This window comes from Phycodurus eques, chromosome 20 (assembly GCF_024500275.1).
Source record: "Phycodurus eques isolate BA_2022a chromosome 20, UOR_Pequ_1.1, whole genome shotgun sequence".
In the NCBI taxonomy this organism is placed as follows: Eukaryota; Metazoa; Chordata; class Actinopteri; order Syngnathiformes; family Syngnathidae; genus Phycodurus; species Phycodurus eques.
In genome coordinates, this window is record NC_084544.1 from 7961386 (window position 1) to 8105000 (window position 143615).

General features: G+C 41.7%; 1 protein-coding gene across 1 annotated transcript; it reads right to left on the reverse strand.

Moving 5' to 3' along the window:
* Positions 1 to 14561: 14561 nt before the first annotated feature.
* Positions 14562 to 50027, reverse strand: LOC133395982 (teashirt homolog 1-like). The gene is made up of 2 exons (XM_061665345.1): positions 49287 to 50027; positions 14562 to 19696 (listed from the first exon to the last, which is right to left on the reverse strand). The coding sequence occupies exons 1-2, from the start codon at positions 49324 to 49326 to the stop codon at positions 16461 to 16463; spliced, it is 3276 nt and encodes a 1091-aa protein (XP_061521329.1). The 5' UTR covers positions 49327 to 50027; the 3' UTR covers positions 14562 to 16460.
* Between the last annotated feature and the right edge of the window lie 93588 nt (positions 50028 to 143615).

The following is a 143615-nucleotide window of genomic DNA, read 5'->3' on the forward strand; positions in this document are numbered from 1 at the left end:
TAAAGGTTGCCCAACAAAAACCATGTATCTTCAATTTTTTTTATTTTTGAGATCTGAAGTGCGTCAAGGCGGCACGGTGGACGACTGGTTAGAGCGTCAGCCTCACAGTTCTGAGGACCCGGGTTCAATCCCCGGCCCCGCCTGTGTGGAGGTTGCATGTTCTCCCGTGCCCGCGTGGGTTTCCTCCCACATCCCAAAAACATGCATGAATTGGAGACTCTAAATTGCCCGTAGGCATGACAGTGAGTGCGAATGGTTGTTTGTTCCTATGTGCCCTGCGAATGGCTGGCAACCAGTTCAGGGTGTACCCCGCCTCCTGCCCGATGACAGCCGGGATTGGCTCCGCGACCCTCGTGAGGAGAAGCGGCTCAGAAAATGGATGGATGGATGGAAGTGCGTCAATATATTTTTGTTGTTTTTCAGATGAAAATTAAATTAACTCCAAATGTGGAGGTACAGGCTTTAGTCTCATAAAATCACAACTTTATATTCAGAAGTTTACAATTTGATTATTGTTAATTTTGAAAAAAATTATAAAATAAAATGTGTATTTCTCTGACATCAAAAATATTTTGTTTTATTGTTATTCACTTTTAAACTTCACAAAATTTGGAGGGCCATGTTTTTTGGTCTGAAATAATGTCGCGGAAGTTTAGAAAACTGCTGTCCAAATAATAAAATCTGATGTACAAAAACAATATTTTGGTTGTTCGGATAGAAAAAAAACAACTAAAAATGTGTTAATATTGTCATTATATTAAAATGTTATTTTTGTGAAATTTCAACTTTACCCTTGTAAAATGATAATATTATTCTCCTAAAATCAAATTACAATTAATAAATAATTGTAATAATAATAATATTTTTTTAAAATAAAAGCATTGCAACTTTATTATGATCCATTTTCTGTCAATTAAAAAAAAAAATTCACTAAATGTTTCAATACAATGCATGCTTTTGGAATGCCCGTTTACCAACGTAGGCTACTCATGCCTCCTGCTGTCCAGTGGGCTCAGCATATGAGCTGGATCGCCATTTTAACCAATCAGAAGCCAGAATAAAGTGCTTTCCCAGAAAAGGCATAAGAGCAAAAAAAAGTGTAAAACAGCAAAAAAAATATTTTTAAAAGTCTACTTAAAAATACTTAGCAAAAATGAAATACCCAAGTTTTCCAAAAGTGTCATTTTGTTCCTGAAATTTTATTTTATTTGTTTTAATGATCAAACTAAGGGTGGCCTGATGGCGAGAATGACAAGTCGCCAGGCCTCGATAGACAGCGGCGAAAGAAGTGACGAGAGTTAAATGGAGCGGATTAGCATAAGCCAACGATGGCTCTGTTCAAAACTCATTTCAAGTGGCTCGTGTGTGTGTGTGTGTGTATGTGTGTGTGTGTGTGTGTGTGTGTGTGTGTGCATGTGTGTGTGTGTGTGTGTGTGCGTGTGAGACATGGCCATGCCAATTTGGAGAGAATTCAATCTGCTGCCATCGAGCGATCAGACGTCTGAAAAGAGCTATTTACGCGAACAGCGACGTCGTATCAGCGTCTGCGCTCCATTTGTAGCCTTTCTTATCAAGCATCGTCGGGCAGATTAGGAAATAATACAGTCGATCATTTTGAGAGGCAGCTTTAATGTTTGAGAGGCTATCGGCTGTCGGCGCAAATTGCTGGAAAGTTGATGAACAAGTCTTGCGGTTGCTTTGGCTAATTCAATGTTGCGCGCGTTTAGCACGTTAAAGTTTGTTTCGGTAAAGGACTGTCACACTTTTTGCTACATTTGACGCTAGCCTCAGTTAAGCTTGATGTTTTCGAGCAGTGATTCTTAAAAGTGAGTGGTACTCAGGCTCCCTCTAGTGGTACACAAAAGAATCACTGCCTATGTACTGTTCAGTTGTATTTAACTTTTTAGGACAATACATTCGAAATGTGTCTTTGTTTGAAAGTCATATTTTTCCAGGAAAAAGAATCGTAAACATACCCAAATTAAGTTGTAATCTTGTGAATGAAGTTGCCATTTGGAGAGAATTGAAGCGTTTTACCACGTTTGTTACTCATCCTGGATGAATAATAAAATCATGTAAAAGTTGTTTTTACAAGAAAAACGTTTTAAAGTGCATAAAATAAATGCTAACAGATCTCAGCAAGACGACGACTTTTATCTATGATCTTTGAATATTCTTGCAGGATTGCGACGTTACAATGACTTTTTTGCAATTTTTTTGTTTTTTTCGGAAGATGACCCCCTGCCCTCCAAAGCACGACTTAATTTGTGCGAAAGAAAAATCCTGCGCAACTGTGACTTTGATATCGTAAAATGAAGATGTTACTGTCATAAGATTTTACTCCCGTAAAATTACGACATTATTCTGGGGAGATTTTGACTTTATTCTCGGAAAATTACAAACAATCTTTCAAAAGTATCGTATTAATATTCCAAGATAATTAAAATTTCATCTTTTTCTTCATACAATTATTAGCATTTTTCTCTATTTTCTTATAAACGTATTCTCATAAAATTTCGAGTATAAAAACAGAATTTCTTCTCATGGAATTAGAACTGTACATTCTTGTAAGAGTACAACTTTTCAAAAATTATTCTGAATTTTACTCTCCAAGATTGTGACTCTTTGATCTTGTCAAATTATTATATTAATCCAGCAATATTGCATTGGAATCTTTTAAAATTCTGTGTTTTTTTGACCTGAATAAAATACGTTTTATCAAAAAAAAAGTTGTCATTTTGAAAATAAAAGATTTAATCTTTTCTTTTTTTTTCAAAATGACAACTTTATTGTTGTAAAATGATAACTCGTAAGTCACAAGATGAGGACATTACGGCTTCATTTCCACAAAAGATGACAACAATTCATGCCAAGCAATTGGTTTGTCTTTTCACTGTGGCCCAACTACTCTTTCGTTCAAATGATATTCAACAGTCTACAAGAGAAAGACCTTTAATACCGATTCATATTTTGGGTTAGAAGCTCAACTCTTGACTCGGGTGGACTGTGTGGCGTTGGGACGCTGCGAAAACGCAGGCGAAAATCTTGTGAAGGTGTCACGCTTTGATTATTGTGATAAATGACGATCATGTGGGTGGAATGAGCACTTTTGTCCCACTATCATCTCTCGTCTGTTTGCACAAACAACACTTTAACGCTCCGCGGGAGACGCCTGTGAATAACATTACAAAGACTGGATGTGAAGGGGGCCCCCAGTGTGTGCTGCGTGTGTGTGTGCGCGTCTTTGTATAGATATATATATATATATATAAAACTGTGTGTGTCACATGATAAATGTTCTCTCTCTCATAATCTATGTGCTTGAAAATATGATGTATGTGAGGATGAACTCTGAATTATAAGACAAAGAGTGACTCATTAATCTTCCGATTTAGGTGGGGAGTGGACCAGAGGAATCCATTTGCAGTGTTTATGTTTTATGAATAATGCAATGTATGTGTATAATAGATTTTTATAGGTGTAAACTGGCATGAAGAAATAGTAGACCTGGGGAGGGTCACGTTGGGCCTCACAGAGGGGGTCGATTTCAAATTTAAAGAAATATATCAGTTTAGGCTTCGATAGAGAGATGCGTTTACTTTAGGTGGACCACACCTTCAAAATAAATCACATTCAAATTCGATTCAACTTGGAACTGACCCTAACTTCATAAATTTCACCAATTATGGAAGACATTGACTGCTATTAAAATTGCAAAAAAAATTAAAACAACTACATGACTTAGCTTGTAGAATTTGAAAAAAAACATCTCGAAAGATTCAGACATTTATTTAAAAAGAATCGCTTTAATCATAACACTTTTTTCCCCCTCCCAAAATACAGATTTATGTATTATTATTTATACAGCAGCGCAATGTCCATTGAATTAAAGGGGGGGAAAAAAAGGTTTAAAAAAAAAAAAAAACGGTTTCAACTTCCGACATTGTACTTAATGCTATTACTAGATGTTTACAATGCAGTGCAATACTACAGTGCTAGTTTTCACGTTGCAAAAATGTGTTGGTGTTTTTCGTGGAGCTGGAGCGAATGAACTGCATTTCAATTCTGTTCAATGGGAAAAGTCGATGCTTTTGAGTTACAAGCGTGGTCACGGAAAAAATTAAAGTCGCTCGTCGAGGTATGACTGCATTGTTAAATATTAGGTTGGCTACACTGCACAGTAACACACGTAAACATGCTAACGCGGCTTAAAAGTCCTCCGTAGTGTGTTGGCCCTGAAGCGGAATATTTGATCATATAACTCCAACGACTGTCAGCCCCCCGACAAATACATCACAGCCCCCACACCGCTTTGAGATTGATGAGCGAGTAGCGTGTCGCTAGATTTAGAGGGAGACGATGCGCATTGATTGAAAGCCCCTGATAGTCCCGTCGCGTCCCATCCCCAACAACATCGCTTATTTTGCATCCCGACGCGCCGATTGATAACCGCTAAATGTGCGCGCCGGTGACAAATGCGGACGGAAAGCGACTCGGACTCAAATGATAACGGCGTCTGTCTTTGACAGACATGCTTAAAACATTTAATAATTGATACAGAGGCTGCTGAGATGTCGTTTGACCCTGAAGGAATGCGAATGTCATCGAGGGAAATTGCAGACTTTCAAGTGAAACGCCTTCGAGATGTGTGTTAGCAGCCATTAAACGCGGTGTTTGCCAATCTTTATCGAGCCAAGGAACGTATTTTACACTACATGACGAAAAAAAGAAAAAGAAAATCATCGTTAGCAGCATTAGCTTTGATGAGAATGTTATAATCATGTTTGGCAAAGTTGTTTGATGGCGGATGGTATTTGTGTTTGGCTTGGCGACTAAATGCTGCCTTCACAATGGAATGGAATCTATGAAAAACTCATGACCGTATGAGACTCAGGTTTTCCGTCATTTTATCAGAATGGAGCCATCATTTTATGCGAGAGAAGTTGGGAAAAAATGACAATCTTGCAAAAAATAATTACCAATCTTTCAAAATAAAAATTGGGATTGTGAAAGTGGTAATATTGGGGGGAAGAGGAGAAATAAGAGTAAGAAATAAGTCATTATTTTGGAAGATAAAAGTCGGGATTTTACGCCTGTGAGATAAAAGTTGTAACCGAAAGAGAAAAAAAGAGTTTAATTTGACAAAATAAAAGGGATTACAGTCTGAATCGTCCGACTCTGACGTATTTCAATCAATTAGCTAATTAGCGCATTTTAGCTGTCTGCTAACTGTTCAGACATCTCTAAGAGGATTGAAAGGCTTCACATGTAAAGTGCGTTTAATGCTAAATTAGACAGTGGGAAGATTCTAAGGTCTGACTGAGGGGTTACGGGCGTGGGGGGCGCAGATGACGGGTCGGGACCCCCCCCGTTGTGGTCACCACAGGAGGGTCCCTGACAGCACCATACGGAGGACATGATGAGACACTAAGCGGCGGCCGCTTCCGTCCGAAGACGTCATGTAAAGTAGCCGCGATGAGCGCTGGCATCGTTTCCCTGGAAATGGTGCAGCAGAATCACAGAAACATTTAACAAAGTTTCATTGCAAACGCAAAACTAATTTCCGCTACAAAACACATTTTTGATTTGGAATTCCTACGGGGGAGAGGCTCACTGTCGGACTCCTTCTCAAACCCTGAACATGTGCTATAAAGAAACAAGATGTAATTATTGAACGTTGCCTGGCCTAAATACTTTGTATCAAGTAGACTACGTAATGAATTGGCCTCAAAGTAACAGCTTCCGGAATCATTTCAATTGGACACAACCATGTAATATGGAGACGAATGTGCCTTTTCGTTAACATGACAAGCCTGCGTCGCCTACGTGAGTGGTTTCGAAATTGATGGACCAGCCGGGACACCTCTAACGTTGCTTTCGAACGTATGGCGCGAGTTGTTGATGGACTGCTTTGGCCTTGATCATGTTACTTGGTTTTTCTGAACTAAATAGTTGTATAAAGCTGGAATATGTGATAATTGGACCTTAAAGTGACAGCATGCAGCCTTGTTAAACAGAGAACGGCATCTCTGTCTGTCTCATATGATTATGACTTTTTAAAAATGACTTATATTGCACAGTCATTTTGTTCTATTAGGACTTACAAAAAAAAACAATTGGGGGAATTTGATTATGAAGATGATTTGCGTCAACGCAGCACATAAATATGTCGATACGTTGATATTATTCTCGTGGGGTTGCTACTGTCCACTTTTCTGCTATAAAACTTGAATTTCCACCTTTGCAGGACATACACACGCACACACACAAAACGAGGTGTACTTAATGGATGTGTTTGCAAGAAAGCGCTTTAAGAAATACATTTGTGATTAAAGTTGGACTGCTGTTCCTCAGAAGTTGCTCGAACTCGCTGTAATACGTGCGACGTCGGCGACGTGGGAAGCGGAGGGCGCGCGGAGCGTGACGAGACATTAAAACATTCCCAATGAAAGGTGCGTCGCGAGAGCTTGTCAGCGCATTACCCCCCGAGATGAAAGGGGTCTCGCCGTCTTCTGTCGTCGGGGGTTCGAGGATTTGTCGGCTAAGATTCCAACAAACACTTCCACAATAATTACAAGTAGACTTTTCTTCAACGCCGCAGGCGAAGGTGAGGATCCTTTAATTGTCACTTTTTATTACCGACCCCCCACCACACGCCTCCCCCTCAAGGCCGTTATTCCGCGATTAAAGGGCGCGCGCAGGGAGCGAGCGGGGGTATTTAGTTCAGGTATTAGTCGGGAAATGAAGGTGTCGCAGTCATGCCAAAGTTCCTCTGACACTTGCGGCTCAAGTGCGACTTTTTTAGCGCTTTGAGGGCTTAACGTTCCCAAAACTTTCCTTTATAAGTGCACGTCGCTCTTCCTCCAGAAGTTGGTTTTGCGTCCGCCTCCAAGAACCAAGACCGCTGACCTCCATGAAAACTAGCAGACGATACCAAACACTTTGCTAGGGTTAGATGCTAACATTTCCAAAACTTTTCATTGGAAGTTTAGCTGAGATCTTTTTTGTAGGATTATGATTCATTTAAAATGTTGACTTTATTCTTGTAAAATAATGACATTACTTTCTTTTATCCATCCATCCATTCTCTGAGCCGCTTCTCCTCACCAGGGTCGCGGGCGTGCTGGAGCCTATCCCGGCTGTCATCGGGCAGGAGGCGGGGTACACCCTGAACTGGTTGCCAGCCAATCGCAGGGCACATAGAAACAAACAACTATTCGCATTCACATTCATACCTACGGGCAATTCAGAGTCTCCAATTAATGCATGTTTTTGGGATGTGGGAGGAAAACCGGAGTGCCCGGAGAAAACCCACGCGGGCACGGGGAGAACAAGCAAACTCCACACAGGCGGGGCCGGGGATTGAACCCGGGTCCTCAGAACTGTGAGGCTGACGCTCTAACCAGTCGGCCACCGTGCCTATTTTCTTTTATTCTCTCAAAATAATTTAACAAATAAACGCACTCATTTTCAGCTCCCTAAATTATAATTTACTTTACAGTATTTTGTGGGATTACAACTTTATGCCAGTAAAATGAAAACTTTTTTTTTTTGGAAATATGTACAATTTAAGTCTCACACAATTTCGAATTTCTTCTTGTGCGATTTTGTTTTAATTTGCAAAATTACAACTCCACTTCGCAAGATGTTACTTATTTTGTAGGGTTGCGACATTTATCTCGTTGGATTACGACCATATTCTCATAAAATTATGACTTTTTTTCTCATAGGATTACAACTGTTATTTTGTAAAATGACCACTTTGTTTATTGACAAAATAAAACTTTATTCTCATACGATTACCAATTTATTATCAAAAGATTAGAATTTTTACTTCATAGGGTTACGCCTTTAATTCTTTTACAATTACGACCTGTCTTGAAAAGTGACTCTCATATTTATGACATTATTCTCATAAACTAATATTTTTCTCTCAATTTTGTTTCATTTTCAAGTTTGATTGACTCCTTGCAACTTTACAACCTTTTTAATGTGAGATTACAACTATTATTTTCATAAAATGGTTTTTCTCCCAAAATTACAACTTGATTAAAAAAAATAATAATACAACTTCATCGATCACGTAAGATTGCAAATTCTATCTCGTAAAAGTCTCATAACATTGTGAATTATTTAAAACAAAAATCTAGATTAATACTCATAAAATGATTATTTCTAATAGCGATCTGTTTTGCCATTAATGTGTAGTTGGAAATTATATTGGCATGTTTGGAAAAAAACTCAAGCTGCTGCGCCTTTTGATATTTTTATATCAATAATGTCAGAATCGACATCTCCCGGTGACGACGATGCTAAGCTACCTAGCGAAAAAGTCACAACAATGCCGAAAGAAAGAGCTTAGAGACTGAAGCATCTGAAAATTGATTTTGAAAATCACAAAAAAAAAAGCAAGCGGAGAGGGGAAACAAAAAGCATAGTATTTTAAAAAAATAACATAAAAATACATATAACAGGATTAACGCTTGTGTTTGTTTGTCACGGCGGATCAGGGAAAATTGCAGGTAAGACTAAGAGAGCTTAGAGGCACGCCGTTATCGGCCAAACGACGAGAACATTTACATATTCGTTTAAAGCCTTTGAATTCTTTATTTTTAATTGGTCGCTTATTAATCGCGCAGAAAAACAACAAAAAGTGACGTCTGAGTGGGAGGGAACGCTAGGGGGGAAAAAAACAAAACGGGCTAGCAAGCAGTCATCTAGAAGCAGTTGAGTTGTGGGTTGAGCACGCGTGAATGTGTCAACAATAAAAAGAACAACAATCTTGTGTTGGTACCTTCTGGAACGTCTTGTCCTCACACTGAAGCGTGCCACCGGGCTGCACTTCGCGCGAGGCGGGAGCGCATGTCCTACCGGGAAAATAGGTTTTAGTTTGAATGATCTCAAGTAAGGAGGAACTTTCTTCATTTTCAAAGCCGTACAAAAATCTGTGGCTAATAGATGGCCATTCAAATTGTATTGAATAAATGTATTTATTGAATTATTTTTAGCCCTAAAATTCTTAAAGCGGGGATTTGCCACTGTTATGCATTTTCCACAATACACAGGGGGTTGGTTCCAACTCCCAAAATTAGTTTTAAAATGAATTGAAAATTTCATTTTTTTGTTTTGTTTTTATTTGCCAAAAAAAAAAAAAAAATGTGAGTAGGTGAATCGGGACGTGCCAAACCGTGAATATGCGGGGGGTCCACTGTATTTATTTATTGAAGTGCAGATGAGATGAGCTGCCTATTAAACACATTTTTGAAAGAATGATGTCATCATGTAATGTGAAGTGAAGCCGGAGTTTACAACAAAACGACAACAAAAAAGGACTGTGACGGGGAAATGCTACTCTCTGGAAAGAAAAAAAACTAAACAAAATAAATAAATAAATCAACAATTTGTATATTTTGTCCTATTTCTTTGTGGTTAGATGCCACAAGATGGCACCAAAGCCCTAGCTGAAAAGTAGTAATTGGTGTCAAGGAAGTACAGTTGCATATTCCTGATGTGCTACTTGCAGATTTACATATTCGCTTTTTTATTTTTGGAATCGATGGTTCTTTAATGGCTGAGAAACTCACTTTTTTGCCGATTTTGTACTCAAGCCAAAGCCCTGTCTAATATAAAAGTATTGCTTCAGCGCCATCTGGTGACATGTTGATGCCGAGGAGTTAGGTTGAAGTGAGAGGAGGAGTTTCCTGTCGACAGGCCATCGTCCAATCGAATAAAAAAGTAATGCTTTGCCACCTTCCTGTGGCAGTTACAGGAAGTTTTAAACTGTCGCTCGGTGTCAATTGCTTGCAGATTTTCACTATTTGCGGCAGGGCTCAGCCCCTAACCCCCAAATAGCGAGCGAAGACTATATGGTGAAGATCTTTGTATGTCAGGGAGGTGCTAAATTTAGCCTGGATTGAGTCTTAACTGCTGCCTTTTTTTTTTTTTTTTCCCAAAATCAAATAATTTATAAGCCTTTTATTTTCAAAGGCTAAATTGTAAGATGAGTGGGAAATGAAAAAGTATTTTGGGATCTTACTTGTATTCGGTCACCTGTACATTTAATGAAGGCTGGCGCTCAATAGAGTCCGGATTCTGACAACCGAGCGGTTTTAAATCCAATTGTTCCCTCTTGGTGGGGTCTCCGTGGAGACTGTACACGGCGTCAGCGAGTGTTTTATTTTTAGGGTTCCCGACACGTCTGACGCGTTTGCATGTGTCGCTCTGATGCGTACGTAAATACCAACTCGGAATATGTCGGTGGGCCGTGTGTACTGTATGTGTGTTGACGGGCCCGATCGGGACGTGATGACAGCCTACGATTGTCAAAAGGCTCGTCGATGAGTGGCGGGAAGGCTACCTTGTTTCCCGCTTCTCTGTTCCTGCTTCTGTCATGTCTCCCTCGAGGTCTGCTTCAGGTAAAGATGGGGAAACAGCCTCAATCACGGAGCCTGAAAGCGAGTTTGACACACACGCGTTGGAACCGGACAGCTTTGGACGGGAACAATACGAGGAAGCCCGCGTAGCTCACCGAGAGTGACGAATAGAAAGGATCCATCCACATGCGACGCCGCCGTTTCCCTTCCCGCCGCCCTCCTGTCGTTCTCCCGTCACTTTTGCAAGCGCCGTGACCGTTGGAGGGCCGTAAATTAAAAGCGATGTCAAACGCCAGATAATGATAGGGACTTCATTTGGGGTTTACGAAATGATACAAAAAAGCTGTCGATGCTGCACCCTTGAAACAACATGAATGATGGAAGTGCTTTTTTGGAAAAAAGACATTTCACGGCATTGTGTGCTCTAACAAACCAAGATTCTTCTGTACTGGTACTTTTAGGTTGTCCACGCGGGTTTGGGGACAGGTTATGGTTGTCTCGCCAAAGGAACTGATGACTCCACAAGATCCTTCGCTTGTCACGGTCATGCAAAGCAGGGTGTTGTTGTTCATCTTTGATCGTGGACAACCACTTTTTGACTGCTGCAGCTTCCTCATACACATTCTGCAACCTTGAAAATGTTTAGCGGTTGCTCCCCTTCCAAACCAAGAAATGCAATCACAGCTCTCCGCTTCTGACGAGCCTCCAACAATGAGGTCATTTCCAAAATGGCTGACAGGAAGAGGAAAGGCTTAAACAAAAAAACCTTGGACTTTCCCCTCGTAGTTTGTGGTATCCCGTCCCTAAACTTACACCAGTGCGCAAATGAGATCAAACGTGTGCCGTTTGCAACGTCAAAACCTCGTACATCGGGACAGTCGTAAACCGAGGACCCCGCCGTACATGTGCAGTTAGGCCCGTAATAAATTCCTGCTGTCTCTCTTCTTCACGATGTGACAGTCGTGCTACGCCGTCGCCTTTATGCATAATGCGGCTGCTCCTTGCGGAGGTCGAATGAAAACTCCCGTCGACATGTGTCAGGAGCTCGCCGCGTCGGCTCGGACTAATGATGGCACGTCGGCCGGCCCGCTGCCCTCCGCATATGCCCGCTCCCACGTGAAGTGTGCGTATGTGCGCGCACAGGGAAGGGTTCGTCATGCTGATTAAAAGCAACCCCCCCTGCTCGCTCCTCTCCCGCCCTCGCTAACAAAGCCCCTCAGAAAAAGACAGCGGGGAACATGAAGCGGTGTCAGGTCGGCCCGGGTGAGGCCGCCGGATGGGTGTCACCTGAATTTAGCCGCCTAATATGACAGCCGCCTGGTGATGGCTTGTCGGCGGAGTGTCACTTTGCCAGAGTTTGGGGGCCCCATTGTCATGCAAACCACTTGGACCACACGTGAATGAGGCTCGTCACACTGTCCGCCGAGGCTGCCGGATGAAACGCGTTTGACATCCCCCCGACCAGGAATAGTCGGGAATAATGAGGAAATGGCAGCAGCGACAGTTGTAACCTATTTATTTTGTATCACACGCACAAGTGTCTGCGGGAGGGTGATGTCACCGTCTGCATCGTGGTCAACCGGAGACGTCCGCACAACCTACTTTTTCATGTCCTGACAATTCATATTTTTCCAAGCCAGCAATAACACACACAACTGACACAACCCCCCCCCAAAAGTCAGACCTTCAAAAGTCAACTCGTTCCAGGTGGATGTTGGACTTTTTGATTTGTTTGGAGATCTGCCTCCCTTAGTTACTGTTGCTCAGTCCGTCAAGCTTCTAGAACAGATATGCATTTGGAATATTTTGTAGGGAACATCAAGACATTCCCATCCAGAATACAGGTAAGTAAGGGCCAGGATGTGGAACCAACTACCGGTCCCATCCGCAAACAACAACACCTCAGCTCAGCTTCTGGCTAGCGGACGTCGTTGCGGGCCATCTGCTTTTAGCGGGACATCAAACTGGTGAACACATTCGAAACCGCACAACAGAAATGGGAATAAAGTCGTCCCTCATTTATTGTTGGGCTTGCGTTCCAGAAGGACAATTCACAAAGTAGCAACTATTTTCATTTTATTATTTATATATATTAAAGCTTTATGCATAACACCAATACAAAATATGGATAATGCAAACTCCGCACAGGAAGACTGGACCTGCGTTTCAAACCCAGAACTTAAGAACCGCGAGGTAGCCTGCGAGCTTTTTTCCCGCCGGAAAAAAAAAAGACGCGCCATCCATCGGCCGCGCAGGCAGGTGTCATTACTCTCAGGAAGTCCACGTTGTCACTTGCTCAAGAGCCTCCTCATCCCTCTTGGTCTGAAGCAGGATGTCGCGGTATCTTACAAAAATAACAACGGTACCGCTGACAGTTAGGCGATGCCGGCGCTCGTCGGCGGGGACAGACCTTGTCAGCGAGCGAACCGTTGTGGGTGATTTGGAAACCTTAGCTTCACACTCAGTGTGTAAAGGTGCTTTATTGTCGAGCGGGCCAATGAGAAATGAGTCCTGCCGCTTCCTCAGACGACTTGACAATTTAGTAGGGAATAATATGGAAAAAGTGACCAAATCATGACACTGAAACTTGAAAGGAAGACTCGCTCAAAATACTATATTATGGTCCAAAGATGATATATTTTGCCATTCTTTTAGGAGGTATCATTAACCTGGATTTCAAATGCTGTAGGTAACCGTGCAGCTAATCGTCCCACTTCTGACACCACTTGTCACAGAATTCTCAGAAGTCACGTCGAATGGGCTGAAAAATCTGTAAACTGATGACATTTTAAGAAGCAGACTCCATGGGATGCTTGCCTGATCATGTACACAATCACACAGGCTGTATGGTCTTATGATGACTGTCCCACTTCTGACACCCTTTGTTACAAAATCCTCAGAAGTTGGGTTGACGAACCTGTAAACGGATGACATTTGGAAAACTGCGCTCTTTAGCATAGTTGCATGACCATGTACACAACCGCAGTGACTGGATCACTGTATGGCCTCATGGGTACTAATCACGCCACTTCTTCATTTGTCACACAACCCTCAATTTATATCAAGACCACACTGAATCTAAACTTTTTTTTGCCTCCCACACGCTTTGTTTTTGGAAAATTATGGCTTCGTTCTTTTATTTTAACTCTTTGGGGTTTGGCAATGTTTTCAGGTCCTGAAAATGGAAAGTATTATTACTACAAAGTATTATTCTGAAGGGCCCTAAACACTTCCAAGGCAAAGTGGGAGGGACTTCTGATAACCCCAAAAATGTCATCAGATCCCAGTTTTGAGTAAGGGGGCAATGGGGATCCATTTTCTGGAGAGGCGCCACAAGCTTCATTGTTCATTGTGAAGACGCCTGAGGCGAGCGTTCACGAGCAGCGTGGGGCGGGGCCGTGTCGACTTAAATGCCCTCAGTGGAAATGTGCCAGGGCTTCTTTATCATCAAGTGCCTGATTCTGCTGCTGAACAGCAAAGCCAAGCACCACCTCAAACACACAAGCTCATTTTTCCTCTATTTTATCTACACCCCCCCCCCCCCCCCCCCCACCCCGCCGCTTATAAAGGGATTATTTTGCTATATAAACAGACACATGCACAGATTCAAGGCTCTGAAATGCAAAACAAAAGTCAATCAGTCAATCCTCTACAATAACGTGCAAAATTAGAGAGAACAACAGACATCTGACAGCAAGCAGCCTTACGACAAGTGTTACAAATGTTAACTTTTAAGTTATTCTGAAAAGGAAGGAATCTGTAACATTTACATTTGATTTGATTTATTTTTCCATCACGTTTGTATTACTTTCCTCCCTCGACACTTACTTTTATATGAACTTCATTTATTTTTTTTTAGCTTTTTTAAAAATGTTTCACCACATTATTTTTCTCCCCCTGGTACTTATCTTTTTAAAACAAACCAAGATTCAGGAAAACGATTACAATATGTCAAAGTTTTCCAACGATTTTTCTCTCTTCGGTATATGATATTTTGTCATTTAAATTAAATAAAATTTAGGAAAATCTAAAAAAAAAAAAAAAAATCTTATGTTAAAATTCTTGCATAACATTTTGTCCTTTGGCATTTTCAAAACTTTAAAATATACAGTACACAGTTACAACAATGGAGTTTAAATCATGGCGTTTATTTTACAACCAAAGACAAAAATAACATCATTGCAAATAAACGTAATAAACTTCAAACAAAACGTTGAGAATTTGTTTTTTAATCTTTGTTATTGTTACGAGTGCTTTTGTGTAAACCACATTTTTAATGAAAAATAAACAAACAAAACCTAACTTTATACACTTTCAGCCATCTTTGTCTAGAAAATAACATTATAAAAATTCACACAGTACAAATGTGGAATCATAACATGCAAGCTATGCTGACGCACATACGCTTGCTGAGTATTCACACAGTAACTTCATTTTACAACGGTTACCTGACTAATGCAAATACTGTACATGTTGAAACAAACGCGATAGTTTTTTTTTTTTTTTTTTTGCTGCTTTTTCAAGCAGTGTTATTCCTTCATTCCATTGTTTGAATAGTTTGAATACGAATTTTAGGACATCTTTCAACTGCTTCACCTTCATTTTTCAATAAAAAAAAAAAAAAATGGTGTTTTCATTTGACTGCCGCTTTACATTAAAACATGCACAAACCATCTCATAAATAATACGCGAGTTGACCGTGACAGAAACAGGGGAGCGCCGGTCCAGTCTTAAAACAACAGATGGACGATTCCCAAAGGCTCATAAAAGATGCAGTGCGCGAACGAGAGCGGCAATCAGTCGGCCACGACGCGGTTGCGGCGCCATTTTGAAACAATTTACATCACCCCGGAACGTTTTAGCTTTGGAACAGTGCAAGAGTCCCCCGACCCCCACCCCACTCTTCTTGTACGACCATAATGCACGAATGAGTAATTACACAATGTGGCGGAAAAATCTGTGTATCATCTGTTGTTTCCATTATCAATTGGCAATCAAAAATGTATAACATTAAAATGCAAACTTTTAATCTAACACAAAATGACCTATTTTTCACAATTCAATTTTAGGTTTAGATAAAAAAGACAAAAAAATAAATACTGGAAAAGTGCAGTGTAACTAACAGCCAGAGGAAAAGGCAGAGAGAGAAGGTCCCCAACTAATACAGTTTTCCCCAACAGTGTATGGTCTGTTTCTTTGTGTTGCTGCTCCATGTGTGTTAAAGTAGCAGTTGTTTAAAAGTTTATCATTAGTGTAACATCTGTGTTAATTTGTTAGCTCATCTATGGCATTTCACATTATTATGGATTGGTTGAACATTTTGGTGTTAAAACGATGTTTAATTCTGATGTCAGTTTTAACAGTAAACTTCAACTGGAAGTTACAAAAAAACACAAAAGAGCGTGAAGCAAGTACACGCTACAATTATTTGAGCGAGAACTAAGGAATATTTTAAAAAGTGTGTTTTAATAAGTTTAAATGTGTTTAAATGATTTGGAAGGGCTAAAATGATTTTTTAAAAATGATGGAAAATGTTTACAATCATAGATTAATTTCTGCACATTCTTACATAAATATAAGTCTCACATGTAACTTGTTTAATACTGACTGGTGAGTGAATAGTTGAGTATGTTGTGGATGGGTGGCTTAAATCAGAGGAAAACCAAGTCAGACAAGACCACCTTGTTGACATAAGAGAAACCAATGGCAGTCAGAGCAGTCCATGTTGAGTGAAGATAATGGGGCGTTGCTTGCACAGGTATAAAGTAGATGCTCAGAGAATTATTCTGTGTCCACTGATTTTGCTTTATGGTTCTTCTTGCAAGAATAAATCATCTTTAAGCTTATCCAGGTCTCCTAGATATTTTAATAAATTTTAACTCTCACAACATAAAGCTAAATTCCTATTTTCATTTTTTGATTTACGGTTGCCAATGTAAACTGGAAAGAACGAATGATACGCGGACTGGTAAAGCTACCAGGTGTGCTGTGATGACGCTTTGTACACTTGTGTCACTCTAATTGGACAGATTGAAGCTAGACATTCTAGTGCAACGGTAAATCCCGTGATGCGCTCGCACGGCCGAGTCACTGCTTATCAAACTCTTTGACAAAGATCAGGTGGTTCTCAGGGGACTTGCCGTGCGTCTTGCAAAGGTGCAGTTTGATGGCGTGCTTGGTCACGAAGGTCCGACTGCACAGTTTGCACTGATTGAGCGAGCCGCCGCCGCCGCCGTCGTCCTCGTGATCCGTAAACTCAGACGGGCCGAGAGTCTTTTCGTCCGTCCTGCCGACGACCTGCTGCTCGAGGAAGTCTATGGAGAGCTTGGAAAGGTCCTGCAGGGTGAAGCCCAAGTGGGACTCCAAGTGGCGAATGTAGGAGGAAGGAGTTCTGAACTGGGAGGCGCAGTCGTTGCACAGAAACAGCGGGTGACCCGAGTCCATGTTCTTGAGGAACTTGGTGCCACCTGTCCGCTTTAGCTGGTACTTCACATTGGCCAGCCAATGCGAGATGGTGGTCATGGAGAGACCGGTGAATTTGCAGATGTGCACCCGCTCCTGGGGGCCCAGGTCGCTAATGACAAACTTCCCCTCAGTGGTCTCCTGCAGGCTGGAGGCAAATTGCGCCTGGAGGATCAGGAGATGCTGTGGATTCCAGTTGGACTGCCGGCCTTTCCGCCTCTGGATGGGGGATAACTCCTCCAAACTGTCCTCAAAGGTCCCCCCTTCGACGTCGGACTTGTCCGAGATGGAGGACGGCGTCGTGGACTTCGGCGTCAAGCGGCCCGTCAGATTCTTTACCATGTCTGATATGTCCATTAAAGCGTTCTCCCGGAGGGGCGGCGATGACGAATGGGACACACCTTTGGAGCCCGGTTGTCGGTTAGATGTGGTACAGTTCACCGGGGGTCCATTGGTGCTCCTAGATTTGGTCAAATCCATGGGCTGGTCGTCGTTTTGGTACTCTACCACCGGTTCGGCAGGCTTGATTTGAACCGACTTGCCATTGAGCTTGTAGAGCGTGGCGAAGGGGTCGCTGAAGGGCGTTGTCACTTTGGCGGCTTTGCCCAAGTGGGTGTTCATGATGGACTGCAGGGCGCTAAGAGGGTTGACGAGGGGCTGCTCCGGGGAGTGGTCGGTGATGATGCTCAGATTGTTGCAGCCTTCATTAACAACCTTTTTTGGCGATGTTGCCTCCTCCTTGATCTGTGTAACCTTTCTACTTTCTTTGCTTCTAGACTCCGTTTTGTCTATGACAGTCTTTTCTGGATTAGGTGAAACCCGTTTGTCTTTACAATTTGGCGACGGTGACTTGGCAGACCTGACCTTCTCCTCTTTTTCACTTTTCACCGAGCTCTTCATAGTTACCTTCTCCACCAGTTTCTCCATGGCCTGCACATTGTTTTTGTGGCTCTGAGGTGACGCCGGACTGCCGGGAACCAAGTCGGCGGGCGCAGCCTTAAGAGAGTTGTTGCTGAATAAAGGTTGAACCTGCATACAAGAAGGCAGAGTGGACTTGAGCGAGCTCTGGAGCTGGTATGCTGCGTGGATGCTGGGGTATCCGCCCCACGTCGGCGTGCCTGTCTGGGCCTTGTTGATTGCGCTTGAAACCGTGTTTGCCAACGATTTCAAGATGTCCAGTCCCCCTTTAGGTGTCTCCTCCAAGTCTTCTTCTCTGAGATACTGGTAAGACTTTCCCTTATCGGTCTTATCTGACTTCTCAGGTGGCTCTTCCTTCTCTTCTTTAATTTTTCTGTCGAGTTCAACCGGCATCAGAGTCTCTTCCTCTAACTCTTCATCCTCTCCGTCCCTACTCTCTTCCACGGGGCTTGCCGGCTGCAAAGGGGAGTCACGCTGCGACTTCCCGTTTGGAGCTGGGAGCTTGGTGGTCGTCGGCGGCAAAGGAATGGACTGAAATTTTTCCTCGCTAGCGGGGTCAAAAACAAGCTGCTTGCCCTTTTTAGAGGCTGAGTTGGTAACTTTGAGAAAGTGTCCCGTGACCATCATATGCGCTGTCAGTTGCTGCAAGGTGTCATGCGAGCTGCCGCACTCCATGCACTTGAGGATTTGCGCCTTGCGTGCCTCGAACTGCCACGTATAACTGGCGCCGTTTTGGTAACCGTAGCGGTTGTTGGGCGTGACATAGGGATTGGTCACCTTCTGGTCTTTAGGCGTTTCTCCGAACGGGACGCTGGGCGACACTGAATCGGGGGAGCTTGGCGACATCAAGTCTTGAAAAGCTCTTTTTTTGGTCGGTGGGACGAGCTTGGAGGTGAGAGCTGGCATCGGTTCTTTCAGAGGCACTTTCTGATAGTGTTTCGTTTTAATCATGTGGACGCTGAGGTCCTGTAAGGACTCAAATGAGTGGCCGCAGTACATGCATTTAAGAACCTTCTGGGCATCCTCCTTGCCCTCCATTTCCAGCAGGGAACGCTTGCGGGGCTTGGACCACTTCTTGCCCCGATCGTCCTCTGTGTCTTTATTGTCGTCGCGGTAGTGGCCCGTCTCGTTCATGTGGATGGTCAGGCCCACTAGGGTGTCGTAGGCCGCGCTGCAGTCCTTGCACCTGAACTTACTGGCGCCCGTGAAAACGGGGCCATACAACTTGTTGTTTTGCCTGTAGAGCTGCACGGTGCTGAAGAGGCTCGGTTCGGGGAGAAGCTGGTACGGCGTGTGCTGAAAGGTTTTGGCCAAGGCCGCCTGGTGCCAGTCGTAGGCTAACCCCGAGTTGACACTGACGTTGTTGGACGCGCTTCTTGATGCAGTGGTACTGCTCGTAGTCATATTAGTGGTAGCGCAGGTGCTGCTTGATCTGATCTTTGACAGGACGCTCGCCTGGCTGCTGTTGTTTAGAATCCCATTGCGCTCGTCATGTGCACTTTTGTTGTTCTTGCCGGACGCAACGTCTTCATCTTGTTTAGTTTTCAGCATGTCCAAGGCGATGCTAGACCATGAGGCGTCTGAGATCAAGTTTGCATAGACTGCTTTCATTTTGGCCAAACTGTCCTGCAGCGAGAGGCCATTGAGCTGCTCGGCGCTCTCCTCTGGCTTCTCCTCCAGCTTTTGCCGAGCGTCGTTGAAGAAGGGTGGCGTCTTGAGATCCGCCAGGTGATCGCTGGCCGCGCTGAGCGGAGAGGCGTAGCCAGCGTCCGGGTTAGTTCCATTACTGAGTGGAGAGTTCTGGCAGCTGAAGCGATCCCCAGCATCCTCATCGTCGTTGAACAAGTAGTCGTTGTCCTGGCCGTCCAGAGAGAGGCCGTCATCCTGAAGGGGTTCCTCTTCGTCGGCTTTGTCTGATCCAAACTCATCCTCAGGACCGTAAGCTGGAAAACAGTAAATAGAAAGTTAATTCCAAGCACAAGTAGTATTAATCAGGAAATAGTACATGTCTCTGTTATCATTAATGAAGGTTGTGAATGCAGCTATGGACAAAGGTCTTTGGACACCAGGCCTTTCCACCTGCACAGTAAAATGGGAAGAAAATAAGGGGGGTTCCCGCTTTGCGATGTAGTTCCGTTCCTAAGGTGGCAGCGTAACTCAAATTTGTAGTTTGTACGCGCACTACCGTGCGCATACAAAAGTCAGAATTACAGTAAACGTGTGTGTTTGTGTGTAATGTGCACACATTATATATACACACACACACACACACACACACATATATATATATATATATATATATATATATATATATATAATGTGTAAAAAAAATAAAATAAATAATTATAATTATTCATAATATACAGTATTCTTACGGCACTGTGCAAAATAGTTCACGCTTGATGTTTGTAACCTTTAACCGCCATATCTCAGTCTCATCATTAGGAGAGGACGCCCAATATGAAAACTTCCACTCATTCTGTGGAATTTTTGAAGTGTGCCTGGGATTTTTATTTTTTTAGATTGGTGAAGTTGTTTAACAGGTATTCACACCAAACTCAAATTGGAGCTCGCTTTGTGCACTGGGAAGAGAGGAGAGTCTTCCCTAAGCTGTTCACACTGTTGGAATCATATATGATCTAGTCCAGGGGTGGGCAAACCTTTGTTTTAAGAGGCTACATTTGATTTTTTAAATGGACAGATGGGCTCCTTCTTTCATAGATAAGGTACAAAAAAAAAAAAAAAAATTTAAATAAAAAGGCAACTGAAAATGCACCTCCTAACTATTAGACAAGGAAAAAGGTGGATTGAAAGATGTATTTACAATTTAACACACATTCCAACATTTTACCAACAGATTAAAAGTACCACCTCACTTGGGAAAACTGACACAATCCCTCAGTTTGACTGGACGTGCGCACACAATTTGGCCTCCAAAGTAATGGAGATAGCGCAAGGACGGGAGTGCATGCCAGTTTTGTGCGCCTTGCCAAGCCACGGCTGGCAGGGAGGAGTGGACTTGGCAGCGGCGGTGGAAGTCTTCCCAGCGTGAGGCGAGGGAAAAGCGCCAGCGGACATGACAGCCTGGTCGCGCTTTGAAAGACGCCTGACTGAAAATGAGGCGACATTGTAAAGAAACTAAATATTTCCAGGAGGGGAGGGGAAAAAAAAAAAAGAGGGTCGAGTATTAAAAAAGGCAAGCCCCTATCCTTTCGCCTTCCCTCCCCCAAATCCATCTCGGGTAAGATGCTTGTCTGAGGTGCCAGAATGAGTCTCCAGCGAGGAGGCAGATGTGCTGTCAGCTTCAAACAGCGTGTTGCACTCCATCCCATAATAGGAGTGGACATAATACCTGATGTGTGTGAGGTGCCAGTCACAGCTGCAGGTTCAACAGTTGCAACCACCCCCCACTTTTTTCTCTTTCTGCATGTCGGAGGAATAAAGACTCAACACACGTCCGTTTTTGTTTTAAAAATAAAACAATTATACTTGGGCCATTCACAAAATTCAGCCCATTGAAAATACTCTCATTTGAGTGAAGAAATCGAAACGTGGCGGAAGCCATTCACAGCAGAGGTGGCGAGTTCAAGACAAAACTGAGCTGACAGCGCAACAAACAAGCTTCAGAAAAAAAGGCACTTCAGGATTGTGTGGGTGTGTGTGTGTGGACGAGGGTGGGACGGGCACGGAACGACAAAAACCCCAAACAATCTCCTCTCTACAGTCTGTGTACAACAAGAAAGTGCCACCTCCGGCTAATAAGGCAATCAGAGATGGGGAAAGATGCTGACACGGCAGCTTTCAGGGGGAACAAAAGAGGGTGAGGGAGGAGGGCCGAGGGGGGGATTTAAAATGGAGGTGTCTGTTGTGGTTGTCAGTCAAAAATGTACAAAGGCCACTCAGGGAGGATGTGGGAATGAAGTTCAACAACAGCCAAAAGACTCGCCAGTACAGGAGCGTGTTCAGGTCTGAGGTTTAAGGGAAAATATTATGGATGGTGACTTTTCAAGGTTTGATAACAACATTTTGATCTTATGTGGCATATACTTGATTTCTCAGTAAAGTTGTGGCCGGCACGAGGGTGGGGGCGATGTGTGTATGGCGATGTGTCTATACGCTTTCATTGTCTTGGGCGCTTGCTTGTTTTCCATACTGTGGGTTCTGCAAGTCGAATCAATCCACTGGCCGTCGAATGATGCGGAAGAATCCAGCCCACTGGTTGTCAGTCTAACGAAAGCCGGGCTCTCCATCGTTGCAAGGCAGACTTTGTAGGGCACCATCGTAACGGCCCCATTGGCCAGTGAAATAAAAGTGGCACATGCTAGCCACACCCAGTTTTTGTGCGACAGACTTTACACTGTATGACTTGCCCAGGTCGAGCATGTCCTGATATCCGCTTTTTTAAAAGGCTTGGGGCATCCTTATATTTTAGCTTGCGGCCTCGTATGTGACGAATGACGCCATTTAGATGAGAACGAACGCAGCTACAACTCTCTGGATAAGCCTATCACTGGCACCCTGCTCAGACTGTAAGACCACAAGAATATTTATGCCGCAGGTCAAAAATCCCAATGTCATCGTGTTATAATCGATTCTCTGACACGACATAGATACACAATCGTTCATGGCTACATTGCGATGCAACGATTATACCATTAATTCCAACGCCCACTAGTGCACAGGAACACAAAAGGCAGAAATAAACACTGGGCTAACCACTCCAAAACAACAATGCAATAAATATACATGTCGTAATCCCATAATTGACTATCTGCTCTGTATTGAAGAAGTGTGTGTGCGGGCAGGCCTGTAATGAAGAAGCTAGGCCATCTGTGTGTGTTTGGAGTGCAGCCTGTCACTATTGTTGTGTACAGTCCAGGATTTCCTGCTGCAGACAGGTGACACCACAGTAGGGCACTACAACACCCCCGCACCACAAAGAACAACATACTGTACCTCCCCCAGGGCAGGGAGATGTGTGAGGTCATCTAAAACACAATGTCCTCCACACACATACATTGACATGTTAGATTAAAAAAGGGTATACACACACACACACAGGTTTCGGTCCAGAGGTATTTGGACAGTGACAGAATTTGAGTTGAAGACTCCATAATATCTCGGGTAATCGGCATAAAATGGCCGTCATTCCTAAATGGTAAATGGCGTATTTCTGCGAAACCTCTTAAATAATACTGAATGTCTGCATTTTCTTTTTTGTTATTAGGTCTTGATTTGAAACTTTATGTTTAGGGGGTCGCCAACACGACCCCACCAAAAGTCCCTCGGTAGCGACTGGGACCAGTTTCACCATTTGACACGAAATTGGGTAGACACATCGATTATAACAGGATGCGCGAAAACATCTCAAGTACCCATGCAAGAAATTTAACAGGAAGCTAGCCATTTTGGGTAAATTCAAGGTCTGTTATTTTGGCCAACTGCAATTTGGAAATTCAACCCAAATGAGCTCCAATCAGAAGCCAGAATGCTAGACACATGGGCGGCGCTAAATTACCAAGATTTTTATGCCTATGCCATCTAATCTTGGCGGAGTATGGTGTCAAAGTTTGGTGTGAAGCGGCCCTTTGGGGTGAATTCCAGGGCTCGTACTTTAACACCCCTCGCACCACTTTCACCGATTGCCAAGATTTGGCAGACATTTCTAGCATTAAAGGATTCACAAAAAAATTTAAGAAATTGAACAGGAAGTTTCTTTTGGGTTTGAGGAAGCTACTGTGGGCAAATTTCAGGGGCCCGTAATTTGACAAACTCCTATTAGGGAATTTGCGACCCAATTGGAGACTGGTATCTAAACCTTTAAGCCAAAGTTTGCTGACTATCTAAGATTCAATGCGACACTCAGAAAAAGCCATTGTCCAAATACTTTTGGACACAACTGCATCGGCACTTGTGTGAAATATATTCAGAATATTACTGAGTTACTTCTGTTTGTCCAGTATGCTTTAGAACTCAAAGTAGCACTCATATGTCAGACGTCTTGTGTCACGCAGATGAAAACAATCAACTTTCCCTGCACACATACATACAAACACACCTTGCCCTGTAAAGCATCTTCATTTATTCATGTCGTCTCGACCAAGAGGGCAATCCCGCCTCTCATTTGCAGCGCTAATGTCCAATTCCGCCAGCTTTCACCCCCGCTGATTTACCCGCCGCGTTCCAGCCGAACACTCCCACCCCCTTGCGCTGTTTAGCGAGCCCCCTCCACAACGGGCAGCCGTTATTTTCCCTCCATCCCGTTTCGCTTTGTCACCAGGCCCTCCATTCGCTGCCACTCACCTCTGATGGCATTAGACAGGCATGATCACAGTGTGTCACTGACCTGCGGAGAGGTAGAGGGGGTAAATAAAATGACATTATTACTTCCCGCGTCCTATACACGCAGGAGCGACAATTATGCCGACGCTGAGCATGTCAACGATGTCTCGGTTCTCCGTGGGACGCTCTTTTAGGTACACCTGATCAATGTCATGATATCCAAGACAAGGGCGTAGACCTCTGCTAGCTAGGCTCAAAACATCCTGATTTGGATCAGTACACATTCATAGATACACTTCCTGAATTTTGTCATTTAGATAAATCAAGCACAATTTCAAAAAACATTCATACACCAAAAGGTCAGGTGCCGCCAGACCCAATGGGAGCAATTTAGGGTTCAGTGCCTTCCCCAAGGACACTTTGACAGCAGAGGCAGGACTCAAACCGCTGATCCTTCAGTCACTGGATGACTCGCTCTGCCAACTGAGCCAATGCCGCCTCAAATATCAAAGGCAAAATATCAGAAGAGCGGGATATGCCTTTGACTAAATTTCACTGATATTGTTTAATATAATATTTTCAGTTTTCTCTTTTTGAATGTTTTGAATTCCTGTTTCCTTTGCAGTGTTAAGCAGAATAATGCTGCGTGGGGCAATTAACATTCTGTGGCTGGAGCTCAGATTTGCATTTTTTTTTTTTTCTTAAACAAAACAAAAGTTTAGAGCGAATGAGCAACGCCCTCTGCTTTTTGCAGTCAAGTAGTGCACTCCATTTTGTCTCAGTTGAGTCAAGACATGATTACTCAAAATTTCACAATTGTACAAACTCTGTAAAATAAATACTGGCAATCAGTTCAGGGTGTACCCCGCCTCCTGCCCGATGATAGCTGGGTAGGCTCCAGCACGCCCACAACCCTAGTGAGGAGAAGCGACTCAGAAAATGGATGGATGGATATTGGTATTAGAAACAGCTCTAATTTTGATACAACCGCACCAAAAAACAAACAAACAAGAAAGAAAAAAGAAAAAAAAAAAAAAAAAACATTGTACATAATTGGATGCTAGAGCTTTAATTATTTTTATTGGTCTTTTTTGGGTCATTTTAGTCACAAGATTCTTTCTTATCAGAAGCCCTTTACAAAGCGGACATTTGACTGCCTTTTTGCCATCTGTGTGTAAGGTACCGATGCAGGATGGAGGGGTTTTTGACATTGCGTCAGATTGTGAAGATGAACACCCGAGACTCAATGCCCACACTACTTTGTGTTGAAAGCAATTGTCACTTCCATTGCCAGGCAACCAATTCTCTAAATGTGATGAGTTCTACAGTCACGCCTCTTGTGTGTCAATTTACCGGCAATTCCAGAATGAAAGTGGCCAGAGATTCTACAACAACAGTGTAAAGTTGAGTCACGAGCTTGGTCACGGAGCAAATTAAGCACATACAGTAAGTCAAAGTACCACTGTAAATTTATTTTCGATCGTCCAACTGCTTTACCGGCGAAATCGGCACTTTCCTGCACTGTCAGGTGAGTGTTTGTTCTGAGACACACATCCACGTGTATACACACACACACACACACACACACACACACACACACACACACACACACACACACACAAAGATCGACACACTCGAGGGTTGGAATAACAACCGTGCTCTTGTGCTGCACAGGCATTCCAAACCATCTGGGTTGTTTTTTTTTTTTTTTTGAGGCAAAGTGCACCTAAAGCGTTACTAATGCTAATTAAAAACGATGCCACTATGATATACATTTGGTCAGCTGACTCCATGTAGGTCAGACAACACTTGCGTATTCAACGTATTCAATTGAAACACATCTCACTTATTTATTCCTCATTTATTCCCTAATTTGTGTTCAAATGCTGCAACGTAGCCAAGTTAAAAAGGACACCACTTCGTGTAGGGCAGTAAAACCATGTGATTTGCTCCCAGCCAATCAGCAAAGAAATGCAATGATAGTCATGAAAAATTATTATTCAATACAGCAAAAATACTAATAGACCGGTGTAAGATTCTTATACAAACATGAACATACCCGAGAAAACTACCGTACTTTTAACATTTCTTTAACTTTAAAATGGGACAATTTAACCTGCCACATAACAGGAGGGTTAAAAATAATTGAATTTTTTTCCCCCTCTCTCTCTAGTTTTTTCACTGGCTGGGAAAAATTATGCGGCCACATAATTTAAAAGTTACCAAATACGGTTCCTGTTTCACCAAGTAGCCAGGTGGCTTATTCATGTTTTATGATAATGCTCACTTACAGAAATGTTAATACATTTGTGACGTCAATATTTGACTGCCTTTCACTGCAAATGGCTGCCGTTTAGCACAGATAGTGAGTGATTCTTACAATGCAGGATTAGGGTTGAAGGTGAAGAATGCACCATTTTGATGTTGACGTTTCATGAACCCCCCCCACCCCCCCCACACACAGTTTGAGTTCACCTGCGCTGCCCCGGACCATCTTCCCGTTTTGCTGGTAACTAAACAACATCTGCTCCCATCGCCTAGCAACAAGCAGTTTGACGGATGACCCCCAAAAGATGGATAATTACCATAAATCACCGGCGCCGGCATGGACAATAGAGAGCGGAAAAGCATTGACAGACGAGTTTTCAACTTTTTCCGCGGTGGGGAAAACTGCTCTGCGACTTGCGAAGACAATAGAACCTGCAAAGAAATGTGAGCATGTTCATGGACTATGAATGGAGGCATTAAAATGGAACTTTGACTCAAGGGATCCAAGCGGCGACGAAGGAAACAAAGTTAAGGTCTGAGGAAGGAAGAATGAAGAATTGGAACAGTGATGATACACAGAACATACATAGCTCAAAACAACAAAAATAAAGCAAAAAAAAAATACAACCACAATGGTAATAAGCAGTATGTATAGTTTGAGTATTAGGATGTATTTAAAGTATCTACAACATGAAAATAAAGATGAGATGGCGTGGGGCCAAAACGTAACCGGTTAGGTCTAGTCGGGTCCGCTTGCACAATAAGCCATCAATCAGCCTTCATACCAAGGACGCTCGCCTCGTAGAACACTGATGAGGAAAGCAGCAAAAAACGCACGCACGCACGCGCACGCACACACTCACACACACACACACACACACACACACATATACCTCAAATAAATTCGAGCTAAATAACTGTCTGCGCTAAATAGATCCGTTGAGGTTTTTGGGCAGTGACACATTATTCTGAGATAAAATCAAAGTGTCAGACAAATTTGACTCTCTGCTTCATCCAAGGAGGGTTTAATAATCAAATATTCATTTAGGGGAATTTAGCCACAGTTTTTAGCTACATAACCGTTTAGCTAAACAACTGTGAAGAAAAAGCCGCTTATGAGTATGCTAACGCCGGTAACTCCCAAAACAGTTCCTTTTGGATGTTACTGTTTTTATCTCCACAATATTATTACAATACAATTCACCATAAATACTTAGGACCTTAACATAAAATCTCCAAAAAAAAAAAAAAGATGTTTGCTTTCAATCCCCCTCCCTCTTTGCTTATAGAAAAAGCAAATACCAATGACATTATTCAAAAGTTGTTTTTTTTCTGGGATTTGCTTTTTCATCTGATACTAAAAAGCTTGAATATTTTCAGAAAGTTTTTTTTTATTTTTTATTTTTAGCATTAACAGCATTAACTTCATCAAATGTCATAGAAATAATGAATATTTTTTTTCTGACAGATACTGGAAGAAAATAAGTGCTTCCTCTTGGAAAAATGTTTGCTTTCGCCAAAAGCATGGACGTAAACATTCCTTAATAAATTTACAATTTAAATGTTCAACAATTTAACATCATGAAAAGATGGCCAAATGACAGCATGAAAGCACATACACAGGTCAAACGTTTCCAACGTCTTGATAAATGACTGCTGTTGCAATGTATATAAATGGGCTCCGTTTTTGGCAAATGTCCGGTGCGATTAACTTGGATGGCCTCTCCACAGGGCCTTTGATTGTCATACGAAAAACAGTACGTAACTAATTCTGCTCATGTCACGCTAGTCGCTTTTTTTCCCAAACAATAGTCGCTAGAAAGGTTGGAAAAGTCGCCAAGTATAGCGACCGAATTGCTAAGTTGGCAACACTGACAGCTTTTGTAAAATAGCTCCTCTCTGTTTGCAGCCATGTTGTAAGTGTAAGCAGTGCATGTCAGCGGGTAGTGCTCTGATGGAAAACTGAAGAAAATGGTCCCGACCAATAAACTTGAATTACTCGACAAAATCAATTAACTGCTCAGCCGTAGTATTTAGTAAAATAATTATGAATGAAGGAACATGTCGAGCTAGGTGGTATCACCTAGCAAGGTTGCTAGCTAAGAAATTGGAACTAATAAATAAAACCGATTAATCGCCCAGCCCTAGTGTTCAGTTTAATTAAAATTATATTGTTGAAGGAAAGAAAGAGTTAGCTAGTGAGCATCAGCTAGCAAGGTTTTTAGTGCACAGAAATGTTTTACGAAGTGGCTCATAAATTTACAGCACATAACTTTGCTTAATGACCATGGTTTTGAAACAGTTTTAATGTCTTTCCAGAGAATCTGATACACTCTTAAAGATTAGCGTTTTCATAGTAACATTGCGTTGAGCGGCCACATTCTTCTCCCTTTGAATTGGTGTGAAATATGATTAATTTAAAGTGGTAGGAAACTAAATAAACGTAAAATAGGACAGTTGAATATTTATTTTTATCTACCTTGAAATACGGGCATTGAATAACCTTTTGAAATAAAAGTATGACATCAACTTTTCTTTTCAGGGATGTTAAAAAATGATAATAAAGGGGAAAAAAAGGAACATGAAAAACCGTAAAAGCGACTTCAGGGAAATTAATTAGAACCACAAAATGCCTTCGGGTGGAAGTCAGATCAGGACGACCGAGACGTCCCCAAATATTTGAGCAGTTTGTACCGCATGTGTCACCGGGGAAATTCCGCCAATTGTGCACCGTGAAACCCATTATCCTTTATGCTTGGCATGCTTTTTCTTTTACCCAGTGACAAAGTGCTGCTGAAGGCCGATGTTCCATTAGGCAAAGTTTTCAACTGTCATTTCCGAATTTGTGTATGAGATCAAGGCGGGAGGGATCGTACACAAGCACATAACAAAACAAAAATACAACAGCATATTTAATAGGGGTGGGAGTCACAGAGGTATTCCGGATGTGATAACACAAACGATACTGATAATATCATGAGAGCAATTGCACAATCATCCATACAGTATACTGGAAGAAAACATCACAATACATTACAAGACCTATGTAACAAGTCATGATATTTAGCCCAAAATCCCTATAATATCACGGTACAGCGATTGTGCAATATTATAAATATCAGAAGAAAACTAGTAACGATCTACGATACATCATGACTTGGGGTGGAACGGTTCACAAAATCCACGGTTCGATTTGTATCTCGGTTTTGTGGTAACGGTTTTTGTTTCGGTTTTGGATACGTTGACTCTTTAAGAAAATCAATTATGTCTTACATATTTTGTATTATTATTACTTAAATTATTTTTATTAATCAGAAATATATATATGACAAGCAGAACAAATCAATGCTCTTCCATTAGAGGGCAAAAGGTATAATCGACCTGTGTATCCACTTGTGATTAAATTGTGACAAGCTCATTCATTTCAGTATTTATACTTTATATATTGGTTTAGTGGTTAACTAGGCGGCACGGTGGGCGACTGGTTAGACCGTCAGCCTGACAGTTCTGAGGACCCGGTTTCAATGCCTGGCCCCGCCTGTGTGGAGATTGCATGTTCTCCCCGTGCCTGCGTGGGTTTTCTCCGGGCATTCCGGTTTCCTCCCACATCCCAAAAACATGCATTAATTGGAGACTCTAAATTGCCCGTAGGTGTGAATGTGAGTACGGATGGTTGTTTGTTTCTATGTGCCCTGCGATTGGCTGGCAACCAGTTCAGGGTGTACCCCGCCTCCTGCCCGATGACAGCTGGGATAGGCTCCAGCACGCCCGCGATCCTAGTGAGGAGAAGCGGCTCAGAAAATGGATGGATGGATGGTTAACTAAGCTTTTTCTAACATGAAATTGGTGCCTTGGCTCAACAAAGGTTTGAAAAAGCTGACGTTATTAAATAATTCTGATATGTTGTACATAGACTGAAATGTTTATACAAACATGGCAATTTGTAGCAAGTTGAAAGCTCTCCAACGCAAGAGATCATGTGCATGAAATGAACAACCTGGAAGTTGGTTTTGTGCTCCAGTGACCTTGTGTTGGAGAGATACAGACTTGCTATGCTGGCCTCGTGTTCGTCTGGGACTTTATGCGAGTAATGAAAGGGACTCGAAATGGGTATCTGGTGCCGGTCACTCAATAGAATAATTGATTCTAAAAATATCCGATAACTGATACCAGTGAGTATTCCTTTATTGTCTGTCTACTTGTGTTGCGTCACTGTTTGTGTTCAAATTCCCATTGTTTTAAGCTTATAACAACACGACTATCGATACAATTTGTTAACCCGTTTATGGCGTTTTGCATTGCGTGTTATCATTAAGCAAGCAGACAAAGGCAATGTTGTGTAGTTTTGAATACACAACGTGTAATTCTCTTTGTTTTATGTTTAATTGGACAGTAAACTCTAACACGGAGTGGAAATAACTTTTTGGTCACCATTTGCGAAACTTCTGCTTGTTGTAAAGTGAATTGAGTTGAGTTTGCGGCCAATGTCTAGCTTGTCTCTCAAAGTTGCTCACAAATCAAGGGGAAAAAAAATATAATTCGAGTGACAGCTCGTATCTTGAAAAAAAAAAAAAGTCAGGTCATTTATAAGCCAATGTACCCCTGTATTGGAAGACAACCATCTCCAATATATTACAATACCTATGGTCCCAATAAAAACTCAACACAATATCACAAAATCTGACCAATGCTATATATTATCTGCTATAATATCACAATAAAGAGGTTGTGCCATACTCTATATACTGAACAAAAGCCATCAACGTTACACAATAAGGAACACTCACGGGGGGGACTTTGATGATAAAATCACAATATGAATCCAAGTAATGAAGAGTCACGATGCAATTGTGTGATAATACAAAGAAGAAAACCATCTACGATACTTCATCAGAATCAGAATCATCTTCATTTGCCATGTAAAAAAAAAAAAAAAAAAGGAATTTGTCTGCGGTAGTTGGAGCCACTCTAGTACGACAACAGACAGCCATTTGACAAAAAATACTTTGGAGACATAACATTTATTCATAACATTTAGCTAACATATGGGAGTGCTATGATATTGTTTTTTGACAAGACAAAAAAAAAAGGGGGGGGGGGGTGAGGAGTAAATGATTTACTGGGGAGCTTGTATCAGTAGCCATGTCCAAGCTATTTGTGTGTGGAAGCAACTAAGCGTGTGCGTGTGTGCATTGGCTCAAAGCAGCCTTACAGCCGGAGCGAGGCAGGAAGAGAGGAAGCCATCCTTCAACGGAGCACAATATCCGACTGCGGAGAGACAACCAACGGCTGTGTGGGTGTGGAAAATGGCAGAAAAAAAGAAAATACCCGTTCCCCCCTGCCCTCTATCTACCACATATACCCACACACGGGTACATAACTTCATCTACAAGAATGCTTAGCCGTGCGCCGAGGGTTTGAGTGGGTGAAACGGGTGCGTCCTATGAGGTAATACAGTACATGACATATGTGTGTGTTAATGTTAGTGTGTGTGTGTTGGGGGGTCAGGTGTGCACCCAGGGAGCGTGCGTCATTCAGCGTGGGAGGGAGACTGATGTGTGTCAGCGCGCATCTGCAGGCCGAGCGAATAAATTAAGCTTATGAAGACAAATGAACGGGCGCTTGAAAGAGGAGATGATGGGAAGAGTGGGGGAAGGTTGGGGCACGGCGGGAGGGACCGGCGGGGTGGGGCGGAGATCACAGAAGAGGACGTGATGAAGGAGGAAGAGAGGCGTATGGTGGGACTGTTGCGGCCCGCATGCAAAGAGAACAGAGCGCGGTATTGGGGTTTAATAGTTAGCAGGCTACTTGGTACTAAAGATTAACGGAAGGGAGTGTGCCATTGGCATTCTGGGCAGTGGTTATGTGACTTAAAAAAGCAAAAAAAGAAACCAAAATGTGAGCAGTGAATTTTGCATTTTTTTTGTTTGTTAGTTAGCAGCCTACTTTCTGGTTGACGCAAAATGACACAAGTTGATGGGACTGTACAATTTTTTATCGTGATGGCATAAAGCAATAAAATTCCGCAAATAAGTGAAGTTTAAAAAAAAAAGGATTAACAGATTAATTGAATAACTTGATTACATAAAAAGTTGAAGCAAAATCTCTGCCTCAAAGCTTCACAGTGATCATGTTTCCACACAGACTAATGTTACTGCAGACTCACGCACCAGTTCGTGTGGAAATAAGTCAGCGCGATGGCAGTGAGCCAGGAAAAAAAGAGTGTGTTAAAGACCAAGAATGTCCAAAGTTTGGGATAATTTCACACTTTCACAAGTGCAATGTGTCTACGGCATAGCATAACTAACTAACTAATGGACAACAACAGCTTGACCAAACTAAGAAAATAAACGCTTGACAACACATTCACACACTAGCTGCTACACAACTAAAGTTCAGGCAGTCAACACACAGAAAGGTTAATGGTCAGCCACTTAACAGCCAGCCACAAACCTGAGCGAACAACAGCCAACTCTACACTCTCATTGGCTGACTCCCAAGCCACTCACCAGGCCAAGCCCTACTTTTTAAAGCCAGACACACTCAAAGTTAAAGACATTATAGTGTGGCATGTGAGGATGGCAACCCCCTGTGGGCAAAATTAATACCTGCACCTCTCAGGCACATGTTTAATAATGCAAAATCAGTTTTTGTCCCATTACTCAATCAATGGTATAATTGGTCAAATAATCAATTCTAAAAATGTAATTACTGAAACTCTAGACTGTACCATTTGCATTCTGGGACAGGCGTAATGGTTCCACGATGACTCAAATGGTGAAGATTGATTCTTTAAATTTTTTAAAATATTTTTTTAAGTTAAAGGGCTGCACCATTTGCATTCTAAGGTGGTGGATAACAATGGAGGACAGACTTTATCGCAATGGAAAAAAGTAATCCAATTTTGCAAACAAAAGCCGAAAAAAAATCTGAACACGGTACTTGTGTTTGTTACTTAATATGCTCCAGCAATCGTCTCTCTATCCTGGTTAGGCAATTCCAAATTTCGAGTTACGCACCTTTAGTGTAGTACCACGTTATGCCACAACATGCTGGCCAGCACTGAGGTCTACTGGAAGAAATGCAGCGTAATTAAGAGCATGAAGAAGAGGCAGACAAGATCCCCAACTATTGAAATCTCCTGCAATGATCGTTACCACAGAGTGAAGAGAATGCAGGTATATGCCAGTATTGTTGTATGTCTGTATGTGTTGCTGCTCCGTGTGCGTCAAAGTAGTAGATGTATGAAGGTTATCTATGCTAATTTCCGTTAGCCCGTCTATGGCGTTTCACATTACATGTTTGCATCAAGACTGCGGACTTTTTTTAGACGAAATAATACCATTGAACATTTTGATGTTCAAATATATCATGTTAATTTTCGGTTTTATGTGCCAGTTTTACCGCTTGGAACAGACAAATTGCAAGCATGTCTTGCCTCCTTCAGAGAACTGAGAGAGAGTCGTCTTTTCATTTCCTCAAAGTGATACAGTTGTACACGATAGTCTCCCCTTTCTTGACAGCGAGCGAGTGAGAATAGGCACTAAGGAATACCTGAAAATGTGTTTTAATAAGTCTAAATGTGTTCAAAGTGTCTGGGAAGTTTTTATTTTATTTTTTTTAAAATTTATTTATTTATTTATTTATTTATTTTTTAAATGGTCTCTCAATATCATAGCTTTCCAACTATTGCGGGTGGGTCTGGAATATAACCAGCGATAAATGGGGGTTTTCACTGTATAAATAAAAAAAACATTCTTGAGCCATAAAGGGAGTTTTTTTAGTTTGTGGACAGTGGGTGTGGGCATGTATCCCATGACACACTGCTCTGGATGCAGGGCTTTGTCACACAGCCTGTCTGAGACCCCCCAAGCCCCCCGCCCGCCGCCCCCTCGTTTGATAAATGACACGTGTCATTCTGTCAGCCCCTGCCATCCGGGTTGGGAGGCCCCACACTGATGTATGGCGGCCCCGGCTTAAAGGAAATGGCTGTGTTTTGGCAGCGGCCAGAAAAAACATGGCCTCTGTATAAGGCTACGTGTCTTACAGTGTGTATCGCCGTGTGTGTGCTTATTAGCGATGGCGTACGAGCATGTGCGTGCTATGAAAGCTGTCAAGCGGACGGGCAGAGGGAGACAAATCATCGTCATGGCCGCCCCAGCTGTTCCCCAAATTTGGTGCGAGGAGAGCGAGGAGGAGGAGGAGGTGGTGGTGGTGGAGGGAGGGAGGGAGAGAGAGAGAGAGAGAGAGAAAGAGGAGAAGAAAAAAAAAAAAGACCAGGTCGTTTGAGTTCTGAACGGCGGCTGACGCTTCCCAGAAACGACGAGGACAAGTGGAGCTGACACACACACAAGATGGGAATGGGAAGCTCGCCAATCCCAGAAGGAAGTGTTTCTTCTCACGCAAACACGCATCAAACAAACAAACAACATGCTAGTACCACGTCCAGGTTTAAGTTTTGGGTCGTTTGAAACAGTGGTTCTGAAACCGGGGTCCGTGACCCACAGCTTGTAAGAATTTGCGATAAATTATGTCGTATCTTTGAAAAAAGTACATACCTACTACATACAGTATACTTACTAACAAAAAGCAATGACTCCTCCCTCCTTAGCTTTGGAGTAATTAAAAGCTCTGATGTCTTTGTGACCTATAATCACAAATCTGATATCTCTGCATGAAGTCTTTTTTCTTTTTTCACAAAAGGCATATAATTAAAGGAATAAAGTCCTATTTTTTTCTCCTAGAACAAATGGCATATTTTTTTCCGAGAATAGTCCTATTTTTCAGAGATTAAAGGCATCTTTTCCAGAATAAAAATTGTACTTCTGAAATTCACTCAGTAAAATATGACTTTCTTCCTATGTTAAACTTTAACGTCATAATATGACAACTTTATCTTGGAAAAATAAGACTTTCATCTCATAAGGTTAGTAAATTTTTATCCTGACAAAATAGGTCTGTTTCTGTGAAGATTACGACTTTTTATTGGAAAAATATGACTATTCTCATAACATTACAACTTATTTCTCGAAAAAAAAAAAAGTTATCTTAGCATTCCGATTTTCTTGAAAATATTCCACTTTTTCATTCCTATGGCATTTGGGGTACACAAGGTTATTATGTTTAATTGGCATTAGGATTATGAGGGGGTTCTTGGAAAAATTGTGCTTTAGAGCTTCACAAAATGTCGCCAACTATTGTACTCACATGCATACTTCAGCATTTTCAATTGTTTCCATGATCAGGGATGGTTTTGACTATTTTGTTGTCTGCGTAAAACTTAGACATGCAGTGCGATGTTGTTGTCGTAAAACTTAAATGGCGGTGCACTGTGATAGTCAAATTTTAGATGTTTCACTTTGTTTTCTTTTTGTAGCTAAATGTGGTCATGTGAAACTTTTCAAACTTAAAGAAAAAACTAGATAACATTGTTGTCAAAGGAAAATGGCGGCTCATCAGACGAGTCAAATTCCAAATATGCCGGATGAGGCCAGTTTTGGATAACAGCCAAAAGCGGCCCACTCGTGACCTGGCATGCGTATTACACCTTTCCAGTCATTTCTACAACAGGGATTGCTTTGACAGCATCTGTATGTGAAACTTTTCAAAAAACTTCAAACAATAACACATTTTTCTCTTAGGACGTATCATGTAAACCATCACCGTCCCCGCCCGGACAGTTTTAACAACAACAGCAGTGGTGGAGGAGAGCCCCACCTGGAGGTTGTGAACTCTGAGTGACCCTGTTGGGTCGGGCTGAGCTCCCTCCTACTAAACTCCTCTCATGGCGTCCCCTCTCCCACGGCGGGAAGAGGGAGGAGGGGAGACTGGCGGGGGAAGGAGAAGAAAAAAACAGCGTCATTTGGCTGTGAGTGATGAGTGGCAGCCATGGGTGACATCCTCCCCTCTCTTTCTCTGCTCCAACATCCAAATGCTTTCTCTCCCCCCCTTCCGACGCTGGCCGCCAACCACCCTCGCCATTTGCCTTGATACTTTTCTCCCGCTCGCTTTATTTCGCTGATCGCTCAAGTCATTTTTCTTTCACTTCTTTCTGTCGCTTAGCCTCCTCTTTTTCCACTGCCGCCCCCCTCCTCCTCTCATTCTTTCTTGTCTGCTGTCACTCTTCTCCCCATTTTCTTTCTTGCCTTGTCCTGCCATTGCTTCCCGTCTAGACACTCCATACATAAAAGATCCCAAAAATCCAGAGATCCAGTGGAGGGTAACACATTTTCACCCACTCAGATTTGGGAATAAACTGCCATGTCTGATACAGTGAGTTTAGAAAAAAAGTTTAAATTATCAGGTTCTATCAGGCTGGACAGGAGCGCAATTACAGTTACTGATTCCATTTTAAGCAAGAAGTGTTTATGGGAAAAATCTGGTAACATTTCCCCGGTATGTTCGGACAGGTTTTAGGTTTCAGGTTCTATGCTGTATTTCCACTGTAGGAAAATATTTTTAAAGCATTACATTTGTACATGACAATGTAATGTCATAAAAAAATAAAAATAATGAAGCCGACCGGAGCGCTAATCAATTGCTTATTGTTAGCCAATTCAATTTTAAGAAATAATGTTTGCTTTATTTGATCTCATTTCCCCTCCCTTACCCTTCTAACATGTTTTAGTAAGATTCTGAAAAAAAATATGCACCGTCATTAGTAAGAAAACAGTCATGTGATTTTGGTATTGCTTAAAGTAACTGTCTGTCCTGTCTGCTAAGGTGAGGGTACAGTGAAAAGCCGTGAAACTGTTGGGTTACATCAAACTTAAATTTTAAGCAAGACTAAACATTTACGTCATTTGAATATTAAATTTTTTGGGGTATAGTGTAGGAGAATCTTGTTCAAAATCTGCACTGTAAATGAGAAAATGCAAATCATGTGATTACTCAAGTCGTTCTAAATGAATGAATGTTATAAAAACAACTTTACTTTTAAATGTTTTGATTGTGCCTTGTTGCATTCCCTTTGAACTCAGTCAGGTAGTCCAACTGCAATATCGTTGCTAGTGTTTTTTTTGCAATATTTCCGACTTATTTTTATGTCGCGGCAAAAGCTCTGGATAATTACATGCATTGAAGTCGAGCAAAGAAGTGGCTCAAATGATGCCGTTAATCAGCCCGATCCAATTCCTGTTAATTAGCGAGTCATTTCAAAGTGACTCCTTTGATACAATGTTCTAAGATGTCGTTACATCAAATAAGCAGACGCATTGCTATGCTAATTATGTCGCTTCAATTTTACCATCAGATGACTTGTTCTTAAGCTGTTATTTTTTTTCTTGTCGATCCCAGAAATAACTTATGACAGCGTCGTAGGTTGATGGGATACCGAGGTAAAGAAGTGTCCTGCTGTTTGTTCATTCAGACGACTTAGCGGTACAGAGCCAAGCTTAGGACCCCCCCGCCTATCCCCTGTAGGAGGTCTGAAACAAAGATTTTAACTTTTTAGGGCATGTAGTGGTGGCACCTCTTCGTCAAACAGACAAGGGATGATCTCAACATTCAAGCAGCCCCCCCCCCACCAATGCGGTGAAGCAGGAGACTACAAAGTGATGACTTTGGTGTAACCTCGAGCAAATGGCGATCAATGGCTGCCCTTTTACGTGAACGCCGCCAACAGAAATATGCTTTGATTCCCCCTGCGAGTGACATGTTTTATTGCCTGGCATGAAGGGAAATGGCCTCTCGGAAAATATGTGACAGTCATGAGTTTTTGACTTCAAAAGAGCGTCGTCTGCGTGTAATGTTCCCACTTGTTAAGATTGATGAATCCAACTCCAAAACAGATTTGCGTTAAAAACCTCAAATCCAATGACAAACCGGCTGTTCTTTTCATACATGCACATCTCCCCAATATAATAAACATGAACTTTAACCTATGCGTGTGCTGAATCTACCATTTAAGACCTCAGTCGGGCTAGGACACCATGATGCAGGTTTGTGAGGAGATCCCACAGAGGATGTTGTCGGGAGTGTATACAAGCACGTCGAGGCAAAAAACACTTCTAAGCCACCTTAAGAGTTGTCTTGAGGATAGTCACCCATTTGTCTATACTATACACAGTGTTCCTTCGCTATATCGTGATTCCCATATTGTGGAATTTGAGTGTACGCTATAATTTTTTTGTGGGAAAATATTTTTTTGCCTAAAATTACAAGAAATCAAATGTACATAGTGTACAGTTTTTTATTGTATATTTATAGACTGTTTATAAGAGTATGGTAAAGATTAAAAGGAGTGTGAGGAAGATTAATACTGTAGGTCTGGGGAGGTTCATAAAGCTTTAAAATATGAATAAATTAAAAAAATCTGGTCGCTAGTTCGCGGTTCCAGACCACCACCTACTGCGGTGGTCTGGAACCTAACCCCTGCGATACACGCAGTATTGACTTACGAGTGCCCCAACTTACTTTTTTCAAATGCAATTATAACAGGCGTCAATTATCCATGGGTTTTTACTATTTGCGAATAGCGGGGGTACTCTGTACACGAAAAATAATCTATGTTGGTAGGGAGTGCATACACAAATTTAGGGGCCATACACATGATTGATAAAGCCACCTTTGGAGTTGTTTCGTCACTGTTTTGTCTCTACTGTACATAACTATACATAAATAAAATAATTTAGACTATTCACATATAATCTATGAAAATGAAATTTAACTAACTAATGAGGGGCTGATTCTGATTTCAAAGAAGACCGAGTACAAAAAGGCTCTGCGGAGGCCACACACAAATGAGACAAATTGGCCACTATCTTGAAAACATACTCTCATTTGTCTAGATGTTACATACATAATAACTAAAGGTTATTTTATGCATGACATACATAACACAATTCAATTAAAAAAAAAAACATCTAAAATAGGACATCTTAAAAATTATAAAAATTCTGTTCAACAAATTACACCTAATCAATTACGTTTTTCCAATTAGAGCTGTCCTGATTGGTTATCTTGTTAAGTGATTTTTCGATTGATAAATTAATATAATAAGCCATTATTCCAAAGGATTAAAGCTCAATAACAGCCACTGAATATGAAAAACAGTGATATCAATTCAGGAGCGCGCCAACAACTGGTGTATTGTATTCTTCCAGTCTATTGGCATGATGTACGGCCGCACAAGTTATTTATTTATTTTTTACAAAACACGCAGCAGGACAAGTGAGCATCCTGTCAAAGTGATGACTTGTGCAAGCAGCTGAGAGAAACCGCAGCAGTGCCTGATGGGAAACGAATGGGCGTTCGGGCCGGTCGCTTTACAGGACAAGGAGGCGTCTCACTTCATCCAGACAATCTCATTCTTTCAGTCACTGACGCTAAAGCTTGTGACCGGAGTGTCGGGGCGCAAATCAGCTGGGAAATTGAGGGTTTCACTCCACACGCAAATTAGCGTTTTCTGCTTTTCCTTACAGGCGGGGCGGATGCGTCCCGCTGACATGTCTGATCTGATTAGTTGATCGCAGGCTCACAAAACTGTTGAAAATGTCAGAGAACGACTTACTGTATGGGGTTTTCATCACAAGCAACTATGTCCTTCTGACTGTACACATGTAGTACTGTTTTAAATATGAGATTCAAAAGAAATCGATTCTAAATCTAACATCTGTGGAAAATAAATTCTAAAAATGTTTTAAAATATCCATTTACTAAATATCAATACATCTAAATGTAATAATTATATCCATTTATTAAATAAACAACATTAAAAAGCATTGAAAATTGTTTTAGAAAGTACGAAAAAACTCGTTAAAAAGTGAAAAAAATGTAAAAATACTTCATTTAAAAATATTTCTAAAAACAAAATATTGAAATTGAAATTACTCAGAATAATTAAAAATTACAATAATTAAAATTTCTGATATAAAAGAATAAACATTGAAATTAATCATCTAAATCAATACAATTAAAACTAAATAAATGCAAATAAAACAATTTGTAAAATTTATAATATTAAAATATTTAGTAATTTTTTTGTTTATTAATTAAAAATGTAAGGAAACATCTATGAAAATATATATAAAAACTCATCTGAAAATAAAACTATTCATAAATATACCTGACATTAAAAAAAAAAAAAAAAAAAACCTAACATTTTTAAATACCGTAAAAAAACAAAATCTAAATAAATAAATTAACAAATTGCTGGAAGCTGCCTCCCAAATCTAAACGGAACCCTTATAATATTAATGCCATCGTGCTAACTAGCCTTTTGACTATTACCAATGTCAAAATGACTACTTCCACACGAAAGTTTGTTTTCATGCATTTTATGGACTTTGGTATCTGGGAATGTTGTGAGGACTGCAAAGGCACTCCAGACAGAAACGATAAAGAAGACCACTGGCAAATAAATAAATAAAAAGCGTTAAGTGTAGAAGAGCTACCTATTAGCCTAGGCGTTCGGCGGACGTGGTGGGCAAAATGTTATTTTTCCAAAAAGGCAACTCACATGGAATGGAGGGAGGGGGAGAGAGCGAGAGAATAAAAGACATCGGGTGCCTCTGCAGTAGTCTTAATTGACACCTGTCACAGCCACGGCAGCATTCACAGCTGCGAGTGCTGTTCGTGTGTCACTTTCGATAGCTTTCATTCACACGGGACAACCGCCGCAGCCTTCGACCGACACGCTTATCTCGCCGTCTGGTGTCTCCTGCCTCGCCCGCCCAGATGTTCAGGGCTGCTGGAGGCTACTTCAGGTAAACCAGGGATTTTCCCACTAAGAAATTTTGCCTCTGGCCCTCATATCTTTGACATCATAAAATCTGTTACCAATTCACCAATGTACTACTACGTTGGATGTCTTTTGGGTGTCTTTTTTAACTGCAATTGCAGGACAGTGTTTCCCCGCTATTTCGTGATTCCTCCTCCGTGCCCCGGCTACCACGCAGATTTCAAATACCGGTACAACTTCTGAACATTGACCTCATGAACATTTTGGACATACGAACACTTCTGTATTATTATTATTATTATTTTTTATATTTCCAAAAGTCCAAATTTAGAGTTGTACACCTTTAGTGTATTATCACGCTGTCTACTGGAGGAGATGCAACAATTACCAGCAAGAAGAGGAGGCAGAGAAAGTCCCCAATTTATCTACAGTTCCCTCAGAGCAGAGAGAATATATGCCAGTGATACTGTTCGATACTCTGTTTGCGTGTGTTGCTGCTCCATGTGTTAAAGCAGCAGTTGTTTGAAATGTTATAATTACCCTTACATCTCAGCTAATGTTCATTAGCCCAGCTATTCTGTTTTGCATTATATGTTAGCATTAAACTAGTTCACTTTATTAGAGAAAACTATATGGTCTGGTTGAATATTTTATTTTATTTTTTTCTAATTTGTTTCATGTGTCAGTTTTACAGTAAACATCAACTGGGAGTGATAAACAGCTCGAACCAAGCTAATTAGCCTATTATTTAGAGAAATATTGGTCTACACTCTACAGCCATTCTGCCTCAGTGTTGTTGTAGAATTACTGCAATATGTAATGTATTACTGCAATATGTAATGTATTTTAATAAGTTTAAATATGTTTGAAGCATGTGGAAGGTATAAAAATATTTCAGAAAATGTTTTCCACAACATAGCTGCAAAATACTACTATTGTATTTTTTTGTATGATAAAATATGTTTTATGATAAAAGATGCTAAAAACAAATCCAGCAATGAAAGCAAATCAGGTGGCAATAAAACTAGTGTGAGCACAATTTGCACAAGGACACACATTGTGATGTAACAAAGGGCCGAAAGTGTACAACAATCACAAAAACACCAAGGTGTAAAACTTGTACGCAAAGCAACCGTCATGACAAGCCCATAAAGTCCTCCCTAAAACATGACTCATCACTTTTCTCCCTCTCTTCCTTGCTTTGTGTCCCACACAACGAAACCTGTACGACAAAAAAATGTGCAACGAGTTCATGCGGTTGTGTCTCTGAACTCAGTTTATTTATTTTTTTTCATGTCTTTAAACAGCAAATTAGCATCAGACACTGGGCTGATTAGTGACGACGTACTAGCTGCAGGGCGTATTTATGCCTCAAAGTTTTGATTCGTTAAAAAAAAAAGAGAAAAACTGACCTTGTTTCCTTGTCAAGGATTCTTTTGTTGTACTGGAGTGGAAAGCCAGGCTTTCCTGTTTCCCCCCAACCTCATTAAAGTGGCATATAAGTTTAACTCACGGCGTCGGGGCTGAATGCCTTTACGTCGTCGCCCGGCTGGTCGGCCAAATTTCAGGAATATTTCACTTGTTTTGATTTTCACTCATCCACCTTCATGCGTCACTGTAACCTCCGCCAAGGAGACGCTACGCCGCTAAGAAAAAGCTTAGTTAACCATCCATCCATCCATTTTCTGAGCCGCTTCTCCTCACTAGGGTCGCGGGCATGCTGAACTGGTTGCCAGCCAATCGCAGGGCACATATAAACAAACAACCATTCGCACACACATTCACACCTACGGGTAATTTAGAGTCTACAATTAACCTACCATGCATGTTTTTGGAATGTGGGAGGAAACCGGAGTGCCCGGAGAAAACCCACGCAGGCACGGGCAGAACATGCAAACTCCACACAGGCGGGGTCGGGGATTGAACCACAGACCTCAGAACTGTGAGGCAGACGCTCTAACCAGTCGGTCACCGTGCCGCCCTGATTGTAATAATTAAACAAAAATATTCGATTTCATGGACGCAGCATTTTGACTTTCATTCCTCCACCTTCACGCGCCACTTTAGCCCCCGCCAAGGAGAAACCGTGCCGGATGTAAGACTAATAGTGACGTATCTTCAAGAAAAATGAACGCCTCCTTCACATATGAGTAATAACCATAAGATTCCGATTTCATAGACGGGGTTTTGACTTTCAGTCGTCCCACTTCATGTACCCCTCAAACCTCTGCCAAGGAGCCGACGTGCTGTATGCAAGACAAATAAGTGCCGGCCTAACAAACAGGTAGCAACTGTAAGTACAGTATTTCACTTCATAGACACGGGGTTTGGACTTTCATCCATCTGCATGCATCACTTCAACCTCTGACAAAGATGTCGCGCGCATACGAGACTTCAAAAACAAACAAACCTTAGTAAATAAGTAACTCAGTTCATAGATGTGGTTGTTCACATGCTGATATTAAAGCATAAACCAATCTGGTTGCGGACCAAAACATCAGTACCTATGGAGGCCTGTAAACGGTTGCCTATATTCTGCTCAGTCTGCCACTGTTCGGTTTTTCATTTTAAACCTCACTTTCACTGGACATGAATTGTAATATACCATGCTTGTACAACTAAAGGCCTCCCCCATCTGCAGTTGAGTGACTAAACGCTCTTAGCCACTATTTGCAGAAACCCTGTACATCCACTGACTCCTTCACTCAATGTCACCCCTTAATGACACTTTGCATACGCTTGCTTATCAATGGATCACACTTGCACAAACTGGGGGATGCGTGCGTACGTACACACACACACACACACACGCGCACACACACACACACACACACACACACACACTTTTTCTGTGTGCTTCAAATATTTCCTCATGCAGCACGCCACCGAGCCCTGACAAATGTCATTAAATGCTTTATCGGATGGTTTCCAGATAAGAGTGTCGGTGAGGTGCTAATAGCTTGATGCTTGCCGCGTTCCTTGGCTGACAGCTGCCGTGTGCTAAATCGCCATGCGAGCTAATAACAACAACAACAACAAAGTGTATTAATAGCAGTGCTCGGAACAGGACTTTATTGCCTTTGCATCAACGAAAAACAAACAGATGTTAGTATTCTGTTCTCAGCATTTACTTTTGTTTTTTTTTTGGGCCGTTTAGGAGGCAAAATAATTGGACCGTGTGCTGCCCAATGCTTCAATCACTTCAAAATCTGGCAATTTATTCAACAGCAAAACCCATATCAATACATACAAAAAGCTGACTCAAAATAGCCCACTGAATCAAAAACCGGTGCAATGCAACATGCCTCTCTCTACTACTTCGAAAGCCTGTTTAGGCAGCAAACTGGTAGCAGTAAAATCCATGATGCCTCCATAACTTAAAGACAAAGCAAGTAAACACTTGTTGATATAAAAATTGGATGAAACAAATTACGTATGCTGAGCAAAACTATTGATCAGGGCTATTCCTACTACAGCTCCACCCCGTTTAGGGAGCAAACTAATAAAGCCTGAATAAATTGCAACCTTTGCTGCCAAGTAATAACCAACAACACCTCGTTGATACCAACAATCGATAAATTACACGATTGACCAAATATATCAATTTTTATCACGCCCTCTCCGCTTTTGCAGCCCATTTAAGGAGCAAACTAGTTGTGCCCTCTGTGAGCTACAAAATGGTAATTTTTTACCCCCCGAAAAATAATAAAACAAAATAAATAAATAAATAAAAAAAACCTGGATGCGTACATTTATCATGCCCATTTGTACATCGTTTGCAGTCCATTTAGGCCATGAACTAGTTGGGATTACTCATAAGAACATGCATGCACACTGGGATGTATTTCACATCACTGGTGCCTCGCTCAGGAACGTCGAGCCACTCCCTGCGATCTGTCGCCATCCCAGAGTGCACTAGGACCGTCGCTCGTCATCCTTTTTTTTTTTTCCCTGTGACTGTAACGCAATCTGTGTCATTGTGTAATTACTCTGCCATGTTGAGTGATTAGTTGACACGTTCATTAGAAAGAGTGGCGCACTTTGATTTAAGATATTGTGGCTGGCAAAAGCAAGACGTTGGGGTGCCTTTTTTGACTTTGAACACAAAAGGGGCAGTGGGTCATCTGGACAAATACAGTAACCTCAACTTTTCCTTAGTAACATTCTCTCTAATTTTGTACATTTGTTTACTCGAGATGCTTTGCCATAGGTATACGATGGGACTGCAAAAGGTCTGCTGTATCTGTCCCGTTCTTGCCTAAAGCGAATCTTAAAAAACACTTGACATTGCTGCGTTCATTTTAATCACCGACCTTCTGCACATAAACACGCCTTCCTGAAAATGACGATAAATGACTGCAGCAAAAAAAAAAAAAAAAAAAAAAAAAAAAAAAAGCCCAAAAATAAAAAAGGTACCGCACTCAAATGGCGGCGCAACCAACAGATGCACTAATGTGGTTCCAGATGAGGGAACACTGATGTATTGTCAGTGGCCATAAAGGAGATAGGCCCGAATGCCATTACGGAGTGTAAAAGCATCCCTGTGACTGATGAAACGGAGACTATTGGAAGCGGTGCACACGCAAACACACAAGGAGCCATTGAAATGCTCCCTCTTTCCCTCCGAGAGGCCGTGGCTGCTTTTTGTTTTACTCCTCAGGGGACAAATCTGGAGATATTTGGCCGGGGATGTAAACACGCTCCCGGGAGGGACGGGGGCGTTGTAAACTTAAGACTCTTCGCGCTGGATGCGTGTCGGTCACACAGTAGACCAGAAAACCTCCTGTAAAATCAACCAGTGCTCCATGTTAGATCTCAACAGCAACTTGCATCTGGATCTAGAATGTCAAAATTATTGTTAAGCTCCTACAACAAGACATCCTAATCTGATAAAATTTTGATGGGATCCACACACACCAAGGAACCATATTTAGCTTGTTGAAAGACCACATTTGGTTCCTTGCATAAATCACAATGAGGCAGTGACTGTTTTTTTAATGAATGAAATCTAACTAAATAGGGTGAATAGCACTTAAATTATGTTGGTATGTGATTACATTTCAATAGAATTGAAATAAAATGGTCTTGGGTTGGTAATGGATTCAATGAGTGGATAGAACTCACCGAAATACCTTAAAAATAATTGTAATGCCAACAAAATTATGCAGTATATTACAGGATAATATAGTACATTACAAGATCACTCATTTACTTTAGTAACTTTCTATTAAACATAGTTTTTCCCCCCATAAAATCATTGCCTGTCTCTGCTGATTGGCTGGGAGTAATCACATGGCACTCTTGCCGTATGTGGAGACCGTTTTGACTTCAAGATGGTTCTTTGCAGGATGAACATAATCTGGATCACAGCCGCATCAAACCAGATTTTATGACAGAGCTTCTGATCACGTGTACACAAACTTGATGTCAGCAATGTGTTATATAATAAAAGAAATCTGGTGTGATACATCAAAAGCGAGACGTGAAGTTGCGCACAAACAAATCTGGTGAAAACATACGCTACTTGTTGGAAGTAACCACAACGGTCAAAGGCTTCAACCCAGCACCGAGACACCCTTCTTTTGCGGCGCGCTCTTCAAACGGCAGCACATCCATCAGCGAAGCCCGCTGTCAATTAGACATTACAGCCACGACCAGTTCAAAGTGTCCGCGTCCGCAACCTTGATTAAGTCTGCTTAACCTCACGTTTCCTTGCCGACGCCTGCTTAGCATTCCGTTCGCTTGGCTATGGTCATCGCGGCGTGGACTTCAAACGGCTTCTGCTGCCATTTGGTTGTCAATCACACAGGAGCAAGACTCTCGCAGGAAACTTACAAAGGCCTGAAAAGTCCCGGCATGGAACAACTAAGTGACTCTGAAAGGATGGAATGACTTTTGGAACTCATGATGCAATATTGCGATATTTTTCCAACATTACCGCTAAATCACGGTACGGCGATTCTGCGAGATATCTACTGAATTGATGTAGGCACATGCAATAATTCTTCTATTTTACATTATTTGGACAAATGCAGAGATTCACAATTAGAGATCAAATGGTTTTGTGAAAACAATTCCAGACAATTAGTACTACCGTTGAATTAGCATGATTAGTATTTTTAGTATTTGAGAATCCGATGCGCAGACAAAAGTTGTTAGCCAAGCCATGTCAGAGGTTTTTCTACAACTAAACATGGTGGAAGACAAATCAAAGGCTTTTTTTGCAGTGAAAAAGGGGACTTGGGCTGGAATTTTAATGTTTCAAGTTTCCGAATTCTCGTTTTCATATGAATGCTAAGAAAACCAGCTGCTACTTTAACAATATCATAACAATACTGTGTGAATAACCGTGATTTATTTTGGTCAGACTAATCAGAAAATTTATGACCGTTTGATCTGCATTCACATGACAAAAGTAAGAAAATATTCAAGTGTGACAATAGCGATACCTGTTGCACTGTAAATGATGATACAATATGTCACGATATTGATAAATATGTACTTAATAGCTACACATAGAGTTACAGTTTGTCTTTACGATTAATGCAGTATTCAGTGAGGAATGTGAACAAAATGGCCTTTATAAAAAATAATAATAATTCTGCCTTTTCCCTACCATGTCACTGTTCTGTACTAAGGCACAGACACAAAAAGGGGGGCAAAGTTGACCATGCAAATTTTCTGCCTTCAGAAGTAGTATCAGAGTCATAACAGACACCACTTGTGTCTAAGGGAATTGCGTAATGATACATTGTGACGGGGTATGACATTGAACACCTGAATATTACACTTCTCCTGCCCTGTTGTTGCTGTCCAACATGGATTTTATACGTCACACTAGACGCTGCCGCCACCTAATTATCTGATGATGGGATGCCGTGTGGCTGTGTGAAAGCACACAAAGTCGCGGCTATATCCCGCCTTTGGTTGGTTCAGTGTAAACGGCAAATGTGAATTCACGTCACATCTTCTATTAGGGTTTTGGTGAAGCAGTATTGTGGGATCATGGTGTGATAGATGGTATTCAAACACACAAAGAGACCCCCCCCCCCCCCCCAAAAAAAATAAAAATAAAATACAAAAAAATCTTCCTGCATACAGTATGTACATTTTTCCCATTTAGAGTCACGCATTATTTTCTGGTATACTAACAGGAAAGCATGGGGAAATCACCACTCATCATCCTGAATACATTAAAAAGTTTTTTGTTTTTTTTCTTCCTTAGTCCGTGTACCCAAGGAAATTGGCCAGGTAATATTTGTGTAATTTTGGTGAACAACAGTGATAAAAACCACCTTGGAGGAGGTATTCGGTGGTCAATTCTTCATAAATTTACAAATCGGGTCACGACTCCTGCTCGTCCGACACCTCCCGAACACAAAGTTCAGGTCACGGCGTTAAGAGGCTGCTTTTCCGGCTTTTTCTTCCCCTGTGATCTCGCTACGCCCCAGCACCCTCCGCCTCCTCCTCTTCTTCCTCCTCCAACAACCCCCCCCCCCTTGGACGCCCAACAACAGCCCCCTCCCTCCCTCTCTACCCCTCCTTTTTTGGGAATTAATCGCCTTGTATTCATCCCCTGTTTGTGAACTGTTCTTTCAATTTGTCAGGTGGGGTTAAAAAAAAAAAGAAAAAGAAAAAAAGTGACCCAATGAATCCAGCTGTTGGGTGCATGCGTGGCCACCGATTTGGTTGATGTTTATGGCCAATGAATAGATGAAAGGCGGCAGTGTGACAGGCGATCAATAAAGCATCAAATTGAGGATGGCAATGCTGGAGCAAGCTGAAAATAAGACACTTTTGCTCTTTTTTGGGGCGGACTCTTATCTTTACACTTCTAACGTGTTGACACATAATATATATATATATATATATATATATTCAAGTTAGGGGAACTTGCTTGATGACAGCAACATTCCCAAAAAAAATATATATTTTTTAAAAAAGGATCAAACAATACAACCAATAAGTAGCAAGGGTAAAATTGAGGTGTTTTGGTTACCATATACACAGATTTAGGGGTAATTTTTATTAGTTTCATGACCAAGAAAATACAGGTATGTTCCCAAAATAATTCAAATTTGGTAAAATATTGAGTTTACCATTATGTCCTTGCCACTAAAAGTATATTGGTTCCCTAAAATAAATACAGACGCGCACAAAAACACAATTTGCATGACAAATACAATGATATGTTGCGTGCAACACTTTGAGTAAATCGAACACATCTCTAGTGTGTTTGTTTCGAGTCAATTAAAGTGCGTGTGGTGAGCGAGGGTGTGTTTGTTTACAACACCGGGACGTACCTGATGAGCGCCGCGGTGCTTGCTGCTTCCTCCTCGGCATGCTGCAGCTGCTGGACTTTTCATGCAGAGACCCCGAACTGCTCAAACAAACAAACAAAACAAAACAAAAAAGCGAAGGCGAGTCCCAGGAGTCTTCACGTAGATCCTTCCTTCGCGTTGCTTGGGTGTTTAAAAAGAAAAATTGAGCTTTTAACTCATTACTCGTGGCGAGTATTTCCGCAAAAACGAGGGGAGAAGGTCCGGCCGAAGTTGGCGGAAGGTTCCGTGTGGCTGTACCGGAGGAGGCTCGTGGAAGGGAAGCGAGGGGGCTCCCCCCTCCGTACCAAGACGCTCTTTTTACGGGACTATTTCCTACCTTAGCGGCTCCAAAAGTACTGCGGAGCAGCTCGGAACTCTGGCGGTGGAGGAGGGGGGCGGGGGGGCTGCCGTGCTGCGGGCCGTGGGAGCTTCCGTGACACTCTGTGGGAACGAGGAGGGGAAAAAAAAAAAAGAGAGTGACACGTTTAGAGTCCGCACTCGCTCGGCGTGTCAGTCATTGGGCATGCGCGAGCCCGACACAGTCTCTCCGTCAAATGTGATTGTTCTCGAATTAAAAAAACAAACAAACAAACAAAAGCGTCACAAAACGAGACGAGGAAGCGAGGGCTCCTCCGCGGCGGCGGCGGCGGCGGATGAGGAGGAGGAGGAGGCGGATGATGGCGCGGCTCGCACTGATGGACGGACACACGCAACGCAGCCGGGGCCGGCCTCTCCGCTGCTTTCTGCTTACTCCACCCCTTCAAGGCGCGTCACCCTGACAAGCCGGAGCCCACCTGTCCGTCAATCCCACTCGACGGCACTTTGACACGAACACCCACCCGACCACATTCGCACGCCCCGAGTGGTCGACGTGGTGGCCTCATTGTGGAGATCTTTTGATGCTCTCAGGGGCCAAAGTGGTCCAAGGGCCATACTACAATTAGAAAAATCATTATTTTTTATTTTTTATTTTTTTTTCTGTTAAATATTATGCATCAAATGGGTCATTGTTACCGTACAAAAATACCTAAATATTTATTTTCTTCTCATTCTTCCAAACAGCTCAAGCTCCACCTAATTTCTTTCTCTCCTCTAGTCCCTCCCTCTTGTTCACCAAACTACATATCAAATAGAATAGAAAAAAACCCCAAACGTTTTTAATCTTTTTTTGGTATGTCTTCTTTGCAATTACTAAAACATTTAGTTTTTCCACAGACATATTTGAAATAGTAGTAATTATGCTCAGAGCATACACGCAACCCTGTTCCTGAAAACTTTTTAGCCATCTCGAGGAAGAGGGGGAAAAAAGTGAGCTACATGACTCCGTAGAAATGACGACATCAAGCTAATTGTGCTCACCATTTTTTTTTTTTTTTTTTTTTTTTCAATTGTCAGGCGTAATGGAGTGTGTCACTCACACCATTGCACCCCTCTTATTCACATTATCAGAAAAATACAAATATTAGCTAACTCGACTTTATTGAAACTATTACATGGCTGAGTTTGTTCTTGACCAATTAGCATAGCAGCTAACGTGGGTAGCATGTACTCTTGAGCAAAAACGTGAACATTTCAATCATGTCACTGTAATAAAAATTAGTATTCAAACAAAATGTAATTTAATAGTAAATGATTTATTCATCAATGTTTTTTTTCAGGTGCCCGAGTGTCTGAAACAGAGTTGCACCAAACAGCAAAATATATCATATGGCAAACAAAATATCTCTTAAAAAGTTGAACCGTTGATGGTTGAGCTGGACGAATCAAAAATTATATGCTGGTTTATTACCATTTTTCTTCTTGAAAACAAACACAAAACCGATCAAACATATGGTTGAAATTATTCATCATTTATGGAAAAACACACTAAGCTATTCATGCATATTGAAGCCGTACCCCACCTATATTCTCGGTAATTGACCAGTTACTTTCCACTGCAACATGGTTTCCAGTTGACTACCGTTAGAAGCATATCAGTCAAGAAGTTGCTCCTTGCTGGATCGCTACGCTACGCATTTACGGTATTGTAGCCAGCTACCGAGGTGCTAGCGGCTCTCCAGGCTAGCAGCACAACAACTGGGCAAAACAACACTCGCCAGAACATTCAATCGCACCCAGGAACTGTTAGAAAAACCCAAATCTTTAACCCACAAATAGTCATCGTATATAATAAGAAATATTTGGTTGACTCGTCCGCTGTTGTTCAACAAACAAACCCTGAGATGGTATCTCGGCCTGGTTGCTAACTTCTACCAAGTATTTCCAAATAATGGAATCATAATTTGTGAGTCTGCTGCGGCTGGCATAGTCATGGTCATGTCAAACTGCGGCATGTGGGCCAAATAGGAACCACCGGAACATTTCATCGGGCCAAGGAACTGTTCTAAAAACCTCAAACGTTCAACTCACAACTGCTCATTGTGTTCAATAAGAAATATTTGTTTGACTCCATTTCCTGGAGGACTTTATTAAGCTTCCCTACCAAGGACACATACTCAACTACTACTACTCAAGTCCAGAAATAAGAGATATGTTTAACGGTGTGGAATTTGGAGTTTTCTTTTTTTGGAGAGCCACAAAAGAGGTGGCAGACAGATTGGTTCCACCTTTCTTCGCCGGCTTCACGCGGAGGGGAGGGGCTCCTCTGATCCACCACCCCGGGAAAGGGGGGGGGGGGGGGGGGGTGGCTCCGATAGCAAGCCGTTCCCAAGCGTTAGCAAAGTGTTTATAAAAGCAGGCAAACGGCGGTGGGGTTACAACGCTAATGACTAGACGGGGGACGAATGTTTTGGAGGATGGCTTCCCAGAGAGGGACTATTATAACATGCCGGGCGGATGGAGAAACTTGCTGGTGAGTGCTCGCCACGGCTACAAACGACGGAAGGCTTACTAATGAGCGCGGGCAAAAGGACCGCCCTCAGAACACAACACGTGTCCGTCCGCGTCTGTCATCGCAGCCGGCAACGCTGATTGACGGAGAGCGGTGACGTCACTTCAAGAGAGAGGGGGGGGGGGTTAGCTCACAGAGGATGACTCCTTGTTGTTTAAGAAATATAGACTAATTGTAATGGGGTGCCTTATACAATTTAAATCGTGAGTTTGATGCAAGTAGGAACTTTGAGACATTCCATTACAAAAATGTCACTGTAATGCAATTTAAACTATGAGTCTGACTTTTAAGTAAGAGCTTTAATGGATAAATTGTTGGTTTTGAACAAATCCGAAAAAAATATATAATAGGCAGCACGTTTAGAACAACGTAAATCATGATTGCCAGTCTAAGTAGGCGCTTCAATGGGCAAATTGTTTTGAACACATTTAAAAACTTTTTTTTTAATGAGTTACTAATATAATTTAAATCATGATTTTGACTTTCAAGTAAGAGCTTTGGATGAATTGTTTTTAATTTATTTTAAAACATGCAATTTTCACAGTTTATAATGTGGCAGCAAATACAATTTATATCCTGAATTTGGGCTTTACTATTGTAGATAAATTGTATGTTTTTAACGTAATCTATTCCTTTGAAAATATTTTTTAAATTTAATTTATTTATTTACAAAATGTTTTAAAGGCGCCTATTACAATTTAAATCCTGAGTTTGAGCTTCAAAAAAATCTATATTTTATGTGTTTGTAACGTATACGGTTTAAAAACATACACTGGTCTGTTATAGCTTTGAAGAGATGTTTGGTGCAATTTAAATTCTGAGTTTGAGCTTTCATTTTCTCATTTTGTTAGTTTACAACATATTACATTGCTTACTACACACACACACACACACACACACACACACACACACACACACACACACACACACACACACACACACTACACTGTTTCTTTAAAATTCTAATTAGATACTTAGTACAATTAAAATCCTGATTTTGGCTTTTTGAGTTTACAACCTATTACAATGTCATTTATGCAAAATGTATAGTTTCTTTGTAGATTCAATAAGGAGACAAGTACATTTAACATGTTACTGCATATAAAAACACCAGATTGTTTATTGCACTGTAACTTTAACCAGGTCATCCAAATATTAGAAATACGATGCAAATATTTGCACTTAATAAAGCTTTTGCATTGAATGTCATTACATGTTGTATTTCAGCACATGTTGACGTAAAGTGAAACAATTATGAAGTAGAAAATACATACTAATGTACAATATGAAGAATTTCAAGGTTGTGGTGGAGGAGTCTGAGTAGGGCCAGCAGGGGGGGTCGTGGGGTCCCGAGAGAAGGCTGAGAATGTGCATGCATTCAAATGTGTGTGTACAATTGTTATAAAAATCAAAAAATGCCTTTCACGTTCTGGAATTAATAACTTTGTATTATTGGTGCATACAAGTGAATTCTATGTTTATTCCACCAGTCCCTTAAAAACAGTTTCAACAGTCTCTGCAGTAAAAACAGAGCAGATCACAAAAGCGTGATCATCTTTGAAAAGGCAGAATTGAAAGCTCAGGTATGTATTTAAATAAATATTAATCATAAGACGTGTCGAATACTCCTTTTTTCCCTCCCACCCTTTTTCTGTCTAGCTATGGTATGGATATATTTAGAGAAGACCAGGTGAAAGAAAGTGAATAATGTTTTTTTTTTGTTTTGTTAAAGAATATGTATTACACTTTAGTGTCTTTTAATTGTTTCAATCATTATTTATTATTATTTGACAATGTATTTATAAGAGTATTTTTATTGTATTCTGTATTTAAAGATTCTATTTTTATTTGTATGTTTATCGTTGTGATTTCTATGGTACAATTTTTTATTTGTATTATTTTACCAGTTATTTTAATCAAAACATATTTATATATTCTAGTTTTTTAATTTTAATATTTATGATATTGTATTTTTATTTTATGTTGTCTTATTATTATTATTTGACTATTCTATTGCAATTTATTTTGTATCTTTATTTCACAATTTAGTATTTTTTATTGTTTTTTTTGTTCAAATGTATTTTATATTTTATTATGGTTTTACTGTAATTCATGTATTATTTTAGAAATTATTTTATTTTGTATGTTATATTTCACTTTATTTTATTAACTTATGATTAGATTTGTGTTTGTAATATATTTTATGATTAGATTTTCACATACAATATTTAAACTATGAAGTCTTTGGCTTTTTTGGCGGGGAGTGGTAGAAGTAGGTGGCTTCTCAGAGGATATGATATTATATTATTAAGTATTTATCACTAATAGTCACGGCAAAGTTAATGGACCAAATGATGATTACAAAAATGTAATGCCTACCTCTTAACGGTCATGAATAAATTAGTTTGCATGCCACACATTTAAGACCCGTGTATTTTTTTTCTCCACTCGGAAATTTTCTGAAGTGCCTTAAAAAAATAACGCCGCTAATCTCCAATCAATGATGGCTGCCATCAGATTGACAGGCTGACTATGAGGATATATATGTCTTCAAAAAATATTAATAAAGCCTAACTTTGACACAAGCTCTGTTCTATCTGCACACATCTATCAGATAAGTGGACGTAATTAAAATAGTGTGACTGCTTTCACGTGTGCCGGGGGGGGAAAAAAAAAAAAAAAAAAGAGACGTTTCGGTACTTTTGACAATGCAATTAAACCTTCGTAATCCCCACCTTTTTATGTCAGTTTTGGCCTTTTTTTTTTTTTTTTTTTTTTTTTTAAACAATGATGAAAAGCTGACAGTGATGATACGATCACGTTTATACATGAGATCAAAGACTGAATGTGCAGTTATTTTAAACCAATGGTAAGCGGAAAAGAAAATGGATGGATGGATGGATGGATGGATGGAGGGTAATCAATAGTTTAGGTCGGGGTTTCCATATTTGGTCGATTGTAGGAGACTGAAGGATGTTTTTACTTTTCTTAGGCCTGGAACACACTTCAGGACTTTTTAAAACTTAAAAGATTATCAGAGACCCTATATCGTGTGATCAAACGTGATCTAGCAAAAACGAACAACAACAAAAACATTTCGGGTATGTTGCGCGGATGTTTCCCCGAGTGTTTTCGAAGGGACCAGAGTTGGGAATGTTGGAGAACGGTGGTGATGTTCCCAAAGACCTTTTTTGCCAAATACTTCTTGCTGTCTGTCAAATCCACTTTTATATAAAAATGCGACATCAGGTAAGACGTTTTTACTAAAGGCCGCTTCGTTGTTCCCCAGTCGGGGCACTTCTTCGATTGGCTACATTTCCGCTCTACGTCACGTTTCACAGTTATGACTCAGGAGTAGTCAGCTTTCCCCACACACGAAGATTTTTAGTTGTAAATATTGAACGTTCAATATTTAAGATTGTCAACCCTGACCCATTTCAGACCCTATTATCGGGACAAATTCACTCTTAACACACCACAGATCACAGGATAATCTTATCAGGTAACCTTATAAAACACAAGATAGTCTGTCCTTTGTTGTCTTGGGTTTGAAAGGGGCAAAATTGGGCCAAAAACAGCCCGATTATCTTTATGCGCATTTTAACCTCTTTGGTGCCGTTTTCTCAGACCCTATGTTTACTTGTGCGGCCAAATACAAGAGAGAAGACAAATTTAAGTGCCAGCTCTTAATTTTTTTTCAACCCGATATTCAACCGATATTTTTACTAGCCAAAGAGACAAACAGCACTCTTGCCCCAACCTGAACACTGTGGAAGTGTAGGGTGAGGTGAGGTGGGCGGTATAGTTTTGCTTCTTACAATATCACAGGGAACTTGAATACTTGTTTAGAGTTGTTGCGTTATGAAGGAATTTCATGCATTGTGTCCCAACTAAATGAATTGAGTACATTCTTTTCTTGTCTTGGTAATTTAGTAGCAGTGCCTTTTTGTTAATTTTCTTTAAAGTGTTTTTATAAAAATCGTATTTGGTAACATAACGAGCCAAAATAGATGACGTACACTTCACTTTTATTTATTTTTTTTAATTACAAAAAATGGGATTCCCCCCAAAGTCACTCAACAGCAACTTTAACAACTCCTGTTCTGTACTTGGAGTAATATTAATCATTATCAATGAATAAAAATTGCAAGAAAATAATTACTTGGGAGTAATTAAAAACAAGTGAAAAAAAGGAAATAAATTAAATAGAATTAAAAAAATATGTAAAATAATATCCATCCATCTTCCAAACCGCTTATCCTCACGAGGGTCACGGGTGTGCTGGCGCCTCTCATACAATAAAATTACATGAAATTAAATAAAATTGAAACAAATAAATAAATAAAAAACCTAATGGAAAATAATAAAACTGAACTAAAAAAATAAAATAAAATGAAAAATAATATGAAATGTAAAAAAAAATGTAAAAAAAATATTGGACTGCTTTTTCAAATTGAAATGTATCTAATTTACTCTAGAATGGCCTAATAAATGGTAAATAAAAAGTACTGTGGCTAGAAAAAATAAATCTGATAAACTACAGTACTTACAGTAAATTAATAAGCCAATGTCTTGTAGCTTCTCAAGTAATATGTAACCAAACGGGAACCACAATATTATACGGCAGACAAAGACATATAGGAATAATTTTATATACCTCAATTGGATTTCATTGTGAGCGAGTGCCCCTAATATTTGTGTCGATTAGTGTAGTTTTTGTATTGTTGTGGTACACGGTGCAGCAAAAAATTTATAAATAAATAAAATAAAAATATAAAAAAAAGAAAGAAAGATTCTGAGTTCCCTCGACTGCATCAAGCGACATTTCCCGTATGAAAATCGTCGCCTCGCTTGACACGCACGCCACTCGCATCGCCTTTTTGTTTGCTTTGACACGTGCGCCCCAATTAGCATTTCTCTACCGTTAAGTGGGAGCAGAAAGGGACACATTCTTGAAAAATAAAATACATAAAAGCTCCACCAACTATGCATGTTGGATGATCTCGTTTGGTGTGTGACAATGTGTCCAAAATTGATGCATAATTATATATTATTGTTATGACAAACACATTTTCAGGTCCACTTCCGATAGATAAACATTGAACGCACCGAAGTAGACCCCATAGTTGTAAACTTCTTGTATAATATGCAATTTTAGCCACAAATTAGTTTTAATTTAAGTGGCCAGTTCGTGTATAAAGACCCCATAAGGCACAACAATAGCTGGGGTCGCTTACGTCTACATGGTCAGTTTACGACAATACGGTGGTATTTAGATTTCAAGCACACACTAACTGGTAAACGTTGACTACTTCTCCAAATCGCAGCGCCATGCACAGGGGGAGCGATACATTAAAAGTGTCATTTCAGGCAATTGTAATAATTGCGCAACAATTTATTCAAAGCATTTAGGATAACCAAAATGCTTTTCTTTGTCTTCGACGTCGCAAATAGAAAATCTAGCTAAGGAAAGGTTGCTGTTCTGTTGTCAAGTGTCCTCGTGGCGTTATTAGGAATCCCACTCATGTTCTATATACATACTATATATATATACATATATATATATATATATATATATATATATACATACTATATATATATATATATATATATATATATATATATATATATATAGTGTGTATATATACTATGTACAATATTACTGGCTCCAGGACACGTCCCGCTGCAATATGATTGGCTGCTGTATCGTGGTAAAACACGCCCTACCGCTTCCAGACGGGAAAAATAAGTATGTGACTTCATTGTGGCGGTGTTAATATGAATCCCACTAACCCTAACCCACCCTTATCCTAACCTTAACCCATCCTGAACTGCCTTAACCCCAAACGTAATCCTAAACCTAACCATAACAAACATGTTTTTATTTTGTCCAAACGTGATACATATTTGGAATGGTCATCTCATTACATCTTCGTAGCCTGCCCTTCCTGCGATGTAGGAGCCAATCATGTTACAGCGGGGCATGTCCTGAGTGGGATTCCTAATAACACGCGCCCCAGAGGGTGTGCAGGATTAAACGTGTCGCGATGTGGGATAATATTCACACAATTACATGTTCACGAAATAAAATAGGTTAAACTAGAAGTATTTCCAATATAATATTAAACTACACGCTATAAAGCGCAGGCTAGTTTGCTCGAGTTATTAGCTTAGCCAGTGACGTCGACATGTACGATGGCCTTTAAGGGACTAAAGACATTCAATACCATGCTCCTTGCTACATGTCGAACTTGCTGCGAGATTCGGAGTTGTCGGTAATCGAAAAAAATATATAGGCTAATTCACTCAAGTTATTAGCCTAGCTCATGACGCCCACGTGTACGGTGGCCTTTAACGGACAAAAGACATTTGGTAAAATAGTTGAGGCTATAATTAAAAATTCTGCTCTTATGATTACTTTGGGGAATTTTAGACATTAGAATAGAACTTCCTGCGTGCTTGACATTCTGACTTACTGTCTATATTAAGTGTCAAATTAGCGCATCCTAATCCTTCGCAGTTCCAAAATCTGCAAATCTCCAATTGCACAGATCCCTTGCTGCCGGCTGTCACCATAATATAAAAAAAGGGGCTCTTAAAGCAGCTCATTTCCTGACATTAAAAGGAGCATGCGCGTGGTTGCAGGCGTATATTTATGAATAGGAACCTTTAATTAAGGCCCGTGTTTCCTCGGCAAGTCACATTGAGGGATGGTCCTGGGCGACATTCATTAATGATAATCACCAAGAGCGATGATGGTGCAGCTACAGGCCACATCTCGGGGGAGCCTGCACTTGAAAAGAAGAATGAAATTACACACGGTGACTCTTTAATTGCGAGGAGAGCGAGAAAGCGGGGAAATGTATAGCCATCATTGTTAAATATGCTCATTACGGGAATCAAGGATTTGTGTGACGGTCTCTCGTCTTTAAACTCGGGAAGTCGACCACTCGCCAGCAGACGACGAAGCAGACTAGTTTTTATGTGCACACACGAGAAGTGCACTTTTTTTTTTTTTTTGGGTCTCTGGAAAGCATTCGTTATGAAGGTAAAGTATGAAGGTCCATACGAAGAAAACGAGCAACACAAATTTAAATTCTGAACAATACATTTAGAATGTGACCGAGATTTTTGTCACGCGCAAGCCTCGAAAGTCACACACAAACACATGACATATATTGCTGTCAATGTCACCTGCCACAATGTGGTTGTGTTGCACTAATAACAGTGGTTAATAACATAAGCATTTAAAAAAATGAAATCACTTGCCTTTGCTCGTCTTTCTAAATTATTTTCTGCATATTTAATACAAAGTACTAACTAATAATGAGTTATTTTTTGTTAATAGTCTTAGTATTGATCATCTATTAATGTAATTTATTTATTATTATTATTTTTTGTTACATTTGCATGACAACCATGAATGTCAAGACAATTGCCTCTATGGTAAATAAAGCTTACGATGGCCAAAGTTGAAATGGAATGGATTATTTCTCTTTGCATTTACTATAGTACGAAATGGAATGGATTATTTATTTCTGTTTGCATTTACTATAGTACATTTCTTTTGAAATGTGTTGGACCAAAGAGGATTTATGGTACTTTTGAAAAAGTGCCTGCTTTATATAATTAAAAAAAACAAAAACATTTGATTGCAAAAAAGTCATCCAAAGATGGCTGATTACATCCAACATCTGTCAGGACTTTTGTGACATTTCTTAGATTCCTGCCGTTGCAATGATTAAATGGCAAATTAACTGATCACCCGGAATGATTGTCAGTCGCAAGCGTAATTAACATTTTGCCCAAAATTTTGACACACACACAAACATCCCTGACCCAATTGCAACGTCTCACTGTGCTAATTAATCACAGCTGACTCAACATAGTGACAAGGTTAGCGAGGTGACGCGCCGCGACAGAGAAAATTCAGTTTCTCAGTCTTTCTCCACATTTCTTATCCATTTCTATGGCAAAAACACACCTCTGGATCCAATGGGTCTATTTTTACCCGATTGGAGGTGAGAATGAGGAAAGTAGTAGTAGAAGAAGGAAAAGGAAAAGAAGAAGAAGAAAAAGAAGAAGGCGGATTCGGGGCTGGGTCATGATGCGCCATTAATCAAAAAGAATGACATGGCTGTCTCCCGTGACAACCGGTCGCGTGTTGGATCCTCCTCCCGGCTTTCGACACGCCGCCGAGGCAACTTTATTAATCAAGCCTCTGCCCGTTAATTGTCACCCGTAAACTCCCGCATTTGGATTTTTTAATAATCTCGGCGGCACAGTGCTAACAATCTGCCTGCTGATTGGAGTTTTATTGAGAAGCGAGACGGAGACGGCGGAGTGACACAAATAGCTTTCTCGTCACCTCCCGTCCGGTGACAGTTATGAAATACAATTATGATCGGCCGCGGCTGCTTAAGGATTCACCGGGCGCACCCCCGCTTGTCGAAGGGGGGCAGCGTTTGGGGATCTACTGCAAGTCCCCGCTGATAAGACATCTCCTTTAACTAGCACTTCAATTCTCCTTCTAAAACTGCATTTACACACCATGCTTCAAGTGACACAATTCCCATGTGAATGTGTCTGCAAGTGGGCGGGGGGTGGGGTGCACCAAATTTGTCAGGACCTTGAAGGGGCTGCATGACTTTTAAAGTTTGGGAAAGGATGGCATAGTGTGTTAAATACGATCTATATATGGAACGTTAGAGGTGCACAGACCTATCTCGAGGGTGCGCGTGGGTTAGAGGGGGTACGACAACCCTGTGAAGATGTTGAAGGGAGTGTGTTTGAAAGATTTTGAAATTGATGCATAGCGCGTTAAATATATCAAATTATACTAGATTTTTGTTTTTTTCTTTGATTTTAAATGATTTTAATCATGTAACGCACATCGAGTTACCTTGTATATGAAATGCGCTATATACATTAATTTGCTTTGCTTTAGATTAGAGGTGACAGACCAGGGATTTGCAAAGTGTCACCGCCCTCCCATGATGCGCAAGATTTAAAGACACTGTAAAGTGATTTCAGAGATTTGTTGATAAATACATTATACGTTATATGAGAATTGCTGAAAACATGGGCAAAGAAAGAGAACTACAGTATGTTGTACTGAAGTGTGTAGATCAAGTCTCAAACTGCTCTTCATAATTACAGTTTTCCGAATATATTGAGCGTGGACTAAACGCACTTGCAGTCTGGTATGAGTCTCCCCCCCCCGTTATATACTGTAAGAACTTGAGTTTCCTCGTTCACATCAGTGGTTATCCGGTGCGCTTAGGAGTCAACTAGTTATTATTAATAGGCCCATTTCTATAGCGTTCAGCTAGCGAGCTAGCTATGCCTACACCCCGAAAATGCATCTTCCCTAGATGCCGCAATTTACAGAACAGCTCTGTGTGGTTGTTTGAATCAAAAAGTATGTACAGTATACCAAAATGATATTGTGCAGTGTTAGTGGAAGTTCTTATAATTGTTAATAGATCGATGAACAAAGATTTATTATTATTAGTCCAAAAAAAAAATAATCTTGGGACCAACTATGTGAAATTGGATGGAAATCGCTGGATAAAGGATATTTAAACTCAAAGGCTGCCCTCATTCACGGCCCAAGTGGTCAAGGACGCGAGTCTGAGTGGGGGATTGAGTGTGTGTGTGTGGGGAGGCGGGGGGGTTGTATCATCCATCAGAGGAGTTATTGGGAATGGAAGCAGCCAGTGACAGTGATCATCAACACCACAAACAATGGACCATAAACATCCCGTGACAAGTGGTCACACATAAGGGGAATAGGGTGGGGGGATATTTGGCCAGGGGGGTTCGTGTTTGAGTGTGTATGTGAAACAGCAGAAATGCCAAGAAAGGCTAACATACAATAGACTGGATTTTTAATGAGAAGTCCTATTTGCTATGTATATACAAAAGCTCATGTCCCGTTTACTGCACACACAAAAATAATTGTGTCCAATCATGCTTTCACTTTCATGGACACCAATTAGAGAAAGGTTCTCTCTAAAAAAGAAAAAAATATGTATACAGTAGAGTATGTACAGAATGGAAGATATTTTTTCCCAATCTGAGTGTTTTGTCATTATTTGTGACAGTTAAACACGCTAGCACTGCTTTAATTGGCTGATGTTTAACAGTCTTTTTATGTTTAGAAAAGACATGGTCCAATTAGCGCAATCCTACATAGCACTTAAATACTGGACACGCACACATTTCCTTATGATGTTCTACTCTGTGTGTGTGTGTGTGTGTGTGTGTGTGAGAAAGTGTGCGCCTAAGTGCACATAAACAGGAGCTGCTTTGCTCCTTCAGGACCTGGACGGCTTGCTATTATTGATGAAACCATCAGTTCTGCTCTTTACCAGAACATCTTCAAGAAGAATATTCGGCCATCAGTCCGTGTCCTCAAGCTGAAGCGCACTTTGGTTCTGCAGCATGACAAAGATCCAAAACACACTAGCAAGTCAACTTCTGAATGGCTTAAAAAAAAAAAAAAAAAAAAAAAAAAAGTGAAGGTTTAAGAGTGGCTCGTCAAAGTCTGGACTTGAATCCGATTGAAATGCCGAACAATGCTGTTCATGCTCGAAAAGCCTCCCGTGTTCCTGAATTCAAACAGTTTTGGAAGGAAGAGCAGGCCAAAATATCTCCACAGAGATCTGAAGACTCATTGCCAGTAAAAGAAATCGCTTGCTTTCAAGTCATTTCTGCTGAGGGTGGCCCAACCAGTTATTAGCTTTGGGGGCATTTGTTAAAATTTATTATTCATTTATTTTACACAGGACAAGAGAGCTTTGAATAGTTACAAAAAAAATACAAATAATTTTAAAACTATATTTTAAAACTGCATTTTATGTTTACTTGGGTGATCTTTATCTATTATTAACATTTGCTTGGATGAACAAAGTGGGGAAACTAAGTAAAAAAATGTTTTATATGAGGCAAATAGTTATTCAGAGCACTGTAAATGCAGCGCACACATGCACACACTTGCACATTTAAACCAACTACCTCACCATATTAAAATTAATAAAAATGGAATGTTTTTGCAAATGCACGCTAAAGTGTGTGTATGTGTCTGGTGTGTGTTAACGTCTCAAAACGACAAACCAGCCTGTCAGTTGGAACAGCTGTCGTGTTGCGTTCAATGACTGTGGCTTCAATGCGGCCTTCACTCTGGAGGATACATCTAATTGCTCTAATCAACAATGCTGTGCTAAAAAGGGGGAATTCTTTTTGCTTCTTAAATAGCAAATTATTTTTTTTTATTTAAAACGCGCCCCGAGATCAATTTAACAGTATTTTTAGTTTTGACAGCTTTTCAGAGCGCGTCAGCGTCAGTTGTGACAGCTGAAAAGTGGGAAAAAAAAGCACCCGACGTGGACACACAAGATGTGGCGGGCGGGCTGTGATGTGCGCGTGTCAAACGACTTATCTCGCTAAAGCGCTCGCTGGCATGCCCGTCACTAAACTTCACAAACGGGCAAGCCTTCAAAGGCGTCAAAAAAAAAAAAAAAAAAAAAAAAAAAAAAAAAAGGGAGGGAGAGAAACGGAGTCATCATATCACACATCAGTCAATGTAGCCACCAGCGAAATGAGCGTGATGTCATGTGCACTCAAGGAGACGCTCACTGATGACGCTTTCAATCTGAACAAGACTAAGTGATAACATCATTTTTTTTTTTTTTTTTACTGCTTACTCTCATTGAGTCTTAATCAATTTCTCCTTTGATTACTGATGACTATTTGCAGAACATTTCACATAGAGTGGTTGTGGATATTTGAAGAGCCAAACAAGCTTTTTGCATAATGTTGTCTAAACACAAATATTGTCATCAAATAGTTTATTCTGTGGCAAACATCTTTTAGATGATGAGCCGGTAGTGCACTATGCCATTTAACAAGCAACATTTATTTTTTGCACACACACAAACACACACACATAGACTTACACGAAAAATTGTGTGCGTCCACACACACAGTATAAGTGAACACAGCAGTTTTTTCCACCCCAAGAAAAAAGTGTGTTTGTATGTGTGTGTGTGTGTGTGTGTGTGTGTTTGAGAATTAAGCTTGTCGTCATAAGAAATGTCCTCATCTCACTTACCAGGTGCTGCCGCTTGTCAGGGGTGGGGCATGATGACCGCTGCCCTTGGCCGATGATGTCATTATTTTGTCCCTCTTTACCATAGCACATCAGTCTAAACAGGAGACAAAATGATTATTATTATTATATTTTTTTTTTGTATTGGACCTTATTAGATTGTGCAAGTGTACCTCGAGTGCAAGTAGAAACGCACTTATTTTGAAATTCCAGCTCAATGAAGACATTTTATTGTGGAAAGAAACAGTAGAACATCATATGTGAATGTGCATTAATTCAGGTCTGCCTTGAATATAACTATATTTCACAAGAGATTAACAAGAGGCAGCCTGGTTTTATTGGCTGCAAATAACCATGTAAAATCCGCGTTAAAAAATGCAAATCATTAAAGCCGCATTAAACAATATTATTGACCTTTCCGTGGCCACACTTTTTTTTTTTTTTTTTTTTTTTTAAACCTCGCCCACATAGGCTCTGATTAACATACACTGCTCTTAATAAATTACATATTATAAAAGAATTAGGCACAACAGGGCGTGTTTTTACGAGCCTGTAAAGGTGAAGGCCACGCATATTAAAGCGTTCACGCGCCGTGAACTTTTGGAGTAAGTTGCCGAATTAATTCCGCCATTGTGCTCCATTTTCAATCTGCCCAAGTGTTTCAAACTAAAAGAGGATTTCTATTATCATCACTCAGCAACAAAGAAAAAGTTTAATATGCTTACTGTAGTTGAGGTTGCAACCTCAGCGATGGAGGTGCGCCGGGTGTTGACGGTCACACAATGTCTGTTTACACGAAAGGAAGGAAGGAAGGAAAGAGGTAGACAATTGTGAGGAAAATTAGATTGTCATTGCAGCAATATTCACCATTACACCAACAAAGAAATAGGAGCAACCAACATAGACAAAAAAAACCAAAAAAACAATACTAAAGCAGCTTTTGAAGGAGACCCGCTGAATACTAAACGTGTTGTGCCAAAACATTCCCACCCAAAACTATGTGTAGCATAACAATCACGTTCGTTGGTTGACTTGATAGTGAGCTGGCCATTGGGATTACGAAGTCAACATTTTTGTAGCGGTGTGGCTCATGGGCCAAGGAAGAACTCACATTTTGAGAGAAGGTTGTCCCTTTAAGGTTAGTTTGTTAGTTAGTGAACTAGCTATGAGGACTACAGCAAAACTATAAAACGAAATTGGACATTTGCGTCCAAAGAAGAACCCATGACCTTTGGGTGAAGGTGGTCCCTTTTTGACAGTTAATAAGCATGAGTATTGAAAACTTAACACAGATTTCCAAATGTTTGTATTTGGTTGGCCAAGGAAGGACCCATGTTTTTTTTTGTTTTTTTTGTTTTTTTTAAATGGATCCCTTTTCAATGGAAGTTCGAGTTTGTTTTGTTAACGAGCTATGGAACAGAATTTTGCCAACACTGAAACAATGCAGTTAGCAGGAGTACTGGAAAAACAGAGATTTAATCATTTTGGGTGGTCTTTAATATCAGTCAGTCAATGGGCATACAGCTAAACTATAACACATATTTCAAAAAAATCTTTTTACTGGGGTGGCATGTGTGCCAATGAAGAACCCATGAAATTTGGGTGATGTTGGTCCCTTTTCAACAGTACGTACTGTAGGTATTGGGTTAGTTAGCAGGATTATGACAAAAACGAACCAATTCAGGCTTTATTTGTACCAGGATGCCAACATGGGCACAAGGCAAAACATGACATTTTGCTGATAATTCCATTTCTCTTTCCCCCCACCCCCTGATCCTGTCCTGTCTGTCTGCTCGATGATGCTGAATGGAGGCTCTGTAAATATCTGTTTGATATTGTCACTCTGTGGTTATTCATATTGTGACAGATATTGATTGGAAAATGCAGTCGGACAGAACAAGGTTTGAGAGAAGACGGAGAGAGAAAAACGACAGAACAGAAAAATATAAAAATGTCCTTTTTCAGTATTACTGTCCGCTTGTACTGGGGCCAATAATGAACCATTACCATAAAACACGACTTCCTTGATGACTAAAGTTCAATTCAATCCCTGCAATGGTTCATTCTGTTATTGCAGTTTCTTATAGGGACAATTAATTGGAACAAAATTCAAGTTCAAACAAGCTCCTGGAGCATGGTGTTTTTTTTTTATATGGTTAGAGTTTGTCATTCAGTTGAAGCAGAGTTTTTCCAAGAGTAGAAATCCTCAGCAGCTCAGGTAACAAAATCATCACTGACACCCGAGAGATGTCAATACGAGCCAAACAACACAATACGATATTTTCTTTCTACCTGACCCAGTCCCGACTGGCACCACCTGACACTGAAAAATGGCTCGCTGTCACCTTGACAGCTGAACGGACATAGAGGGAAAGTTTGCCTCTGTTTTATACATCTTTTAGTAAAAAAACAAGAAAAAAAAACAAGCGAATCCAAAGCACTTGGGGAGTGTGGAGAAAAAAAAAAAATGACACTCAACAATAGCATCCACCAATAGCACTGTCAAACAACGCCACCTCTCTCGGATGTTAAAAGCTTTAAGAGCTGATGCCGCAGTGACGCTCGCTGCCTCGGGATGTCACACATGCTTGACGACTTGAGAGCGGTCCTCAGTTTTTTATTTTATTTTATTTATTATTTTTTTTTAAGTTCCTTTTTTTTTCCGTGGGCGTGCGCGTCTCCCGGCGGCAAAATTGACATTTGAGGGGCACTTTACACAAGCCGGCGTTTGCTGCGGCGGGATCCTCGGTATCACCTAAAGAGCCTTTGTCAGTCATCGGAAAGCTGTCACCTTTCCGGGGGCCGATACGGTAGGGGGGAGAGCGCTGACAGCTCGGAATTAATGAGAGGTGCATGACAGCGCACCTCACAGCTCTCGTCTACGTGTGTGTGTGTGTGTGTGTGTGCGTGTGGTCCTTTGTCTCAAGAGGATGGACCAACTTCCGCACTATGCAGCAGGAATGACAGATAAAACAAGATCCTCAGGTGGTTGTTTGGCTGGACTCTGCTGCTTTACCAAAATATTTGAAAGCCCACAACCCATCTCAACATCCCGACAGAGTTGGCGCACCCCCCTCCTTCACTCACATACACCCTATGGGGGCTGGGGTTGGGGTGAAAATTGCATATCACACACCCCCTTGACACCCATACAATGGCTACAAGTGTTATCTAGATGGTCTTTCCCAAAACTTCTAAAGCTATAGACTCCATTTTCAGCATTCCGACAGAGATGGCGAACCCCCACTTCACTCACACATACACATACACACACACCGTGAAAATGTTTATATATTTGATATTTGACCCGATAGCCGATAGATAGATATATTTGATATTTGACCCGATAGCCATTAAAAAAAAAAATAAAACTTTATTTCGCACCCCCCCCTGGAGGGAATTTCCCAAAACATTTAAAGCCTCGCACCCCCTTTCAACAGCTAGACAGACATAGCGCAGCCCCTTCTCCCAAGCCGTATATAGACCGCATTATGCTTGATCTCACGCATCCCCGGGGCAGCACTTACGCACCCCTTCGCTTGGCTACGAGTGTCATCTAGGTCAGAGGCCCCCCGACCTCTTCTGCAGTGCGGAGGGATTACACGTACAGTAAAGCGATATTTTGACAGACCAGCATAGAAAAAAAAAAAAATTTAATTGAACATAGAAATGACCATGATGCTAAATATAGTTGTAATTCATGAGAGTGTGCCTATTTCTCTTCAACGAGCATGTCCCAACTTGGGGTAATGAGCGGCAATGACACCTGAAGTGTGTTACTTTTGTCCAGTCTACCCAGTAATTTTGTTTCCGTCACCGTCATTGCAGAAATCTTTGCTTCATAAAGATAGGATGTTGGAAATGGAAACAAGGTAATAAGCATTTTATTTTTTTTGTAGTTTTGAAGGCTTCATTGTCTTATTTGCTAAGCTAAGTTTATCTGACATATATTCATGAATTGCCCCCTATACAATGAAGCACTCCAAAGACTGTCACGGCCGAGATGAGCGCCTTGACACGTGCAGAGGCGCAGGCAGCTGATTTTCGAAATAGAGCTTTTTCCAGAATTTGATGATCAATAGAATATTTTTTACCCTTTCCCAACACGCACGTTTAAACATCCTGACAGAGATAGATATATGTAAAAAAATAAATAAAAAACATCTCATAATCTTTCAATAATTATTATACCAGACTGCTATTACACTTTGCAAGTTGCGCATCCCTCGGAACGCAGTCACACACCCAATGGGGTGCTCGCACCACAATTTGGGATTCCCTGATTTAGTGTGATTTGGCAGCCTAATAAGAGAAGCCATCCCATTTTAGGAAGCAGATGCTCACTCTCACAAGGACCCAGCATCAGGGAAGGCTGCATACAAACAAAAGAACAATTGGAAAGGCTCCTCAAATTGCATTCTTTGAGCGTGCCTCCAGTGCGAGCATGTGTGGGGATGTAATAATCTTGCAGTAAATGAGTTCTGTCAATGTTTCAGCATCTCTATTACGCAAGAGGAATAACAGGCAGCTAGTGGAGGAAGAGGACAAACGAGGAGGAGCGCAGGGACAGCTGAGCCAACATGCAGAAACATCAAAAGCTTCACAGATGACACTTATGCAACTTTATTTTCACACAGCCTGGAAAAGCGGAGATTTTGACATGTTTTTAAGTTCAGCTGGTCTGTATAAAGGGAACTGACACGGAAGGAGGGGTCGAAGTTGACCCGGCAATTTTCCGTCTTGACCCAAAGACGCACCTGTTTTAGCCACAGTTTGCTCACTCCGGTCTGAATAAGTTATCTTAAATTTAGGCTCCCGTAAAAATAATAACAACAACAACAATAAATAAATAGTGATCATAGAATGACGATGACATATTACGTTTGGTAGTACTGGCACAAACTCGCAGTTATGTGGTTTGCCATTTCAACACTGTACCGTTACAGCCATAATCTTGACCGATTATCTGATCACGGGATGATGCCACGTGTCTGTGTAAAAGCGCTAACGGCCATATCCTGCCTCTCAGGGTTTTGCACGAAAGGCAAAGGTGGACCCGAACCAAGCCGGATCTTCTGTTACTTATGTGACGTGATCTCTGTGTTAAAAAGCATTAAAGACAAAGGAGGACATGTTGGATCTTGTGTTAGAGCTCTGACGCAGTGATTTGGTGGCATCTCTGTGTGAAAGCGGCTATTGCGTCTTTGCCAATTATCAGATTGCCGGAGGCCATGTGAAAGAGCGCACGGAGGGTTTTTACGTGAAAAGAAAGGGCGAAATCACGACATCTCAAGAGTGAAATGGACACAGCAATATCCCACCTTGGCGTTAAAGGCAAGGGTGGATTCAGAATCTTTTCTATGGCTCTGATGCAGCAATTTTTTCGGTCTCTCGGAGTGAAATGCAAACCGTATTGTGCTTTTTACCCATTTTTCCGCATGGTGACCCAAGTGGTTGATTCCGAGAAAAGATCTGATCTTACTAAACATTAACAGGACCATGTGAAAAGTTTCTCCTCATAAAAAAAAAAAAAAAAAAGAATGTAGAATTCTTCCGGGTTCGGTTGACCGCAGCAGTCAGCAGGTATGAAATATAAAGCCAAGGACATGTAAAACTGTAGAAAATTAAGCATATTCAAGACATCAGACAAGATTTTAATCACCGACTCTTGATGATCTGACATAAAAATGAAAGTTAAAATAAAATGAAATCAAACAGCCATCAGGGAGTAAGTTTATCAGCTTGGCACCTGCTACCGGAACATTCTTGATGAAGCAAAGGTTGTCTTCATTAAGCGCATTAATATTCATGACACATGGTAATTCTGACACAGAAAAGGTCTTGGTAACCTTTTCGTGTGTTTTTTTTTTTCTTCAACTTCTCAAGGAAATTACAGTCCGGCAATGACTTCATTAGCGCTTGCTTTCTTGCCAAGGGTTTGAGGGCCTGTCAGTTTGCCTGTCAGGCACGCCGAGGGAAAGATTGAAGGAGCGGGAATGACAAGAAGAAGAGGAAGAGAAGGAAGAGGCGGGGGAATAAAAAAACCGACAGATGAAGTCAACACCAGCTTTGCAGACGGCCCTTGGTAATAGCGTTGGCTATTTGCATTTCATTTTGTGTTTTTTTTGCTCTTGCTTAGTTTGTACCGTGTACAACTTGATCACTAGCGCTCCGAGAGCTAAAATGATCAGTTACCTCTGCTAGGGAACGATTCAGTGCTATTGGTAGATTTATAATTCTTGGTATTTGTCGCAGTCAAACGTCTTTCATTTTCTCCCCCCTATATTATTACTCCTATTATGATTCAGGCCCAAGTACCACGTTGTGCAAAGGCCGTCTTGGCATTGTAATTTCTATTACTCTTTCAACATGAAGTGCCTTTTTCACCAACAGTAAAGCTCAGCTTCTAGCGAGCAGACATCACGGATAGTGATATGCTTAAATTATTTGAAACAGCATCAGGAAATGTATTTATCTCAGTTCATAAACAGTGGATATAAATAAATACATTTCCCGAAACGTCTACTTGATATGCATCGTTTAACACAAAATACATATATTTGTCCACTTGGCGCCCTCCCCCAGCGAGCGTCACAGAGTGCCAAATGCCTTCGAGCATAGTGAATCACGGCACCAACATCAGGGGAAGTTGTGTGGGGGGGGGGGGGGGGGGGGGGGGGGGGGGGGGTGGATACAAATAAAAAAAAAAAAGCAAACATAAGGAAGCATTTCCTTTATCATGTCCCATAAAAATAGCAATTTGGCCCAGCCCTTGTAGCGCCGTATGGAAGGCGCTGTGTTTGGCCGATAATGTTGAGATGACAGATCGCCTGGCGCTGGGGGTGCTTTTTCTTCTTCCCCGTGCGATAAATCGAGGAGGAGGAAGAGGTAAAGTGCGGTATTGCGGACCGCCGGCAGTCCCGGAACATTCCCCTGATGTTTCCGCGCTTGTCCGACGTCACGTTTTGCGCGTCTTCCTCCAATACGAACAATGATGCGGAGCGACGTCTCGCTGACAAACGACGGCGTTTTGCCACCTTTAAACGCTGTTAACTTCACTGAGCGAACATCCTCTCACAGCAGCCGACATGCTGTTCTATCACATGCATTGTTTAGGTGACATGAATATGTTGTCACCGTGTCACAATGCGTGCGCCTTTCAAACAAACAAACGCAAAGGAGCGTGCTTGTGTACGTGACAGTTTGTTGAATATGGAAATAGGACGTGTGTGTGTACGTGTGCATACGTGTGTGCGAAGCTGCGCTTTGATCACGCTCACCGTCAACTGCACAACCTGCCTCGAGGTGTGTGCGTGCGTAAACAACGATGTACACATCCATGCCAACTTGATTTCAGATGCAACGGCATCACACACCACGCACAAGAGTACACCGCTCTTACAAGACTTGAAAGTAATTGCATCAGGTTTTGTTCAAATCGAAATCGGGTTTGAAGGCCGGTGGTTCTGGCCACATAGGCAGGTATTATTCCAAATGAGTAGGATTCTTGCTTTTTAAATGTGGTTTCATTAGCTTGTGGCCATTTGTATAGCAAATTTATAAATATATATATATATATATATATATATATATATATATATATATATATATATTTTTTTTTTATAGGTGTTTGAATAAGAGTGGTCGAAGGCTGTTGGTCCAGTAGAGCACTGAAACGGAACAGAAGACTGTCTTCTTGCCACATTTGATAAATGTGGTTTTTTTTTTTTACTCAAAACCATTCTTGATTTTTTTTATGTGGTTTCAAGAGCTTGGGCCGATCTTCATTTAAAATGTATAAGATTCTTGTTTTTGACTGGGCACTGAAGAACAGTGGTTGAAGGCTTTTGGTCCAGTATACTGCTGACAAGGAACAAAAGACTTTCTGGTCAGGTATCATTCAACAGGATCAAAATCAGCAGGAGTCGTGCTGCTTCACGTGGTTTGAAGTGCCATCCTCATTTAATTAAAACGTAAACTATTTTTTTGTTGCCTGGTTTTAAAAACACCAGTTGAAAGTCCTGTAGAACCACAGACAAGGAATATGCATCTTGCCAACTACCTGCAACTTGTGTCAAATTGTGACACGAGTCATTCAAAAACAAACAGGGATCTTGTTTTTTCATGTGATTCCAATTGTCCATCATTTAAAATGTACAGGATTCTTTTTTTTTTTTTTTTTTTTTTTTTTTCCCCCTCCATACGGGTCGACGATAGCGTTCGTTTTTCCGTGGAATGATTACATACTTGTCTGGTCTTTCTCAAAACCAAAAGGAATCTGGCTCTATCAAAAACTCATTTAGATCTATTGAAGATTAACTGACAAAACCTCTTAGGTTTCATCAATCCCTAGTAGTCCCAACACAGGATTTGGAATACAAACACTGCTTGAGTACATGTTTTTATATGTTCATTTCCACAACTATAACGAGGCACACCTAAAAACATAACCAGGAGATAGTCTCCACAGCTTAAGGTCCTTGCAGACAAATAAGCGCGACATCTGCTCTCCTCTTCTAAAACCTCCCATCCCCGCCACCGCCGCCGCCTTCCTTACCCGCCATCAGACCCGCCGCGGCGGCCCTCGTCTGTATCGCGTCTGCCGGCTTCCCCCGCAGGAGCGCTCGCTTTAGCATGCATGGCTCGCGGCGACGGCGGCAGCGTCCCCCCCTCGCTCCGCCGACGCCATGGATCAAAGTGACACTCGGTCAGCATCAGCACATTATGAACTATGGCCACCTGCCACACGAGACGCATTGTTCCCTCTGTGCTAAAGTGAAGAATGTAGAGGACGCACAAACACGGGCTGCTGACATCTTATTCTCTCTTATCGTGTGTGTGCGTGTATCATATTAGCACTTGCGACTGGTCCTGTACCTTCTCCATGCTTCAACCGGATATTGAACTACAACAGAAGTAGGGGAGGGCTAAAACGATGTTTGATTGTTCCGAATTTTAAGGTTTGTATCAAAGAAAGAATAATTGAAAACCAGTTTTGACTAGAATAACCCCCCACCTTATTTTATATGTCTATTGCTATATGCAGTACAAGCATTATATGTTCAGTTGGAAATGGTCATTTATTTCCACTTTTGGTTTCTACAGCAACCCATTTAGGTGGCAAGCTATTTCGTATCAGCGCGGGCTCCTTGTCCCGTACCTTCTCCCTCTGCTTCGACTAGGACTGCAATGAACCATAACAGATCGTAAAATGGCCGCACCCTTCAACCTCTCATGAAAATTCCTTCTTGGGATTTTCATCAATGACGCAACTTGAACAAGACAAAATAATGATCTCATCTCCAAAGATAAATCGGACCAACGGGGATGCAATTAATTTCCTCTTACGAAAAAAAAAAAAAAAAGAAAAGAAAGAAAAAAAGAAAAATGAGGCCTGAGCTCAAACTGGACTTGAAGACGTCTCATCGCCATTGACAGCCTTCATGTATGAGCAGGTGGCGGCCGTCCACTGAATAATGAAACGGGTGATTAAAATGACGGATGTGCGGCCATCATTCCGCTGCTCTCCTCTTTTAATGCGGCCATTAGGGCTCTGTGGCCAAACTTAGCTCATCAAATGGCCACATTTGCCATTACCTGGGAGTAGGAAGTACATCGAGTTGAGGGTAAGAAGCACTTCATGGCGTCTGCTATAATCCGACGACTGGTATGTGGAAAGTGACTTCCCTCAAGTAGTCCAGTTCAGTTCAGTATGGCACAGTACGGCAGGGGGTCTCAAATCTTTTTGGGTCCAAGAAACCATTTAGAGGTAAAGGTAAAATGCCAAGGGAATTAAAAAGTTTCCCATTTTCAAGAAAAGAGTAGTAAAGGGACGATAACAGAGAGGAAAAAAAACAACAACAAAAAAGTAACTTTACAAAAGCAATATTTTGTCGGGCTAAGAAGTCAAAATCTCACGAAAATAAAGTTGCATTATCCTCTGATAAAGTCGTAATATTAGGATATTCGAGTTTAAGGTTAAAGGAAGACATTGAATTTCTGAATTGCCACTTTTTTCTTAATTCATTGGGGGGGGGGGGACAAGGGGCGTTGCACAGGTTGCCATTCCGTCCAGGACCGCCACTGTGTACGCTTCTGTGCCAATTATCAGAATGATACCAACGCTATCTCTATTTGACCTGGAAAAACCCTGACAAGTGATTGGTTGTGATGACAAAATGGCATTTTGGAAGGAGTGGTCATTCCACAGACTGGGCGGAGCAAACAAAGTTGCGTATGAACATGGACGCACATAATATTGTGGAGCAACCACCACTCAAAGAATACATTTACTTACAAAACAATATAAATAATGCTAACCTATTTTTTTAGAAATCCTGTAGTTATTCTTTATTTGGTTAAGAGAAAACACAAAACATTCCAAAGAAAAGTTGGCCGTGGAAACCTTCCCGGATCCGCGCTAGAATGCATGGCCGTGCGCGCCATACTTTGACAACAATCTGCCTGATCACATTCCAGGCGACGGCAGCCCGACAAAACCGCTCTTATCGTGGAGGTCTCCACTCACGGCCGCAGTGGCATTGCCGTCACCTGGAGTGTCAGGCCCGTCAGTTTGACGCGGCGTTTAAGTGGAGCGGGGACCCAGAGGTGTCACTAGCACTCGGGCATTACAGGCGGCTTCAACGTGCTAATGGCCCAGCTAATGCTGTGGTATTCATCAGTGGGTTGGCCACGGGCACGGAGTGATACATTAACTCGCCGTGTCATCCGTGTCACGGCAAAGCAGGCAAATATTCTCTCCGATGTGGAGGCTTGTGGTCATGTGAATTTAGTAGAATCCGGAACTGGAAAAGTGTTATTTGTATAAAGCGAACACATTGATGACTGATTTCTTTTTTGTATAATTACCTATAAAATTCCAGTGTTTGACATTTATACAAAAAAAAGGTAACATTTACTGACTGTCACCATTATGTTAAATGCCTCAGGCAGTCTGCTGTATTTAGAAAGACTTTGGACATTATATTTTAAACTCACAGCTTTGATTTATTTGAGATATTGTTTTTGTGTTGTTTTGAGAGTCAGTGTTATGTGCACTGGGGGCTGCAGATATTACACGTTGGTAATACTCATACTTACATACTCATTTGTTTGAAAGACAGTTTGCCTGCCTCGGTATGTGCTGCTGTTTTGGCTAGCAGCATAATTAATATAGGTAAAAAGCCAAACTTTACCTACCTTTATGTTAAACTTTTGTACAGTACATTGAAGCGGCCACATCAGAGGCTAATGAAACTCTAATCACCGCCGTTAAAGACACAGACGCCGTTAAAGATGCCGCCTTAACGTCGTTTACAACACAATAAATGCTTTCATTTGAGCACCTCTGTAGGTGCTGCTGTTTTGGTAGGCAACCCATTTCAAATGTGTTAGAGGCTACAATTGATCCACTTTTCCCATTAGTTCAAAGTGTCAGCCAGTCTTATCTACATAGAAAGCAGTCCGACATTAAAAGTTGGTAATACTTACACAGATTCATTTGGAAGACTGCTTATGTGCCTGGGTAAGTGCTGCTGCTTTGGTTAAAGAGTTTTAGAGTTAAAACACGTTCACAGAAGTTAACTCTTTCGTCTCCATGTGTGAACAATAGTAAATACAAACTGAAATAAAACACTTGCCACCCTTTTATCTGAAGGCAAAAGGAAGTCTTCATCTTGAGGATGTTTATTTATCTAACACGGAAACCACAACATTGTGGAGTCAGTCACTCTACTGGAACAGGAACACTACCGGTAATTATCGCTGCAGAAGCCGTCACAGACGGGAACTTGCTTGCAACATGAGGTAAGCACTTAAATTCATCTGAATTACTATTTATGGACCTCAATAGGCGCTGCTGGTTTGGTTAGCATCCAAGTTCAAAAGGGTTTAGCAGTTCAAGTCCGTGCGTGAACAACAGCATCCAGAAACTATTACAGTTATCACCCTAGTGCTTGAAGGAGGCGTCTATTTAAGGGAGGCAATTTTGTGCAGTGGGTGACAATCAAAAAAATGAAAATCCATTGTTATTTTTTTCCCCATTAATCCACCCCTAATGTTAGTGATTGAAAAAATGCTTTAACACTTAAAATTTCCGAATTTGCTAGTGCTCGACACAACAGCTGGACAGATTAATGAGTATAATCAAATCTTCCACTGCGATACAGATCGTCTTTGTTTCCGTGAACTCTGTTGTCTCTCTCGCCTCGCTTGTTGACTCATACTTGTCGTGTTTTTTTGAAGTCGACATTCATACCCGACAGGCGACTAAGCGTGGAGAAATGCCACACATCATACAGTCGTCTCGCTAAAAAAGACTGCGCCGTTCCTTCCGCGGTCAGCCCTTATGGTTAAGCGAAGATGAAGAGGGCGTCTAGATCAACACTTGACATCTGCACATTTTGTAATGGGGGAGTTCTACCTGCAGCCCGTCACTGTGGGACACTCGTACACCAGCGCAGAAAGATGGCAACACTGACGCTAGGCTTTGAAAGCATCAATTAGCACTCCTGGTGGTCTGTAATGTTGTTTTTTCTCTTCTTTTTACGTTCCCCATTCTCTTCTTTAACATCCTCCTGGGAATAGCTGTTAAGGGATACAATTAATTTTCTGACACAAAAATGAAAGTGTTAATTTACCTGTGATAATGAGAGCTATTTTTACCACCTGCTAATGAAAAGCAGAAATGCTGTGTTTATTTATTAATTAATTTCGGCTGCCATCATAGCCGGCGCGACGAGAGCTCCACTAAATTGTGTGATCACGATTTCACAGGGGCGTCTCAAAGGAAATGGATTACAGAGCCGCCCGACAGTAATGAAACATTGTCAAAAAATGTTGGGTGGAAGTTACAGGAACACTTTGATGCATCTCTTTAACAAAATGTCTGATGTTTATGCCGGTGCTCAAGCTTCACAGATTTTCTCCATTTTGTTTGGTAAGTTAAACTGCCTGTTTCGTTCCCTTATTGCCGACATATTACACTATTATTGCTTCTGGACATTTGAATTTATTTGACCATGTTTGACCGTTACAATTTTGTAAATACAAAAAAATCGTGATGTCATGCAGTTGCTACGTCTGGAAGCATAACGCATTGTAGAAATACAATACTATGTGGATTTCACTGTCTAAAAGTGTTGCAAAAGAAGTCAAATGGTCTAAAGGAAGTACATCTTTAGTAGCAGTTCTAACCACAAGAGGCAATGCCAATGTTTAAAGCTATGACAGGGATGGCAAATGCATATTTAGTCAGGTTAAATTAGACCACTATCCAAAAGTCAAAGAGGATGCCCTTTTTTAAGTAGTTCTCTCCAGAACAGACAATGCTTATGCTAAAAGCTATTGATGGTCAACACCTACAGTATTGTTTCAGGCCTGACTAGTTTGCTGCCAAATCAGGCTGCAAGTGAATTCCAACAGGAAGTACATATTGGGTAGCGGTACTAACCCTGACAGGACATGTTCATGTTTAAAAAGACTACACGCGATTGGCTGGCGACCAGTTCAGTGTGTACCCCGCCTCTCGCCTGAAGATAGCTGGAATAGGCTCCAGCATGGCCGCGACCCTAGTGAGGAGAAGCGGTACAGAAAATGAATGAATGAATAAAACTACCTCCGTACACGTATTAAAAAAAAGGTGTCTAAAAATAAATAAAAGCCACTAGAAACGACTTACTGCTTTCAAACTATCTTAAAATCTGCTGATAGCTGGAAGAAAGATGCTCCCTGTTGAAGTCATCATTTTAATCATAATGCAACACTGCAGTCACAGTCGAGCTTTAATGGGTTGAGGCCATGCGACTGCAGGCCAAAGGGCGTGGCAGGAGTGCGTGATGATGAACGCCCATCACAAACCGGGCTGCATAGAGGGGGAGGATATAGGACAAATCTCAACTTATCAGCCCACGTTTCCACTTGATGCATGAGCATGGCCAAAAACAATCAGAAAGAAAACAACATAGAAATACTTAGTAAGCAATCACCCTTGGCTGTAGCACCACCTAGAATCAATACAGTCAAGACGATCGTTTCAGGCCAGGCCCAACCCGCTCCATCTTGCCGCTTGTAAGAAGAACAATGAGCCAGTAGACAAAAGAACCAAGCCATTATCGTAGCCTTGAGCACTGCCTAGACTCAAGTCACTCAACACAATTGCTGTACGGCCGGGCCCAACACATTTCACCTTGCCACTTACAATCGGTTAACATCCTAAACTAATGTTAGAGCGCAACCAAAAACAAGTAGAAGGACGACAAACAGGTTGGAAGTCAACCTAAGCCATCACATTTAGCTCTCACGCTACCTAGACTCAGGTTAATCATTATGATTGAGCATACCCAAAAAGATGACAATGAGCCAGCAAAAATACCAACCAAGCCATCAAGCTTGGCTTGACGGCTGCCAAAACTCAGGTCAAGAGACGATTGCAGTTCAGCAAGACCCGAACTGATCCATATTGCCACGTACAAAAAGGAAGTCTGGAATGTGCCTGTAAAAATTTTAAATATGACAATGGGTCAGCACACATAAGAACTGAGAATGTTACCCTCAGATCAAGGTCTGCCTAGCCTCTTCTCAGTCAAGATGAGCGCTGTCCAGCTGGGCCAAACACACTCCATCTTGCCGCTTGCAATAGACCACCAACTTGAATGAAGTTTACAGCGTACCCAAAAACTCACAGAAAAATGACTGAGAGAAATATGAATCATGCAATCATATTCGGGTCGCGCACCACCACTTCTGAAAGGCCACCACGTTAAATACTCTCTTGAATGCACCCCCAAAATCTGAAAGGTAACAACAGGCCAGCAGACAAGTCATCACACGTGGCTCGTGACCCGCCTAGACTCCAAAAGAATCAAAAAGACAGAAATGGGCCGGGCAGACGTGCGAATCACACTTGGCTCAGGTCAGTCAAGACTATCGCTGTCCTGCTCGGCCTGACGAGCTACACCTTACTGCTTAAATTGCGTCTGGAGTGTACCGGAAAACAAGCAGCAAGACCACAACGGGCCGGCAATGACCCTCCCTCGGCTCGCGCATCGCCTAGACTCGGGTCGGTCAAGACGATGGTGTCGGGTCGAGCCCAACCTGCTCCATCCAGCTGCTTATAAAAGGCCGCCATCTTAAATCACACCTGGCTGTGCGCATCTAATAACTACTGAGGCCCTGCATATTTCAACATTAATTCATTAGAGGCGGGGATCATCGTGGGGGAGAGGGTGTGCGTGTTGGGGGGTAAATCAGCGGCGGCGGGGAGAATCCTTGGCACACTCTGATTAAGGCCGTTATGTTTTATAGAAGCCATTTTTCAACGCCTCCTCTGACAGCACTTGAGGTTATTAAATTGCAGGCTTCAAAGAAAAGAGTGAGCGAGGAAAGGGAGGAGGAAAAAAAGACTGATGACGATGAGAGAGAGCGATTAACAATGGCGAAGAGATGGCTTGCCAGCTCTCCTTTGCTGCTGATAAAGTGAACTACTTATGATGTGTGTGTATGTGTGTGTGTGTGCGTGCTTTGTGGGGTTATCTCTATCTCGTCGCCAGGAGATGAGTGTGTATCTGTGTGTGTCTCACTGTACATACATAGGATACAGCCATTTTCTCTCTGTCGCCTCCGATGCAAGGATTTGGCTGAGATAAGCGACCGAGGACGCTCTCGTGTCCATGCTGCGACCTTGGATCTAACGTACAGTGAACACACTGTATTATTGTTTTTCCTTCTCCTTTGTTATTTCTGTTCTTATTTGTTGAATGTTTATTTTAAAAATGATATTGAACATTAAAATAAGATGATGGCAATGCATTCAATGTGTCCAAACAAGTAGATAACCATAGAACTGCAAATTAGAATTGGAATGGGCCAGCAATAATGTGAGGCCAGCCATTGCTCTTGGCTCGAGCGCCCCCCAGAGTGAGGTCAGTCAAGACTATAGCTGGTTTTCTGAGATGTGATGGTAATAACAATAGGATCTGAAGAAAGAACAAACCGGCCCGAAGATGTACGAACGCATCCCTTGGCGTCGGTTTGAGTGTCGCCTAGGCTCGTTGAGACGATCACTGGTTTTTAATGATGGTGGTGGCGAAGATTACCATAGAAGCGGAAGTTAGAACTAGAATGGGTTGGCAGCAACACGAATCGAGGCATCGCTCGTCTCGAGCACCACCTGGACTAAGGTCATTCCAGATGATCTCCATTTTATTTTGGGATGGTGGTGATTATGACAATAGAATCCGGAATTGGAACCGGCAAAAATAGGAATCAAGCCATAGATCTTGGCACAAGCTCTGACTAGATCCCGGTCGGTGAATTATGACAACCACTTTTTTTTTCACGACGTTGTGGCGATTAGGACCATAGACCACAAATAAGAACAGTCGGCAGAAGTATGAAAACCCTTCACGTTCGGGTCAAGCACCACCTAAACTCAGGCCAGTGAAGACAATTGCCTTCTTTGTGGGGTTGTTGACCAAAGACCCAAAATATATAACTTGAACAGGCCAACAGAAATAAAAACTCAGCCATCGTCCTCGGGCGAGCGCCTCCCAGACTCAGGTCGGTCAGGACAGTGTCTACCTTGTCTTGATGACGGCAATAATGATAACTATAGAACGCAAAATTAGAACTGGAACAATTCAGTAGAAATACATATACAGCAATCAACCTTGACCTGAGTGCTGACAAGACTCAGGCCGGTCAAGATGTTTGCCTTCATTTTTTGTGATGTGCTGGCAATGATGACCAGAGAATTGGAAATTGAAATTCATATACAGTACTTGAATATGAAAACACATTGCATTGTGGATAAATCATAGACTGGTAGTGATTAGAAGGCTTTTGTTATGGGAACATGCTGCTTGTGTTGCAATGGTTACTATAGAAACCGCCACACCATCACCCACCTGAAATAACCCTTTTGGTACAGTGTCCCGCAGAATGAATGCTGACATTTATGGACCAATGCATCACCAGCAAAGAAATAATTTTTTTTTTTTACCACGATTGCTAAATGAAAGTTTAGCATCAAGACGAAAGATTGGCTTCATCAATGTGTCATCTGTTTTTTCCAGAGAACGTCAACCAATGCGACGCCAATCCAGCCCTTAACCTTTGAGTTGCGCGTCGTTCGTCACGGCGGAAACGCAGCCCGGCCCACCGATGAATTAATGAGCAGTGGCAGCTTCTCATCAGCCGGTGTCCTCTTTCAGCACGCTGCCAGCCTTGTCAAAGGATTGAGTCATCGCATTCCGATGGCAGCGGCGGCGCTCGCTCATTCTTGTAATGCGACGCGTTCGGGGGGAAAAGTATTACACCAGCACTTTCTTCCAAACTAACGTGAGGCAAGGTTGGATACACCGCGTAAGTTTTGGATGACAGCGAAGGGCGTCACATCAAAGCCAACGATCGAATGGCTGTACCGTTGCGAGAGGAAGGAGTGCATACAGGAAGATTAAAGGCAGAAACTCTAATAAACGACTGGACTGGCGAGGTTAAACTGGTATGAGAAAGACTGAACCAGATTCAATCTGAGATTGAGGAAATTAATGATTTTCTCTGAAATCATAGAGAATCCAACAGGATAATACAGTTGAGGATGGAGTGCATACAGTAACATAAAAGGCAAAACCTCTCAGGCGCTGGACTGATGAGGGTCGAGTGATCGGAGAAAGAACAAATCGGATTCAATCTGACATTAAAGGAGCGAAAAGATTGTACAGTTGAGAGAGGATAGGAGTCCATACACAGAAATTAAAGCCAAAAACCCTTAAAAACAGACCCTGAACTGGCGTTGTTAGAGGAAATCAGATAAAGACTGAATAAGAATCTGAATTCAAAGAGAAGCAAACAAGATTGTATAGTTGAGAAGATGGAGTGCATAGAGGAACATAGATAAAATGAAACCCTCTGCAATTTGATACTAAACTGGTGTCATTAGAGTGGTCGGAATGAGAACGAATGAGATTCAACCTGAAATCAAAGAGGACCGAACAAGATGGTGAGGTTGATGGAGCAGTGAGCACAATACAGGAAGATACAAGACAGAACCTCCCTAAAAAGGTGCTGGACTAGAGTGGGTTGGAGAAAAAAACTTAAAGATGAACCAAGTTGAAGCGCAGAAGGAGTGCAAGAAGGACTATATACAGGAGCATTTAAAAGCAAAAAGTGTTTCAGAACCGAGGTGGACTGAGAAACACTGAACAAGATAAGGATGGAGTGCAGATGGGAACATAAAAGACAAAAACACCTAAAAAGAGGCGGGTCAGAAAAGCTCAAATGTGATCAGATGTCAACTCAAAGAGACGTGAACAAGTTTGAACGACTGTACTGTTGAGGGTGGAAGGAGCGCATACGAGGAACATAAAAGGTAAGAACTGATTGCCAGGCAGAGAGAAAGGCTCTGGCGGGCTAAATGATGCCTGATTCCCAGGGTATTTAGGCTCCTCCCTTGGGAACGAAGTTGTTGCTTGGCGCTGACAATTTGAGTCTCGTGAGGGGAACAAAAGACTTTTTTTTTTTTTTTTTTTGCGAGATGAGCACACATGCATCTCCAAGAACGACAGCCCATCCATATCTAGACGCAATCATCCTGGAACCGTCCAATGGAATTAATCACCGCAGTTAGCTTCCTATGCAAATAACATAACTGCTTAAATGGGAAATCAAAAGTATCCAAATGATACGAAAGGGCAAAAAAATAAAAAATACTGGCGGATGCCTTTGGAATCAAAATATGGCGGAGGCGTAACAGTAGAGAGCCAAAATGTTCTAAAGAAAGCTTGGAAATATTCCTGTTCAATTCATCCTGGAAATGAACACGAGCGAAGCAGGTTTGAAAAATGCAAAAACACATTAGCACAGAGTCAGGCTTCATCACAGAAGGCAGAAAATATACCAAAGAAGGCAGACGTTGACACTAGCTTGCTAACTTGGCCTTCATGAAACTTTTATTTTTTTTTCCAAACCAGGATCACAAAGGATATTAAGCAATAAAATAATCTTAAAATCTAAAGATTTAGGTGAATTTAAATTAACCAGTATACAGTGGGTACGGAAAGTATTCAGACCTCCTTAAATTTTCCACTCTTTTCTATATTGCAGCCATTTGGTAAAATAATTTAAGTTAATGCACACACAGCACCCCATATTGACAGAAAAAAAACAATTGTTGAAATTTTTGCAGATTTACTAAAAAAGAAAAACTGAAATATCACACAGCCATAAGTATTCAGACCCTTTGCTCAGTATTTAGAGGAAGCACCCTTTTGAGCTAATACAGCCATGAGTCTTTTTGGGAATGATGCTACAAGTTTTTCACACCTGGATTTGGGGATCATCTGCCATTCCTCCTAGCAGATCCTCTCCAGTTCTGTCAGGTTGGATGGTGAACGTTGGTGGGCAACCATTTTCAGGTCTTTCCAGAGATGCTCAATTGGGTTTAAGTCAGGGCTATTGCTGGGCCATTCATAAACAGTCACGGAGTTGTTCTGAAGCCACTCCTTCGGTATTTTAGCTGTGTGCTTAGGGTCATTGTCTTTTTTTGAAGGTGAACCTTCAGCCCAGTCTGAGGTCCTGAGCACTCTGGAGAAGGTTTTTGTCCAGGATATCCCTGTACTTGGCCGCATTCATCTTTCCTTCGATTGCAACATGTCGTCCTGTCCCTGCAGCTGAAAAAAACACCCACAGCATGATGCTCCCACCACCATGCTTCACTGTTGCCTGGTTTTCTCCACACATGCCACTTAAAATTAAGGCCAAAAAGTTTGATCTTGGTCTCATCAGACCAGAGAATCTTATTTCTCACGATCTTGGAGTCCTTCAGGTGTTTTTTTTAGCAAACTCCATGCGGGCTTTCATGTGTCTTGCACTGAGGAGAGGGTTCCATCGGGCCACTCTGCCATAAAGCCCGACTGGTGGAGGGCTGCAGTGATGGTTAACTTTGTAGAACTTTCTCCCATCTCCCGACTGCTTCTCTGGAGCTCAGCTGCAGTGATGTTTGGGTTCTTCTTTACCTCTCTCACCAAGGCTCCGGACGGCCAGCTCTAGGAAGGGTTCTGATCGTCCCAAACGTCTTCCATTTCAGGATTACGGAGGCCACTGTACTCTTAGGAACCTTAAGTGCAGCAGAAATCTTTTTGTAAGCTTGGCCAGATCTGCGCCTTGCCACAATTCTGTCTCTGAGCTCTAGTTCAGCTCAGTTCCTTTGACCTCATGATTCTCATTTGCTCTGACAAGTACTGTGAGCTGTAAGGTCTTATATAGACAGGGGTGTGGCTTTCCTAATCAAGTCCAATCAGTGTAATCAAACACAGCTGGACTCCAATGAAGGTGTATAATCATCTCAAGGATGATCAGAAGAAATGGACAGCACCCAAGTTAAATATATGAGTGTCACAGCAAAGGGTCTGAATACTTATGGCTGTGTGATATTTCAGTGATATTTTCTTTTTTAAGAAATCAGCAAAAATTTTAATAATTACGCTTTTTTAAATTGTAAATATGGGGGATGCTGTGTGTACATTGAGGAAAAAAATGAATTTAATGATTTTAACAAATGGCTGCAATATAAAAAAATTGGAGTGAAAAGTGAAAATTTAAAGGGGTCTGAAAACTTTCCGTACCCACTGTATATCAGTTCTTGCGTTCTATTCGAATGAAACTTCTACCTACGTTTGCCTTTCGTTCATTTTTGTTAGCAGGATAACAAAAAAATACTAACGATTACCACAGAACTCTATTTTATGCAATCCCACTATTTGAGTAACTTGATAAGAAACTTTTTTTGCTGGTATCATTCACTTGAATGGGATTTTTTTCTTGTGGAAAATGTGACATTGTGGGAAATTATTTTGAATGTGAAAAATACAAGCACGATTTTATCTGTTGAGAAATGTGGAAGGGCTGTGAGGACAAAACATGGGCTGAATAATAAAACTAACAAAAGTGATCCACCCCACCCCACCCCACCCCCGGATTAGCTTTGTTATTCTACTCAAACCTATTGTTGAAATTACCCGTGTGAAATACTATCAGATCCACCTCACTGTTTATGCCGATGTGGTGCCCGCGTGCCATATGTTATTTGATGCCAGCGAATCCTACAACATGCCGCCGGGCAATTATTCCAGCCACAAATGGCGGCAGACTTGATGACGAGCCCAAAAGGCGATTCATATATAGCGCCGACCCCCGGGGGCCGCAGTTTGTCATAACGCGCGGGGAATTATGTATGATGCCTGCGTCCGGTGATGACATCACAATAGCGGGATGAAATATAAGCCGTGATATGGCGAACTGATTGCCGAGTGCTGCGAGGGGCTTTCATTAAAAACAGCATATCGCTCATAAAAAGATTAGAGCCGGACAGCTGTTCCCCGATAGTGCAAGGCTTCTCTCGTGGCTTCAGCACTGGAAGGCACACCTGACAAATAGAACACACCACAAATGCTTGTTTTGCACTTATGGTTTTGTGTCGTTTTCAAAAATGTGAATTGTTGTCCGATGAAAAACGCACGTCTCTAAATTTTGCGAGTTTTTATCTTACGTAACAGAAAGCTGTTTTAGTCAACAAAAAACTTTGAGATGTACATTTTACACAGTGTGATTGTCTTTATACTCATTCACTGCCAGCCCTCCCCGTTAAAATGGATATGACTATCAATGGCAATGTTTAACAAAACAAGCTCACGCAAATGTATATACAATGTAATTAACTATTTTCACTCATTAGTCCCCAAAAACAAAACAAAAAGCACATTCAATCTTTAGACGACATAATGCCACACGCCTCTCACAGTGTGAGGGAAGAGGCGGAGTTTTACGAAGCTTCTCAGACAGTTGAGCATTCGAGCGACTTTTCAACACTTTAAATTGGTTAATAATGCAAAAAAATAACAGATGATGTGTGTGTAGACCAATAGTATCGATTTCTGAAAAGATATGAAATTATTTTTGGACAAACTAGGTTTCCACCCAACAGTGAGTATTTGTTGTTTTGATTGCTCTTCCGTGATGTGATAATAATGGAACCAGTATATGTTTTTAAAGTAGTTTTTACCCAAAATGTTAAGCCACACAAACCCGTTTTGGCATCTTGAAAGTGCCACCACCACACCTGAAAATTACACCAAAACATAAATTTGTAATTATTAAATTACACTGCCAGTTTGACCATCCCTGTGGTCAAACTGGCAGTGGCAATCGTTTAAGAATATGCATTTTTACGCATGTGCCATTGCTAATTTGGCGGGAGAGGCCATGACGCGAGTCAGCCTGTCTCAGCGCATCAAAGGCTCCTGAGAACGGGGGAGTGCGCTCGTTGTGCGCCGTCTGCGAGCACGTCACTCTCGCTTGCCGGGGAAATCTTGGCATGAAAGGGGAAATTTGCGCTCAAATCCAAGGAAAGTGATATTCCTCTGGAAGCATACTGTTTGCACAGTGAAATTGGAAATGAAAGAAGGCAGTCACACAAACACACACACACACACACACACACACACACAGACAGGCTTCCATTTAGTGTATTTCCAAGCGCAAATAAAGTGTAAGATCTCCGGTGGAATGTGACATTTAAAAATCGGCGTGGGTTCGAGCCGTGACGAGCGCGTCAGACACGGATTCACGTTTTCGTTTCCTTTGCCATTTTCAATATAAGCAGTAAAACACCGGCACCTTAGATCACACACGTGATGTGGTATGATTGTTTTATTCCAATGTTAAAATGTTAAAGTCATGTTCGCATACATTTTCTGGATCCAAGAAAACGTGTCCTTTTGAGTGGAAGGAACGATCATGCTTGTTAACAGCATTGTTTTAGTCAATGAATGACTGGTAGCTGAGCAGCAGCTTTTTACGAGCGGTAAGGTTTCAATTTTCCCTACTGTATTACGTGAAGTAGAAACCGCAAAAAACAGTGGAGTCGTTTCCTCTCAAGCTGCCAAGATAGCAAAGGAAATTTATTTATATAGCGCATTTCATACACAAGGTCACTCAATGTGCTTTACATGATAAAAAGCATTTAAAACAAAGAGAGAGAAAAAGACAGCTCACAAACATTTAAAACAAAGGGGAAAAGCCTGTCAGTATTGTTGTATTCTCCTTGTGTGTGCGTTAAAAGTAGCAATTTTTTGTTGGATCGGGACATCCCTAGTTTAGCTGAACATTTTGGTTTTAGATCTACTAAAATGTTTAACTCCTTTTTGTTTTATGTCAGTTTTAAAATAAACTTCAACTTGAAGTGACAAATAGCTTGAAGGAAGCACGCTTAGGCTCTTATTTGGAGAACCGTTTGAATGAGTAAGAACAGGTGCTCAGGACCCCTTTAAAAAAAGTGTGTTTCAATAAGTTTGTGTTTAAATGATTTAAAATATGTTTTAAGAGTTTGGGAGGGGTGAAACTATATACAAAAGTGTTTTGTTTTTTTTCCATATGGTCGCTGTCAGATTTTCACTTACCACAAAGATCGGGTCGAGTCGCAAACTCAGCCATTCATCATGTAACTGATTGGGGGCCGTCAATTCCCACCCGGCATGACTATTAATGCCTGGCAAGACTTGAAAATGGCCCCAATTCAAAAGTTTGCGGAGATTTGGCCAATGTATGCAGAGCTTTGGAGAAAATCAAGGACTTTTGTCCCAACGACAGCTATTTTGAAGTTTGCCCGACAAGAAATTGCCCTATTAAGTGCTCCCTCCAAATGCACTGGTTTGATTTAGCTCATCTCCCGTCAGCTCTCTAAACTGTAACAATCTCCGCTATGAAGATAAAGCCAAACAGCACGTCGGAGGAAGGAAGAAAACAACAAAAATAAATTGCCTATGTAGATAGCGGAAAACTGTCCGGAATTGAGAAGAACGATAAGGCGGCGGCTGAGCGGGCGGATAAAACGGGGAGGACAGACGAGGAGCGACGTGGCCATTACAGGTGCGCTCATCACCAAGGGGAGCATGTGTCGCCCGGGAAAGAAAGGGGAAGTCGCGGCAGGAAGACAATGGCTTCGGACAGCCGCACAATAGCTTCATTAGGCGCGCTTCGCATTATCGGCCGGCGGGAGATAGAAGGGAAATATCAGAGCGGACACGCGTCGCCGATGCCCCGTCGCCCGGGCCTGCCAAGTTGGCGAGCGGCTAATCTGATCCCCGCCCAAGGTGGCAGTGACGGGGGAAATCGCTCAAATAGGTGGCGGGAATGGGATGGAGGGAATTAATGACCATGTGACATCCCACTGTAAAAGAATCCAATCCCCGTCTCAGTCAACTGTTGTACAGTAAAGAAGTTGAAATAAAAAAAGCATACCAAACATAACCCACAAAACTTTCTGTTTGTCCCAATGCACACTAATTACACTTGATTAAAACCAGTTTATTTCTTCACATTCTGTTTTATTATGTTTTGCCACGCACACTAACCGGCCACGTTGGGCCCACCAGACTTCAACTCCTTATGTCACCCACTAAGCCACACCCCTTAAAGGCCCACATTAAACACTACAGTTGTTGTGACTTTCGGCTTTGCCCGAACGTATATTATAGCAATTGCATTTTATGACATCAGTGTTCATGTTTTATCTTCTATACTATTGCTATACTATTGTGTTCTTTTATTATGTTTTTATACAATACAGTGTTAATTTTATTTGGTAAAAACAAAAACAAGTAAATGGCATTTAAATTCCTAATGGAGAAAATGTATTTGATAAAGGAGTAAATTCAGTTACAATCTTGGTCAAATTGGTCAAATTTCGTAAGTCAAGGTACCACTGTAATTTAAACCATAAATATACCACAAACCTTGACCCCAAAACGCTTTCATATCATTACAAACAAAAAGAAAATCCAACGGAAGTGCATGGGTACCTGCAGCACAGACTCTCCAAAACCTTCACTAACAACCCGGACTAAACTTGGCTCCTCCCTGACATACAAAGCTGGTCTCTCAGTCGAGATGCATCACGTTCAACATGCTTCCTTGACACCTCTTGACTTGTCTGTCAAAATATGTGTGCGCTAAAAGTGCAAATGTGCAGTGACTTGCTTGCGCCCGGGAGGTGAGTTTCTTCACATCCCAAGGACTAATCGTCTTTATTCTTAAAAGTCATACGAAACTTTTGGACACATTCCGAATTGTCACAGTTCCCTTACCCGTGCGCCAATTCCACCTTCTAAAGTTAGAGTCCAAAGGTAAAAATAATGACGCGGCGTTAGCCGAGTAAGCATTAAGGACGGCGGCTAATGGCGTCGGCGGGAGAGCGCCATACGTCCTTTTTGTCATTAGCACCCGGCGTGAACCCGCTCCCTCGGCGACGCCCTCTGGATGCACCCGACTGGGCCATCGATCATGCCGATCAATCACTGGTGGCTGCTGCTTATACGCCGGCGACTAAGGAGCTGTCATACGACACTTAGAATCAATTATAGAAATTAACTCCTTAACCCTCGTGTAACGCTCCAGGACTGCTCAAAGGCAGAAATGATGGACGGCGGGAAGGTAAAGGACTCAAAGACTTCAAGTGAAGATGGTGATGGGAAGGACAACGGGGTTACAGCGTTCCCGCGTTATATCACTGCTTATTCTTCGACAATTCTATACCGCAGATTTTTAAGAATTTTAACCAACATTCACCGAAGGAACATTTCAGACATACAAAAACCTGTTTAAGTTAAAATATATATTTTTTAATACTTTTCAAGTCGGAATTTAGACCAGCACACTTTCAGTGTAGTACCACGCTGTGCCACAACAAGCCCAGCACTGAGGTCTACTGGGAGAGATGCAAGTGTAGTTAAGACGAAGAAGAAGAGGCAGAGAAGGTCCCAAATTAAACTCCAGTAATGATCGTTCCCACAGAGCAGAGAGAAAATATGCCTGTAAGTTTTGTTGTATGCTCCGTTTTTATGAGTTGCTGCGCCGTATGTTAAAGAACCAGTTGTCGGGTTATAATTACTGTAAAACCACTGCCAAGTTATGTTAGCCCGTCGAGACAATTCACATATATGTTAGCATTTAGCTTGCGGATTTTGGTTGGAAAAAGTTCTATGTATTAGTTTAATTCTTCTTTCGTTAATGTCATTTTTACAGTAAAGTTCAACCTGGGGTAACAAACAGCTTAAAGTCAGCACACTTTGTGATACGATAGTCTTGTCTAATCGAGATACGGCCGTGAGAATAGGCACTGAGAATCCTTTCAAAGGTGTTTTAAAATGTACTTTTTAAATAGTCATCCCTTTTCTAAACAGTTTGTATTGAACAAATTCCATTTGCAGCAAAGTCTAGCAATGATTGGGCCTCAACTACAACATATTCATGACTTAATTTGTGCAACAACTCCAAATAGCATTGCAACGCACATTTCCTGGCCGAAAGTCAGAAATTTCAGTTTTTTTTATGCACCGTTCATATCTCCGTCGTATACACATTTTCTATCAACCGATTTCCATACAACGATCTTGACTAAAGTAAAGCTCGCATCAAGAAGATATGGGTGGAGTTTAACAGCAACGTCACAGGCTGAGCCACTTCAAAGCTAACATTTCAAACCAGTGTGCGTGTAGACCGTAGTCACCGATTTCCCGTTTGGCCTTAAGTAAGGGAAAACGCCTCGGCTGATGAAATCACCGGCGTTTACCATCAAGACGCGCTAATTCGGCGCGGCTGTTGCCATTTACGCTCCGTGTCACGGGCCATACTCGTCCGCTCCCGAAATGGAGCCGTCACGACGACGCTGTGAAAGGATCACGCTAACCTCCATTTAACAATCTCTTCGTCAAATCCCACAGGGCGGCGCTTTGATTACGCCCGCAATTAGCGATGTCACAAATTAAGCATTCAGGTTGCTGTTTTCAAACCAATTAGCCAGCTCTCTTCCTAGGACTTGTTGATTAATTATAGATATTTAGTCGGAGAAAGGAAGCATTAATTATTAATCTAAATTGAATTATGCGGTATAATTAAACACATCTATTTTAGGTGTGCTGTTGTCTTTCCTTTCATACAGTCCTCCATTGTTTGTGACATGAACGGAAGCCACTATTAGACCTTTGGCGAAAAGGCGTCAGAGGTAATAACAGGAGCGCTTTACGGCCTTTGTGCCCAAATTCCACATGCAGTCAACCCCCGCTATATCGTGGTTCATCATCTGCACCCCTGCTATATCGCAGATTTGTAAGCAATTATTCTTATTTTTTTTTTAAGGGGTTTTACAGTTTACAGGTAAGTCTGAATTTGAGGTAGCGCCGGGCAGCGCTGAGGTCTACTGAAAGAACTGCAGCGTAATTAAGATCAAGAAGAAGAACCAGAGAAGTTCCCCAACTGAGCTCCAGTAATACAGTAGTTGTGTTTGAAATGATGCCGGCTTTTGCGAAAGCTCAAACAACAGTGCAAGCAGACACGTTAGCCCAAGCATCCACAATCCATTCACAAATGGTGGCGTAACTGGCCTGCCGCTGCCTCCTAGTCTTAGTAAAGCTGTGTTCGCCATATGTCATCCACGGCTCCCACGCCGCTCGCAACTTCACTTTGAACGGCCTGTTTACACGGATGTCCAGCGGTTGGTTATTGCACTCAGTCGAATGGTGACTTGAGACGCTTCTCCCGGCTGTTCTTTGCTCATTAATCCATTGCTCGAGTTGGTCTTCCAACTCGGGCCACATCGCCTTGTTTCCGCGGAATTCAGCTTCGTCGTCTTGACTCGGCGAAGCTCGTTTTCCTGCTTCCTCCACTTGCGAACCACGGTTTCGTTGATCTTGAATTCTCTCGCGGCTGATCGGTTCCCATGTTCCTCCGCGTAACTGATACCTTGCGGTTTAAAATGTGCTTCGTAAGCGTGTCTCTGCGTAGGTGCCATTTTCGGGAGTCCTTAGCCAAACCGATGTTTTTTTACACAATGCACACCCCGGCGCTATATACCTACTGGCGGCCTGCCTTTAGCATCCTCTGTCACGCGCACCCTTTACGTCCGCATGCTGTCCTCGGCCACGTCCGCCTTTCCTCTATATAAGCAGCGTGTCGGCAGGAAATGCTCCCAGTCAGTCAAGCGGAGCGCTCATCAGTCACACATTTACAGATTTTGGAACTCGGTGCACACATAAGGCGCCCCATCCATTTTGAAGAAAATTTAAGACTTTTAAGTGCGCCTTATGGTCGTGAAAATATGGTATTTAAGTATGCAATGTTAAATTCTGAAGACAGACAATCAAATACATCAGATATTCAAATTATGTAATTTTTTTGTGGGACACCCAAAATTAGATGTTACATAGCATTTAGTTGGGCTGGGCTTGGGCCCAGCCCAACTCAATGGCGATTGATTTAAATGAGGGTAACCTCAGCGGCCCTCTGCAATTATTTTTGCTTATTTAATGATGGCCACACCTCTATTGTAGCATAGATACCATATTTATTTAGGATTATAGTGGGTGTTTTGCAGAACTCACTTTTTATTGAATTTATTTTTATTTATTATTTTTATTTATTATGATTTATTTATTTATTTATAAATCCAAATTTGGAAGAGGCCTGATTCCGATCTGAAGATATCTGATTCCATGCTTTTTCCCCCTATTTACACTGCCATGACGCACAGCCATATTGGGCCACAAATCAGAATTGTGTCACTTGGACCATGCAGTCTGAATCCAGCCTTAGAAGATATTCGAAAGATGTTTACAACACTGCTATGAAGTAATGTAATGGGTGTTTACAGGTGACAGCGTTGAGTCTTTAAACAATATTTACTGCAGCGCTGGCGTCCTTGCACGCTTGACACGGCAGATTGACGGCGGGGGAGTGAATTACTGCATAGGTCATGAAAAATAACTAAATGCATCACCGGTTACTTCACCACCTCATTAGCATTGATGGACAGCTTATTAAAAATCAAGTTAGTGAGTGAAAGATGCCATAAAACTTTGATGGCAATCGTGGTGTGTGACTGTTGCCGGGCAGACTTGATGCTATTGTCTCATCATTGACCCAGCGCATGTGTGGAAAATAGCAAAATGTGTGCTAGCAGCTTATAACTATCACTAGTACTACATACAAATACTTTGTGTCTGATCTATAGCTTTTTTTTTTTTTTTTTTTTTTTTTAAAGGTATCTGTACTTATTTATCTGCTTATTTACTTTTGGCCCCTATATTTGAAACATATCTGTATTTTCTACTCATTTTGTCAAAATAGGCTTGTTGCTAGTTTTCTTTCAACCTCGTCTTTTTTTTGTTTTGTTGTTTTTTTACACAAGTGTCTGTATTACTTGTACCGGACTTTAAAGTGCCTAGGTGGGTAATAAAACGCTACACTCGGTTACATTTATTTAAGTAACTTTGGGATGAATTGTACTTGTCAGAATAGTTGAAATAGAACTTTTCACTTGAGTATTTTAAGAAGAAACGCTATCTCGACTCCAACACTGAGCCACATTAAGATTGCTGCTATTATTTGTATCTATATTTTGCCTGCGCAATCTATTTGTTTTGGTTTGTCACAGACACTTGTACCTCGGGACTCCATTTCACCAATCACAAGGAGCAAGGCAGTCACGTGACCGCACACAAAGTCTCCGCAGCCCCACACGGATGCCAAGTATTTGAAGTGACTTCTTTACATGAAGCACGGCAAACACGGTCAGAAACAACAGCATGTGGCGAGGCAGCACACACCTGTCCTGACTTCCAATCTGTGTCTACCCTGCAGACTACGAAAAAGAAAAACTTTGTCATGCACTGTCATCTGTGTCTGCTTCGTAAAAATGGCCCCATTTCAGCCTACAAGAACTCCACTTCAAACTTGAGAAAACACAGTTTGCAGTGTCATCTCTGCCTATTTTGCTTTTTCATGAGTTTAAACACAAAGTTAATTTAAGACCATTTCATTTAATTAGGTTCATGCTCTGATTAAAAAAATAAATAAATCAGAAGTTGCTCACCGATTACAGAGTAGTAAAATACGCAAGTAAAATAATATTCCAAAGCAGCTTTATTCTTTTCTAAAATGATTGTCTACTCTACCCACCTCTACTTAAGTGTGAGGACTTTTGATACCTCGGAAAAACACCAATATTCTGACTTGGCGGCGTCTTTCCACGCTATCAGCATGCGGGAGGGAACACATTTCCGCAGCTAAAGCGAGCGTCGATGAGCCGAGGAGATTAGCGTACTTATCATAATCACCATTTGCACGCGCGTATAGTTTATTGCTTTAGGTGAAGGCTTACAACGGCATCTTTTCTAATAAGCGCAGGTTCGACCCAAATGGCAGCGGCTAACCGGACGCTAAATTCACTCGGGGTGCCTCGAGGAAACGCGGGACTCTTTTATTTTCCTAATAGATTTAACGGCAGTCGACTGAAAGCGAAACATAAGCGCCAGGACAAAAACGTCGCATTAGAAACGCCATAACGAAGAGTAGTTGCAAAAGTGTTTGATCTGTTGTTTCTTCGCATGCGTATCTAATTATTTAGAATGCCATCAAAAAAAACAAAATTAAAGTTGTAAGCACCGATTAAAAGGCCTTCAAGGCAAATATTGAAATGATCAAACGGTTAATAAAAGTTCCGCTCTCCATCTGTTAGACAAGATGATTCTGATTCTGAAAAGGTGAATACGGCGACTTTGACTTTACTTGAGTTATAGTTCACAGTTATGAGTATGTAATTTTTTTTTTTTTTTTTTTTTTTTTTTGAAAGAAGGTTAAAACGTTACTAATAACATTGCCTTGGGGAGTTCGTAAAAGTTTGTTATCATCGTGACCGTTTGACCCTACAGAATGGATTTTTACAGACGGATTTTCAAATGGTGGTTTTTAATAGGGGGGGGAAAAATGATACATGACCAAGTAAAAGGTCATACAAGACCGTCGCATGAGTATTGAAATAAAATAACAATGGAAGACAATTATAGTTTCCTTCAGCCTAAAATGGCCACATATCTTAAAAAAAAAAAAAAAAAAAAGAAAGAAAAGATATTTCCTATGAAGTGTGGTCCTTTGGTGCCTTTTCCCTTCCTATGCAATCTACCACTGCGATAAAAGTCTTCAGTCTTGTTGTCCACAGCAGGCTACTCAGGCTGAATTACTACCACGTCGTGGGGCTATTACGTGCGAATTAGCAGTGAACATTCAAGAAACGCTATTATAGCACCAGTGTGAGTACCACATGAAAATGGAGCAGGATGGAAATACTATTCAAAGCTTGTCATACCTGCCATTACTTTACCATTTAAGTCACAAATGAATTTTTTTCTGGCTAGACAAAAGCTGAGATTAATTTAGTGTTCCATTCACTTGTCTCCAGAAAAAGAGTGCAAACTGAACCTGTGCCCGATTGCGTGATCGCCACCTGCCATTGCCCCACTCCCCCATAATTCATGACGCCTACAGTGCGAGATCATTAATTCATAGGCGCAATTGAAAGGAACCATCGTGGACCTCTCGCACATGAGCGCATCTCATTTGAAATCTTACAACCTATATGAATGAATTAGCCTAAATCATCGTGACCGGCGCGCAACACCCACTATGAATTATTACTAAGCGGGGAAACGTTACGGGTTGAGACACAGCTGTATCCCAAAGAAAAAACAAGACCGACATTATGAAAAATAATCTTAGTTGTTAGAGTCCGCTGGAATCTTTTTGAAAATTCAGCCCTCGAAGCCAATTTCACTTAACAATATGAAATTGAAAAGTCTTGTGAATCATCAGTAAACCTACAAAAAAAACCTCAGGAAGCCACATCCAAAAAGACAAAGTCTGGCATTTTGGTTTGAAGCGGCCATTTTAGGCCTTTGAAACAGAGTTATTAATGTGAAGGGCTACTAGAGTTTCATATACACTTCCGAGGAGACTTCTCAATGACTGGTTATTCATACTATGGCTGCAAATAATTATTTTCCTAATAGAGTATACTACCTGATAATAATGAGAATCGATCTGCTTTCATGAGGACTGCAGAAACCTGAGGAGAATTTACAGCACGCGAGGCTGAAATCAGAGGATTTGGACAATTTTAAGTTAAACAACGGTTTTAAACGATACCTCGATGATGAAAATAGTTGTTGATTAATTGGACCATCGATTAGTTGTCGATGATTCATTATTGCACCTCTACAGAAAACCTTCCTGAGTAATAGTATCCCAGTACAAATTAGTAATAGTACAACTATGCATCCAGGGTTGCATAGTGTGCTAATAAAACAGAGGCGCCCGGTATGGACAGCCACGCAGACCTCATAGTGTCACCATGGGGCTCCTTATTATTATGAACATCATTCGTCTGGATGTCTGGCTCACCGCGCAGATAGGCGAGGGTGACATGTTAATAAACGACCCAGGGTGCCTCGGTGGCACGGGCCTCTTCCTCATCGCTGCCCTCAGCCACATCAGCGACACGAGCGCACATGTGCGCAGACACGTATACAACTATTCCCCCGGCAGCGACGGGAGGCGGCGATTTGTTTTCCGTGAAGGTCCCAGGCGCTCGTCTTTTGTTGTTTGCACTGAAGGGGACAAATCCAATTCATTGCGATGACAAGGAGGCTGCGATACGCCGGAATAAGGAGAGCGAGCAGGGATGAGATACAAGGGAGGAGAGGCACAACACGGGCAGGAGCATGAAAAGTCGCTGCTGTGGTATGTTTGAACACCATCGCTAGGGATGTCGTTAGGGATGAGCAGAACAATCGCTTAATTGATTGTTCGCAATTAGTTGTTATTAATTGGGCACCGCAAAGTGGCGGCAACAAGTAGAGGCGCTGTGAGCTCACTCGTTTGCCGTCTAAAGAGGCCACAACATCTGCTTTGACCACGTCGACTCCCGCAAAGCATTATTCTGCTCAGTGGGACACTGGAACGGAAACAGGAGTGCAGAGCGATCAGATAAATGATCTCAACCCCTCAAATATAGTCAAAAAATACAAATGGATTACATATCACGGGTCATCCCAGTCGGCCGTTAGCAGGCGGGCTACTTCCTGGTTCATAAACTGTGCCCGAGATGCCACAGTGACTAACTTTCAATAAAACAATCACTAAGGATCATTTCATGTGCAACAAAGTTACCCCCAAAAAACAAGTACAAGTGTGTTTATCTGGATATGCACCAAATTTGTCAGGCAATGCCAAATGACGGCGACTTCGCATTCAGACTCCCCCCCCCCAAAAAAAATATCAAAGAATCCATGCGACACCTTCCCTTCCCCGAGCAGTCGCCCGTGAACTTGCTGAAGCACGAAAGCGTGTGATGGAGAACACTTAGACCCTCTCATCTATTTCACATTTGTTCCAATCAATTATTGAAGTAGACAGCCAATTACAAAGCAAGAGGATTTGAGCGGGGTCTCCAAAAGCTGGCATTAAACGTCCGCGGGGCGGCCAATAAGCAGTGCGATTAATTTACTGTTGGGCACGAGAGGTGTTTTCATCCGTCTGTCGGCAAACAACCCGCCCGCCATATGATTTCAAGTATTAAGATCAGAGACGCGGCGGTTGGGGGGTGTCGGGCTCATCAGCCGGCGATAACAGGTTGAGCTGAAGTTTTAATTGTGTTTTGATCCATGCGATTACATACAGCATTCTACTTCTTTAAAATCTGTAATTACCGCCTCCTTTGTCCCCCTAATTGGGCCGGCCGAGCAGCACCGCATGAGAATGAGGATCATTGTAAAGATCTTTTGAAGTATTTGCCGCCTTAATGAGTGAATAAGGAGGAGTTTTCCATCTTTGGGCTCAATTCCGCCCATCGTTTGTTCATTTGCGATGATGGAAAGCTCATTTATTTGCCCGTACAAATCTCCATTTATTGTATAAGAGCAAATGTGAGAAGAGTGGCTTTCCAGTATGTGAGCGTCCCCCAGTATGACGAGATGAAGGAAGCCCAGGTGCACCGGGCCGTCGCCACTTCCATCCCCGCTTTTCCTTAAGGGCAAGTGTTCCCGTGATGGAATGCAGTGGCAACCCCGCAGACAGGACGAACCGCAATGGGAACATCACACTCGTGCTTATTGTCCCAGTCGCCGCAATACAGCTGCGTTTTCAGCCAAGACAGAAATGAAGAGGAAAATATGAAAAAGAACAGCATTTATTATTAGATTTGTGAACTGAGCAGACATATTTAATTCGGTTTCAAACGCTTAGAGTGAAGGCGTGTTTATCACGGGGGCTACGTTCCAGACCCACTTCTGAAAGGTGAAAATCCCGGATAGAGAGGAAACTACTTTAGTCCTATGACATTTCAGGGTAGTTAAATTTAATTGCCGGTATGATTAGGAGGAGATACTTGGAAAAAGTTATGTGCAATACATTATGTTAATGACGATTCGTTTTCCAGTGGATTCTGACATATGCTCAACTATGTCCATGCCTATGTTTGCCGGGGACCTATTTGTTTTGCTCAGAGTCTACCTTGGTTCTTGCTGTTTTGTTTTGTTTAACTGCATTATCACATGACAAATTGTTTAATAATATTTCATACATGTGTTTGTACAAATACTGAAAGAGTCTCCCTCTTAATAGCTGTTGAGTAAATAAACTCCTCTGGCCACTATTCGTGGTATATATGATCCATTGCTAAAACAACAAATCTCATGGACGTTTGCACAAAATGTTCAGAAATTTCTTCAGACTTTCTTTGTCAAAGAATCAGACTATCACACTGTACCTATAGTGTGCATTTGTGATTCAAAAGTCCATTTCGCAGCCTGGCGAGTTTGAACCAAAGACAATCTTGCGTCGTTTTTGTCCTCTGCGTCTCATCTACTGTATGCCAGTTTGTTCCTGATCAGCAAGAAAGGATGCTGTCACCATAATGCATGATGGGAAAGAAAGCAGGTGCTGAGGTGATTCCCCCCCCTTCATGTTGAATAATTGCATCGGCAACCTCCTCTTTCCACCCGCCCCCCGCTTGCTTAGCGAATCCACCCCTGCGAGGCTCTGCTAGTGGCGGGTCGCATCCACCTGCCAAGCGCTAAACACAAGTCCATCCATCACGCCGCCACTTGACAAATACATTCCATAATAGAAGTTTATTTTTTATGGGAGGCTGAATCAGAGGCCTTCCCATGCATACAAAAACGTGTCAACGTTATTTATGGGACCTGCTGAGAGCCACAGTATGTCATATCAAACTACTATTTTGCCTTTCCTGACGCAGCGGCGCCTGTCAATACGCACGGCGCCATCAATAATGCGGAACACCGGCAGAGATAAAATCCCCCGCGGAGCGCCGGGCGGGTCGCGTGGCGGAACGTCCTAGCGCAAGCGCATCGATAAGACCACACAACTACTACACTGATAGCACCGCACACAAACAAACCGCCTCACTGATACTGCCATAGAGACAATTCTAACTGGAGCTCAAGACTAAAACTGCCGTTTCCAGAAACACCGTTTATCTTGGTGGTGTACTTTTTTACCACAGTTTAAACACATTTATACGTATTAAAAGACACTTTAACTGATTCAAGTACTTTTGAAAGTATTCCGCTGTGCCGGTTTTCAGTCTCACTCACACACAGTATATTTTAGCAATACCAATATGTTCAATCAAACCAATTTCATTTAATGATGGTCTGCTTGCTTAATACTGACATATAATGACAAACGCCATAGATGGGCGGGTAAGTGAAATTAGCATGGCTGTTACGTAATCATAAACTTTCAAACAACTCCTATTTTAACAAATGTATTATTATTTGACTTCATGTGTTAAACAGAGGCTTAAGAAGAGAGGGCAGGGGAGGTATATAGGGTTATCTACGTAATAATAAATCTACCCATGCATGACTTATTGAACGATCTTTGGGTCATTATGTACAGTAAACATGCCTTTTTTTTGTTCTTAATATAGAGATTGTAAAAACTGGTTCAGAAAACCAGCTTTTAATGGAAGAAAAAGAATCAATGCCTGGACGTTTTGCACCCGGTAACTTGCAATAGTTAAATATTACCATTTTAGTCAAGCAATCCATATGAATCATTCTGATAGCTGACTAATTATGAAGTAAATCTAAAGGTCTATTTCAATTCGTGTCACATCCATGCGGCAAAGGTTTACTAGCCAAACAAGCCCCCCAAGACAAACGTCTGCATGGGTTGTAAACCAAGTGAAGCCGGATTTGCATCGCCACTGCAGCTGAACTGATTTAAAGCGCTTAAAAAAAAACAAAAAACAACAAGAACAGTTTAACGATCTATTCAACATCATATTAAAATCTCGAAGTCATTGATGCTACACAAGTCTCCACTTAAAGATATCAGAGCTATGGGAGGCTTGCTCCCCTTGCTCTCGGGGAAAGATTGCCCTCCTGCTGACCTCTTTATTTACATTACTGAGACCACATGGCTGCTCTACCCGTATATGAAGCCTTGGGTGACTCTTGACAACCAAACAGTTCTTCCTCAGGAACATCTGTTACAACTCCAGTCTCGCTTACAGAGAGCGGGAGACACTTGGTCCGAAGCTCTTGTCAGATCCCATCTGGATGACTGCAGTGTGACCTTCATAGTGCACATATACGACATGCATGTTATCGCTTGAAAAGTCGCTTACTGGCACCAGAGACTGGTGCTCGCCTACAGGCCGATGTCAGACCACGGGCCAGACTTCTTCAAATTTAGTCGAGCTCAGATGTTTTTGGTATGTCTTGGCAGCCTGACCCATAGCGCAGACATTCGAAGAATACAGGCGATTGCTGTCACGTGTAGGACAAAGTACTTGCCCGAAATGCTCCTTTCATGTTGCTGACGGCCTTTTCTTGTCTTTTCATCAGTCATCAAGGTCTCTGATCGCAGATCTGGACTCTAGTCACAATGTTTGCAGCTGGACGACTTGACTGTGGGTATGGTGTTTGGCGTTTTTGCACCCGAAACCTTTTGTTCATCACATTATAAAACATTTTTCCACATGTTCTGAGGAGACTTGATTTGTGTTTTTGCTAAATTATAAATCGTAGCCCAGACATAACCTATGAAGCATATGGAAGATTATTGTCACATGTAGGACACAGGCACTTGTGGGTAAGGCTTTTTCTTTTTTTTTTTTTTTTTTATAAAGGTTTTCTTCTCTTTGAATGAGTTTGGAATTTAGAGGTCATCGCAGCCCTGTCAGTTAAAATGATGGGTATGAAAATTTCCTATTTTGTCAGAACAGCTGGGCGATTTGGTGATCGTCCAGCAGCAACTAGGGGGAAAAAAACAACAAAAAAACCCATCTAGCGTGAGTGTGATGCGCAGCTGAGTCACGACCGTCGGCAGAAACGTTCCATTATGAGTCACTCGGAATTTAAGAGCCGAATGCTTCCATGCTGGAGCTAGCTGGAGCTACATAGTGTCCTCAAACCACAACAGAATTTGACACATCGACATCCGTCTCAAGGTGTCCAGATGAAGTCATACGGCGACTTCAAATGAAGTCCAAAATTAAGAAGAACAATCGACAATAGAGCAGTTTGTACACAAACAGTTCTCAGGTCTGTTTCAAACCGCCTTGTGAGCACCGTCCCCACTCTCCCATAAAAATAAATATATTAGTGGCATGTCCAGTTTCACAGATTTTAGATTGCCACCATTGTCCTTGATTTAACAAACACTGGTGAATCTAAAACTCCATTTTAGTACACGGGTCAAATTTGATCTGGAACACCCTCAGTGCATAAACTCTGTAACACCTGTACAAAAGAATGATGTGTTTAAATATTTTACATTCTTGTGTATTTTGGGTCACTAGGAAAAGTCATAAAATATCAGGGTATTTTTATTGCTGTCAAACTGTAAGAAACCTTTCGAACGACAATAAAGTGTGCGTCATATTGCCGGCTATGACAACGCTGGAATCATTTCATTGCCTTTACCCACACATGCAGGGCCTGAGTCCTGTCAGTCAACTTGACTGACACGTCCTTCTCAGGGTAAAGAAAAACTCAAGCAAACGGGGTCCCCAGATAAAAGCTGACAAACCAATCAACAAGAGACAGAAATTAGGCTCGCTGACTTGAGAAGTGCCAGTCACGGTGATTGACGGGGCTTTCGCAGGTGATTCCTAGCCAGCCGAGCAGTGGGAAATGTCTGCTTTAGATCATACTTCATGCAGAAAATGCAATTAGCGTTCGGCGTTGATTTCTCCTGTAGATTTCGGAGTGGCTCACATCAATCGAAAATGACTGAGCGGTGACAAAAATGGTACAGATTTCCATGGTGTTTGGGGTCTTGCTTTGATGGGCCGCCGTCTATCAACCCTGTTGTTTGTCGATCAAAAAGACAGACAGACAGGCATTTGACATTTTGTAGCAATTATCTTCAAAAGGTATGATTTACTTATTATTATTATTTTTTTAAGAAACAAATGTATGAATTCACTTTACAGGGTCGACACGTCAACCAAAATGACTTTTTATTAAAATATCATGATTATTATGTTGTTGTTTTTTTAAAACAAGAATACAAAAAAATGTTAAAGCACATGATTATATGTTAAGATGTCTTATTGGCGTTGAAAAAGAAAAAAAAATGGTTGAATATTATGCCTGCTATGTAATTTCAGACTCCTCAGAAAAGCACATTTTTACAGTGTACAGTTTGAAATTGCACATTTCTTTTCAAAACGAATACGGTTTGCTGAAATTGAAGTAATCCACACAGCAATTATTGATTCTGGATTCTGTCTTTGTGACAGGTGGTATGCGACATTTGTTAAGTGCTGCGCATTCACATAATCCTTTCATAACTAACAAATGGCAATGAACGAGGCGTTTTTGGTGTGATGCTGTCCGTTCAATCGGCAGAATTCCTCACAATCGTTTCATCGACAACTATGCCCATCACTCATCTGGAATGATGAAGTCATGTTAGGAGGAGGTTGAAGGACTCAAATGAAGCCAAAGACATGTCGCTAATAGTGAGATAAATGTAAAATAAATAAATAAACCAAGTGACAAAACTTGACTGTTGGATTTTCTTCCCTAAAGCCTCACATAATGATCTGCAAATCCCATTAGAGCCATGGTGACAGAGCATGAACTCGGCTCACTTTTATGTGTTTAATCCTCGCATCGGGACTTGAAAGCAACAAACCATCTGATGGCGAGATGGGCCCAATCGACTTCGACTCCGATTAGCCGCGTGTGCATTTAAAGAAGGTCGCGTTTTTGCGTTCGAAGTCACGCTGAAGGGAGGCTAGCCACGTCTCGTCACGTCGTTGCTGACGCCCCGAGCGTTGATGTGTTGTGCCAAGTGCCTCATTCATAACTTATGATACCAGCGGCGCTAATGGCGCGGGCGCTTTAGCCAAACATAATGAAACGCGATGAGTAAAAGAAATGGGAGACGCGCGGCTGTCATTTGCGCGCCGCTTAACGGCATGAAAGAGCAAATCAAACGTTGGGATCCCCTGATGGCGAGGCTAAGTGGATGGCCAGATTTAAAACATTAATCAATAAGCAACAATTAGCATCACAACGCGCTCTTTGGGGCGAAGACTGGCTGGCATGTGGGTGATAAATTGGGACTAAAGTTGAGCGTCTTAAAATGGTGTTTTGCAATCATAGAAACCATACAAGTCAGATTGTGGACACATAAAATGTGTCATTGGTATCAACTGTCATTTAAACACCGAAACTAGATTTAAATCATTCAGAACTTGAAAAATACTATTACATTTGAGCACAGAGATGGAAAAGACTTCGAGGTCTAATAAGAAGGGAGAGCAACAGAAAATCCACTTTCAGCTATTTATTGAAAGGCCAAACACACAAATACTGTTTCCAATGAAAACACTCACAAGGAGCATGAACGCTAACACTGAACCAACCATGGCAAACCAATCAGACTGTCTCCAGGCTATTGACGTCACTAACTAGGCCACGCCCCTGAAATTGAGATCGCATTCTTGAGTCATGTTGGGATCTCAAAGACAATGCTGCTTTGACTTTGTTCCCAACTCAATTTAATTAATTATCCCAATTAAAATATATATATATTTTTTTGTTATAGTTTTAATAAAGAACTGCATTGTAAAATATAAATATAAATGCATAAAACCGAATGTAAAGAAATAAATTAGTTTAATAAAGTGTAATTAAGTCGAACGTCACTGACTGTAATTCATCTGTGTGTTGTTGTGCGCCTTTAAGGGGCGTGGCCTAGTAAGTGATGTTCAGAGCTGCAGTCCGTTGGGCTGGCCGGTTACCAGTTAGTTCAGTGTGATTTTATATTATATATATATATATATATATATATATATATATATATATATAAAACCTGTTTTCTGCTTACAAGAAATGATCAGTGCAACAATTAAATTGAAGCTATTTCGCCAAGATACAAACACTATCCCTCGTGTCACACCATATGTATTTTATCAGTCGGACTAATGCTGACAAAAGCCCTAAGAAGACAATTGTCATCACAATTTTATCAGGCCGCCAAGAGAGAAAACGTCAACCATCAGCAGTATTCGGAAATCCGGCGGCGTGAAAAGCTAATCACGTTCGCTATCATTCGGAGTGCTGCCGACGCGGGACAACCTACGCTTTCATGGCAGGTGGAGGTCGGATCCGAAGCGGAGGGAGAGAAAATTAAAAAAGACGGTCAACGTCTACCTGCCAATCAATCGCCGGCTCAGACGGGAATCTTTCCGGCTCGGGCGCTGACGGGAGGGAGCCGATTTGATCCGGGTTGGGGCGCTTTGATGGCCATCGTTCGTCGTTCGCTTTTAAGCTGATGGCACGCATGCAGTGAAATTGTGCCGCTATCTGTCCTGCTAATCTTTGCTATTACAACTCATTTATGACCGACAATTGATTCTTTAACTGATTCTCAACTTTTAAAAGAACAACTTTGAGCTCAGAGGTGACAAGTCGGACTGTAACGACAGGTCGTGTAGGCCTATTAAGTCCTAAAATGGAACGGAACATTCAGTATGGTACAGAAGCAGCATAATGAGCTCCCACACAAGACACATTTTGTCTGGGACAGGAAGTGAAGCTGTTTCGCACTCCAGCCACACATCATCTCCGTATACAAATACAGAGAAGCTCAACCTCTGGCTAGCAGATGTCATGCCAGTGATATGCTTTTGGCAGTAGGTTAAACATAACTTCCAAAGTATACCTTATAAATTTTGTCTACGCTTGTCGATGTGATTTCTTTTATTTGACCTTCTTTCATTTTTTTTTTTTGATATATTACTCAACGTTTGCAATTTTCTCCAGTTTAAATGTCATTAACCAAAGGAACTATGACGATGTTTTTTTGTTCCCCTTTTTGCAACCATGATTGGCTTGGCAACTTTTTCCATCTGTATGTGAAACCAAAATCGGGAAGAAATAAGCCTTCTCTCATCGGGCTACTTTTGGAAGGACCAGTTTGCAAAGAAACCCATTTTACTTCTTCGTGGATACTTGGCAAAAGTCTGTTTTGGCCCAACAAACTTAGAAGTAGCATCGTCACATGTTGCTTGTCATTGCAATATTGCACATATTTGAAAAGCTAGCTTATTTTTGTCTTCGCTTACATTGCTTTATTTTATTATCTAAATGGTCAATCTGTAAAACTACTAAACCGTACGTTGATAATCAGGGTTGGACTAGCATGAAGACGTGCACCGAGTTCCGACGTTTGACGTACAAATACATCCGTCCGATCATTTCAAAACGTTTCCGAATATATCTCACACATCGACTCTTTCCTTTGTTTCACAAAGTGCTCACGATGTCGATTAGCTCGTGAACGTCGGCCACGCCCTCTGGTGAAGCGGCGTAGGCCGACGTTTTGAAATCACAACAATATTATTCCGCTTAAGCGCCCGCGGTTTGAGGCGTTTAAAATGAGATTTAAATGAAAGCCGACAAATTAATGAGCATGCTAATCATGGGATGTGTCCCCTTTGTCCTAAAGTTAAATTTGCTGCACGGGACACCAGTGCAGCACACTGGCTTGCCTGAGAAAAAAAAAAAAAAAAAAAAAAAAAAAAAAAAAAAAGATTTAAAAAAATAAGATGCGATCTACTCCGCGGTTGCTCCGGGCAACAAAAAATGTTAATTGGGCTTCCAAAATGCTATTCTGCTGGCAACGATCTGTAAATAGCACTTAACATCAACGTGATTAACCAAGCAGGCGGACGTGTGCGTCCACTCAACAATGCTTCGGTGCTAATCGGAGTGGCCATAACACGTGACACTTCAATAATGTCAGAACATACAGTGACAATGTAAGTATATATGAAAAATATAAAAACGTTCAAGAGCACTTTGGCCCATTATAAAAAGAAAAAAAATCCTTATGTTCCACAAAAGTATATAGATCCGCACCCAAATTTAATGTTAAATTGAAAAAAGTAAACAATAATCATAAATTATATTATTGATACCAATATATATATTTAAAAAAAACTTTTAATATCCTATTTTTATGTGCCCAGGGTATAATGTTGACTAAATTTTATATATTAAAAAAATAAATAAAAAATACATCTCAAATATCTAACTGCATTCATAGGGTAGTAAAAATATTGAAAACTATAGAATAGATTAGATTTTCATTATTTGTATGTATCTATGTATTAATAATTTGATCAATAAATTAAATGAAAGAATGCATTACTAAATGCAAAAGGCATACTCTTACAGGTAAATAATACATTAGATTAAACAATAAATGTTAATTTTCAGGAGGATTTCAGATACCCTCTGGTGTTTCCCCCCATAAATTAATATTTAATTTAACAACTTTTGGCAATGACTTCAGTGGCACTTTGGCACTAAAATAGTTTGAAAAGTGCAGTGTTGTAATTGCTCCACCTTAAACTGATGGAATGGACGCAGACAGACATGCATTATTTTGACAGTAATGCACTAAAATGGCCCATCAACAGCAAACAAGCGTCTGCGCTGGCGGAGACAACCTATGTTGCTTATTGCCGTGCATTAGGACCTTAAAACGCTGCCAGAGTCACATTAATCCATCTCATTGCATAAAATTTCCATTTGATTTGTATGCGGAATTTTAGATGACCGGCAGAGCAGCGGAAAACCCTCATTATTTCATATTCAATCAATCACTCATCGGCGAGCGCCGTGGTGCGGTTTCATCCTGATTATGGAGATTGGCGTTAGCGATCGGGAGAGGCGTGGCGTGGCGCTGCGGCGTCCTCGCGCATGGCTGTTCTTGAACGCCACGCGCTTTCATGACTATTGACAAGTCGCATGATAATGTACTCATGCCTCGTCTCCCAGTCAAACGCTCGAAGCGCCGTCGGTTCTTGGGTGTATACGTTGTGATGTATCTTTGCAAATGTCACCGGGCGTTACTTGGGCAGGCGAGCTGAGTACGACTGGGCTGGGGAGGGGGGGTGAATATTAGATTTGATTTCATTGAAATGGACTTTTAAAAACAACGAAATGTGTCCATTATTTTCAAGAACATACCAACATACGAATGTCTACATTTGTGAATAGAAGGCTTTCCAAAAGATGAAACGTCAAAAGAATTGATGCAAATGCGCATCATTTATCATAATAAACACAATATGTTGTTTCATATTTTTTCCAGGTATCTCGTGTGGACCATTGTTTACCAACAAATTGATGGGCAGTGGTGGGAAGTAACAATGTACAAATACTGTACTTGGTAGGACTGAATGGTGGTTTGGGTGACAATTATTGGCAGGAAATGCGTTCATGATAAAGGCCTGTGAACCCCCGCCAGGTCACAGTTCATTTACGGCCCCGCTATAACGTTTTTATGCGTTTTCATAGCACACAGGCAAGTGTGAATTTGGAGTTGCACACCTTCAGTGTAAGTATCACCTTGTGCCGCAACATGCCGGGCAGCACTGAGGTCTACTGAACTGCAAATAGTTTGAACTTGCGAATAACTGACACTCTGTATAATTGCCATTGGGGAAAAAAAACAAAAAAAACAAAAAACAAACAAAACAAAACGGAAAGAAATCGGAATAAGCTGGGATCAAGTTTAAAAAACAGTGGGGGATTGGAGTTTAAAAAAAAAAAAAAAAAAAAAAGGAAAACCGTGTGACAGAAGCAGCTTGAAGCAAACGCGCTTTGCAGTTAACAGTTGATATTTGACTTCAAAATCCATCGATGGCAGTGAACGAGTTTTAAGGAACCACCTCTTGGTGAGTGGTTGACAGTGCTGTCACTCAACATGGGAAGACGGGAGGATGGTCAGCCACAAACGCTGTCAATTTCTCAGGTAATTACTGCTGCATTTACGACACCGGCTCGTTCCCCGGCGACGGAAAACGATGACCACCGGGATGGATCGACACCGGGGAGGCGGAAATCAGGTTGACTGGAGCACGACCTTAGAAACCGGTGTTTAAAACAAAATATAAATGACTATTATGCCCTTGAACAAAGATGGACATAGTGTCAATCAGTCATAATGTTCATAATAGCATTTATATTGCGAAGCAAACTCATTTAGAAAGTGTGTACAACATACAAAATTAGTTCATGATAATGTCTTCGGCGGCACGGTGGCCGACTGGTTAGAGCGTCAGCCTCACAGTTCTGAGGACCCGGGTTCAATCCCCGGCCCCGACTGTGTGGAGTTTGCATGTTCTCCCCGTGCCTGCCTGGGTTTTCTCCGGGCACTCTGGTTTCCTCCCACATCCCAAAAACATGCATTAATTGGAGACTCTAAATTGCCCGTAGGCATGACTGTGAAGTGCGAATGGTTGTCTGTTTGTATGTGCCCTGCGATTGGCTGGCAACCAGTTCAGGGTGTACCCCGCCTCCTGCCCGATGACAGCTGGGATAGGCTCCAGCACGCCTGCGACCCTTGTGAGGAAAAGCGGCTCAGAAAATGGATGGATAATGTCTTCCATAGGAAGGAATTCCGGAAGGATACAATACAAACTTGAACTCAACATAGACTGTTTACTTGCTCTGGTAGGTGCTGCTGGTTTGGCTAGCTACTTTTCTAAATCAGTGTATGAATGATAGCGTCTCTGAACTTGGCCATTTAGTTTTGTTTTGTTTTATTTTCTGTATTTTAGATATCATAATTATGTTTATTTGTAATTATAGTTACTGTTTTTTTTAATGTAATTTTTTTTTTTTAATGTTAAATTCATTGTATTTTATTTTATTATTCTAGACTTTGATAACTGAATTTAAAAAAACTGAAATTTAACAATTTAAAATAAATCTTGCAAAAAGTGCAGGTAGAAGAGCTTATAATGTTCCTGCCTGTCAAAATACATCGCTGGCATAGATAGAATATCAAAGACACATGACCTTTTTGTAGTATATATATCATTTGGGGACAAATCAACTTTTGCCACGACACACCTGATGATCTCTCACGGCACACGAACCTATGTGACGGACGGCCACTATTTAAGGAAATGTGACACATGCCGAAGAAGGGTATTCAAAATTGATAATCAGGTGTCCCGTTACTTTCACCCATGTAGTGCACACAAAGGGCAAAATGTTTCCCCGAGACCTCCCGTCCTCAGAGATCAAAGTCCGTTTCCGTGGGACGGCGGGTCACAGATGGTTAAGAGCCATCCGTCAAGGCCTCTTAACTTCTCCACCAAAACAGAATCTTTCTGTGTAAATATGTCAAAAGGGGAATGAAATTAGAACGCTCGCTTATTGACTGTGATACAATCTGAAAGGCAGCGCGCCACATAATTACATACTTGTCAGAGTCGTAAAAATTAGCCGTATAATCGCAAGCGGTGCTTTTTTGCAGATGGAGGCTGCTCGCCGCACTTGTACACTTTGCACTCTTGTCCAACACCATCTTGTTAGCCGCAACTGACATCGCAAGCGTTTGATCCGATTAATGATACTGGGCCACATTGTGAACGGGGACACCAAAAAGTTGGCGATGCGTCCGAGCAGAGAAGTGCGAATAGGGCGATGTTCCCTTTCCGGATAATGTCGGAAGACGAGGGTGACAAGCGCACGACTCGCACGCATTCACCTCAGATGAAGACGTTACCCATTTAATAACTAATCCCCCCCCCCCCCCCCCCCCTGCTTTTGGCTTTTGCAAAATGCAGCCAATGCTGTCATTACAACAACAACAATAATAATAATGTGAATATATATTTTTTTTGCCTCAGGGTGGAAGAGAGGGTCATGTTGCACTTTATGACCATGATTGTTGCGGTCATCTCCCAGCTGTGCGGACACGTTATTAAAGCGAAAGCCGCGTTTTCGCTTTGTCACAGATGACGACTCCCAATAAGTTCTAACGGCTTCCTGCAGAAGGATTTGGTTTTGGTGCAAAAAGGGGAGCGTGCCTGGCGTCCGGACCAGGTGGGGTCCGATTGTTGTCTTATTAAGGGCGACACAAGCACTCGAAATAACATGTCTGGCCAGGTGTTGCTTTTCACTTCTCGTCTGCCTCCCCCCCGCTGCTTCTTCTGGCATGTCGCTCGCAGTTTTAGCCTAATCATTTATTTAACTTTTCATTACTATTTGTTGCTATTGTGCCATCTTCTCTCCCCCTCCCCCCACCCGCCCCCATTATCGTCTCAATTATCGTCTCGGTCACATGTCCCGATTTCCACTCATTCCACATTTACATCAAGTCGATAATGCAACCCCCTGCGCTGAATTATTTAGCAAACAACTTGAAGTCGAAGAGGGTGATTCATATTTAAAACAGACACCTACTCTTAATGGCAGCTTGTGCTTAATCCTGCTGCTCGTCTCCCGATTCTGCAAGCACGGCTGCAACAAAGAAATCCACAAAAATCCAGATTTTTGTATTTATGCGTCACCGATGCATGGCTTTGTCCCATCGTCATTCACAGTGCGCGTCATTCACTCGAGACAAACAAATGTCTCACTTTCCTCGTTCGGCAACAAAAAGGCAAGTGTAATGACATCAGTTTGTAGATGCTGTTTTTCCACACAGTTAAGCTGAAGCCCATTTGAACTGTGTTGCTAACCAAAACAGCAGGAGGCATCACAGCACACATTCAGTAAATATTTGTGTTCATCGGTTTATTTGATCATTTTTACTGCAGTCAATAGATTTTTTCCTCAATATTTTATTTTAGTTATTTCTACGTAGTTATTGTTAAGAGTTAATGCTTTGTATATTTTTTCAAATTTTATTTTAGTTGTATGTGTAATTGTATTACTTATTTGTTTTTATTTAGTTATCCCATTATTTAAAAAATATATATATTTCAATGTTTATTTTGAATGTTATACGATATGTACTTTATTTACAACTGGAATCAATTCATTGATTTATTAATTTTAATAGAATTAATTGACAGTAATTACTCTAATTATGGACGCGCATCAGACTGCCATTGAACCTCTTGCCAAATAAAGAAATCACTTTTTGTAAAAAATGGGAAATGTGCGGAAGGTTCACAATAGGCACAAGTTTCTGTCTCATGTCGTTTAGACTATTGCAATGCCCTGCTCTGTGCTCTTCCGAAAAAAGACTCTCTCTAAACTACAACTACTGCAGAACTCAGCTGCTCGTGTGCCGACGAAGACCAGAGGGCGAGAACACATTCCACCGGTTTTAAGATGGCTGCACCGGCTCTGTGTGTGTGTGTGTGTGTGTGTGTGTGTGGGTGTGCATCCATTTTAAGGTTCTTTTACTAGTTTTTCAATGTCTTAACCATCTTGGGACATCATATCTACCTGATATGCTTTTATCATAACAACCCTCATGGGCCCTGAAGTCCTGTGGCACGGGCCTTTCAATGATTCCAACAGCTAGAACAAAAACCTAATGGGAGGCTGCATTCAGCCACTCTGGCCTGCCACAGGGGCATCAGGACCGCAGAGCCTCTTGATGCTTTTAAAACGGAGGCTGAAGATTCACTTATTTGGTTTAGCTTTGAACTGATTTCTTTATTATTTTTAGTTTATTTATTACATATTTCTTTATTACTTTTATGGTATTACTTCTTGTCCTTCAGTTGTTGCCTTTTTTTTTTTTAAATTCTTTCCTATTGTCTTTTAGTCATCTTAACTTATGTCGTTCTGCAGTTTCTCCATGGCCCCGGGGGGGTTCTGCACAATGGTCATGGTGGTCTTTGCAGCGGCGTCCTCTGTAGCTGCGAGCGGCGGCACCTCTCGGTGTGGATGGCTCACACAGGTTTGCCTTTCCTCACCTGGACCTTCAGTGCCTCGCAATGTATGTACACGTTTCAACACGTGTGTTTTGCGTTGAAATGCGGGGGTGGGAGGATTGAGTATACTTCTTGTCATGCATAGCTCCTGTCATTTCTGGTCAGTTTCAATTTCTCTAAAGCACTTTGTGTTGCATTTTAATGTATGAACAATGCTCTATGAATACATTTTGAGTTGAAACTACAAAGACGCTGCCACCTGTGCTCCAATTTGTTAACTTACACTGCACTAAGCGCAACACAAGAAGGTAACACAGAGACCCCAGGTACACTTTTTACACTACAATAAACAAATGATCATATTAAAGGCACTTTTGTTTTATTAAACAAGCACCAACAGACTTTAGCTTCATTTCCTCAAACAGTACAAACATTCGCAAGGATCCCTCACCCTGCAGGAGTACCCCTCGGAGAATCGGCGCGCTTGTTTAATGAAGGAATCTCATTACGCCGGACACGAAGGATGCGGCCGAGAATTGAGATAAGATGTTAATGCCGGTGAGAAAAAGAAAAAAAAACAGCGGCGTCGATGGCTAGTCGCATTCCTAATGAAGACGCTAATGGCGATTCCACTCTTGAGAAAAGTCGCCTCCCTGGGTTGTTGAAGTCGTAAAAGTAGTTTTCTTCAAAACACACCATTTGTTTTCAATGGCTCCCGGGGGCGCCACGACACATAAAAACTTGAGTTTCCACGAGAAACAAAAACCCCTCGTTTGTTACAAACTGCGGCCATCTTTAAATTGTTCAAATGATGACGACTCATTTGTAATTTTATTATTAATAGACGTAGCCATAATACATTTGAACAGGATTTAAGGTACAAAAAGATTAACTTGACTTGTGTTTATACTCATGGGAGTTCATGTGATTCAGGTTTGCCTTGTTTCTGTAAATAGTGACAAGAGGAGTTGATTGAGTCCAATCCAGATTGATTCATGGGGCCTTTATGAGTCTTTTCCAGTACTAAATGTTGTGAACCCCAGCTATAACGCGGTTCATCCAATGCGCCCTCGCTATGTCGACTTTTCTTTAAATGTATTTATTTTTAAAATGGGTTTTTACAGTATACGGTATGGTCAAGTCAAAATTTAGAGTTGCAAGGCTTCGGTGTAGTTACATGTTGTGCCAAAACTGCACTGAGCTCAACTGCAAGAGATGCAGCGTAATTGACAGCAAGAACTAGCGACCCCTGCAGCGTTATACAGTACCAAACACATTTTGCTGTTTTAATCGTCGTTCTTCTCACAGAGATGAGAATATAGGCCTAAATATTGTCTTATGCTCTGTTTGTATGTGTTGCTGCTCTGTGTTAAAGTAGCAGTAGTTTGAAGTTTTATAGTTAACGTAACATCGATGCACATTTCACTAGCCCATCGTTGACATATGGTAGCATTAAGCTAGTGGGTTTGAGTGAACATTGTACCGTTTAAAAAAGTACAAAGCTTATTTCTGTTTTGTTTTATGTATCCAATTTACAGTCAACTTCAATTAGGAATGACAAAAAGCTTGAAGAAAGCACACTTTGCCACTTATTTGGAGAGTTTTCATTTCCTCAAAGTGATGTTATACAATAGTCTCGCCTTTCTTGTAAGTGAGAGTGAGAACAGGCAATAACTTTTTGAACTATTTTTTTTAAATTAAAAAAAACAAAAAAAACTCAACAGATGAACGTACACAACATTGTGGGGCTACAATGTCACGTGAGATTTTACAGGTATGCGACTAATCGTTGGAGGCCGTCTCCACTTAACGCTTTGCTTTGTGTTATTAGCCGAAATTTTAGCTACGAGCAATTTTCAGATGGGCCGCTGCTTGAGTGATGAGGGGGAGAGAAAAAAATTAAAATAAAAAAAGTTGAGCGATTAAGGTCCCATAATGCCTTTGCACGTGGGCAAGGAAAGAAACAGTTGCAGATGCATTTTAATCCATTTATTAAACGGAGGACACGGTCAAACTTGAACACAACAACAGGAGAACACACAGAAGGCGCAGACGCTCACACTGAAAGAACGAGCAAACTCGACTGACTCCAGCTCCGGCCACACCACACCATATCCAGCACATCAATACAGTACGACAGCCCATCCAGTAATTACTCCATCCATCCATCCATCCATTTTCTGAGCCGCTTCTCCTCACGAGGGTCGCGGGAGTGCTGGAGCCTATCCCAGCTATCATCGGGCAGGAGGCGGGGTGCACCCTGAACTGGTTGCCAGCCAATCGCAGGGCACATACAAACAGACAACCATTCGCATTCACATTCACATAAAAAATAAACAAAGGTAAACGAGTTGTTCATCCTTCTTAGGCCACCACGTAGGCTGTCATATGTGACGATGAGCTTTATTAGACTACAAATTATTTGTCTTGCGAATTTTGCGGCGACATGGTTATTTATTTCCCGCTGCACTCCGGCACCTATGATCAATGACCCCAGAGCCCGCGAGACGGTGATCGGCGTTCCCACCGGGACGGCGGCTTCCATTAGACCGAACACAAACCGCTTAAGTGCGGACCAAAGTGGCGGTCTGTCTGCCAGACGACAGCGCGAGTGCGACGTGTCAAACAAAACGAGCTCGGCAACTTCTATCAGGCCATACGGCGGAGGATGCTAAGATAAAGCAAGGCGACGTCGGCCGTTTTTGATGTGAACGTCACGATGCGTCGAGTCAGCTTTGGGGAATAACACTGCTAACAAATGCGCTTCCCTTCTGGGCAAAAAAAATAAAAATAAATAAAATGATGACACAAGCATCTACAGTATGTTTAATATATTCCAGCGCGTGACAAAAAAACACATGCGTCAAAGTCAGCGGTGGACTAATTAGGCAAGGACGCACTGACAACGATTTTATGTCGGTACTTCAACGTGCAAAGGCGGCAAGTGATGAGTGGCCAGCGCGTCTTAAAGGCATTTGTCAAAAACAGGAAATGCGCGGAAGTGACTTATTGTCGTGTTTGAAAGGCCTCTTCCATTTGTTTGCCCTTTACAACTGTGACGGAAAGCTGGAACAAACTATTTTTATAAAGCCCCCTCTGTTTCAGATGACAGTTTTCCCCTGGATCCCTTCTCTCCCTCTTGTCTAATTACCACAGAGGTCTTTTTTCCACCCCCCGAAGGAGACCACATGCAACTCTAATTGCCTCCCTCATTAGTTATGTTTTCACACTGCCGCATAGGGGGGCAATAAATTTTATCACTTAATTTTGTCAGCCGTACTTCCACTGGCTGCGTATTGATGTGTCCGCTGCTGCCAGGCCTGCGCCTCGGAGGAAAATTAATTGACAAAGCGGTAAAAATTTATCAGCATATCACCAGATTAGGCGACAAATTGACGCAATGAGGGGAATCAATTGCTTGTCTGTCAACGGAGTGGGGCGAGGCGGAGGCGACAACAGCGGGGACGAGCAGCCAGAGTGACTTGCGAGGCAGGTGTGTTGATTTATGTTTTTATTTGGACAGCGGACATAAATCAACAGGAGTTACAAGTGCGCCGCGGCCGCCCGTCGATTGCATCGCGAGCTCAGTAAGTTTGTACCAAAAGTGAGCGAAAGCAGGGACAACGGCTGCTGTGAATCCATGAAAACAAAGAAGAAAATAAGAAATGTGTTGGTAGAAGCTAATACTTTAATACAGCGGTACCTTGACCGTTTCCCCCAATTTAAGACTTTTTCGAATAGCCAGTCGTCACTCGGCCATTTTTTTTGCTTTGTGTTGAGAGCCAAAATCTACGTCAGATACGCCGCCGTTCGAGTGAAGTGTGAAAAAAAAAAAAAAAAGGTAGAGCGCTACAGTCGCTGAAAACACTTGGAAGGAGCCACGCCAGACGCTCGCAAGCGGACTAAGCCTCGGTACACACAATCACAATCCGGCCTGTTTTTGTGCCGATTTTGCCCCTTCCCGACCAAGCACGTTAAAATGCCAGACTATCTTAAGTCTTATATGATTATCCTATAAGCTTGTCCTTAGGTCTGATGGGTGTTGGGAGTGAATTTGTCCCGATTGTAGGTTCCGAAATAGGTCGTTAAAGTAATAAACGTGTTCAATATTTATGACCAAAACTCTTTTTGTGTCCGGAGTCATAACGCCGAGAATGGTGACGCGACACAAAATGTAGCCAATCAAAGAAGCACCCAAGACTGACGAACACAGAAACAAATGTAAATGAAAAACACGCCTCACTCGTTTTTATAGAAAAGTGGGTTCCCCTAGACGGCAAGAAGTACTCCCCGAAGCAAGTCCTTTTTTGAGAACATCGCCATTTTGCAAGGCTTTCGACTCCGGCAACCTTCAGGAACAATTGGGAAACATCGGCGCGTATCCGGAAGTGTTTTTTGAGACCACTTGTGATCACGCGGGATTTCTAGATCGCCAGTGGAACAGAATCTTTGTGTGTGGGGTGTGCTGTGTTGAGATTCTCGGAGCGCACGCGCTCCCCAGGTACGTATGAAATCAGAGGTCCTTTGACTGAGGTGAACCATTTTAATAGGAACTCGTCTTCCATGACACCCTGTCAACACGCGGCGGCTTTGCACTTTAAGGTTGCGACCCGCCAGCTGAGAAAGAACGTCCGTCTGGAACACTTGAGACCCAACCCCCCAGGTGTCTGCATTTCATGAGTTTGGCTTACATACTGTAGCGTTGACAGTTGGTCTATCAAAAAGCATTGGCTTGACCTCAACATGCTTTGTGAACAAATTGAGAGCAAAATGGCCAGATAGCGTCAGCCCTCGGTGGCATCCTCACGAGGGGGGGGGCACATTTTATAAGAGTAGAGGCGGGGGGTAGAGTCCAAAGGCTCGTCTGGAAGGGCAAGCGGGAGAATTGCTCGGGCGCCGCCACTGTCACGTCTGTATAAACAGCCATTGATTTTTCTGTCCAGTCCCGCCACCTCGGCCATTTATCCTCGGCGTCGAGGCCGGGGAAAAATTCTGTTACAGTCCACCCGGGCCCTGGAGGCCTGTGCGCGAGAATAGATTTCACCTGAAAACCGGGAGAGGGGAGCTGTGGCCACTTAACAAGGGCAGGCGGTGTCACCATAGGGCGGGACGCGGGAGGTCATACTCGACGGGTAATGACACATGCTGCTTCGGGGGAGGGTGACGGAGCACATCCAGAATGTACAGATAACAACTTGCCAGCTATCATTAGGAGAGCTTTTTAGTCCAGGCTGGGATTACGTTAAAGCAAAGCACAATAATGCCACGCTATTCGCGGGGAAGAGGGGCCGAGCCCTTTTACGAAGCGCGAAAAACCCCAAGTACATGAAAACCCGCCTCAAAATGTTTAGAATTGCCTGTATTAATAGTTTCAACTGTAAATATACCAACTACGATCATTGACTCATCTTACAACATTACCCAAAAAGTAAATAAATACAAAATAAAAAAAGAGATGCTTTCCGAAATAATGCACTAGAAGTGCGAGAGCGTTCGGGCAAGCGGACGAGGGAGATTTCCTAATTTTTTGCAATTAATGGGAGAACAAAGTCAAACTGGCAATTTGCCACCATCGGGGATCGTATTGGAGCCCGAACAAAGACGGACCGAGAATTCCGTCATGCTTGAACAGGAGTTTAACACTGCTGCACTGTCATGTTGAAAGCAATTGTCCCTGCCCCACAAGTATTTCATGTCACAACATTGGACTGAAAGAATCCGTGTCACCATTTGGAAATGTATCAAAGTTGCGGCAATATCGTACTTCTATAACTTCCTGGGGTTGGGAGTGGGGGCCTTGAGTCACGTGACTTGCTTTGCTAAAGCTTAAGAAAGACGAGTTGACTTGGTACTCATGAGACTGGACGTAAAGTTGAACTACACGATAATGCCTTGGCGAATCTGCATTTTCAGCATAAGTGTGCCATTTTTTTGATTTTAAAAGAAAAGTTATTCTGTGTCTAGTGCGGGCGAACCTGGCAACCCAGCACTATGCTCTAATTAACTATACTTACTATGAACTTTCCATCCTGTCTTTAAAAAAGGCTTCAAGACATCTTTGCATTTAACTGAGAAGACAGTAAAAGAAATAAAGTGAGTTGTGTGCGTGCGTGTAGCTAACAAACGCAAGTACAGCTACTGAGCACGTAGGCAAATATATGTTGTGACTAAGCGAGATCGGATGAATTGACTTGCCTAACCCAAGCAACGGGTACTCCACTTGCTTGATGTTTGCCACGGTAACTTGGGACCTGCGTGAAACTTGAAAGACTCGAGACTTGCATTACCGTGTAAAACAGCATTCGAAGACAGAAAAACAAATCTGTTGTCTTTTGTTCGCCAAAAGTTTGGAGCCCGGTTTAAAAGCATAACCTGTAATTGAGAGGAACCGTGGGCCGCTTTGACGCCACGGCACAGGCTAAACGTCACGAAAAAGTGAGTTCCGGTGTTAAGTTCCTCCAGAGTGTGACAGTAATGATAGCGTGTGGAGGTTAACTCGCGAAAGAACCCGAACGCCGCCGCAGCTTAACTGGAAGGGAAGGTTTGAAAAGTACGTATTAGTCAAAGTGGGGGAAACAGCGGCGGTATAATGAAATCACTCTGTATTACTTACGAAGCAAACCTACAAGCTTGACAGGAATGTTTTTCTTGTTGTTGCTGATACTACACCTGCCCGTAAGGCTTACGCACCAGCAAATGGGGGGGGGGGGGGGGGGGGAGAATAAAGAAGTGTTTTCGGACTGGTGGGAGGAATGCAAAAGAGCTATTATGAGCGAACACTTGTTTTCGCCTCTTGTTCCCTCCAGTTAACCATCCGCTTTTTTTGTGGAAAGCCATGCAATTTTAATGAACGTCAGCACGAGCGTTTTTTCTTCGCGCAAAACAACGCCTCCGCTGTGATCAATATGTTTGCGCCTCGGAACACGAAGATTAGCGTTAATGTTTTTTTACGACATCGCGACGCTCCTTCAGATCTTCCGGCAGGTTCCCTTTGTTTGGGGTCATTATGCATATAATGTCCAGCAACTTGAAAATGCTCGTTCTTGTTTGAAGAGGTTTTTTCATTTGACTCAAATACGAAAAAAAAATAAAAATAAATTGCTGGCTGCTGTTATTGGTGAGCGTAAACACCAAGCTGCTGTTCAACACAAAGCATGTTTGCCCAACTTTTGTGACTTTTAAGAAATGTTCTTCTGAAAATTCACTGGGGCTAGGAACCTAGTCCTACTACGAATAGCGAAAACTTGAGTAATTGACGACCCCTCCTAACAAGATATAGAATTGCCTATATTAAAGTTGAAACTGTAATTCTACGACAAACTATGGTCCTAAAACACTAATATCATTTCAAACTCCTATTTTGACACCAATTACTACTTTTCTATTAGCCACATGATTGGCTACATCAGATTAAGGTGTTCAAGAAAATGCACAAAAGAGACAAATTGACGTTTTTCAGCAACTAGGTTCCAATGAAGAGAACAAGGTGAATTTGTGAATTCAACAGTGGCAATATCTACTGTGTGCAATTACATTATTCTTCCATCTTTTATTTGCAATGAGTATTTAATATTAAACTAAAAAGGTACGCAGTTGTGCCTATAGCTAAATTCACTTATTGATTATAAAATATGTCTATGGTGAACATCCATCCATCCATCCATCCATTTTCTGAGCCGCTTCTCCTCACTCGGGTCGCGGGCGTGCTGGAGCCTATCCCAGCTGTCATCGGGCAGGAGGCGGGGTACACCCTGAACTGGTTGCCAGCCAATCGCAGGGCACATACAAACAAACAACCATTCGGACTCACATTCACACCCACGGGCAATTTAGAGTTGTCAATTAACCTACCATGCCTGTTTTTGGGATGTGGGAGGAAACCGGCGTGCCAGGAGAAAACCCATGCAGGCACGGGGAGAACATGCAAACTCCACACAGGCGGGGCCGGGAATTGAACTCCGGTCCTCAAAACTTTGAGGCAGACGCTCTCACCAGTCGTCCACCGTTCTGCCTATGGTGAACAAAACCAATCAAAATACCTTGATACGCTGTAAAAACAAAACAATGTTCAACTAAAAATCTAAAAAAGCTTTTCCAATATAATTTATCAACATTTTTATTTGACATTTTTTCAACTATATTTTTTTCAACTATATATGCATTAATGCATATATGCATTTTATTAATTACATTTAAATTACATTTACAAAAAAAAAAAAACGTCAAAAAAAAAAAAATCATCATTATATATATAAACACACACACATACATTTTCCTGACTCAAGAAATAAAATGATTTAAAAAAAAAAAAAAAAAAAAAAAAAAAAACTAAAAAAAATATATATATATATATTTTTTTTTATAAAAGATCTGTGAACTCCCCATTGACGATAATGGAAAGTTTGTCAAACAGCCATTCTTGAAAAATGCTCCTGCTCCTTTAAACATGCTGAAACCCAATCAGTCTGTGATTTATCACCTCCATGTCCAATCTCAAGTTCACATGCTGGACTAAATTGTCCAACGTGACTCTAATGAGCGTCGCTACGCAGCTAAACAGGATGAAAGCGACAGCATAAGAAAGCAAGGAGAGGCCAGAGCAATAAATATCCCTAGGCTGCGAGGCTCACATTGCTAATTGCCTTGCTTTCCCGGAGAAAAAGAAGCCCCGACTGCAGTAAATAATGAAATTTTAATTTCTGTCCTCGCCGTCGCGTTTTGCCTCCTACAGGAGTTTCAAAGAAATGTGGTGAGGCGGAGATGGGCGAAAGCGGAGGGTGATGGTGGGGGTGCGGTGGAAGTAATGACAGATGGACATAAGCGGAATATTTATGTAGCATCTAGAGTAATGCTACAAAATCGTGTTAATTGGGTGTAAAAGAAAAGGCAAATCAAATGAAGTATACAAACTTCCAAAAACAAAACTCATGAACGTACAGTACCTTGTAATCTGCAAACACAAACGTTGCCATATCAATTGCTATGGAAGTATTCTTTGATGTTAAAGATCATATTAGTTGTCAATATGTCCAGGGGTTCCTATTTTCAACCATGGCTCAAACTTTCAAACCCTGTAGATTTTATTTCTTTATTTTACAATTAAAAAAAAAAAAAACATGGATTTGTATTTTATACAATATAAAGATGTATTGAATTAAATGTTTATTTCGCAGAACGCCCAATACAAGGTAAACAAATGTATGTAGGGCCAAATGTATACAAAAATTGTATGCTCTCAAATTTAACCATTTTTTCCCTCCATCTCACTCAAAAACTTTCAAGACCTTAATAATAGATGTAATTCAATGTAGCATAAAAATTTTGTGCAAAGTATTATTTCACAAATTGTTTCATTTTATTTAAAAAAAAACTCAAATACACACACCTGTAACTTAAATAACATAGATATACTGTGTATTATAGATTATAGGTACGTGTAATATATTATAATTTGCATGAAACGTTTTTGCTTTTTTTTTTTTTTTTAACTGATTTTCACAGATTTTATTATTTACATAAAATGAATAAAATATTTTAATGTAATAATTGAATTGGACATTTAAAAAAAACTTATTTTATTGAAATAAAATATTTCATTAAATCAAACAATTTACTATTAATTTTCACTGCATTTAAAAAAATATATTTTTATTTAATTGCAAAACAAATTATACATTTTAGATTTCACAGAAAAATAAAAGACAATATCGTCATTGTAACAAGCGGCAATTTTCTCTGCAACTTCTTGGATTTGTTTCTCAATTTTCAACAGATTTGAATGAGACATTACCCAAGTCGTCTTGTGTTTCTGGAGTCAAAACACTGTTATTACTTAGATCCCAAATCAGCTGATCCATTATTCATACCAATAACAACTTGGATTTATATAGCGCCTTTCAAGGGACCCAAGGACGCAACGTTGTCTTAGAATTTTTACAAAAAAACAACACAAAAGAAGGACCGCCGTGGACCATAAATGTCCTACTCGAAACAAATACACCGAGGAGCAAGTGAGGACAATGTCTGACTCTTCTGTACAGTGTTGGCAAAATTTGAAAGAAAGCCCCATTCATCTAAATCTGGCGGCACACAAAATCAAATAAATCAACAGCGGGCGAATATAAAAATATTTGTGTTGCGGACAGATAATTAATGAGCACAGCTGCGCTAATTAAAAGCCATCTGAGTTCCATTAATCTTCCTTGTTGGGAGTCGCATTGTTTCTCAAAAAAAAAATAAAAAATAAAAAAAGTGGACAGCCACGCCTCTCTCAACGCAAATCCTCGTCCTTGGACTCATTTTTCAGGTGATCCGGAAGAGCGGGCGCCATTAATAACAGCGTGCAAAGACGGGACAAAAATGATGATTTTCCCAGTGTTGCACGGTCGCTTTTGTGCCCAGCTGTCCTGCTTTGTTCAGCAGAGTCTCAAAGTGAACAAACAGCAGGCCAACAACATTGCTTTTGTTGTTAGGCTCAGTTTGAACATCAGTATTTGTACCATCCAAACTTAGAGGTATTTATTTGCAGAATAGTCACTCACAAAGATGTTAAGATAAAAACTAAATGGGGCCGTTTTGAAAATTGTATCGATAAAATTTCCGCAAACGGATGAGCGTGTCAAACGTTTGGGGATCAAAAATTATATGTGCGCTAAGAATTTGGTTGTGAAGTTCAAGCTTCCTGACACAACGTGGTCTTGTAAAAAAGTGATCACCTTCAAAATCACGATTCAATGTTTGTGCCCCAGCTTTATTGAAGATTTTTAAACGATTGTTTTATATGGGTTTTTTACAATATCCAGCTAATTCCGAATTTATAGAGTTGCGCACCCTCAGTGTAGTACCACGATGTGCCACAGCATGCCAGGCAGCACTGAGGTTCACTGGAAGAGGTTTAGTGTAATTAACAAGCAAGAAGAAGAGGCACAGAAGGTCCCCAACTCGTCTCCAGTAAGTCGCTCCCACAGAGCAGAGCGAATACAGTACGTACCGTATATGCCTGTGAGTACTATTGTATGCTCTGTTTATGTGTGTCGCTATGCCATGTATGATAAAGTAACGTGACATCTCATGCTCATTTACGTTGGCCCCTTTATGAAGTTTCACATTATATGTCGACCTTTTATTAGATGAAATGATATGGTTTGAATCTTTAATTCTCTTTTGTTTAGGTGTCAGTTGTACAGTAAACAATTGGGAATGCTAAATAAACAGCTTGAAACAAGCAAGCTTTGAGTCTTTTTGTTTCCTCAAAGTGATGTTATACGATAGTCTCCCATTTCTCGACAGCAGGAGAGAAAGAAAAGTGTATCAATAAGTTTAAATGGGCTTCGCGCATTTGAGAGACGTAAAGCCATATCCAGGCTATGTACAGTATGTAACCATATGGCAACTTATTATACGGCTCAATGTGCCACTGGCCTAGAAACAAGTTCAGAATGCTCAAATATTCACTAATTTGATTTTTTTTTTAAATAAAAAAATAAAAATGATTTAAAATGTAATCAATAAGTTACTAGTGTGGAATTGAATATTGCTTCATGTCGTGGTGAAACAGACAAAATGGAGGGCAGTACTCTGCTGCAACAAGCAGTCAGTCTCAACTAATTTGCTGTCCAAAGACGACAAAATGAGAAGCTGATCTGCAGCACTACAGCCACAGTATGGCAATGTATTATTCTGCTCAATACCACAATGAAATGGAAACAGGAGTTCAGAACATTCAGTGATTGTCCGATCCCTAAAAATGAACAATGAATCCGGCTGTAGTCTATGAAATGCCTATCCTTGAAAATCGTTTTAGATCAATATTTAGGAGATTTAAACATCCTCAAACTTTTGAACGACATTTAAATTTTGCCTTTTAAAAACAAATCCACGCGCATTGCTTGGTAAAGCCATGCTCCCCATTTGTACATTCTAAATTATTCACCCCCCCCCCCCCGAGTCGGCACAGTACATAAAAATTGCGGATGGTAATCACAGGGGCAACGGCCATTAAAGCCTTAATGTGGCTAATGTTTGCCTAATCAAAGTTTTATGGACGGCAATAAACTCTGAAACAACATGTCTTAATTAGCCTTTAATTTGAGACGCGATATTGGTGTAATCTCTCATTCGGAAGAGGCGAACAATAAGGCGACCGCCCTTGGGGATTGTTGTCGTCTCGCATATTTAAAAAAACAAAAACAAAAAGTATAAGCATTTTTCGCGAAGAAAAAGAATGCCCGCAGCCCAATTAGTATCAGTAATTGTTGTTATAAAAACATTCATCACGCACACACTTTTTTTTGTCTTGCATCATATTTTAATTTCCGATAAGGTGTTAATTGTGCTAATGTGACATTTAGAATCAGAAGATAGGCGGGAGGCGCTGACGGGCCGTTTTGTTGGGGAATTTATTAAGAGCGAGCTGCTCAAGTGTTTCATTGATCGTAATAATGATTCATTAGACGTGCAAATGGAAACGGGCACATGATAAACCCCAAGACAAGAAAATGTCAGCGCCATACAAAAAGGTGGACACCATGTCGGTTTATTCCCTCCATACAGTATTTAAGGCCGCCCGTCTTCGCAGCACCACCCAGGCGCGAGGCGGACATTTTGAGCGACGCTATTAGCCGCAAAGGATTATTATTCTAATGTGAAAATGGAACTAATGGTGTGCCAGATGCTTTTTGCACAATTATCTGGGAAAACAAGTCTCGTGTTATTATTTGGTCATTTTTCAGAGACCCTTCAAAATTGCCCAATTATCGTCTATTAAGGCAAGGCCAACCCTGTCAATCAAGCGCGGCCGCGACGGGGCCCCCGCCTTCAAACGTATAATGGCTCTCAGAAGTTTTCATCCCGGTGAGGCGACGACGTGGCTAATAAAGCTTGTTTTTCCTCCAGACTTCAGAATATCGATGACACGAGCAACACGCCGACTGGTTTACCGTCACTTTAAAAGGGCGGGAGAACTGATGTACGCCGAAGAAATGAGAACAGACCTCCGCCAAGGCCGCGTGACTCATTGAATTAAAGAAAATCTTTGACGTTGCGGGTAAGGTTGTTGCACGCCGGTCCCATAGGTGTCAGTAATGCCCATTACACACCACAGAGCAAATTCTTTTCACCACGGCTCCTTCTGGTGGATCAGCTGAGTCACTATCCCACTTGGCCACGATGCTAGTGAACTATAGACCAATGCCGAATGTTAGTTAACACTAGGTGCCAGGATACCTCGGACCGCGTTCTCCCTGTGCGCGACACCTCGTGAATATGTTTAGTAGAAATTGGGGGTTCTGTTCCTACAGCGATGAAACCCAAGTGTGTTCGTGTCGGAATGTGCCGTAGTTTCTTAAGTCATCCGTTTCGAGACACCCTTAAATAATGCGTTGTTGGTTTTGTTTCTTTGTTGTTGTTTTTGCTGCCACTGTAAATGTTTGCCAAAACGCCTCACACTCAAAAGCAACCAGTTACCTCAAGTTGGCTTCTTTTGCCGTGAATCGTCACCAAAACCAGTCCCAAACACACTTCACTAAAGACATGGTTTTGTTGGATCATATCCAATGCAAACATAAACATCACAATGTTACTAAAAATCGATCTTCAACACGTCCTCCCTCCATTCCCTCCTGTTTTTGTGCTGTCCCTCCCCTCCCAGCCTCTGTCTATCTGGCTTGAGCGCTAGCATATGCCTGCAATCATCTTCCTCCCAGGCCCTCAACTGCCGCCCTCGTCCTTCCTCGCAGATTTCCTCCCCTTCCACTCCCACGTACTCAGTCATGTCTCCCTACGTCGGACTGAAGTCGCGACTGGTGCAGTTATCAATCACGAAAGGCAAAACCTTGTCGGGGACGACTCAACCCAGGGGCGGCTGTCGTCGCCTCGCGCTTTAATCCGTCTCTTTCCTTTAACAAATTTGTTCCAGTTAATAAGCACTCCCAAATGACCCCCCTCCCCTTTTCCTAATTAAGCACAGGCAGCATGTAGGGAAATATGAGACTTAATTAATGATGAGATAAACTCTCTCCCAAGGCCCTGTCAGAAAAGCGTGACACAACGTTTGGCAGTTTGAAATCACATTAACACGCCAAAAGACACAGGAGAAATATTGAAGTGGTTTTTTTTTGTTTGTTTGTTTTTTTTGGCTGTTCCAATTTTTCATCAGGCAGTGGGTAGCATAATAAATCTGGATTTACACTTCAGAAACAAGTCGTTTAACAGTGACACATTGCGTATTGTAAAACAAGACATATTTCACAAGAGACATAGTGGCAGCTTACACAGAATTAATTCGGTCTTTAGCAACATACAGCTCCTAATTGTTGTAGAGCGAGTTGGATTCTTCTTTTCAAAAAGCCAAACTCATATGAATTCCTCAAACTAGTGATGACCATCTGGTCAAAAAGACTGTCAGCGACACAGTGCAAGTCTTGGCTATCCCTAGGTTATTGATGTGCTAGCTGGTTAACGACAAGGGACGTATTTTTGGTAGGCCTGTTTTATGCTCTGTTGTTAAAGAGCTAGCCGGTTAAATATGCTCTGAAATAATTTATGTATCATTGGTCGGCCGACGCTGTTGGGCGTTGTTGACGAACTATCTGGCAAAGGACTCTTAGTGGTCACATTAGGCCTATGCTGTCCTTTGTTGTTCTACGAAGTCACTAGTTTTAACGATTCATTAAGCCAGCTGACGCGACGATCGACGCGGCTGAAATAGACAGAACTGGCATATTGACGACATGGTCACCTGGATGGAACGGGGAAACTTGTTTACACTCACGATATTCTGCGCCAGTTGAGCGTCCAGACCGGAAGTTCAGAAAGACATTTTGAGATGAAAACTACTAATCATGCGGACAATTGTTCAAAGTCGGAATGTACAAAAAAAGTGCAGATAATTCACCTTGAAACACTCTGCCTCAGTCCCGCAGTGTAAATCAGTCAGCCATCACGTCGACAACGCGTCACTTTGGCTGACATCGCAATTATCATAAAAAAAAAAACAGCAGAGTCTCAGGAAACTATTTTTACCGAGCGAGGCGTCCACATGACTTGAGGACAACTACATTTCCGCTCATTCTCCTCATATTAAATCTACACTGACGACTTTGATACTCACGGAGTGAATGTGTTTACATCCCTGCGGACCAAGTGGAAAATAAATAAACCCAAACGATCACATCGGAAAACAACTAAGAGCAAATTTGACATATTTACCATAAGAGCTGTGGTGAACTTTGGTCCAAATGAAACAGATCCATAAAGTAAAGTGTTTGTTGTGTGCTGTCGTTTGAAGCCGGATTTGTTTTTGCTCTTTAATGGCGTCTCTCATCTGATGATGATGGAAGCCGTGCTGACACCTTCTTTTGCTTCATCAAGTTCCGCTGCACAATTACATGAATTTACTTTCAATAAATTACCATCTTTGCATACATCAGTCAAATCACCCAGCTGAGGCCTTCGCAAACAATATGCATTATTAATTTCATTGTCAGTGTTTATTTGGTGAACTTGTAAGCGACTTGGACAGCCCCATTGCCTTGATGATGCACTAAAAAGCATCAGGGTCGGCTTTTATCGGGGGGATGACATACTCCCGCGTTTCACTCCGCACCCTGCTGAGGCCACGGTGGGGTGGGGAGGAATAAAAACGAGCGTGCGGACCCCAGTGAAAGACCAATCAAAAGTCCAAAAGATCCATCACGAGCTGTCCGAGCCGAGACAAGGGAATCGGGACGATCGTGCGCATCACTGAGATTCGCGGTGAGTGGCTGCTCGCGCTGATTGAGTGAGTTTCCCGTAAATGACTTTTGCCTGTCGACAGCGCTTAATTGAATGAGCATAAGCTACTTGGCAGAGAGAGAGAGAGAGAGAGAGAGACAGAGAGAGAGAGAGAGAGAGAGAGAGAGGGGGGGAAACAACTACATTCAGTGTCGGTTGCTGTGTTCGTGTCTCAGAAAACATCTCAGGAATTTAGCAGTATTTTGCTCAACAAGTGATGCACTCTGCCTACTGGATTAACTAATAGTTGCTTGAAAAACACATTACCGTAAAACTCGAACTATAAGCCACACTCCACAACCCCCCCCCCCCCCCCCCCCGTCCCCCTCCCCTTGAACAAAGATGCAGCTCATTTGCGGATTCTCCAGATCCCAGGAGCATCACATTTCCGTCTATTCTTGATGAGATCCATGTTGAAGTGTTAGCTGTTCACGTTTTACATCAAATCCTCCAACGTTGATGCATTCAAATCACTATAAAGATCTGCTCTGCTCAAGGGCACAATCTCATCATGACAAAAATGCTTTTATCTCAAACGTCACGTTTTATGGTTATTCTCACGACTAAAAGTTAGGAAACTCTAATACAGGGGAGTCCTTGGTTTATGATGGAGTTCTGTTCTGATGGCAGCAAACCAACCTAAATTCAGATGCAAGTTGGAAAGTGTTGTAGTTTATCACCAACTTAGGCTAACACAGTCGTAGAGACCGAATTATCAAATTTAAAAAAACAGCCGGTACAGCTATAACTGACGTGTTTTCTTGTGCCGATACGTGATGGATGTTTAAGCCGATTCGAAGACACGACCTTCCCTAACCTCTCCTACCGCTCTACCAAATGCCAACCACAACAAAAACATTTAAGTACAGAGGTAACTCAGTGTGCCTCCTTGTGCCGTCTGGCACCCTAATCTTACGCAGCTGCGCAAACTATTTCATTGCCCGCCGTTCGTATCTTCGAAACGCCATATCGTACGTCCACACCCTCGGAAACCGAGGACCCGCTATAATTTACCTGGTCAAGATGACTTCAGGTACTGATTATTTAGTGAACGCTTCAAAACACCCAAGAGAAATAGTTCCAAGTATAAATCAAAATGCTAATCTTTAGGTTTACCGTAGAGATATTGAATTAAAACACAAAGCGAGCAACAGGAAAAGTTCAGGGGTAAAGAACATTTACAGCCTCCCAAAGAGCTAAGTGCGCTAATGGCAGGAGCACGCAGTTAGCGGAGACAAATCAGAGTAAAGAGGCGCCACGTTGCAGCCATCCGTTCCGCCCCGAGGGCTCTCGGAGCGCACCGCGGTGGCAGCTCTCATCTGCCATCCGGCGATCATCACACGTGACAGCTCGGTGGTGCACTCCCAGCTATACTGTGAGGGAGGAGGGAGGATTTCGCATACAACGGAACAAGAAGATAATACTTTGATGACGCGGCTTAACAATTGAAGAGTTAGCATGTAAGATCAGGGAAGCTCTCTTCAAACTTACATGCAGAAATGATGTTTAAGTGTGTCTTCAAGACAGCTTAGATGTACCCCAGTTGGAGTATTCGGAAAAAAAGGTTTTATTCCGAAATGTACATTTAATGTTATTATAAGCCACTGTAACAATACACACAGTTTGAACACTGCACTTAAACATAGTAAACTACACAAAGCTGTACTTAATGAGGATTGAAATGTACTGCACATAAATTAAATACAAATTGTACCTATACAGTATAATGTTTTAAAAAAAAAAAAAAAAAAAAAAACTGTTCTTAAAGATACAATGCAAATGTATTGAACTTAAGTTAAATACAACTGAACTGTACTTGGACAGTGATTATTTTGCATACCACCAGAGGCTGCACGCCCGACCTCCACACTTTAAAAATAAAATAAAAAATGCTACGAGACTCGAACACTAATCGTAGTTAAAGAGGATGTTTCCACATAACGAGATTATCTTTAATACTGCACAGAACACTCCTTTGCGAAATGTGGCAAGTCCCCACAGTTTACGGTTTCTGTGCCTCTGTAGGTGCTGCTGTTTTGGTTACCAACTCAACATTGTGGCGTGATAACAGTCTTCAGACGTTAACTTCAGCGGTTAACGATGACATCTCAACGTAGGATCATCTTTAATACTGCGCAGGGAACTTTCTTACAGCATCCATTGGAGGCAATTTACATGCCTCTGTAGGTGCTTCTGTTTTGGTTACTTTGACTATTCACATGCCTTGGTAGCTGCTGCTGTTTTCTTAGCAACACGAGCAATAGCCCGGCAACTAATCATGTCACAGCATTTATTTGATGGAAGGCCACGAGTAGAGGAAATACAGAAAATATAGTTGGGTTTTGGGGGGCTTCCATTGTATTTTTAGAGGTCTGGAATTCCCCAGTTTTTTGCAATGCAGCATTGTTGCGATACTTTCTTTTTGTAATTTCTTTGGACCACCTGCTGCTTAGAGGCCACAGCTGGAGCAAAGAGTGGTTCCCATGTGGCCCATGTGATCGTTTTTCTTTACGTTTCCATGTACTTCGCATCACACTTTCATTTTACACAAAGAGGAAAAAAAAGAAAACAGAACTCCACCCATCTCCCTGCCGGCCACCCCTCCATCACCCAGCCATCGTTTCTTAGTGGCTCATTGCCCTTATGGTCTTTTTATGGTCCGTGGCAAGTCATCTGTGCACGTCTTTTCAAGAGGGAATAAGTCTATGTGCGTGTGTGTGTGGCGAGGGAGGGGGCATTGAAGCCCTGCTATAAGCCCCCCCCCCCCCAAAAAAAGAAAATCATGTCACATTACTGCTTGATGACCTCAGCTGCTGAAGCTTGCAGGAGTCCGACTGGGCATCCCATCCAGAGGCCATACATTCTTGGGTTTTTTCCACATAGCAAAACGGTGTCATATGATTCACAAATAGGAGGCTACTGAAAGCCTGCAACCAGCCCCCCCCAGTCAAAAAATGGCAGGATTCTAGAGAAAGACAGTGGCTGCTCATCGCAAACTATTGCATTTAAGATTATTTGAAGTACTTTAAATTCTTGTAAGGGTTCAACTTAAAAAAAAAAAAAAAAAAAAAAAAAAAAAAAAAAAAGTATCTTCTCTGAGAAAATATAAAACATTTAGAAAAAAAGAAATTTCAGTTTGTCTCTAAAGAACTTAGATTTTTTTTTTTGCCCTCATTAGATTAGTGTATATATATATATATATATATATATATATATATATATATTTTGTTCTTTACAGTTTGCCCCAAATAATTATAATGGGGGGTAGGGACATTGTTTGTTGCAATGAGTACAAAATAGAAAACCATGTAGCAGTTAGCAAATAATTACAAGATGCAAACTTTCATTGGTCATTGCAAGGGTCGTTAAGCACAGATCAAGGAGGATTCAGCAGCACATCAGTCAAAAAACCTTAAACAAGAAGCCTCAAGTGTTCGGATTCTAGCGGGCGATCTCCAAGGAGGGCCGACGCAGCAGGTGTTTTTCCCGACAAGCGACTTGACCGAGGGAGATAGGATTTGAAAAATAGGGGCAGCTCATCATCTCCGGAAGACGAGCTGGAATCGCTCGGCTGGCAGAAGGAGAATCACGATCGCAGCTCCGGCCCGTCAACGCCTCCGTTGACGTCCTCGGAGGGATCGAGGCGCGAGCTTGACAACATGTCAATATCACTTTGAGCGCTTTCTCGCAAAATCCGCTCCTTTTGGGAAATCGCCAGCAAGAAAAACACTTGATGAATAGTAGTTGATCTCATGGACCATGGGAAGACAATTCAAACAAACACCCAAAAAAAATGAAATAAAAGTGAGACAAGACTTCTTTGGCGATCACTGTCAGCACGTTGACTGGACCAGACTCTCAGAAGCGATCGCCCGTCTGCCTGAGATCTGACTATCTTCGGTGAGTTTGGCCCCCAGTCGGGCCGCCTCTTCAATGTGTCAGTCAGTCGCCTCTCAGAAGATGACACGATTGAACACAAACCCGCATTAACGGCAACAACTTCAGCTGCAGTTGAGCAGACGAAAGACTGTGGCCGGCAGCCAGGCAGTCTGAGATAAAGGTGTTTTGAATGCTCCCCCCCCCATGTGTATTTTTGTTTACATTTTGAGCTAATGCACATCATGCACAATTTTCCCAATATAGCTTCCCGCCCCGAGGTGCTCGACGCAGTCTCCGGGGGCGACAGCGACTCCTGAGCGGTGATTTGTCCCGGGGGCTGCGACGCCCACTGAATAAACATGAGTTGCCGCGTCCTCCTTCCGCTACATTTGTAAGGGATCAAAGGTCGTATTTACAAGCACAGCACCTCCACTTACAATCAAAGCGCATCGTAGAGATTCCTCTTTTAGAAGAACGTAGGATGCCAAATTTCAGCTATTCCCATTTCAGCACGACAACTACCTTACATTACTGAAGAGATTGTCATCAGAAATGAGATTTTTAGGAAAGTTTTATTTTCCTCCCACCAAAGAGCAAATAGATCCTCTCATCAATTAGCACACCATTTGCCCCAAGTCTTTATCCCTGCATGTGCTCCATCTCCTTACTAAATCATTCAGTAGCAGGGTGCCTCTCAAAATGAGAATTGGCAAATTTAATAGAATTTTTAAAGAAAAGATCCCAATTTAAAGATATTAGCATTATATTTTGTTGCCCTTTCTCCTGTTTACTTTAAAGAAGTATTTAACAGCCCAGAGGGCTAATTGTCATGGGCAACAGGTGTCCCACACTAGCAATCACCCAGGAAACTGTAGAATACAGACAAAAGTAGAACGGAGAGGCAGAGAAAAGGTACATGACAGATTCAAGATTCGAAAAAGGTAATTTGTGAAAGCTTTGTTCTACTAGTCCGACAGACCAAATAACAACTACCATTTGGAAGTGACTTTGAGCTTTGGCACATAACTTATTGTGAAGTACCGAAAATTCTACATAGATCAGTTAATTTATAATGACGAAACCTAAAAACAAAGAAAGGGACCACCGGTCAAGTGACCACAGTGACCAAAAGAATTTAAATTGAAATAATCCAGATCAATGTTCATTTTAAAAGACTGAATGTTGGCAGACTGAAATCTCTCTATCTGATGGCATATGAGAGAAAATGGCTTACTAAAGAAACTTAACTGAGATAAGATTCGAGGAGGGTAATTTTGTTGGACTCTAGCGCGATCGACCAAAGAGCAAGCATTCCACAAATATTGGAAGTTGAATTTAGTGTTTCAGTGTTCACAAGGGAAGAAACTGCCATAGACAGTTTTATGTATGATGATTAATGACAAACTTCTGATTTTAAACAGTCCTGATGCGTAAGCTCAGCTTCACTACTGAATGTTTATGTTCAAAAACTGGCTTATTAGAGAAACTACAGTAAGAGATCAAATTTGCGCCAAGTAATTTTTCTAATCATTGGCTGGAGTGCTGGTAAGAAATTGACCCCATAGACCAGCAGCCTATTAAAAGATTTGGAATCTTACTGCCTGTTCTTTGGACGATGGACACAAAATGTTTGGCACACTTTCTTATCCAAAGTGTGCCTGCTAAATAACGAAGAGTTTTCCAGGTATGAAAATAGGAACAAACGGCTTGCTGACACATTATCTCCAATGAAGACACTGCATGTACTCTATGTGTCAGCAACTTCAGCACTAATAAGAATCCCTAAAAAAGCCTAACAGTCGTCGGATGTTTCAGAGCATGGTCAATTTTTACTCCAATACTCCCTTCGCCTCGGAGGACGCTCACCGCCGCAATGCGAGCCAACATCTGACGCCATCCGGGCCGCTCTTGTTTTATGGGGGGTGATGGCTGGCTGCTGAGATGCAGGACCCACTTGGGACCGGGCCAGTCGGATCTCGTCAGGCGCGGGGCGACCAGATGAAACGGCCGTCCGAGGCTCGACGGCGCAGGTTCGTCTTCAAAAGACGTGAGGCCTGTCGAGACGTAACTGCCCATGGGTGCGTTTTTTAAAAAGAAAAGGAAAATGATTTATTCAGCATGTTTATGGTTTATATTTCAAGAGCTGAGGATTTATTTCCTATTTTACAAAAATACGATTGTAATCCCAAAGGTAGGAGCTTCACATTGCTGTGGAATTTGATGTCAGCGCTGATCACACTTTGGAACGCTGACACGTCTTGATTCAAGTTCAGTCTTTCCCAGCGTTTGAGATTTAGCAAATAGTTGTAGCATCCTGAAAGTTAAAAGTTGGGTTTTGAACAGCAGCTATGAGAGTTGAGAAAACACATTTGATTTGAAAGAGGCAATTTCTTCACAGATGTAACAAGGAATGGACATTTGACTCATTTTCCCGAATTTATGGATGCATAGTTATCATTAGCATGGAAGAACATCTCTCAATGTTCTAAACTCCTGTTTCTATGGCAGTATTTGTATTGATCATAATAAGCTAGCCCACCTTAGCGGAGGACTCCACTGATGTAGCTTAACTTCTTAAATTGTTTTCTTCAGACAGCAAACTAGTCAAGCCTGAAGCATAGCACCTCTGCTGGTCACAGCCAAGTAGTGTACTTTATTTTACCTCATTTGCGTCACGACACAATTACTCAACAATCAAGTCGACCTTACACCATCGATCAATTTCATAACGAGCAAGAAATTATCATCATCATAGTATTAGAAAGTAATGAAACACTTTCTACAAAATCAAACTGCAACGTATTCCTATAACCACTGTGTGAATTCTCAAAGCGAACAGGTAAGTGTCCACTATTAAGTGAGTAAATAATACATAGACGGAAGTAGAGCATATGCAAATAAGGGTGACTAGCAGGCGACTCGGTGATGCAGCAGCGATTCATCACGGTGGCTGAGGTTGCTCTCTTTGCCGTCCTTAGCTTCATCTAATGAAGCCCCCCACATGCAAATGAGCATGCCCTTTTCCTTGATTTCTCCTCTGCCGTGTTTAAAGCGTGCGGCGGAAATATTGGAGCCCGGGCGAGATAATGTATGTATGGAGGTCACAATGCATATTAAGAATCACACCCGCTATTGCTGCCGGCTCCGATCACTCGCACACGACAGTGTCGCATGCATGAGACGTTTGCGTCAATGCTGTGTCTATTTAACTAGGAACCAAAGACTAGTTTAAGATGAACACAAATAACCTTGTTGTCATTTCCAAAGGGAAACCCTGAAGGGGTTCTGGACTTCTTTGTACAAGGGCACATCGTCAATAAGAGATTGGTCCGTTGCTGATTTTCAACCTCCAAACTGCCGTCTTCAAAAAACCTTAGCTACAAACTAAGCCCCAAAGATGAGGCAGAAACGTATAAATCACCTCAATGAGAACGTGTCAAACTTCATGCTTTGATTCTGAAAAAAGTAATTGAAATCAAGAGAGACCAACATTGACTTGAAGATGGACATGAATTCCAACTCGCACTGAATGCGCAAATCACCTGCAACATGAGCTCAAACGCAAAGCCGAGGTTCACACCATTCCTGTGGGTCGTTGCTTTTCCATTTAAGTCCTGGCGTGTTGCTACTGTACGTTTCAAACAGCCATCCATCCATTGCCTGTACCGCTTCTCCTCACTCGGCTCGCGGGCGTGCTGGAGCCTATCCCAGCTGACTCTGGGCGAGAGGCGGGGTACACCCTGAAATGGCCAATCGCAGGGCACATATAAACAAACAACCATCCGCACTCACATTCACACCCACGGGCGATTTAGAGTCTTCAATCAACCTACCATGCATGTTTTGGGGATGTGGGAGGAGTACCCGGAGAAAACCCACGCAGGCACGGGTAGACCATGCAAACTTTTGAAGCCCGGTCCTCAGAACTGTGAGGCAGATGTGCTAACCAGTCTTCCACTTTTCCACCATGTTTCAAACAGTTACAGTAATTCTCAAACCCTATCAGGGCACAACAACATTTCTTCCATTTGTAGACTGTGTCTTGATCTGTGCCACTATGACTAAATTCCCACTGAGAGATTTGGAATTTGGCACCCAGATACAGGACGTCAAAAAGAAGGATTTTCAAATGTGTCTGGACTGTGGACCTACAATGTCTGTCTACCTAAATGGAGTCAAAGATCATATTCAATAAAAGTTCATAGAGTTGCCTTCTCTCACGTATCTCACATATTCCTGGTCAGTAAATGTCTGGTCTTGCGGTGGTCTCAAAAGTCCGAACCTTGTTCTTCTTAGCCTTGAACTATGGCCCTACCCACCAACAAACAGTTGGGACAAGGCTATAGAGTTCCCATGTGGGAAACAATCAGTAAAGTCTGATCTTTCGAACTGTAATTGAAACTTTCAGGGACCAAAGCCATTCATTTAGATCGACAAATGACAAAAACTTCACATACTGTGTTTGAAAGGCTAGGATCAGTAAATTCACTGCAGTGACCACCAGTCCTCCTCATTGTAGTCCTCAATTCCCCTTGAAAGATAAAGAGCGTTTCTAATGTCTTTTACTGTGAACATGCATGCATTATCTGGAAGCTATTCTTGTGTAACTGCTGACTAACGAAATGGAGTACAAGAACACAGTCTATAAAATTTTATAGAGTTGGCATTCTCTAACACAATATACATATCTGGTCAGTAAATGTCTGGTCTAGCGCTGGTTTTGAACCCCCGTCCTTGCGAGATGAATTGGGGCAAGAGTTTATGGTGCCCATGTTGATAAATGACAAAAACTATATTAAAAAGGCTTGTAAATTGATTACAGTGACCACAAGTCTTTATCATTCTCCTTTACTAGTAAATATAAAGTCCATAAAACTTGCTTAAGTTTGCGCTCATTCCGCAATTAATGTATTACAGTTCAGCAAATGTCTGGTCTTGCACTGGTCAGGAACCGCCAATCTTCTAGTCTTCAAAGCCTTGAATTATGGTCAATGGGGAAAAAAAGAAAATAAATAAATAAAAGGTCGAGGTTTATAGTCTTCACAAGGGAAGGTCTGTCTGTCAAAACCAGTAAACTGACTTAGCTACTAAATGCAGAATTGGAATTTTTCACCCTTTTTTATACAGCTACAAATGGAGTTTTAACGGATTTTGATTGACTAGCAACAAAATGATGTCCAATATGAAGGAAAGTCATAAATGTGATCGAGTGATTCCATGCTTCAATGCAGCCAGGTCAAGAAGCTGCAGTTGGTCTCGAATCTCCAACCATCCAGTCTAAAGTCACCAAGTACCCATCAGAAAAATGTAGCATCAAAAGTTTTTGTAGGAGTAAATAAAATGAAAGTCCTAGGAAGTACTTCGGGAGACGTAATTGGAATAATGTGCATATGTACAGCATTACATGATTGTAGCCCAAGCGTGTATAATGAAGACAGAGCTGAACAGTTGGACAACATATTGCCAGACAGCAGCCATTAGCCAGAGAGCGGCAAAAGCACATCAGGGGAAAACTCAAGGAGATGGAGAGGCAACGAGGAACGGCAGGAGGAAGAGGGGAGCGGCGGGCCGAGCGAAGCGTCACAATAAGCGGGGCCGACAAGCCGCGAGCGCGCCCCGTGCTCCGACACTAATTGCCCGTGAAAGGTGACCCGCGGTGAGGCGGAGGCGCTCAGCTCCGATCGGCCTAGCCGCGCGACGTGCGCCCTGATCGCACGCGACACCAGCCAGCCGAGCCGTCACGCCGACCACCAGCGCCACCCGCTCGACAGCCGGAACCCATCCGAGAGCGGGGAGGGAGGCGGGGAGGGAGGCCGACGGCGGGGGACGGGAAAGAGCGACAGATGGAAAGTCAAAATGATTCCACTTTGACTCTCTTACCCGACTTATGTTTGGGCTTGGAATGACGCATACTCGCGCGACGACTATATTATGGAAGTGCTTTGGCTACGAACAGCAGATGTCAACCGTCCTGATCGACTCAGGAGGTGGAAAACAGCACAGCTCCTGACATTGTGCACGTCTCATAGAACCTGCCGATAAAATGTGCCTTTCGTCATCTGACACAAAAACATGCAATGGACTCTTTGTATGGACCGCGAAAGATTGAGGATGCAATTAAGTCAACGCACTCATACAGGAATTTTGTAGGAAATTGTACCAAAACGTTCATTCACATTACTTTTAAACGGGGACTGTTTTGTGACGCCATGATTATGAACAGTCCAATGACAAAATGTTATATGTTGCCACAAAAAGTGTTTTACTTTACTTAAAGGGGGGGGGGTGGGGGGTGGGGGGAGAAAATAAAAATAAAAAAAATAAAAAAATGCTACGGAAATTCTATATTTAACCACAATAATACTGTATTTTGCCTTAGAAAATGCTAGATTTGCACAATAACATCTTAGATATTGCAAAGAAATGGCTACATTTTCCCAAGAACATGCTGGACTGTGCAAGGAAAATGCTTGTTTTTGTCAAGAAAATATGTTCTGTCACAAAAATGCTACATTTTGCTATTAAAATTCAATGTTCTACCCCCCCCCAATAAAATGTTATGTTTTGCTGGAAAATGTGAACGTTAACAAAAATGCTACTTTCTGCCACAAAAATGCCATGTCCTGCAAATGCAAAATTTTGCCAAGATTTTTTTCTTTTGTGCTACGAAAAGCTATCTGCAGAAAAATAATTGCCAGGAATTACTGTAATAAATGTTTCTACAAAAATGCTGTTTTATCCACAAAATTGCTTTATTTTGCTAACAAATTATTATTATTATTTTGCCACAAAAATACACAGACACAAAAATTAAGATTCCTTCTACTGATTACATCACTATATTTTGAAGAAATCCTTCTACATTCTTAACAGGCAAATGTAAAACTGAAGTAATAATACACCTAGCTATTGTGAAACATGTGAGTGTTTTTTTTTCTTTGAAAGTTGCCACATCAAAAAGAACATAAATAGAAAAATACATTTTGAAGGCGGGAATTTGAGGATGCATATATTTAAGAAGAAAGCAGCCTTTAACAAATGTGTTGAGGAATATAAAGCATCCGGAAGCAGTTAATAATAAAAACACATGTAAACATTAAAATGGTTTCTGCCATTGTTCAAACCTGACAGACTATAAAGACAATATTTGACACACCTGAGACTTTTGCAAATGCACTTTTCCCTCACATAAATGTGTTACAGCATGAACCCTACCGCACACATTTATCAACTTGTTGGCTGCTATACTATTGATTTTATTTTTATTTTTTTCCCCCCGGTCTTCTTTTAAGAGGTTGTGAGGGTGGAAGAGGAGCAACAAGGCCTGGATCTTTTTACACCCTGAAACCAGACAGCTGGAGCCGCGCGTGGGGGCCCGAGGGATGGAGCGGGCCGCCAGTGCACCCTCTTCCCAGTACAAATTACAACACATTGGACATTAATAACAACTACACTGTCATTGATAACCCTCCTCTCTCTGCACACACACGCACACCCACACATCAGAGTGTGTGTTTGTGTGTGTATGAGGGGGGGTATGGGTGAGTGGGGGGGAGTCAGTTATTTAAAATTTGGTGCCGACATGAAATAAAATATGGATTGCACCAACGTATAAACATTAAGACTTGAGTACGTGTGTACGCTGTAACTCCAAGGAAAGTATTTTTGTTTGTGCTTAGCGCCACCCTTTGGCAATGCACAGTGTTGCAGTTGACAATGGAAACGCCTCTATGTACTGTAATTAACCTCCATGCATGTCGAACTGCATGTGGGTTAATAACAATAATTGCATCTCATTGTAATTTATTTGACTCAAAAGCCATCTGCTTTAAATATAGGGCTATTTTTTGTTGAATTACTGTGGGACAAAAATAGACTAAAATATGTATATTTTTAAATGACGTATATTTTGTAAAAAAACAAAAAAAAAATTAAAAAGTAATGCCTCAAAATTACACAGCTCCCCATTACAAAATATTAATGGGGCGGGGGAAAGTAAATCAAGAAAATGCCCAATTGTTTTTGCAACAAGGACCTGTATAGTGAAAATCCTTGAGTCACCGAAACCCTTGAATTGCCTATAGATGACACGAGATGACTCCAAAGCACTCCTTTTCTAATAGACAATAGAAGCTCTAATAGAAGCTCCACCCCTCACTTCAACATAGTTTCTTGGCACAAAGATGCCACAAAAACCGTGCCATCTTGTGACATTTTAGGGTGTTTCAGAAAGAGCACAAAAATAGTGAATAGACCAGTTTTTCAGCAAATAATGGAGCATAGGTGAATTTGCAAGTATCGAATAGGTAGATGAACACGGTAAACAATAGCATACAAAGATTGGGGGTGGGGGGGGGGGTGTCACCTAGAAATTTGTTTTGTTTTGTTAGCCACATTAACACAATCCGGGCTGTATTTCAGATTAATTTAATGTCATCTTCATTGAAAGCTTTTCTTTCCAAATTAAGGCCACATCTAAGTGACCCCAAACTTTTGGACAGTAGTATAGCTGCTGTCCAGTAAGGAAACCTCAAGCTGGTTTTTGATGTTGGAATCAGATCAACTAAAAACTAGAAAATGTATGTACTTCCTTCTTACTGCTAACAAGCTTTAAAAAAAAAAAAAAAAAAAAAATTCAAGTCTTCCTCTGGCTGTGGGCGACCATGGGGTTCTTTCCACCACACTTTCCAATTAAGAACTCACACGGCTAACGCACTGGCAGTGTTTTTAAAGTTGAAAAGTTCCGAGGCATCCCTCGCTCCTTTGCTCCCTGGAGACGCCCCCCAACCTCCAGCAAAACATATCCATTCGCACGTTTCGGCAAGACGACGAAAAAAGTGGCAAGTGATAGCGCAGTTTAAGACGCTAACGTGGCGCAATTAGCATGTGGCCGGCGCTAGCGCCCCGAGGGCTCTTTCCGCGGCGGCCTGACAGGCGACTGCTCGGCTTTCTAGTTAATTAAAGGGAAAAACATGGCCTTTGCTAAGCGCGCAGTCGCGCCCGGCCTGCATAATGGGACGTAATTAACTTCTCCCCGCGTCGTTACTTCACTTCAAAGGCTCGCTTCTTAAGCAGCCGATGCCACTGCTTGCGTTCATATAGAACGTGGACGATATCGCTTCTGCTGCGGCGGAGATGCGTCCGACGGTCGGCCCGAACCTGGATCCAAATACACAAGACATTCAAGATGGGGGTCGTCTGTGTCCTGAGAAACACAAATTTGGGTTCGTAGACTTGGTCAGTCTTGATCCATGCTTTGTGGGGGGGAAAAAATTTAAATAAATGGTGAGGCTAATATATTTACTTTAAATACAGTACATTTTCATCATAGAGGCACTACACGCGCACACACACACACACACACTTTTACACTATTCTTTGCTGATTCTTTAGTTAAAATCCAATTTCATATTGTAAATGCTCATATTTAACCTATTTTGTGATTTGGAGTGCAACAATTGTAAATGTGTGTTGTTGTTTTTTGTTTTCTTAAACCAGAACACCATTACTGTATATTTGCAATTTGGCGTCCCATTTTTCGGTAGTCCCTACTCCACTACAGAAGGTACGAAACGTTGCAGGCGACGAGGCGTCAGCATCGCAGGATCCAAACACGAGCGGACTGTCGGCCATCGTCGGTGGTGGCGGTGGGCACCTCGGGTCGCCTTTGAGCGCACGTGGGGTTAACACGGCCAGACGAATGCACACGGTTGCCATGTCGCTGTGGCTCCTTCCAGGATGAATTTCAACGTGTGCAAATTAGAGTGGACGAAATGATTGGCTGCTAGCAACACCGAAGTAAGGAGCGTCCGGCATACACCCATTCGAGAAGCTATCCCTCGTTTGGGCGTCCGCGATCCCTGGTGAACGGTAATGCAGCGGGGCGTGCCCCATTGCGGCGTGTCAGACGAACCTCTGCTGTGTCACATGTGATTTACTGTGTGTCGGACCACCCCGCGACCCCCTCCCTCTAAGTGGGTGCGGAGGGTTAGGTGAGGGGAGGAGGGGGCGGTATGCGCAGAGTAGTGAGATCCGTGTGTAAACATTGTGTTTTCTCTGTGTGTTTTTGCACACACGTACAGAGTTTCTGCGTAATAGCGCTTGTAAAAATAACAGCTCGGCCCCGTGTTATTGCTGCGGTGATGCGACGCTGCCAAGAAAGCTCGGTTTGATGTCCGCGAGGCTGGCAGGCCACACTGCGGGCTCTGCCGCCACCCACCCCCCAATACAAGCCTACAGGGTGGGGGTGGGACAACTGAGACCTAGCATATGGAGCCTACATAAACACACTAGCTATCAAATGCATGAAGCGTGTCTTTCTAAAGTTGCTACGGATGCACAGTTCCAGAGGCAATTCTGCGTAGCCGTTGGTTTAGTTTGTCAAAGCAGATCGAAATGACGCTGGCCGGCGGAATTTTTTTCAGCTGGTGAGCGTAAAAGTGGGTCATGAGATCTACTTGGCAAATCAAATGAAAATGTTGCTTCAACAAGGACGTCATCTCGCACACAAGGTCACGCTGGATGACTGTTTGGAACCTTTTCGTGACACTAGCTGTTGACTTACATCGTTGTAAAACGTTTGGTTTCAACAACATGAAAGAACATGATACAAAAATTGGATTTAGGTAAGACGGTACAACACAATTTAGCAATAAGACAAGCGTAGAACTATTTTGTGCTCATTCAATTTTGTACACATAATTTAGTCACGTTATTAATGTTTTTTCTATTGCCACAATTTTGAATTATTTTTTTAATCTGACACTAAAAGCAAAATTCTGTGAGTAATTGACACCCCAAATAAACATGTTGATTATTGTTTATAGATGCCACATGATGGCAGCAAATGACTACATTTGTTTAAATGAAGCTCCTCAACTCAAATAGTTTCCCTGGTGCCAAGATGCCACCAAATGGCGAAAATCCACGAATAGGCAAAAGTCATGTGCATTAATCAGTGGATTTTAGATCATGTTTAGTATGACAATTTAGTAGGAAATGGCAGTTTGCTGTCACAACACATGGATTTTCTGTGTTCTCACCTTGAATGCCTTGTTTTGGTGTTTTAATAAACAATAATACAGTACAGTATATTTTATATGCAGCCTCAAAACCTGATACAGAGTTGTGTTCAATCGCTTGGTGTACCGTGAAGAGTCGCTAACTGCAATTTTTTCGCAATGATCCAATTCAGTCGTGTTCGACCCAACATGGTGTGCGGGGAGGCTGTTGATTTAGTTTCAACTAGTTTGCAGTTGAAAAAAAAATGTGTCAGTCCCCACTGAAAAAAACAGTGTTCTCTCTACGTACCCGTAGGGTGTGAAATCTTACAAAGGGAAATGTAGTTTCAGAACAAATTAAGACAAAAAGGCTCGTCGTACATAAAAAAGAAAGATGTGTGACTGTCATCAAATGGGCAGCCTGTTGGAAGAGTAACACAAGTCAAGTGAAACAAACTCTGTTTTCAATTTTCTCCCCAAAACTTGAGATATCTGCCATCGTTTCAAAAGAAGAAGAGGGGGAAAAAGGAAATCATCCAATTTAGCACAAAAAAAGTAAGAGAAAAAAAAATGAAGCCCCCCCCCAATTATG

What these genes read in the sequence shown, in the direction of transcription:
- LOC133395982 (XM_061665345.1), bottom strand. Translation starts at nt 49,326, where the DNA reads ATGCCGAGGAGGAAGCAGCAAGCACCGCGGCGCTCATCAG. An exon ending in AGCACCGCGGCGCTCATCAG is followed by an intron (nt 19,697 to 49,286) that starts GTACGTCCCGGT and finishes ACTGTTTTCCAG; the next exon opens with CTTACGGTCCTGAGGATGAG.